This window comes from Homo sapiens, chromosome 17 (assembly GCF_000001405.40).
Source record: "Homo sapiens chromosome 17, GRCh38.p14 Primary Assembly".
NCBI classification, from domain to species: domain Eukaryota; kingdom Metazoa; phylum Chordata; class Mammalia; order Primates; family Hominidae; genus Homo; species Homo sapiens.
The window spans coordinates 43,621,787-43,743,146 of NC_000017.11; the positions used below are offsets into that span (position 1 = coordinate 43,621,787).

The 121,360-nt window shown below is 49.7% G+C and overlaps 1 protein-coding gene, 2 long non-coding RNA genes and 1 pseudogene across 8 annotated transcripts, besides 20 other annotated features; 1 reads left to right on the top strand and 3 right to left on the bottom strand.

Annotated features, from left to right (window-relative positions):
• Positions 6,207 to 6,708: an enhancer, noted in NCBI's record as "H3K4me1 hESC enhancer chr17:41705361-41705862 (GRCh37/hg19 assembly coordinates)". NCBI's record gives its function as "activates a minimal SCP1, AML or CMV promoter by ChIP-STARR-seq in primed H9 embryonic stem cells {active_cell/tissue: H9 hESC(primed)}" and the evidence as "EXISTENCE:reporter gene assay evidence [ECO:0000049][PMID:30033119]".
• On the bottom strand, positions 18,603 to 40,136 carry MEOX1 (mesenchyme homeobox 1). Of its 4 annotated transcripts, NM_001040002.2 has the most exons (4): positions 40,085 to 40,136; positions 39,280 to 39,607; positions 21,702 to 21,874; positions 18,603 to 20,246 (listed from the first exon to the last, which is right to left on the bottom strand). In NM_001040002.2, the coding sequence occupies exons 2-4, from the start codon at positions 39,401 to 39,403 to the stop codon at positions 20,124 to 20,126; spliced, it is 420 nt and encodes a 139-aa protein (NP_001035091.1). In that variant the 5' UTR covers positions 39,404 to 39,607; positions 40,085 to 40,136; the 3' UTR covers positions 18,603 to 20,123. The 4 variants fall into 4 exon arrangements, with proteins under 4 accessions (NP_001035091.1, NP_004518.1, XP_011523120.1 ...); NM_004527.4 differs by having other exon boundaries at positions 39,280 to 40,136; XM_011524818.3 differs by having other exon boundaries at positions 21,691 to 21,874; positions 39,280 to 40,136.
• Positions 30,307 to 30,806: an enhancer, noted in NCBI's record as "H3K4me1 hESC enhancer chr17:41729461-41729960 (GRCh37/hg19 assembly coordinates)". NCBI's record gives its function as "activates a minimal SCP1, AML or CMV promoter by ChIP-STARR-seq in naive H9 embryonic stem cells {active_cell/tissue: H9 hESC(naive)}" and the evidence as "EXISTENCE:reporter gene assay evidence [ECO:0000049][PMID:30033119]".
• Positions 38,889 to 39,430: an enhancer, noted in NCBI's record as "H3K4me1 hESC enhancer chr17:41738043-41738584 (GRCh37/hg19 assembly coordinates)". NCBI's record gives its function as "activates a minimal SCP1, AML or CMV promoter by ChIP-STARR-seq in primed H9 embryonic stem cells {active_cell/tissue: H9 hESC(primed)}" and the evidence as "EXISTENCE:reporter gene assay evidence [ECO:0000049][PMID:30033119]".
• Positions 43,078 to 84,972, top strand: LINC02594 (long intergenic non-protein coding RNA 2594). Of its 2 annotated transcripts, NR_184089.1 has the most exons (4): positions 43,078 to 43,213; positions 47,803 to 47,854; positions 58,480 to 58,579; positions 83,643 to 84,972. It is a non-coding gene; the product is annotated as a long intergenic non-protein coding RNA 2594 (long non-coding RNA). The 2 variants fall into 2 exon arrangements; NR_184090.1 differs by lacking the exons at positions 43,078 to 43,213; positions 47,803 to 47,854 and adding an exon at positions 57,276 to 57,649.
• Positions 43,860 to 44,385: an enhancer, noted in NCBI's record as "H3K4me1 hESC enhancer chr17:41743014-41743539 (GRCh37/hg19 assembly coordinates)". NCBI's record gives its function as "activates a minimal SCP1, AML or CMV promoter by ChIP-STARR-seq in naive and primed H9 embryonic stem cells {active_cell/tissue: H9 hESC(naive and primed)}" and the evidence as "EXISTENCE:reporter gene assay evidence [ECO:0000049][PMID:30033119]".
• Positions 46,705 to 47,204: an enhancer, noted in NCBI's record as "H3K4me1 hESC enhancer chr17:41745859-41746358 (GRCh37/hg19 assembly coordinates)". NCBI's record gives its function as "activates a minimal SCP1, AML or CMV promoter by ChIP-STARR-seq in naive H9 embryonic stem cells {active_cell/tissue: H9 hESC(naive)}" and the evidence as "EXISTENCE:reporter gene assay evidence [ECO:0000049][PMID:30033119]".
• Positions 47,779 to 48,302: an enhancer, noted in NCBI's record as "H3K27ac-H3K4me1 hESC enhancer chr17:41746933-41747456 (GRCh37/hg19 assembly coordinates)". NCBI's record gives its function as "activates a minimal SCP1, AML or CMV promoter by ChIP-STARR-seq in primed H9 embryonic stem cells {active_cell/tissue: H9 hESC(primed)}" and the evidence as "EXISTENCE:reporter gene assay evidence [ECO:0000049][PMID:30033119]".
• Positions 48,303 to 48,824: an enhancer, noted in NCBI's record as "H3K27ac-H3K4me1 hESC enhancer chr17:41747457-41747978 (GRCh37/hg19 assembly coordinates)". NCBI's record gives its function as "activates a minimal SCP1, AML or CMV promoter by ChIP-STARR-seq in primed H9 embryonic stem cells {active_cell/tissue: H9 hESC(primed)}" and the evidence as "EXISTENCE:reporter gene assay evidence [ECO:0000049][PMID:30033119]".
• LOC107985085 (uncharacterized) lies at positions 53,204 to 68,977 on the bottom strand. Of its 2 annotated transcripts, none has more exons than XR_001752895.2 (3): positions 68,780 to 68,977; positions 54,996 to 55,279; positions 53,204 to 53,647 (listed from the first exon to the last, which is right to left on the bottom strand). It is a non-coding gene; the product is annotated as an uncharacterized LOC107985085 (long non-coding RNA). The 2 variants fall into 2 exon arrangements; XR_001752894.2 differs by lacking the exon at positions 68,780 to 68,977 and adding an exon at positions 59,219 to 59,306.
• Positions 55,749 to 56,513: an enhancer, noted in NCBI's record as "H3K4me1 hESC enhancer chr17:41754903-41755667 (GRCh37/hg19 assembly coordinates)". NCBI's record gives its function as "activates a minimal SCP1, AML or CMV promoter by ChIP-STARR-seq in naive H9 embryonic stem cells {active_cell/tissue: H9 hESC(naive)}" and the evidence as "EXISTENCE:reporter gene assay evidence [ECO:0000049][PMID:30033119]".
• Positions 56,010 to 56,129: an enhancer, noted in NCBI's record as "active region_12247". NCBI's record gives its function as "activates an Ori minimal core promoter by ATAC-STARR-seq in GM12878 lymphoblastoid cells {active_cell/tissue: GM12878}" and the evidence as "EXISTENCE:reporter gene assay evidence [ECO:0000049][PMID:35858748]".
• Positions 68,806 to 69,306: an enhancer, noted in NCBI's record as "H3K4me1 hESC enhancer chr17:41767960-41768460 (GRCh37/hg19 assembly coordinates)". NCBI's record gives its function as "activates a minimal SCP1, AML or CMV promoter by ChIP-STARR-seq in primed H9 embryonic stem cells {active_cell/tissue: H9 hESC(primed)}" and the evidence as "EXISTENCE:reporter gene assay evidence [ECO:0000049][PMID:30033119]".
• Positions 69,307 to 69,807: an enhancer, noted in NCBI's record as "H3K4me1 hESC enhancer chr17:41768461-41768961 (GRCh37/hg19 assembly coordinates)". NCBI's record gives its function as "activates a minimal SCP1, AML or CMV promoter by ChIP-STARR-seq in primed H9 embryonic stem cells {active_cell/tissue: H9 hESC(primed)}" and the evidence as "EXISTENCE:reporter gene assay evidence [ECO:0000049][PMID:30033119]".
• Positions 79,808 to 79,967: an enhancer, noted in NCBI's record as "active region_12248". NCBI's record gives its function as "activates an Ori minimal core promoter by ATAC-STARR-seq in GM12878 lymphoblastoid cells {active_cell/tissue: GM12878}" and the evidence as "EXISTENCE:reporter gene assay evidence [ECO:0000049][PMID:35858748]".
• Positions 80,085 to 80,954: an enhancer, noted in NCBI's record as "H3K27ac-H3K4me1 hESC enhancer chr17:41779239-41780108 (GRCh37/hg19 assembly coordinates)". NCBI's record gives its function as "activates a minimal SCP1, AML or CMV promoter by ChIP-STARR-seq in primed H9 embryonic stem cells {active_cell/tissue: H9 hESC(primed)}" and the evidence as "EXISTENCE:reporter gene assay evidence [ECO:0000049][PMID:30033119]".
• Positions 91,961 to 92,160: a silencer, noted in NCBI's record as "silent region_8562". NCBI's record gives its function as "represses an Ori minimal core promoter by ATAC-STARR-seq in GM12878 lymphoblastoid cells {active_cell/tissue: GM12878}" and the evidence as "EXISTENCE:reporter gene assay evidence [ECO:0000049][PMID:35858748]".
• Positions 92,221 to 92,290: a silencer, noted in NCBI's record as "silent region_8563". NCBI's record gives its function as "represses an Ori minimal core promoter by ATAC-STARR-seq in GM12878 lymphoblastoid cells {active_cell/tissue: GM12878}" and the evidence as "EXISTENCE:reporter gene assay evidence [ECO:0000049][PMID:35858748]".
• On the bottom strand, positions 96,528 to 98,650 carry WHSC1L2P (Wolf-Hirschhorn syndrome candidate 1-like 2, pseudogene; annotated as a pseudogene).
• Positions 96,774 to 97,378: an enhancer, noted in NCBI's record as "NANOG-H3K4me1 hESC enhancer chr17:41795928-41796532 (GRCh37/hg19 assembly coordinates)". NCBI's record gives its function as "activates a minimal SCP1, AML or CMV promoter by ChIP-STARR-seq in naive H9 embryonic stem cells {active_cell/tissue: H9 hESC(naive)}" and the evidence as "EXISTENCE:reporter gene assay evidence [ECO:0000049][PMID:30033119]".
• Positions 98,818 to 98,887: a silencer, noted in NCBI's record as "silent region_8564". NCBI's record gives its function as "represses an Ori minimal core promoter by ATAC-STARR-seq in GM12878 lymphoblastoid cells {active_cell/tissue: GM12878}" and the evidence as "EXISTENCE:reporter gene assay evidence [ECO:0000049][PMID:35858748]".
• Positions 98,918 to 99,027: a silencer, noted in NCBI's record as "silent region_8565". NCBI's record gives its function as "represses an Ori minimal core promoter by ATAC-STARR-seq in GM12878 lymphoblastoid cells {active_cell/tissue: GM12878}" and the evidence as "EXISTENCE:reporter gene assay evidence [ECO:0000049][PMID:35858748]".
• Positions 99,178 to 99,237: a silencer, noted in NCBI's record as "silent region_8566". NCBI's record gives its function as "represses an Ori minimal core promoter by ATAC-STARR-seq in GM12878 lymphoblastoid cells {active_cell/tissue: GM12878}" and the evidence as "EXISTENCE:reporter gene assay evidence [ECO:0000049][PMID:35858748]".
• Positions 112,377 to 113,026: an enhancer, noted in NCBI's record as "H3K27ac hESC enhancer chr17:41811531-41812180 (GRCh37/hg19 assembly coordinates)". NCBI's record gives its function as "activates a minimal SCP1, AML or CMV promoter by ChIP-STARR-seq in primed H9 embryonic stem cells {active_cell/tissue: H9 hESC(primed)}" and the evidence as "EXISTENCE:reporter gene assay evidence [ECO:0000049][PMID:30033119]".

Here is a 121,360-nt window from a genome sequence, read left to right on the forward strand (position 1 = left end):
TTTAGTAGAGACAGGGTTTAACCATGTTGGCCAGGCTGGTCTCGAACTCCTGGCCTCAGGTGTTCTTATCTCAGATTGGGCTAGGTCCTGGGTGGGGTTAGGGAGGACAGAGGAGGAAGCTTTTCTTTCCTAGCCTAATAGACCCATTAGTAAGGCATTTCTCACCTGTGAGCCAGTGGTTCTTCCACCCATTCCAGGGAGCTCGGCTCTAATGCTGTACCTGGGCCTCATTGCCAGAGAGTCTGGTTTAGATGGGTCCCCAGAGCACATTAAGCACTGTCCTCTGCCAAGGTGCTCAGACTGCAGCTCCTGTCATGGGGACAAGGATATCTTCTTCCTGTTCCAGAGTCAGTGACCTTGTGGTGTGACAGATGCCACGGGGCCACATGTGTGCAGTGGAGTGGGAGCCCAGAGGAGGGGTACCAAGTGGTTCTGAAGGAGTCCTGTGTGAGCATCACCAGGAAGTGGGGGTTTCTGAAGTGACCCATCCGGTTTCCAGAATGAATTTGTCAGAGGTAAGGACCAGAGATGTCCAGAGTTTCCTGTGAGTCTGCACCCAGGCAGGTGAAGGTGGTAAAAAGATTCTGATCAGATGCTAGCAGCCTGGCTGGGCGCTGACCTGGAAAGCACTTTGTCAATCCTGTGGGCCATGGATGTGAGGGTGAGAGATTGCACCTGCTTGAGTCTCTGGCAGAAAGGCTGCCTTCCTCTATACTCTCAGGGGAGAGGGGCTAGCGTTTCTGAGGGCCACATAGAGCCAGACTGACCCTTCAGGGGCAATTCTCCTCCTTCTTTTTATTATGAAAAATGTCAAATGTACAGAAAAGCAGAAAGATGAGTACGCCATATACCCACAACTTAGACCCAACAAGAGGCGACATTTTGCCATTCACTTCTCTCTCTCTGTCTTTAAAATCATGTATTAAGCTGGGCACAGTGGCTCATGCCTATAATCCCAGCACTTTGGGAGGCTGAGGTGGGCGTATCACTTGAGCTCAGGAGTTTGAGAACAGCCTGGCCAACATGGCAAAACCCTGACCCTACTAAAAATACAAAAATTAGCCGGGCATGGTGGCTCACGCCTGTAATCCCAGCTACTTGGGAGACTGAGGCAGGAAAATTGCTTGAACCCAGGAGGTGGAGATTGCAGTGAGCTGAGATCATGCTACTACACTCCAGCCTGGGTGACAGAGTGAGACTCTGTCTCAAAATAAATAAATAAAATAAAATAAAACAATATATTAAAGTTGGTTCTCTTTTCTTTTGGCATACAGTTCTATGAATTTTAACTCATGTATTGATTTGCAGAACCACACCATAATCAGGATTCAGAACAGTTCCATCGCTGCCCAAACAACTCCCTGGTGCTACCTCTTTATAGACATGCCCTGCTCTCATTGGTCACTCCTGGCAGCCACTGATCTGTTCACCATCCCTACAGTTCCCCACTCACACCCCTTTTTTTGATACAGGGTCTCATTCTGTCACCCAGACTGGAGTGTAGTGGCACAATCATGGCTCGCTGCAGCCTCGACTATCATGGCTCACCACAGCCTCGACTTCCCCATCTCAGGTGATCCTCTCACCTCAGCCTCCCAATTAGCTGGGATTACAGGTGCACACCACCATGCCCCACCAATTTTTTTGTAGAGATGAGGTTTCACCATTTTCCCCAGGCTGGTCTCAAACTTCTTGGCTCAAGCGATCCACTACCTTGGCTTCCCACAGTCTTGGGATTACAGGCGTGAGCCACCGTGCCCAGCCAGTTTTCTCTTTTGGAGAGTGTCATATAAATGGAACCATACAGTATGTAAACTTTTAACATTGGCTCCTTTTACTCAGCATGATACCCTTGCCCTTTATCCAAGTGATTGTTTGGATCAATAGCCTTTTCCTTTTTGTTGCCAAGTATATTTCATTATATGGATGTACCACAGTTTCTTTGTTCATTCACCTCCTGAAGGACATTTGGGTTGTTTCCAGTTTTTGATAACTATGAATAGAGTTGTTATAAACATTTGTGTACAGGTTTTCACATGAACATAAGATTTCAGTTCTCTAGGTTAGAAACCCAAGCATGCAATTGCTGGTTCATATGGTGTGTGAGTGTTTATAAGAAATTGCCAAATCATTTCAACCATTTCAAAAAATTACAGACACCATGACATGTCCCTCCTAAATGTTTGGACATACATTTCCAAGCACGAGAATTTCTCTCCTCAAATCACAATGCTATTATCATAAGCTAACAAGGGTCTCTGAAACCTATTTAAAAACAAAAGGCCGGGTGTGGTGGCTTGGCTGGGTGCAGTGGCTCACGCCTGTAATCCCAGCACTTTGGGAGGCTGAGGTGGGTGGATCACCTGAGGTCAGGAGTTCGAGACCAGCCTGGCCAACACGGCGAAACCCCATCTCTACTAAAAATACAAAAATTAGCTGGGCATGGTGGCGCACACCTATAATCTGAGCTACTTAGGAGGCTGAGGCAGGAGGCAGGAGAATTGCTTGAACCTGGGAGGCAGAGGTTGCAGTGAGCTGAGATTGCACCATTGTACTCCAGCCTGGGCAACAAGAGCAAAATTCGGTCAAAAAAAAAAAACAAAAAAAAACCATGGAATTATAATTTAGCAAAGTTTCAGGGTACAATATCAGGAAAAATCAGTTGTGTTTCTATACTCCAGCAATGGGTAGTCATAAATTTAACCCAGGAGATGAAAAACATGTACATTGAAAACTGCAGTACATTGCTGAAAGAAATTAAAGACGTAATTAAATGGAAAGACATCTCATGTTCATGGATTGGGAGACTTAATATTAACTTAATATTGTTAAGACGGCAATACTTCTCAAAATGATCTACTAACTCATGATGATTATTTTTAGTTGTCAACTTGACTGGATTAAAGGACACCCAGATAGCTCATAAAGCATTATTTCTGGGCATGTTTGTGTTGGTGTCTCTGCAAGAGAATGGCATTTGAATTAAGTGGATTGAGTAAGCAACATCTGCCCTCACCTAATGTGGGTAGGCACTATCCAATTGGCTAATGACCCAGATAGAACAAAAAAGCAAAGGAAAGGTGAATTAGCTTTCTCTCTTCTGGAGCTGGGACACCCTTTTTCTCCTGCCCTTGGACATCAGAACTCCAGATTCTTAGGCTTTTTGGCTTTCCTGGTTCTGAGGCCTTCAGACTTGGACTCAGTCATGCTACTGAGCTCCTTGGTTTTGCAGTTTGCAGATGGCGTATTCTCAGCCTCTGTTAACTATATGAGCCACTTCTCCTAATAAATCCCCTTTCATCCATATCGCACTCTCTCTCTCTCTTCTATTTATTATCTATCTCTGGAGAACCTGAGTAATACAAGATTCATTGTAGTCTCTATCAATATTCCAATTTTTTTTTGTAGAAATGCAAAATTCCATTCTCAAATTCATATGGAATTGCAATGGGCCTGAATAGTCAAAACAATATTGAAAAAGAGAAAGTTAAAAGACTTACACTTGGCCGAGCACAGTGGCTCTCACCTGTAATCCCAGCACTTTGGGAGGCCAAAGCAGGTGGATTACCTGAGGTCAGGAGTTTGAGACAAGCCTGGCCAACATGGTGAAACCCCATCTGTACTAAAAATACAAAAATTAGCCGGACATGGTGGCACGCACCTGTAGTCCCAGCTACTCGGGAGGCTGAGGCAGGAGAATTGCTTGAACTTGGGAGGCGGAGGTTGCAGTGAGCTGAGATTGTGCCATTGCACTCCAGCCTGGGCAACAAGAGCAAAATTCTGTCTCAAAAAAAAAAAAAACACAACAACAACAACAACAACCCACAATGAAATACCACTTCACACCCACTAGGATGGCTATAATTTAAAACAATGGAAAATGGCAAAAGTTGGCAAGGCTAGGAAGAAATAAGAACATTCATATGTTGCAGGTAGGAATGTAAATGTAGCAGCTGCTTTGGAAAACATTTTGATGGTTCCTCAAAAAGTTAAACATAGACTTAGCATGTGACCCAACAATTCCTCTTCTAGGCATATACCCAAGAGAAATGAAAACATGCCCATACAGAAACTTGTACACAAATGCTTATAGCAGCATTATTCATATTAGACAAAAGGTGGAAACAACTCAAATGTGCATTAATGAATGAATAGATAAACAAACTGTGGTATACAAATGCAATGGAATATTATTTTGCCACAAAATGGAATGAAGTATCAGAACATGCTCAAATGGATGAACCTCAGAAACATGCTAAGCGAAAGAAGCCAAGTACAAAAGGTCACACATTTTATGATTCCTTTTATATGAATATTTAGAATAGGCAAATCTATAAAGATAAGAAACAGATTAGTGATTGCCAGAGGGTTGGGGAAGGGAGTATTGGGTGTGATTATTGAAATAGTATGGGATTTTTTTTTTTTGAAGTAGAGACAGGATCTCACTCTGTCACCTAGGCTGGAGTGCAGTGACGCAATCATAGCTCACTGCAGCCTCCACCTCCTGGGCTCAAGTGAACCTCCCACCTCAACCTCCAAAGAAGCCGAGACCACAGGTGCATGCCACCATGATCAGCTAATTTATTTTTATTTTTTATAGAGATGGGGGTCTCACTATGTTGCCTAGGTTGGTCTCAAACACATGGGCTCAAGTGATCCTCGTCCCTTGGCCTCCCAGAGTGTTGAGATTACAGGCTTGAGCCACTGTGCCCAGCCTTTTATTTTCTTGACTTTAACTTTTTCAAGAGACTGAGCCAGTCATTCTCTAGGAATTGTCTATTGTTTCCTCATCTTGTTTAGCTCGCTCCCCATTCTCTGCCCTTGTAAACTGGAAGTTAGAGCTAAAGACCTGAGTTAGGTTCCTTACCACTTTTGTCAAGCACACTTCTGGGCCATGTAGGGTACATAAGGAGGCAGATCACATGGCTACACTACCATTTGTGATGCTAAATTGATCACTGGATTAAGACTGGGAAAGCCAGATTTTTCCATGGGCAATGTACTTTTTTTTTTCTTTTTTTATTTTTTTTTTTGAGACGGAGTCTCACTCTGTCACCGAGGCTGGAGTGCAATGGTGTGGTCTTGGCTCACTGCAACCTCCGCCTCCCAGGTTCAAGCAATTCTCCTGCCTCAGCCTCCCAAGGAGCTGGGACTACAGATGCATGTCGCCACACCCGACTAATATTTGTATTTTTAGTGGAGACGGGGTTTCATTATGTTGGCCAGGCTGGTCTCAAACTCCTGACCTCGTGATCTGCCCACCTCAGCCTCCCAAAGTGCTGGGATTACAGGGCATGAGCCACCATGCCCAGCCAGCAATGTTCTTTTTTACCCTTTGCTGCTGACCAACCATCTAGGGTGAAACTGGCAGCATAGGCGAATATCTAGTTTCCCTGAAGAATCCTCTTTGAGTCTCCCCAACACCCCTGCCATGTAAATTATTATATCTCATTTTATGAATAAAGAAACTGGTTGGGCGCGGTGGCTCACGCCTGTAATCTCAGCACTTTGGGAGGCTGAGGCGGGTAGATCACCTGAGGCTAGGAGTTCAGGATCAGCTTGGGCAACATGGTGAAGCCCCATCTCTACTGAAAATACAAAAAATTAGCTGGGCATGGTGGCTCATGCCTGTAATCCCAGCTACTTAGGAGGCTGAAGCATGAGAATCACTTGAACCCGGGAGGCAGAGGTTGCAGTGAGCCAAGATCGTGTTACTGCATTCCAGCCTGGGTGACAGAGTGAGACCCTGTCTCAAAAGGGGGAAAAAAAAAAGAAAAAAAAGAGAAACTGAGTTTCAGGGAGACTCAATAATTTGCCCAATGCATGGAGAGATAATTTTGAGATTTTCACTTGTATTGGTTTCCTTCCCTTTATTCTGCCCTTTTGCACGTTGCCCAATGCCAGCAGACGGCCTGATGTACTTAGGTACCCTCACAGGGTGGACAGGTTCTACCTTCCCAAATGCAAGCAGCTCTGGCTGGCCCTGCCTATTAGCACGGTCCTGTGAAGGCTGAGGACACAGCTTGAGACCCTGAGGACAGTGGTAACTGGAGAGAAACGGGCACGATGGGAAGAATGCCCCCTGCCCCCTCCCCCCATCTCTCCTCCACCCTCCACTACCTAAGCCTGTTGTAAGCAAGAGGAGCAGACCAGATCTCCTGGAAAGGAGAAAAAAAAAAGAAAAAGGAAAAAAATTCTCCCATCTGTTGAGTATTAACCTCTGAACCATTTAACCAAACATTGGCTTCTCCTGTCATTTGATAAGGTGTATCCAGCAAAGGGAGATGAGAAAATTGGGAGGTTATTCTTTTAAATTACATCAGCAGGGGGTTTGTTCCTGCCGCAGAGCTCGGAGGGTCCCGTCTGGGACATCACATCACCACTAGCACACTCAAGGACAGGCTTGAGTGCTTCCCTCTGCCTGGGAGTTCAGGCATTCACAGGGATATTAAAAAAAAAAAAGAAGAAGAAGTAAGAGGGTTTTGAAAATAAAGTCCATGCACGGCAGGCTGTCTGCCCTGAGCCAGCACTGTAGCAAGGGGTGATTATGGAGGAAGGAATGGTTTGTGTCACCGTCACACGGAAATGTCCAACGGCTTTTCTGCAGAGACAACACCTCTCAGTCTTCCAGAGACTCTCTGCTCAGACTTCCGGAGCTGTCGGGGACCTCCAAGGCCACTCCGCCTGTCCCAGCCCCCCTTTGAGTTGGGTTTCTCGGCAGGATGGGCCAGCGAGCAGTCTAGACAGATAGAGACCTTCAGTGCTGGCCAGCTGGCTTCTGCTGGCAGGTCGGACCCGTCGTGAGGACATCAAGCCCTGGACAGAGGGCAGGAGCCCAGACTTTGGCTGCTGTCTTTGGTCTAGCCCTCCCTCCTGTCCCTCTTCTGAACTCCAACTGATAAGAGCAGCTTATCTCCCTAGGCTTAGGTCCTTGCTGAACTAGTCCCTTCTCTCTGGGCCTCAGTTTCCCCATGAGTGCAAGGAGCTGGATGGGAGGGTCTCCAAGGGCCTATCAACTCTGCTACATAGTGGTGTTTGATCTTAAGATTCCTTTGGCCGGGCACGGTGGCTCACACATGTAATCCCAGCACTTTGGGAGGCTGAGGCAGGCAGATTGCCTGAGGTCAGAAGTTTGAGACCAGCCTGGACAACATGGTGATACCCCATCTCTACTAAAAATACAAAAATTAGCTAGGTGTGGTGGTGGGCACCGGTAATCCCAGCTACTTTGGAGGCTGAGGCAGGAGAATTGCTTGAACCCAGGAGGCGGAGGTTGCAGTGAGCCGAGATTGTGCCACTGCACTCCAGCCTGGGTGACAGAGTGAGACTCTGTCTCAAAAAAAAAAAAAAAAAAAAAAAGGCTGGGCGCGGTGGCTCATGCCTGTAATCCCAGCACTTTGGGAGGCCGAAGTGGGTGGATCAGGAGGTCAGGAGATCAACACCATCCTGGCTAACATGGTGAAACCCTGTCTCTAATAAAAAATACAAAAAATTAGCCGGGCGTGGTGGCGGGCTCCTGTACTTGGAAGGCTGAGGCAGGAGAATGGTGTGAACCCGGGAGGCTGAGGTTGCCGTGAGTCGAGATCGCGCCACTGCACTCCAGCCTGGGTGACAGAGGAAGACTCCATCTCAAAAAAAAAAAAAAATTCTCTGGTGGGGGGAAACACCTATTCTCTACCTTTCCTAGTGACTCACAGCCCATTTGTTGAAAGTCTTCCCTGCCATCTTTTCTAGCCTCATTTCACTGAAACTTCACTCCTTTTTTTTTTTTAAGTGGAGTCTTGCTCTGTCACCCAGGCTGGAGTGCAGTGGAGCAATATTGGCTCACTGCATGCTTGGCCTCCCAGGTTCACGCCATTCTCCTGCCTCAGCCCAGCCGAAACTTCACTCCTTTTATCTGGTCCTTGGTTTCCAGAGCCAGTGAGGTCTTGCCTACCTCTTCCCCTGGACTCACTAATCTATCTCTCATATATCACTTCTTCCCCAGTAAAGGCAAGGGAAAGGCAGCCCACTCTCCCTGTTCACTAACTGAGCTCCAGGTTCGGGGCTGGGCTCTTCCATGTGTGTTAGCTTATTTAAACTTCACAACAGCTCAGAGCCATGGATGAAGTCCCACTTCAGGTGAGGAAAGTGAGGCTCAGAAACAACGGCTTGGCCAGGCTTCCACACTAGGAAGAGGAGGAGCTGGGATTCAGAGAAGATCTGTTTGAGCCTAAAGGCCAGATTCTTTCCACCATATCATATAATACCTTCCCTGAGTCCCTTAGTCATTGGGGCTCTTCCTGAGCAAGATTCCTTCCTGGAAGAGACTCCAGGCATCTTGAGGACAGGGGAGGAAGAACAGCAGAGAGGCAAAGCATGGAATCTTGTTCCAAAGACCTAACCCTCCTTGGGCAGACAAGGGAAGAGAAAGGGAAGTACTCAAGGCTCAGAAACTGGTCAGGACATGGCAATAATAAACTTGAGCCCAGGGTTCCACTGCATGTGACTTCACACCTAATCCATTTCCCATCTCAAGTGATGTCAGGGTGTTGCTGACCACGGTGGCTCGCCAGAGAGGGCTCTGTGGTGACTTCCTTCCAACAGCTCAAATGACACAACGCAAGGCACGCCATTTCCAACACAGATTAGGTATGTAATCTTGAGCAAGAGGGGGCTCTGAGACCACCCTCTGTTAGAGCCTTGGTTTCCTCAACTGCATAATGGGCATAAGATTATCTACCCACCTCAGCAGGTTGTGGTGGACAACAACAGTGAAAAGACTGCACTAGCTTTGATGTCAAAAACACTGTTTTGCCAGGTGCAGTGGGTCACACCTGTAATTGCAGCACTTTGGGAGGCCAAGGAGGGACAATTGCTTGAGCCCAGGAGTTGGAGACCAGCCTGGGCAACACAGTGAGACCTTGTCTCTACAAAAAATTTAAAAATTAGCCGGTGTGGTGGTGAGCACCTGTAGTCACAGCTGTTTGGGAGGCTGACATGGGAGGATCGCTTGAGCGCAGGAGGTTGAGGCTACAGTGAGCTGTGGTCGTGCCACTGCACTCTAGCCTGGATGACAGAGGGAGATCCTGTCTCAAAAAAATAAAAAATTGTTCTTTTTCTTATTCTCTCATAGTGCCCATCCCAAGTCTTACCTGTAGCAGACACCTGGCAGATGTTTATTGGATGTATACCAGCCACTAACCTTTGGACCACCCTTGAGATCTTATGAGCTTATTGAATGTTTCCACACCTCATCTTCTTCTTCTTCTTCTTCTTTTTTTTTTTTTTTTTGAGATGGAGTCTCACTCTGTTGCACTCCCAGACTGGAGTGCAATGGCGCGATCTCAGCTCACTGCAACCTCCGCTCCCGGGTTCAAGCAATTCTCCTGCCTCAGCCTCCTGAGTAGCTGAGATTATAGGTGTGCACCACCATGCTCAGCTAATTTTTGTATTTTTAGTAGAGATGGGGTTTCACCATGTTGGCCAGGCTGGTCTTGAACTCCTGACCTCAGGTGATCCACCCTCCTCAGCCTCCCAGAGTGCTGGATTACAGGTGTGAGCCACCGCACCCGGCCCTTATATTCTTTAGTTATCCCAACAGCCTTTCAGAAGGCAGGGTTTGCCCTTGCTCTCATTTACAGATGTGGAAACTGAGGCTGATCCTTTGTGGCTTCCAGCTTGCTGAGGGGTTAAGGTACTTTTCGGAGCCCTCTGCTGACAGTTCTCTGTCTTCTTGTTCTTTGGAGAGAGCAGCCAGCTGCAGCCCAGATGTGGAGACCCGGCTGGCCGCAAAGGAGTTAGGTGGGTGGGAATAGCCTACCATTTCCTCTCTTGAAGACAAATGGTTCAGGGGCCATTGGAGGCTCTGCAGGCTATGCTGTGGCTGGATTAGGAGCCTCCGTGGGGCGGGAGATGTGCTCATCCTGAAAACAGTTCCTGCCTTGTGAGGTGGCCACTTGGAGGATGGAATCAGCGGACAGGGTGCTCAGTAATCTCCCTCCCCTTCGCCTCACACCACCACTCTCTGAATAGCTTTGTTTAGGCCCTAGGCCCCAAAGGTCCTCATCCTGGCCTGTGAAAATGAAGGGATGCTAAAGAGGGTGCCATCTTGGCCAACATTTTGTTTGGCCAGGATTTTGAGCCCTCTCCTCTGGCCATGGAGTGAGCAGATACACACACAAACTCAGAAAACACCCACACAACGCACACACCTACAGGCTCATAGATGTGTGCACACACAGGTACACACACACGCACATACACATGTGTACACATATGTGCGTACATTCACACCTCCAAGGAGCAGCCATGAGCTTCCCCAGGCTCTCAGAGCTGCGTTAAGCCCCTCAGGAGAGGAGGAAAGGAAGCTGCGTGTCATATATCATTTCTCTCCAAACAGGCAGTGTCCTCTCTGCCCAAAGCAGGGGTGGGGGTGGTCGGCGGCCATGAACTGGTCTCTGGAAGGAGCCCCTCTGGCCCATATTTCACAGACACCCCAGACGGAGCCTGCTGTCAGGAGCGCTGTCTAATTTCCTCCCGACTGCCGGCCCGGATCCCCCCAACAAAGAGGGGCATTGTGTCCTGCCCCCACCCCTGGCATCTGCTCCACAGAGATCCGGCAGGGGATGCACAGAGGGGATTTGTGGGATGAAGGCCCCGCATCCTGTGCCACAGCCCCCAGAAGGGCCACAGATTCTTGAGTAGAAAGAGCCTGGTCCTGACTGAGGGGTCCCCCCAGGCTCATGGGCCTCGGCCACTCCAGTGTCCCCACCAGCAGTCTTCTCGAGTAATAGCTTCTCCTCATGCCTGTCAGGGAAGAGGTGTGTGAACGGGAGCAGCTGAGGATGAAAGGGCATTTGAAGGGGCCCAGGCCTCCCCCACCCTCTCTTAGAAGAAACACAGCCTTCAGCACTTGGTACCGGCTTCTGGAGGGGGACTTGCCTGCTTGGCAGGCCTGCAGGGCACCTCGCTGTGGAGAAGAGACAGTTGTGCCTGGTTTTTCTGTACTCTAGATCTTTCACGGGCTGGTCATGTTGGGAAGGAAAAGTGGGGTCCTAGGGGGCAGAGCCATGGCAAGACAGGATGAAGGGAGGGTGGACGGGTCAAGCTTAACAATGGGCTGAGCGCCCTAGGGACTTCCTGGGGCCTTCACTTTCTGGTTCCTTCCTGAAGAGGCTGCTCCTCCCCAGCTGCCCCTGGGTGAAGATCTGAGCGATGCCTCCCATGGAGGGGGTGTGGGTGTGAGGGGATTGACATAGTGGCTGAATCGGTATTGTAAGATGTGCTTAGGGGCTGTCATGTGTGGCCACAGTGTGAAAAGTTCTGTTCTGGGTTAACGCATCAGAAGCAAATCTGGATCTGGCATCCTCCAAGCCCTTGACTTTCCCCACGATCCCCTACTGCCTCTCAGCAGCACTTCTTTTTTGGTATAGCTTGGCGCTTTGAAAACGTTTTGCCCATAGTATCTGTTTAACCTTTGTACTCAAGGCAGAACAAGGTATTAGAATGCTCAGTTTTTTGCAGTTGGGAAATCGGTCCAGGGAAGATGGGTGGTTTGCTAAAAGTCACGCAGCAAATGAGTAGAAAAGCAGGTACTGAAGCCTAGGCCTCCTCCGGGCTCCATGCTTGTGCTGACACTGTGTTGCAGCCTCCCTGAAGAAGCGGAAGAGCACTCTGACTAGAATCTGGGGTGTGTGTGTGTCTGTGTGTGTGTGTGTGTGAGAGAGAGAGAGAGAGAGAGAGAGAGACAGACAGACTGACAGAGGGCACTCATTCCCACTTGGAGGGCCCACTCTGAGGCAGGCACCGTGCGAGGCATTCTGTAGACCTTACCCCATTTTCCTGGGGACAGTCTGACCGTCTCCACTCACCCTACCTAGGACTTAACACATAGTTAGAACTCAAGTAATATTTTTGTGGAGTGAATGAATCAATCTAATCCTCCTATTAGCCTGTGAGTAAAATATGATCTGTACTTTGTAGGAGCATTTTTCAACAAGTGTTTATCAAGCACCACTACTTCTGCAGGCCACTGGATGAGGAAACTGAGGCTCAGAGAAGATGAATGACTCCATGCAGGCCACACAGCTAATCTGTGGCACAGCCTGTGTCGGAACTGCAATCTATCAGTGTCCAAAGATGGTGTGTGTGTGTGTGTGTGTGTGTGTGTGTGTGTACGTGGGGGTAGGGTGAGAGCCGTGTGTGTGTGTGTGTGTGTGTGTGTATGTGTGTACGTGCGGGTAGGGTGAGAGCAGTGGGGAGGGAAGGTGATAAGAAACACAGGATTTCTCTTCCTGCAATGCAGAGAATTTTTTTTTTTTTAGGAGATGGAGTCTCGCTCTGTCGCCCAGGCTGGAGTTCAGTGGCACCATCTCGGTTCTCTGCAACCTCCACCTCCTGGGTTCAAGCGATTCTCCTGCCTCAGCCTCCTGAATAGCTGGGACTACAGGCACACATCACCACGCCCAGCTAACTTTTTGTATTTTGGTAGAGGCAGGGTTTCACTGTGTTGCCCAGGCTGGTCACCCACCTCGGCCTCCCAAAGTGCTAGGATTACAGGCATGAGCCACCATGCCCAGCCAATGCAGAGAATATTTTAAAGGAAAATAACCTGAAGATATCATGGTCCCACCAGGCAGTCAGCCAGCTCAGACACAGGCCTGCAGCTCTCTAGCCAGGTGCACCGGGTGCTTTAGACAGGATTTGTGTTCCTGGAAAACTGGTTTTAAATCATTTTTTAAAACACAAATAAAACCATCCTTTACAGCCACTGGGGAAGCCTGCAGCTTGCTGGGAGGCTGCAGCAAGGTTTTTTTTACCAGGAGTAATTTTTTAGAGCCTTTGGATCTGTCCTACTGGATTTTCTCAAAGCAGGGTAAATCTGCTGGATGGTGGAGAAAGCCAACCATGAGGCTCTCGCCAAGATGAGCACAGACTCAGTGGACTTTCATCCTGGGGGTTCTCAGACCCTGGCTGAGCCTGTTCCCTTCCCACTAACGCTGGATTGAAGCCCAGCCGTGGGCCCCGGCTCTGGGGACAGGCTGGAGTCCTGAGCCAGCAGCTCCGGTTAGGAAATTAATAAAGAAAGAGAAGCTCTCGCAGCCAGGCCCACGGTGAGAGACGAGTTAGGTCATGTCTCTTTCTGTTCAATCGGATATTAGTCCCAACCCTGATGTCACCTTGAAGCTATTAAGCGTCACCCTCAGAGACGTGCGTGAGTGGCTCACAAACCTCTTATCAGGCACACTTCTGAGTCTCGCTGTTGTCAGTGGTCAGGCTCTGGAAGCTGTTTTTTTTGCCAACCATGGGTCAAAGAGGAGAGGTTTGTCCAGACTTCAGACAGAGCTCAGAGAGTGGGGGAGGGATTTGCAGAGAACCTTGGCCCCAGAGAGTTCCCTGGGGCTGTAGAAACAGGGTGACTGTTCAGTGCCCCTCTTCAAGGGCATGGCCGGCCAGACCTGGTGGTCTCTGAAGCCCTGACTGCATCAAGCCACCTAACCAGCTTCTGGACTGAGCTTCTCCTACACTGTCCACATGTCCAGCAATGGGCAGTTTTGAACCGAGAAGTCAGTGATGTCAATAGTTTAACGGTTCCTCCATCCATCCATCCATCCATCCATCCATCCATCCATCCATGTGTCCACTCATCCAATACTATCTATTGAACATGTATTATGTGCCAGGCATCATGTGGTAGCTGAGAATAAAATGGTCAGAGAAACACATCCCTTTCTCTTTCTTCCAGCTTATAAAGCAGACCATAAATGAATAAGCAAACAAAAAATAGAAGAATGACAAATTGTGGTAGTGGCCATAAAGGAACACACACAAGTTGGGAAGATAGAGAATAAAGGAACAGTCATGGCCACAGGTAGCATTAGAGAAGGGCGTGGATTTAAGATTTTTTTTTTAAGACGGAGTCTCGCTCTGTTGCCCAGGCTGGAGTGCAGTCATGATCTCAGCTCACTGCAACCTCTGCCTCCCGGGTTCAAGTGATTCTCATGGCTCAGCCTCCCAAGTAGCTGGGAATACAGATATGTGCCACCACGCCCAGCTAATTTTTGTATTTTTAGTAGAGACGGGGTTTCACCGTGTTGGCCAGACTGCTCTCGAACTCCCAACCTCAGGTGATCTGCCTGCCTCGGCCTTTCAAAGTACTGGGATTACATGTGTGAGCCACCGCGCCCAGCCGGATTTGAGATATTTTTCAAAGTGTTTCAAAAATATTCAGGTAGCCAGGGTTGGCAGCAAATAGGACTGAGAAGGGGCAGCCGGTGAGAGAAGGAACATGGTGAGAGCCCAGCACCACGATGGCCAAGAGATGACATGACTGACCAGTGCCTCACTGGTGTTGTGAGGGATTAGCAGGCACAGGCTCCTCTGTCTGGGCAGAGAATATATAGCTCTTAAGGGCAATCATTTCCACCCAATGGAAGGAAAGAAAGCCACCCACCATGGGCTTACCCAGTTACTGGAAATGTGGTTCTTTGGGGGTCTGGACAGAAAAGAGTAGATCTCTCCCTGACACTGATTCTCATCTTTGAATAGAAGAACTATCAGAAATGCACGCATCCATCTCAGGACCTGGCGCAGGCAGGTGAGCAGATTTCTGAAGGCCTGAGCCCCTCTAGGCCTTTTCCTTTGGAAATGGATTCCCTACTCGCTTGCTTCATCTCTCTCTTTTTTCATATCTCCTCACCTCTCTCAGCAGGTCAGCCACACACTCGCTCGTCCCTGATGCTCTCTCAAGGATGGAGAAAACCATTACTGAAAAGTTACTGTCTGGGAATTCTCAGTTGTTTGGATTCCTACCAAGCCACCATCTCTGGTCACACTCACTGGTTCCCATCAAGGAGTTGCCAGTGGGTGGCCTTGCTTCCTTCATGCAGCTTTGCCCTCGGGAGAAAGTGGAGGATTTTTACCAACTTGAGGAACAGCTGGTCCCAGCTACTGCTCACCCAGTGCAGGTCAATCAAACACCAACGCTGAAGAGGGAGAGGAGTGCATGGAATGTTCAAAAGAAACCAGAAACCTCTTGATTGCTGTGTGCATGTACTTTTAATTTCATGATCAAACTCTCCTCAGTGGGCTTATTAACTGGGTTTATTGGGGAAAGGAAAATTCTCACACTGAGGTTTTTTTCTGATGGTTTTAGAAATTGGTGAATGTTGCTGCCTCGTGTTAGGCATTGATCTACTATTGAAAATTAGTTTGGGCTGGGTGCAGTGACTCATGCCTGTAACCCCAGGGCCTTGGGAGGTGAGGCAGGAGGATCCCTTGAGGCCAGAAGTTCAAGACCAGCCTGGGCAACATAGTGAGACCCCCATCTCTACAAAGCCATTTAAAAATTAGCTGGGCATGGTGGCTCACACCTTTAGTCCCAGCTAGCTACTCAGGAGGCTGAGGTGGGAGGATTGCTTGAGGCTAGGAGTTTGAGGCTGCAGTGAGCCATGATCACACCACTGCACTCCAGCTTGGGAAACGAAGTCTCTTAAAAAACAAAACAAAACAAAAAAAAAACTTGGGCCATATTTATATTTAAACTTCCTGCGTGTTCCTTTAGAGTGCTCCTAGAATCCATAAGTCCTTGGGGCTCCAGGTGTGGGAGAGCACTCCAGACAGAAGGGAATGAGCCAAGGAATGGAGAAATCACATGGCCTATGGCTGTGGAATGGAAGGTGGCTTGGTCTTGCTAGAGCCCAGGATTTGTGGCGGAGGTGGTAGGTTGCGGCTGTGGAGGTGGTCAGGGGCTGGATCATGGAGACCTGTGAAGGCTCTTTATTTTGTAGGTGAGGAAAGCTACCGATAGGTTTTAAATTGGGGGTGACAGGGTTGAATTTTTTTTTGTGATCACTCTACAGGCTGAGAGGGGATGGGATTTGAGCAGCCTCAGATCAGGAGGGAGAGCTCTCAGAGGCTCTAATTCAAGTGAGACATCAGCAGCCAGAAGGAAGGCAGTGGTGGTGGGAAGACAATGCCGTGGGTGGGAGAAGTATCTATGTGGGAAGTAAAATGAGCAGGCCCAGGTAGTGGATTGGTTCGGAAAAGCAGAGGTCTGTATGACGATGTGCCCCAGGTTTCCAGTGTGAATGAACAGGTAGGTTGTGGTGTTGCCAGCTAAAGTAGAAGAATCAGAATGCAGGCAGTGGTGCTCACCCAACTGCGGGAATGGCGATTTCCCCTTCAGATATCGGAGTTTGAGATGCTTATAGTCATCCTAGGTGGCAAAGGGCAGTAGGCAGCAGAATAGAAAAGCTTAGGCACCCAGATCAGGCATAGGAAGTGTTGGCCTGGGGCCAGAATGCGTCAATTCCAAACCCAGCTTCATCACTGGAGTGGTCAGTTTTCACGAGCTCGTGACCCACAAATCCCAGTGGCTTACAGCAACAAATGTTTATATCCTCACTGACATCTGTGAAGGCTATGGGGTCAGCTTTGGCTTTGTTCCATGTTTTTCTCCTTCTGGAACCTAGGGATCCTCCATTTCAGCCTCGTACAGAGGGAAAAGAGCAGGAGTACAGCCGTGTGATGACCCGTAAAGCTTCTGCTTGGATACAGCACATATCCTTCTGCTCACATTCTATTGGCCAAAGCAGGCCACAAGGACAAGCTGATGTCAATTAGGTGAGGAAGTGTGCCCTTACCGCGGCAGGTGCATCATATGGCAATGATCAGGGAGGCATGTTCCCCAGTGGAGAGGGAAGAAGATAACCAGGCCCAATAATACAATCCACCCCAAACACTAACCACCATAAAACCTTGGGAGTTTACTCAGCTTCTCTCCGCCTTGGTTACCTCATGTGTGAAATGGGAATGACGGTAGTACTACCTCTTAGGATGGCTAAGAGAATTCACTTAGTTTGTACATGTAAAGCGGAACAGTGCTCAATATGGCGCAAACACTATGTAAATGCAGGTGAATGAAGGGGAGGGGATAGGGGTTAGTGTTCCATAGGCAAAGGGTCTCAGTTTGGGAAGATGAAAACGTTCTGGAGATGGATAGTGGCAATGGCTGCACAACAATGAGAAAATGTTTAATGCCACGGGACCGTGCACTTCAAAACGGTTAAAATGATAACTTTTATTTTATGTTAGAGTATTTTACAACAATTTAAAAAAACATAGGCCGGGCGTGGTGGCTCATGCCTGTAATCCCAGCGCTTTGGGAGGCTGAGGCGGGAGGATCACCTGAGGTCAGGAGTTTGAGACCAACCTGGCCAACATGGTGAAACCCCATCTCTACTAAAAATACAAAAATTAGCCATATCCCAGCTACTCAGGAGGCTGAGGCAGGAGAATCGCTTGAACCCGGGAGGCAGAGTTTGTGGTGAGCCAAGATCACGCCACTGCACTCCAGCCTGGGCGACAGAGCGAGACTGTCCCAAAAAACAAACAAACAAAAAAAGTAGGTGGATGGGATCATCTGGGGAGAGATTGAAAAATAGGGAAGGTGGCGGAAGAAAGAGAAAACCTTGAGAACCAGCTGTGAGAGCAGAAGCATCGAGAAAGGGGCTTGCATGGGGGACAGAGAAGGAACATCTAGGACAGATGAGGAAAGCCAGAAGAGGGTGATGTCCCCTGAAGCCACAGAGTTGAGTTTCCAGCAGGAGGGTGGACGGGGGTGACTGAGCGTGTCCATGTTGCTTGGCTGTGAACCTGAACCTGAGCCACTGAACCCACTTCCATTTGGCACCTTCATTTTGGTGGGTCTGCCTGATTCCAGGTCCTGGTGATGTCACTTCCAGGCACTGCCCACACCTGGCCCAGGCTGCCTCATTGCAAGATCCTGGCCAGGTCTCCCCTCCTGCCTCCCTCTCTCCCCTCACCGTAGCCAGTCCTGTTTTGTCCATTGTTGACATCTTGGTGAGACAAATTGTTTTTTAGTTAAAAAGACATAGAGGCCAGGCGTGGTGGCTCAGGCCTGTAACCTCAGCTCTTTGGGAGGCCAAAGCGGGTGGATCACCTGAGGTCAGGAGCTGGAGACCAGCCTGGCCAACATGGAGAAACCCCATCTCTACTAAAAATACAAAAATTAGCTGGGCGTGGTGGCACATGGCCGTAATCCCAGCTACTCAGGAGGCTGAGGCAGGAGAACCCAAGAGGTGGAGGTTGCAGTGAGCCAAGACATTGCTCTCCAGCCTGGGCAACAAGAGCGAAACTCTGTCTCAAAAAAAAAAAAAAAAAAAAGACAAAATATGGGATATTTTTTCTTATGTCATTTTTTACTACTATTAATATACATTTTTCTACCTTGAAAAATAAAATCTCCAAACTTTGAATTTAAACATTAGGGATGGTTACTTTGTGGTCAAGATTCCTTTATTAACAAAAGAGTTCATCTTTTGTTTATAAAACATTGACTATTTGATAGGTCATAGTTTAGGGAAACTGAAAGCTAAACTTTTACAATGAGAAATGAAGACCATGCATTTGCATTGGAGAAAAATTTTTTTTTGGCACCAATTATATTTTGTACCCACCTTTTGAAAAACTAAAGGGGGACAGCTCTGTCTAGATCATTTCTTCCCTTTTTCTCTTGCTTCTAGACATTGTCTGGTCAATCAGAAGGTTGCACACAAGAGCTGTGGTTGTTCGCTCTGCAAAGAAAAAGGCCTGGGAACTTTGCTTTTTATTGATTTTATTTCTCCGAGAGTTTTCTTACAAAGTGAATTGAGCTCGCACAATTAGCTTGATGTAATCTTAAGAAAATATATGAAGTATGCTTTAGAAAAAATCATGCTCTAACCAGCCATCTCATTTGGCAATCATTTTCCACAGCTCTTGCCCTTTTTGGGGTGGGGAGGTGGGGTTATTTTTACATGTGAATGATTACATCTGCGTACAAGAGATCCAAACTCACGTTGACCTCCCTCTGCAACACCAGCTGGTGTTGGGAGACAGAGCGCTGAGGCAGCCAGGGCTTCAGTCCCCCATGCTCTTTGGCCATCAGTCCTCAAATGTCATCTCCAGAAGACCTGGCTGAGGTCTGGGCAGTCCACACACAAAAACCTAGCATTTCCTCCCACAATAACAGCATTTGTAGAACACACAGCAAGAGCTTAAATCCATCCCATGGAGGAAGAGGGATTTTCTTGTCCCCTTTTGCAGTCACAGGACACTGTCACTGGAGAACCTTCCACTCCAGGGTTCCACATCTCCAGGCCCTCACCCAGCAGCCCTCCTTATTATCTCCCCTCCCCTCCAGAATGCAGGGGACACTTTCCAGCCTCTACGTTGTTTTCAGCTCCTAGTTGTTCAGCCCAACAACTCAGCATCTGGACAGGTTTTCAATCCAGAAATCGTGGATTTAAAAGGAGTAGCTGCTCCTTTTCTCTGGAGCACAGCCCAACAGCCCCTGCTGTATCCCTAAATTGATTTTGATTTTGAAGCAGCAGGTGCTGTCATGGGTTCATTCTTGTCCACCCAGTCAAGCCTGTGTGGACGGGCCTATATGGGGACACCGAAACCTACATCGGGCTATTTTTCTGTCTTCTCTAGTCAGTTCTCAGAAGTGTCTCCACTTAGCCAACAAATTTGGAGACAGGGATGTGTTTCTGGCTTGCAGCAGCTGAGTTGCTGTCCTTGACTCTCCTCATTCTGATTTTTCTTGGGGTTTCGGGACAACTAAGGGGCCCCAAAGCCTCAGATGTGCAGCCTACAGAGGAAGGTGGGCAAGGGCGTGTGTCTCTGTCATTTCCTTCCTTTTGAAGCATTTACTTTCCGAGTCGCCAGCTGGTTCCAAAGCTCCTCTCCCACCAGGCCAGGTGGTGTCCAGACCAGGAGGAGGCCTGGCTGACCTAGGAGAACAGCGGTAGGAGGAGGCATGGGTGGCAGCCAAGAGACGCTGAGAAGCAGTATCTCTGAAGCTGTTTCCAGATTCATCCGGCCCGGTAGGATCTCTGTCTGATTCCATGAGAGTGTGGGAGCAAAGGCCCTAGGGAAGAGGCTGCTAAGAGGCTGGACAGAACTTCCTAGAAAATCCTAAGACTCCCAGGAATGCTGGGCAGTTTCATATCCAAGAGTCAGGGAAAGATGTGGAGAGGCTGCCCTGGCTGGGGAAGGAAGAGGGTGAAGGTGGGATTGGGGTGGGGGTAGTTGGGTAGGGGGCTCAGTCCTTAGTCATTTTTCCTCCATGCAGAATCTCACTCTGAACTTGGAGAGGCTGTGGAGTCCCCATCCTCAGGGTCCTGCCCATTGGGGGAGATGGGCTGACCTCCCTTCACACGCTTCCACTTCATCCTTCGGTTCTGGAACCACACTTTGACCTGGGGGAGGAAGCAAAGGAGCCTGGTCACTCCAGGGCCGGTGTGACCTCCTCCCCATGTCAATGCTTAGGCTAGCCAGGGTGTAACTCCAGGGACCCCAGCTTGAAACCATCACTTACCACTCCCTACTCCCTCAAAGGCCCCAGGAACTAGGACCGAAGAGAGGACATACCAATCTGCCCAGAGGTCTGTCTTGTGGCTTCGGATAAAGCCCCAGACGGGGGAACATGTTCTAAAAGCACTCTGCATTGGCCCCACCCCCTTCACATGCCCTGCCCTGCCTGTGCCAGGTCCCCCTGCCCCCTACCTCCATTCCCCAAGGGTCTGGGAGCAGAGGTCATCAGCCTTATCCTTAGGCACATTTATAGAGCACTTTTTGGTTTAGATAGCTCTGGTAAGCACATTTTCTCATCTGAGCTTGAGTATTACCTGCAGGATTATGATCCCATTTTACAGATGGAGACCCAGAGGTCCCAGGGCTAGGAAAAGTGATAGAGGCAGGATTTGAATCTAAGTCTTCTGATTCAATATCCAGCCCTCTGGCAGAGTGCTCTGTCAACTGAAATCTGCTATCAAATATTACGGTTATTATTACTATTATTCCGTATCAGAGCATGGGTGTGGGGGTGTGGGGTGGCTGAAGGGAAAGTCCAAAACAAAGGGCCAGGGAAGTTTTTCTCAAAGTGTGCCCAGGAACCAGCTGCATATCCAGATCACCTGGAGAATGTACTAGAAATACAGATTCTCAGGCCCACTCATTATGGTAAAATCTCTCTCCGGACCTCCAGAATCCACATTTTGAACAAGTGCCTTGGGGGATTCCAACATATACTCAAATTTGGGAATAGCCAGACCGTAGGTCCCAACCTAGCTGCATGTGAGAATCACCTAGGGGGCCTTTGAAAAATTCTGAGGCCTGTATCCCATCCTAGGCCAATTAAAATCATCCCTAGGGGTGGAGCCCAGACATCAGCACTATTAAAATCTCCCCAGGGGCCGGGCGCAGTGGCTCACGCCTGTAATCCCAGCACTTTGGGAGGCCGAGGCGGGCGGATCACCTGAGGTCAGGAGTTTGAGACCATCCTGGCCAACATGGTGAAACCCCGCCTCTACTAAAAAAAAAAACAAAAATTAGCCGGGCGTGGTGGCGCACGCCAGTAGCCCAGCTACTTGGGAGGCTAAGGCAGGAGAATTGCTTGAACCCAGGAGGTGGAGGTTACAGTAAGATCGCGCCACTGCACTCCAGCCTGGGCGACAGAACGAGACTCCGTCTCAAAAAACAAAAAACAAAAAAACCCAAAACTCCCCAGGCTATTCTCAGGTGTGGCCACAGTTGAAAACCGCTGGACTGGCTGGAGGAAGAAAAAGGAGAAGGTCCAGGGAGGGGTGGTGGGAAAGGAGGGAAGGGAGGGAGATGAGAGAGCAAAGAAGAGGAGGGGCCCACCGGGGGCGCACCTGGCGCTCAGAGAGGTCCAGGTTTACCGCAATCTCATATCTGCGGAGCCGAGTCAGGTAGTTATGATGGGCAAACTCTGCCTCCAGCTCTCGCAGCTGCTCCTTGGTGAAGGCCGTCCTCTCCTTGCGGGCTTTGCTGCTGCCCTCCGGCTTCCCTCTGTTCTCCTGGTTGTCTGGGGAGAGAGGACCCCAAACAGGAAGACATGGGCTGAGGGAGACTCCATTCCCTTTCTTTTGCCCTTGAGCAACTAGGCAGTCTTTACCAGTCTCCCTTATTTTTACAGGATGCTGAGAAAAAAGCTACACTGTCCTTTTTATTCCTTCTGGTGTCTTACCCATATTAGAATTGGGAAGATTTTTTATTTTTGGTTTCCAATCTCAGGTACCTGCCTCCCACCCTCCCCCCACCCCAAACTTTCTTTTATTCCCAAAGCATAAGAAGCTACTCTTGGCTGTTTAATGACCTCTACTCCCCAGCCCACCCCCCAGCATGACATTACTGGTGGCCATAAGCTTGAGGGGTGAGATGCTCTAAAACAAAGCCTCAAACTATGGTCCCCAGATCAGCAGCATCAGCATTACCTGAGAGCTTGTTACAAATGCAAATCCTAGCCTCATTCCAGACCTACTAAGTCAGAAACTCTGGGGATGGCACTCAGCAATCTATTTTTACAAACCCTCCAGATGCGTCTGGTGCACAGTCAAGTCCGCTGCTCTAAGACCTCACCACTCAAAGGAGTGCCTGGGTGCCAGCAGCATCAGTAGCACCAGGGAGCTGTTCAGACCTGAAGGATCTCAGGCCTGCCCCAGACCTACCTACGGAATCAGAATCTGCCCCAGAGGGCCAAGTCTGGAAAGCCATCTGGAGCCCTCTGAAGCAGGCTGCATGTTAGATTCAGCGGGGCTCAGTCATAACTGCCAACAGGGTCAGGGGACACACTCTGTGCCAGGTGCTGTACCTGACATATATTAGCCTCTTATTCCTCAATAGCCCAACCAAGTGGTTCTAGTATTAGTATCACTTTATGGACCAGAAAACGAACACAGAGAAGTTAAGCAAATTGCCCAAGTTTATTCAGCCAGGGGGTGTGGGAGACAAGAATTAAATTCAGGCGATTTGACACACACATACTGTTCAAATGAAAAGTATGTAGGGGCCAGGCGCGGTGGCTCATCCCAGCACTTTGGGAGGCCAAGGCGGGCGGATCACGAGGTCAGGAGCTCGAGACCAGCCTGGCCAACATGGCGAAACCCCCGTCTCTACTAAAAATACAAAAAATTAGCTGGGCGCGGTGGCACGCCCCTGTAATCCCAACTACTTGGGAGGCTGAGGCAGGAGAATCGCTTGAACCCAGGAGGCGGAGGCTACAGTGAGCGGAGATCACGCCATTGCACTCCAGCCTGGGCGACAGAGCAAGACTACGTCTTGAAAAAAAAATTTAGGAAGGGCTTACAAACGGTAAAGTCCTGAACAAATAAAAGGGGCTGAATGGTTATCTCTTGAGCAGACGGGTGGGAGGCAGCTCTACCTTCACTTTAATGAATGGAGGTGGTGGGTGGAGAGGAGGTGGGAAGAAGACCACACACTTACACAATTAACTCGCAATGCATGCCACGTGGCCAGGGAATGGCTGCAGGAGCCCGGGGCTCTAACATTTAAAAGACGTTTGCTTCATTAATTATCTTTTTTTTTTTTTTTTTTTTTTTGAGATGGAGTCTCGCTCTGTCGCCAAGGCTAGAGTGCAGTGGTGCGATCTCGGCTCACTGCAAGCTCCGCCTCCCGGGTTCACACCATTCTCCTGCCTCCGCCTCCCGAGTAGCTGGGACTACAGGCGCCCGCCACCACGCCCGGCAAATTTTTTTGTATTTTTAGTAGAGACGACGTTTCACTGTGATAGCCAGGATGATCTCGATCTCCTGACCTCGTGATCTGCCCGCCTTGGCCTCCCAAAGTGCTGGGATTACAGGCGTGAGCCACTGCGCCCGGTCCATTTTCCTCATTTTATAGACATGGAGGCTGTGGCTCCGAGTGAGGTGCTTTACCGAAACCTGCGGCCCAACGTCCTGCTCCCTGAAAGACCCATCTCTGCCTTGCCGGCGAGGAGTGTTGGAAGGAGGGATCTTCTGTTTTCAGAGGCCGGGTCTAAGCTACCTGGGGGACTGGGCTGGGGAATTCAGACCCCCTAGTGTAAAGCAGAGAAGCCGCCTATGCAGTCGGCTAAGCAGCCGCATTGGGAGTGGGTGGCGAGGCAGGAACCCCACATTAACCCGGCGATCCACTTTGGAGCTTTGAGCCTAGCTGGTTCCCCTCCCAGCACCCCCCTCTATTGCTTTCCACTCAATCCCTTTGTATTTCAGTTTCCCCGTCCTCCGCCTCCGCGCCCCACTGCCTTGGGCTGGGCGACTCTCTAGCAGGAGGCGCACGGTAAAGTGATTTGGGCGCCTGGCCCACCTCGCGCTGCGCGTCCGTGGCCTCCGCCGGGGGATGGAAGGGGAGTGGGTGCCACCGTTCCGGGAACTCGAGAAGGCGGGGGAGGGGCCCGATAGTCCCGGTGCCCGGGTCAGGGGTGTCGTGGCACCCTGGCCCGGGGGTCCGCGTCCGATCCGGGTTGGCCGCCCGCGGGGCGCGCCCGGGGAGCAGGGCAGGGGGCCGAGTTCCTGGCGCGGGCTGCCTGCCCGGCGGCCTCTGGCTCCAGGCCGGAGAAGGCAGGTCCAGACCCCTCCGGAAGCGGGAGCGTGGGCAGCAGGGAAGGACGCGCAGCCCCGGGCCGGGGTCCCCGAGGAGCCCTCCGGCCTTGGCCGCCGCCAGCGCCGCGCCCCCTCCTGGCAGCGGGCCGGGGAGGGTCGGTCACGAGCGGATGACGGGCTTCCCGGAGCACAGCCCGGCCCACGGGCCCGGAGAGAGGCAGGAAACCCGGGCTTAGACGACGGGCGCGGTCGGGGACTGGTTTCCCAATCTTCTCCCGTCCCGAGGCTTAGTGTTTCCCAGCCCTTCCTTTCCACGGTTGCGGGGAGTGGATAGCCCAGAGGACCGCAGAGGCTTGAATCCTGAATCTCCATGCTGGAGACTTTGAGGAAGTCACTTAGCCTCTCTGGGCGTCAGTCTCCTCATCAAGAAATTGAGGAAATTTCACCTACCTCCTAGGGTTATTGGAAGACCGAACGAGTTAATATGTGTGTGCAACATGCTATTAAAATCTAAAAGTGGCCAGGCAAGGTGGCTCACGCCTGTAATCCCAGCACTTTGGGAAGCTGAGGCGGGCGGATCACCTGAGATCGGGAGTTCGCGACCAGCCTGACCAACATGGAGAAACACCGTCTCTACTAAAAATACAAACAACAACAAAAAATTAGCTGGGCGTGGTGGCTCATGCCTGTAATCCCAGCTACTCGGGAGGCTGAGGCAGGAGAATCGTTTGAACCTGGGAGGCGGAGGTTGCGGTGAGCCGAGATTGCGCCATTGCTCTCCAGCCTGGGCAACGAGAGCAAAACTCCGTCTCAAAAAAAAGAAAAATCTAAAAGTGCTGGACAAATATATTCTCCAATTTATCAGCTCCACGAGATGCCATTGAAGGGCTGGGATAGAAACAGATGCACTTCTTGAAGGTTTCTGTGTGTGCCCAGAGGCATCTGCGGCTTTAACCTCACCACACAGCGGCCTATGAGTGGATACTGTTCTTACCCCCTTTAGCACTCTTAACATGGGTTTGTGTGATAATTTGATTAATAGCTGTCTCCCCAGGGAAACACTTTTTCTCACCCTAGCATCTAGCCATAGTTGCTTCTGTACCTGGCACAACTGACCCCTACCGCGCCCCCAACCAGTTCTGCACATAATTCTCCTAGAGAGAAGAGGAAAAAGTACTTGCTAAGTATTTGCTAAATAATCCTGTTATACAGAAGAGCCAGCCTCAGACAGGCCCAGGAAATTGCCCAGTGTGCCTGACAGCTTTTAGGTGACAGAAGGGAGATTTGAACCCAGATCCATCTGATTAGAGCCAAGGCTCTCCATATCTCCTGGCTGGCTGGCTCAGGTTGGGGCCTGGAGCTGGACCATGGCAGCTGGGCTTGTCACCCCTTCCAGAGGTCCTGGGGTCACCACCCTGTTTGCTACCCACATCTACCCTCCTCCAAGACCTGCTTAGGTGTGCACAGGTGCCCCATGATGTCCCCCAAATAACTTCCCCCACCCCAGTTCTGCAAATAGGGCAGCTGACTACTGCCAGCCAAGCTATGCCCCATCCCTGGCCACCTCTCCTCTCCTGTCTCTTATTGCCCTGATTTAGCCTCTGGGGTTCCAGTGCCGATTTCCAGCAGAGGAAACAGGAAGAAGAAGTCTGGGTTGGGAACTGACGGTCTCAGCTAACTCCCTGTGTGAACCTGGGGGCAATACCTACTAATGGTGGGTGGGATGGATATTGGCTCTGGGAGGGCGGTTGTCCCTTGTCAACTTCCCAGAGTGGGATCAACGTTCACCACTGTTGGAAATGATGAAGGGACCAGAAGTATGGGAAGCAAGCTATGAAAGTTGAAGTGGAAGTTACGCTCTCTTTGTTCTGCAACAGTATTACAAATTGCAATATATTCAGCAAGATGGAAACACTATGAGCACTTGCATGCCGTTTCTGGGAGCTGTTCGGTCACCCTGCTCATGGGCACAGTTCCTGTGCACCCTGCCACATGAAAGTAACTCATGCTGGGTGGGGCGCAGGTGGCTCAGGCCTGTAATCCCAGCACTTTGGGAGGCCGAGGCGGGCGGATCATAAGGTCAGGAGATCGAGACCATCCTGGCTAACATGGTGAAACCCCGTCTCTACTAAAAATACAAAAAATTAGCCAGGCGTGGTGGCGGGCGCCTGTAGTCCCAGCTACTGGGAAGGCTGAGGCAGGAGAATGGCATGAACCTGGGAGGCGGAGCTTGCAGTGAGCCACGAGTACCACTGCACTCCAGCCTGGGCAACAGAGAAAGACTCTGTCTCAAAAAAAAAAAAAAAAAGAAAAGAAAAAGAAACTAACTCATGCTTCCCAAGATGGTCTGTTCCCAGGATAGTACAACTTTGTTAGGGAGGCTTCCTCTCCTCTGTGGGCCTCAGTTTCCCCATGTGTAGAAGTATGGGATTGGACCGGATTCTGTTTCTGCCAGGGAGCTGGTGTCAGAATTCCTTCCTGGAACATAAGCCTTGATGCCCTACACTCCCTACTCTCTCTTCCATTGAGAACCCTTAGCCTTGATGAAGTCTGAGGCTCTTCCAACTTCACGTATTCTTGTCTCAGCTCCTAGTTCCTCCCTTCAGTCAGATCTGAGGTCTTGCTGTGTGCTCTGTTCCAAAGCCCTCCCCAGCCTTCCCACAGCTCAATGATCAGGGCTCTGCTGGGCCGTTTCTCTCTCCCTGCCTTGAGCTGTGTGGAGGGAAGTTATATATGCAGACGTGTCGGAGGACCTGTTGGTGAACCTGGGCCTTAGCACTCATAGGTGAGTGAGGCACCGAGGAAGAGCTTTTGGATCTTGGGCAAGTCCTTTAGGTTCTTGGAGCTTCAATTTCCTCATTTGCAAAGCAGGAATAGCTACACCCGCTGTGCTTATCAGGCTGAGAAGTAACAGGAGCTGGATAGCGGGCGTTAACACCTAGCACAGTGCCTGGCATGTCACTGAAGCTCTGTTCACAAGAACCATCAGAAAGAGTTCTATTGGAGATTATATCTGAGATGACTCACGGGCAGAGTTAGAGCACTATGCTCCTTAAGGCACCACATCTCCAGACCTGTGTGAAAGGGTTATCTTTTAAATGTCTGGCCTTTCAGCTTTTTTTTTTTTTTTTTTTTTTTTGAGGCTGAGTCTCACTTTGGTCACCCAGGCTGGAGATTGGTCACTGCAATGGCGGGATCTCGGCTCACCGCAACCTCTGCCTCCTGGGTTCAAGCGATTCTCCTGCCTCAGCCTCTGGAGTAGCTGGGATTATGGGTGCCTGCCGCCACACTAGGCTAATTTTTGTATTTTTAGTAGAGATGGGGTTTCTCCACGTTGGCCAGGCTCGTCTCGAACTCCTGACCTCAGGTGATCCACCTGCCTCGGCCTCCCAAAGTGCTGAGATTACAGGCATGAGCCACTGCACCTGGCCTAGGCCACTATTGCTGCAGCCTTCAGAGTTCCACAATTCCAGGCACAACAACTAGATGTGTCACATGGCAATCCACATCACTCCTGCGCTGCTTCTCTCTTGGGGGCCGCAGATGCCTCTTCCAGAACTGCGGAGGGAGGATGCTGGCCCTCAGTGGGCTGCCTCTGTGATTAGGAAGGAGTTGCCCCACCCCAGCCCCTGCATAGCCCTCACCCTCTGCTGGAGCAGGGCTGTGAGGGAACAGTCAAATGCCCAGAGAAATGCAAACGGTGTGCATGTGATTGCGGTTTCCACCATGAGCTTCCACACCATCCAGGGCAAATTATTTCATATGTAGCTGCCACATTTGGCAGGCCTTCGTAAAGTGAGCAGACAGCTTTATCAGAGCTACAGGGAGGTTCAGACAGACCCATCCCTGTCTGAACATTTCTGGAGTTCTGTACTCTACAGTCCAACTCTGAGGGCACCAGTTTACATAAATTAATATCCAAATCAGACAGGATGCCAAATGCCTCACATTCAAATAGCACTGTGCAGTTGACAAGGGATTTCTTTCCTCCAAAGAGAACTTCTTTTAGGCTTTCACAGATACTACAGAATCATAGAAAGTAGAGGTGGGAGGGACTTAGAGATGATCAATGTCACCTTTTCATTTTATAGGTGAGCTTAGAGAAGGTAAGGAACTCCTGTAAGGACACACGGCAAGTTAGGGGCAGAATTGGGCCTAGAACCCAGATTTTCTTGTTAGGAAGCTCTTTCCACCCTATTGGGCTGTCTCCTATTTTATCCTCTTAATTATTCCATTAGGTAGGTAAGGTACACATTAGCCCGTTGAACATATGAGCAATTAAGATCCAGAGACTAAATGACTTGCCCAAGGCCCCTGGGACCAGTCTAGGGCTATAGCCTCATGTCACGCTGCCCTCGGGGGAGGATGAGTATGGAGGCTGTGCCTATCTTAGGGACATTGTCTGAGTCTGGGTTCAGATCTCTCTCCCTGGGACTCCCCAGAGAGGGAAAAAGAAGGGAATATTTGGAGCATGACATCAGTAGGTGAAACCTTGGCAAATCCTCGGAAAACGGTGTCTGTGGCTTCCTGCACTGTCACAGCATAGACACTTTGATGTCCCCGTAAGCTCTCCTACTTTCAGCCTCAGAAGGAGGGGTCAAAGCCCGTCGAAATAGACAAGACTGGGATGGAGCCAGCCCGAGACTGGTTGGATGTTCACATCCAGGATCTCCCTGGCTTCCTGGGGTTGGCCTGACTGTCTCACTGAGCCCTGCCCCACCCCAGTGTCCAGGCCCTTTTCCTCTCCTGTAGGTGCCTAAAGAGACATCGGCAGGGCTCCCAGCCTCTCTGGGGCCAGGGAATTCAAGGGATATTTCATGGGAGAGAGGCAGGTTCTTCTGGAATGAAAATGCGTAATGCTGGCTGGGCGCGGTGGCTCACACCTGTAATCCCAGCACTTTGGGAGGCCGAGGCGGGTGGATCACGAGATCAGGAGATCGAGACCATCCTGGCTAATATGGTGAAACCCCATCTCCACTAAAAATACAAAAAAATTAGCCGGGTGTGGTGGCGGGTGCCTGTAGTCCCAGCTACTCGGGAGGCTGAGGCAGGAGAATGGCATGAAACTGGGAGGCCGAGCTTGCAGGAAGCCTAGATCGTGCCACTGCACTCCAGCCTGGGCGACAGAGTGAGACTCCGTCTCAGAAAAAAAAGTCTGGTGCTATAGTCTTTGCTGAGAGTCCCAGGCGGGGTGGGTTGGTGAGGGGGAAGCGCAGCAGCTTTCAAGAGGGGATGGGGAGAGGCATGGGTAGTTCTGGGTTTTGTTTATAAGTTCCATATGTCACCCTCAGCTGTCACCAAAGGAAGTGTGGGCTTGAGACCCAGGCCCACTGCTCACGCTGTTCCTGTACCTCTGCATGCAAGAAAAACAAGGGGGAAAAAAAAAGAAAAGAAAAGGAAGGGGGTGGGTCCTGGCCAGAGGCCAGGGAGCCAAATTGGGTGAGAAGCCCAAGTTATGGGCAGAGAGGGAGTTGGGGAAAAGGGCCAGCTCTGGAGGTCTGCAGGGGCTGTGAGTCCTGTCTCTCAGGCAGAAAGGATTCTCTGCCTCTGAGTTATCCCCCCTCCCTGGGCCCAAGTGCCCGTGATTTATTCAAGCCAGAGAAATAGGTGAGCGGGCAGGAATCCTGAGTCCCTAGCATGGGAGAGTGGCGGAGCAGAGCTGAGGTGACCCCTGGGCTGACCTTCTTACAGCTCACGGGCTCATTGGATCTTTCCCTCTTCGATGTTGGTCAGGATCCTGCTGCCTCAGCAGAAACGGACTTTCTCCAGAGTTTCCGACTATACCTGATCAGGGGCCTGAGCAGGCCCAGGCGTGGGATTTGTGCTGGAGCCTCTGAGTTCAGATGGTGGCCGAGGCCTGGGTCCTGCTTTGGGCTCTGAGCTTTCTTTGCTTGTCAGAAGAGGAGGTCAGGAGCTCTAATCAGGAGGCCGGGGATGCCCAGAGGGATACTGGCTGAGTGTGGAGTTGCTGTCTCCCCTCCCACGCTGGCCACTCTGGACCATAAAACTTCTTCCTCACTAGGGGTTCTGGACATGGACTCGGGACAAGAGGAGCTGCTGCAGCGGTGCACCCCTCAAACCACACCCCACCCAGCACTGCCACAACCCTAAGCCAGTAGCATCGTCAGAGTCAGGCAGGCCCGGCTGACAGCAGGGGGCAAAGACTTCAGCAGAGCTCAGGACACTTTGGCCTGTTTTTGAACGTGGGAAACCTGATGCAGCCAGCCAGCATCAGGGGAGGACTTTAAAGAGAGAGGGGTGCTCATATGTGGGTTTGGGAAAACTGGAGCCAGGGGTTACCAAGTGTTGGCTGTGGACTCTACATCTCTGATATCATTTAGTCTCACAGCTACCCACCTTATGAAGTAGGTACTGTTACCCTCATTTCTCAGAAGAGACTCAGGGAGGGTTAGGACTCACCCACGTCCACACAGCCAGGAAGTTGTGGATCAGGGACCTGAACCAGGGCTACCTTGTTAATTCGCTTGACCTTAGTCTCTGACCACCCTTCCTCCTATTACTGTACCGTGGCCCAGCAAGAAGGTGAGCATGGGCATGAGGTCACTTGTATGGGACTTGGCATCACTCTGGCGACCCAGGTGACACTTATTGGGGTTGTCCATTTATTTCATTCTCATCTCTACTATTGCTTTTTTTTTTTTTTTTTTTTTTTTGAGACGGAGTCTCACTCTGTCGCCCAGGCTGGAGTGCAGTGGTGTGATCTCGGCTCACTGCAAGCTGTGCCTCCCAGGTTCACGCCATTTTCCTGCCTCAGCCTCCCAAGTAGCTGGGACTACTGGCGCCTGCCACCACGCTTGGCTAATTTTTTTATATTTTTAGTAGAGATGGCATTTCACCGTGTTAGCCAGGATGGTCTCGATCTTCTGACATCGTGATTCACCAGCCTCAGCCTCCCAAAGTGCTGGGATTACAGGTGTGAGCCACCGTGCCCAGCCTACCATTGCCTTTTTTTTTTTTTTTTGAGACGGAATCTCACTCTGTCTCCCCAGCTGGAGTGCAGTGGCACGATCTTGGCTCACAGCAACCTCTACCTCCCTGGTTCAAGCGATTTTCCTGCCTCAGCCTCCTGATTAGCTGGGACTACAGGTGTGAGCCAACACGCCCAGCTAATTTTTGTATTTTTAGTAGAGACAGGGTTTCATCATGTTGGTCAGGCTGGTCTCAAACTCCTGACCTCAAGTGATCCACCCACCTTGGCCTCCCAAATAGCTGGGATTACAGGCGTGAGCCACCGCATCCAGCCCATGCCTCTTTTCTCCTTTCCTCTGTCAAACAGCTCCCTTCTTTAGAGATTCACTCCTAAAACTGCCTCCACTTTTTTTTTTTTTTTTTGAGACAGAGTCTGGCTCTGTCACCCAGGCTGGAGTGCAATGGTGTGATCCAGCTCACTGCAACCTCCACTTCCCAGGTTCAAGCGATTCTCCTGCCTCAGCCTCCTGAGTAGCTGGGACTGTAGGCGCATGCCACCACGCCCAGCTAATTTTTGTATTTTTAGTAGAAATGGGATTTCACCATTTTGGCCAGGATGGTTTTGATTTCTTGAGCTCATGATCCGCCCACCTCGGCCTCCCAAAGTGCTGGGATTACAGGCGTGAGCCACCGCACCCGGCCAACTGCCTCCACTTTTTATGTCTGTACTTGTTGGTGTAAGATAGGAAATCAGGGATCTGCTTGTGGCTAGAAACAACTTCCTGTCTCAGTGGAAAAGCTCTACCAGCCGACAGGACCCTGAGCTAGGAAAGCTCTGGGGTCAGGCACACATCTGGGTGCTGCTTTCACTAAAGGGGTTTTCAACTGAAGGGTCTGTGCCACAGTTTGAACCTTGTCCCTTGTTCCTGTCCCCGTACAGTCCTGTACAGTCCCTATAAGGGCAGAATTGTGCTTCCCTCCCCAATTCCTATGTTGAAGCCCTAACCCCAGTACCTTAGAGTGTGTCTGTATTTGGACATAGGGCCTTTAAAGAAGGGATTAAGTTAAAATGAGGCTGTTAGGGTGGGTCCCAATCCAATCTGCCTGATATGCTTATAAGAAGGGGAGATTAGGGGCTCATGCCTGTAATCCCAGCACTTTGGGAGGCCAAGGCGGGCGGATCACCTGAGGTCAGGAGTTCGAGACCAGCCTGGCCAACATGGTAAAACCCCTGTCTACTAAAAATGCAAAAATTAGCCAGGTGTGGTGGCACACGCCTGTAATCCCAGCTACTTGGGAGACTGAGGCAAGAGAATCACTTGAACCTGGGAGGCAGAGATTGCAGTGAGCCGTGATCACGCCATTGTGCTCTAGCCAGAGCAACAGCAAGACTCTTGTCTCAAAAAAAAAGAAAAAGGAAAAATTAAAAATATGGTCAGGTGTAGTGGTTCACACCTGTAATCCTAGCACTTTGGAAGGCCGAGGCAGGAGGATTGTTTGAGGCCAAGAGTTCAAGACCAATCTGGCCAACATAGCGAGACCCCTGTCTCTATATTTTATTCTAATAATAAATAATTTTTTTGGAAAATTAAAAATATAATTACTACATAATATAGCAATTTCCCTTCTAGGTATACACTCAAAAGAATTGAAAATACACTCTCCAGCCGGGTGCAGTGACTCACACCTGTAATCCCAGTGCTTTGGGAGGCTGAGGCCAGTGGATCACGAGGTCAGGAGATTGAGACCATCCTGGCTAACACAGTGAAACCCCGTCTCTACTAAAAATACAAAAAATTAGCCAGACGTGGTGGTGGGCGCCTGTAGTCCCAGCTACTCGGGAGGCTGAGGTAGGAGAATGGCATGAACCCGGGAGGCGGAGCTTGCAGTGAGCTGAGATCGCGCCACTGCACTCTAGCCTGGGTGACAGAGTGAGACTCCGTCTCAAAAAAGAAAAAGAAAAAGAAAATACACTCTCCAGGAGGTATTTGCACACTCATGTTCATTGCAGCATTATTCACAACTGCCAAGAGGTGGAAGCAACCTACATGTTCATCAACAGATGAATGGATAAAGAAATTTGGTGGCCGGGCACAGTGGCTCACGCCTGTAGTCCCAGCACTTTGGGAGGCTGAGGCAGGCAGATCACAAGGTCAAGAAATTGAGACTATCCTGGCCAACATGGTGAAACCCCGTCTCTATTAAAAATACAAAAATTAGCTGGGCGTGGTGGCGTGTGCCTGTAGTCCCAGCTACTTGGGAGGCTGAGGCAGGAGAATCACTTGAATACGGGAGGCGGAGGTTGCAGTGAGCCGAGATCGCGCCACTGCACTCCAGCCTGGCAACAGAGTGAGACTCCGTCTCAAAAAAAAAAAAAAGAAGAAAGAAATTTGGTATATCCATACAATGGAATGTTATTGTCTTCAGAAAGAAGGAGGCCAGGCATGGTGGCTCACACCTATAATTCCAGCACTTTGGGAGGCCAAGGTGGGAGGACTGCTAGAAGCCCTGAGTTCAACACCTGCCTCGGCAGCATAGCAAGACCCTGTCTTTCTAAAAAAAAAAAAAAAAAAAAAAAAAAGAAGAAAATCCTGTCACTTGCTACAACCTGGTTGAAACTTGAGGACATTATGCCAAGTGACATAAGCCAGTCACAAAAATGACAAACATTGCATGATTTCACTTATGTAAGGTATCTAAAATAGTCAAATGTTTAGCAAGAGAAAGAATGGTGATTGCTAGGGGGTGGGGGAAGGGAAAAAAGGTCGTTGTTTAATGGAGATAGAGTTTCGGTTTTGCAAGATTAAAAGTTCTAGAAATCGATTGCACAACTACTGTACTGTATCACTTAAAAACTGTTAAGACGGTAACTTTTATGTTATGTGTATTTGACCCCAATTTTTAAAAAAGGAGATTTCAAATATAAGATGTCCCAGGTAAGAAACCTCAGAAGAGTTCCTTTATGAAACAACTGCAAGCTAAAGTGAGAAAATCAACACAGATTCTAGCAGATACTAGACTTCGACATTTCTTAACTGTAGCTTTCTTTGATACTATGTTATATGCAAATGTAGCTATAAATTTTTGAAAAAGAAGAACAAAAATATTCTTGGAAGGGGTTGTTTTTGAGCTGGGTGGTTTTTAAGTAGGACTTCAACAGGCAGAAGTACGGGGAAGGGGAGAGTGCTCTAGGCAAGGAGAAACCACCAGAGCACAGTCAGAGAGGGGGAAGAAAATGCAGGATGTGTTTGCAAGGTCAGTCCCTGGGTGTGGCTTCGTGGCAGGGGTAGTGGAGGGGACCTGGGGCGGGGAGGTGGCCTGTAAAGGGGCATCAGGAGGGAAAAGAGGAGAGAGGCCTATTTGTGGAGTTTTATACCTTAGGCAAATTTGTGGTTGGGCGGAGGCAGGCATAGAGCAGGTCTTGCAAAGAGAAATTGGGGCAGGACAGCTCTGGGAACACACGTGTTGGAGCTGAAGAAGGATGAGACAAATCACGTCTGATTAAAGGCATGTCTCAGCAGAGTGAGGACGTGAGAGCAGGAGGGAGCAGTGCTGAGTTCTAGCACCATGGCTTTCCCAGGCGGGCGATCGGATTCACCTGTAGCCACTCTAATCACACGCAACCTTCCCTTGAACCCCATGAGGAAACCACCGCAAAATCCTTCATTCCCATAAATTAAAGACAACCACAGTAGCAAGGACAGTTTGGGGGAAAACAACAGTGGCCTCACAGCTGTCCCTGCCAGCAGGGGTCTTTAATCCCCATTGGCCTGGGGCTGGGAGTGGTTTGGGTAAGATAACACCATGCTGGTCTCCAGGGTGGGGAAGTGCCAAAGGCCAGGAACCCTGCTTTCTTTCTTTCTCCCCGTTTGTTCATTTTCTTTCTTTCTTTTTCTTTCTTTCTTTCTCTTTCTTTCTTTCTTTCTTTCTTTCTTTCTTTCTTTCTTTCTTTCCTTCCTTCCTTCTTTCTTTCTTTTCTTTCTTTCTTTTTCTTTCTCTCTTTTTCTCTCTGTCTCCTTCCTTCCTTCCTTTCTTCCTTTCTCTCTCTCTTTCTTTCTTTCTTTCTTTTTTTTTTTTTTTTTTGATGTAGTCCCGCTCTGTCACCCAGGCTGAATGAAGTGCAGTGGCGTGATCTCTGCTCACTGCAATCTCCACCTCCCAAGTTCAAGCTATTCTCCTGCCTCAGCTTCCCAAGTAGCTGGGATTTACAGGTGCCTGCCACCACACCTGGCTAATTTTTTTTTTTTTTTTTTGTATTTTTAGTAGAGATAGGGTTTCACCATGTTGGCCAGGTCAGTCTTGAACTCCTGGCCTCAGGTGATCCGCCTGGCTCAGCCTCCCAAAGTGCTGGGATTATAGGCATGAGCCACCGCGCCCGGCCAACCCTTGCTTTCTTGATAATTTCTTTGAGTAGATCAGCTCCAGATTCTACTGGGAGTGAGCGGGGAGCAGTTGAAGGAGATGGCAAAGGAGGAAGGAAGCGCAGAGAACATTCCTCTTACAATAAACTTTCCATTTCTGGAGGCTTCTCAGCCACTCAATATGGGGTGCATTTGCCAGGCCCAACTCACCCCATAACCTCTCCGGCAGGTCTCTGAGCTCCATGCTCCTGATGACAACTGGAACAAAATGATTGCCAGAAGTTCTCTAGACTCAGGAATTTCTGAGACAGCATAATTGAAATATTCAATTCCACCATCCCCATAAATATAGAAATATTTGTCAGACCTTATATTCTGAAGGCTGGTTCAGGAAATATGGGCCTAATACCATTTACAGCTGCTATTTATTGAACTCTTACTATGTGCCAGGCACAGAGTTAATCTCATGGATCACTGCATCTAACCTTCACAGAGAGACTCTCTATGGAAGGGGCTACTGCTATATGCCCATTTTACAGCCAGGGAAACAAAGGCTGGAAGAAGTTATGAACTTTTCCAAAGTCATGCAGCCAAAAGTTGCCGTGCTGACACTGCAGCCTGTCTGTCTGGCTGGGAAGAACTATGGAAAACGCGTTTCTGATCAATGCTGGTTAACCTTCCAGGGACCACTCAGCCTGGACTTGGGGAGGCCCAAATGCAAGGGCATGCCCAACCCCTCTGTAGTCAAGATCAATAATATTTTAAGGAAGGCCGGGCACGGTGGCGCATGCCAGCACTTTGGGAGGCCGAGGTGGGCTGATCACGAGGTCAGGAGTTTGAGACCATCCTGACCAACATGGTAAAACCCCGACTCTACTAAAAATACAAAAATTAGCCGGGAGAGGGGGCGTGCGCCTATAATCCCAGCTACTCAGGAGGCTGAGACAGGAGAATTGCTTGAACCCAAGGGGCAGAGGTTGCAGTGAATTGAAACTATGCCACTGCACTCCAGCATGGGCGTTAGAGTGAGACTCCATCTCAAAAAAAAAAAAAAAAGAATATTTTAAGGCAATATTTGTAAAAATCAAAAGTAATGCAAAAAATTGATAATGAACAAAATATCACAATTTTGGAGAGGGGATCCAATTATAGACTCAGGATTGGCAGGGTTGGGTGGGGGGCTCTCTGTGGGTTTGCCTTTTCTGAGCTGAATTCCAGATTCCTGGAGTAGGTCATGAGCCTTGCGTCACTTTCCCCCTTCTTTGGGCTCTTACAAAGCTGATCTTTCTTGCCTCCTTCCTCCCCTTCAGTTAAATTCCAAAGGAGGATGCAAGCATTGCGGCAATAAAGATTTCCATGCTGAACAGTGAGTTTGTCTGGAATCACAGGGGGATGAGTGAGAGTCAGCTCACTGGGCCCTGCCTCATCTGCTGCTGGTGCTCCTGAGGGGACCCTTAGGGAAGCCCAGGGCCCCTGCGGATGGGAACCTCCCTCCACCAAAGTCTGACCCTGAAGCATGCAGGCCGTTCAGCCGAGGGTGTCCCTGTACTCCTGGGTGGCCAGCTGCTTAGTGTGAATGGTCTCTCTGCATTGCAGGGCCATCGGCCACTCGCCAAAAAGAGAGCTGGTGCATTTGGGTTTTGCTGAGACTCGGAATGCTGGAAGATTCTGCCTGAGCCCAGCAGGCTCTTGGCTTTGCTATCCCTTCCCAATGCCCTTGGCTGTCAGTTCTCTGGAAAGTGGCAGAGAGGAAGGAGCCACAGTGCTGCGTGCCGCCACCAAGGGGAAAGCTCTTCAACCAGGTTCAGAGCCAAGTCGCTGAGAGTTGCTTCTCATCCTTAGCACATTTCCTACCAGGGGCAGGATGAGTTAATTTTCGGGATGGGGATCTAACTGGCTGGCGGTTTAAAGGGCCCTTCTATTTAGCAGCCATGAGGGCTGCTAGAGTTCCTATCTCCCATTGAAGAAGGGGCTTCTTCAAGCAGACAGACCAAACATCATTTCAAAATGAGGACTGCATTTGAAATCTACTGAAGGGGGTGATACCGGGGGCCTGAAGCCTGGGGTTTGAGCTCACTTCTAGGGTGACCAATTCTTCTGTTTGCCTGGGACTGTGGGGTTTCCTACGACAGGATTTTCAGTGCTAAAACTGGAAAAGTCCTGGGCAAATGGAGATGAGCTGCTCACTCTAGTTTGACCCCATTCTTTCTGTGTTCTCACCAACTTTCAGTCTTTCATTTTGCAGATTGAGAGAATCAAGGTACTAATAAAACCTGCTGTCCCCATCTCCCAAACCCGTGGGACTCAAAAGAGCTGACGTCAGTATCCCATGGCACCTTAAGCCTCCCCATCAGGGCACATCCCACTGCTGACACACCTCTGCAGGCCTCTTCTTCCTCTCAGTTTGAGCTTTCTTGGGTGAGACCCCTTTATTCATCTCAGAGCATTCCTGGGCTTGGCTAAGAGCAGAAACTCGGGAAAGCTGTGCTTATAAAGCAAAGCACAAAGCATTCCCACCTGTTGGTTGGTGTCCTTCTTTTCTGTCCTGCCCTGGTTAGCCCCATGGGAAGGTCCTCTACAGGCTCCGACAGACAGGCGTGCCCCTGAGGGCGGCTGTCAGGAGGAAAACAGGGCAGCACGGGCAGGAGGCTTGGTCACTGCTTTGTTCTGAACGAGGCCGGGACAAGGAACCAGACAAAAGGTGGACAGGTATAGTGAGCAACCAGGGAGGGCCTGGTGGGGAGGTGAGGAAGCAGCAGGTCCCCACCCTGGGGAAGAGAAGGGCTTTAGCTGGAATCTTAACAAATAGGCCAATCTCATCCTCCAGCCTCTGGGACTCCAGCACGGACTCCCTTGGCTGCCTGCCTCCCTGACTCTCTCAGAGGCTGCCCATCCCTTGCAGCTCCTTGCGGGGCTGCCTTCCTGGGGGGTCAGCCAGATCTCAGCATGCTGAGTTGTCTGTCCCCTTGGCCTGGACATGGCCCAGCTCCGCAGGGTGATATCTGGTGGGCAGTCTGCCCCAAACCTCAGCCCTCCATCTCCCCCTCACCCCTTGATTCTCCCATCCCAGCCGCAGGCCTGCTTCTCTGCCTCTAGGCTCCTGGACACATAGGGTCTTGGCTTTGGGTGGCCACCCAGGGTCCCAGCTTCAGTCTTAGCTCTCAGAGCCTTAACCTCAGCTGAACTTCCCTGGTAAGCGAGCCCTGTGGCTCTAGGACCACTTGGGGCTGGCCAAAGCATGGTGGGGAGGAGGATGACTCAATGGCAGCCTGATTCAGGAAAGCCCCTCACCAGCCCTCGCCAGTCTGCACCCAGAGGATCCATTTCACGTGTCCTCCAAATCCTGGCTGATCCTGTTTCATTCTCTTGCTGGACACCCTTTCTGGGGCCCAGGAGTGCTGGGACACAGACATGGTCCCCATCACCAGAGAATCCTAGAACTCTCAGTGGAAGAAACCCCAAAGGTAACTGGTCCAGTCTCCTGCATTTGGATGGACTAGACAGAAATTCATGCTCAGAGCACCTAGGCACAGAGAGGGTGAGTAACTTCCCCAGGGTCACACAGTAAAGGAATGATCAGCTGCTCCTGAGCCACCTACCTGAACTCTCCTTTCTCCGCCTGGATGATTTCTTCTCTGTCTCATTGGCAGTGCTCCCAAGCACCCCGTAGTCATCGCCTGGGCCTCCTGTGGTGTCCACCAGGCCCAGGCTGCTGGTCCCCATTTCCTTGGAACCCCCTGCCGGGCCTGAGTTGGGCCTGCGCCGGGCGTCTGAGACAGGGAAGTGCCAGTTGGGGGACTGTGGGAAAGCGGGGTGCTGCTCAGTGAAGATGTGCTCCTCCTGGGGCAGGCTGTGTGGGGTGGCTGCCAGGCAGGAGGCTGAGAAGTCAGGGTACGCTGCCGTCGCTGTCGCCAGGAAGTCTGGTTTCTGGTGGAAGGAGAACGGGGTGGGCGGGTAGTGGGGTAGCCCTGAGGCCCCATTGCCTTCCGAGTGGGGGTTTCGAAGGCAGCCCCAGACAGGGGCTGGGGGCTGGAGGCTCCTCATGCAGCTGCTGGCCGCGGGATCCATCTGCTGTCCGCTGCACGCCTCGGTCCTTTCAAAGATTTGATTCTTTATACTTTTTATGTTCAAATTTTTAAAAATGCAAAAGAAAAAAAACTAAATAGGAGGGAAAAATGTTCAACAGAAAATTTACCCCAGGAACCAAAAAAAAAAAAAAACCCAAAACTAAAGTCTCTCCTTAAAGTACACACACATGTGGCCAGCTACTCCTATGTGTGTGCACACACCTATGTCGGGCTTGCTCCTGCCCCTCCAATGCACCAGCCTACCTACTGGGATCCCCTGTATGTGTATTTGTCGCCAATGACACTAAACATTTTCACTGTCCCAACCCAGACGCACCAGCTGACGAGGAGTTCGTCCTGGAGCCCAGAGCAAATGCCTGCAGAGGGCTGGACCAGGGCTGCTGGGACACACTTTTAAATCCTGCGGTGGGGAGAGAGTGACAAATTTCTGAAGTGAAATGTGAGAGAGGAGAGGGAGGGGTTAACCCACACACACAAGATCCCCTCCAACCAAAACCCTAGCAGGCAACTATTAATCATCAGAAACCTTATATGCACATCTAATGGGATTTGCAGATGGAGACTTTTAAAGAAACATTGTCTGTATTTTTTTTTTAAGGAAAGAGAGCAGCACACACACACATACACACACACCGTCTTTAATGTGCCTCCTGTAACACTATGAAGTTATTTTTATTGCACTGTTAACAAAATTCCCCAAGTCTTGGATTTAGAAAAAGCCTTAAGTCAGATCCAGAATCCATCAAATGCCAAATTCCAGGGAGTGAAGTGAGGAATAAGAGCAAGAGACAAGCTTGGTGATTGCATTTGATTTAAAGGCCCTTCTACTGCTGCCTGCGAAAAAGGAAGGTGGATTAAAAGAAATCTTTTTTGCAAGTCTCAGCGGCCCACTGTGGTCTGCAGTACAAAGAAAGGCACACTCTAGAAAAAAAGAATTTCTCTCTGCCCAGAGTGACATTCTCACTTTCTCAGTAACTTAAAAAAACAATCAGATTCTTCCTTCCGCTCTTTAACCTCCAACATACATGCCAATTAGCCACACTCTTCTCTAGAGAGGTTTCAAGTCATTTTTCTTCACAGCAATGGCAAGGCTCTTAAATAAGGTCCTTGAAGTTTCTTCGGGTCTCCTCCCACCTGCTCCCTGCCCCCTTCACCTCCACCCACCTGCTTCCCTTTCTCATCCCCCAGAGGCGGAGGCTTCCGAGGAATTTGGGGTAGGGAAATAGGAATCAGGGGCTCCTCATTCCCCAAAGGAGCCTCTTTGGCAAGCAGGCACGTGGGTCTCCGGGCTGGTGCACATCACAGGGCAGCCAGCCCAAGTGCCATCTTGATGCCCAGTCTTCCTCATGGCTGCGCCCTGCTGGTCTCTCAGAGGGTTAATGCAATTTCTTGGAGGACGACATTCCTAACACCCAGGGGCCAGAACTCCTTCCCCACTGGTTATTCCCATGGCCCAGAGCAGCAGGATGGGGGCAGAAACAGGCATGGACCTTAACAGCAGCGTCTCTGCTGGCTGCTTCCAAAGACGGCGAGGGTTCCCTGAGGAGGGGCCCCTAGGTCTTAGCTCTGCAGCCTGGAGGTGGGGCCCTGGGGGGTGGGTGCAGGAGATGCTCCTAGGAGGAGCCGAAGGGCACCCAGGGATGTGGAATGAAGCCACGACTGGCCTTTAATCCAGAAACTCCAGTCAGATACACATCCTGGGAGCAGGAGCAGCTGTAAAAGATGGGGAGGGGTGTACATATGAAAAGATGTGCCCTCTTCTGGAACAAGCGGTCAGAGTGTTGTAGACCAGTAGAGTGGATGGGGTCATAGCTGTCAACCAGACTCATCTTTCTGCTTTGCCCAGGGCTTAGCTGTGGCACACACAATTCTCTGAGCCTCACAACTTTCCTAGGATGGGTAAGTAAGAATTATGTCTCCATTTTGCAGATGACAAAACCGAGGCTCAGATGGATGACTGGGCTGCCCAGACTCACACAGCTAAGAAATGGTGGAATCAGCACTTGGCCTCAGGTGTCCTGCTGTTCAGTTTGGAGCAGGCCAGATGCAGAGGAGGAGGCATGGGGTTTGAGGTTAGACGGGTCTGAGTTCAAGCCCCAGGTCTGCCACTTCCTGGCTGTGTGCCCTGGAACAAGTCACCTTATCTCTCTGAACTTCTTTTTTTTTTTTTTCTTTTTGAGATGGAGTCTCGTTCTGTCGCCCAGGCTGGAGTGCAGTGGCATGATCTCAGCTCACTGCAAGCTCCGCCTCCCGGGCTCACGCCATTCTCTTGCCTCAGCCTCCCGAGTAGCTGGGACTACAAGCACCCGCCACCACGCCCGGCTAATTTTTTGTATTTTTTAGTAGAGACGGGGTTTCACCGTGTTAGCCAGGATGGTCTCAATCTCCTGACCTCGTGATCCGCCCGCCTCGGCCTCCCAAAGTGCTGGGATTACAGGCATGAGCCACCATGCCTGGCCATCTCTCTGAACTTCTGTTTCCTCATCTGAGATGACAGTCAGAGTGGGATCTGTGTAAGGCACTTTGCACCTTACACATTTTTACCCCCACGGATTCCCACAAAAGCCTTCTGAGGCAACAGTCATTCTCATCAGCTCCGTTTCTCTCTCTCTCTTTTTTTTTTATCAGCTCCGTTTTTCAGCAGAAGACTCTGATGCACAGATAGACTGTGTAACCTGCACAAGGCCACACAGCAGGGAAGCGGCGGACCCAGGATTCAAATTGAGGCAGCCCAGCCCACAGACATTTGCAAATCTTCAATGAAATCCTTTATGTAGGCCAGGCACGGTGGCTCAGACCTATAATCCCAGCACTTTGGAAGGCTGAGGCAGGCAGATCATTTGAGGCCAGGAGTTCAAGACCAGCCCGGCCAACATGGTAAAACCCCGTCTCTAATAGAAATACAAAAATTAGGCCGGGCGCGGTGGCTCACGCCTGTAATCCCACCACTTTGGGAGGCCGAGGCGGGTGGATCATGCGGTCAGGAGATCGAGACCATCCTGGCTAACACAGTGAAACCCCGTCTCTACTAGAAATACAAAAAAAAAAAAAAAAAGGCGGGCGTGGTGGCGGGCGCCTGTAGTCCCAGCTACTTGGGAGGCTGAAGCAGGAGAATGGTGTGAACCCGGGAAGCAGAGCTTGCAGTGCACCGAGATCACGTCACTGCACTCCAGCCTGGGTGACAGAGCGAGACTCCATCTCAAAAAAAAAAAAAAAAAGAAATACAAAAATTAGCTGGGTGTGGTGGCACATGCCTGTAATCCCAGCTACTCGGGAGGCTGAGGGCAGGAGAATCGCTTGAGCCTGGGAAGCAGAGAGGTTGCGGTAAGCCAAGATTGTACAACTGCACTCCGGCCTGGGCGACAGAGTGAGACACTGTCTCAAAAAAAAAAAAAAAGAAAAAGAAAAAGAAATAAAGAAAGAAATCCTTTATGCAAAAGGCAGAGTAAGTAATGGACAAATGTGGCTCCCTTCCTAGCACATCTATTTCTGGTTAACCTCGATGATCCCAAAGGGTGAACCTGGGAATGGGGAGTTCTGAGGAAATTCTACAGAAACAGCCTTGTGAGGTCCTTTGTGGGGGGCACGCTGTGCTGTGGGGGTTCTGGAAGGAATCCGTGGGAGGCTGGGAGGAAGATCTGGCTTGTCAGCTTCCCTAGGAAAACCTTCCCCTGGGCTGGCCGCAGGCTGTAACCGGATTCCTGCTCCACCTCTGCATCTGGCCCAGGGACCTCATGGCAGGGAGGCCCAGCGCCTGGCCCTTTGCCCCTGGACGGGGTGGGCCCTGGGTCATGGTGGGGTGGGTGGGGAGGTCAGGAGGGCCATGGGGAGGGGGCGCGGTGGGGTGCTTTGCCCTGAGAACACAGGCCTCTGGCACCCCGGAGCCCCCGGCAGCTGCTGGCGTCTGTCAGCCACCTTGCGGGGCGCGGCCGGGGGCTGCTGGCCCCTACATCTTCCTGACAGGCCCCTCTTCTGAGGCCAGGAAAAAACAACAACAGTTCCTCCCCTCACGGCAACCCATTTGTTAGATGAAGGCCGGGCACCAGCACCTTTAACCTCCTCAAAGTCAGCGTTTCCCTGTCAAGGCCCCACAGGGCCAGAGACAGAGATGGATGGAAGGAGCTGTGTGTCGAAAAAGCCCTGTGGCCTCATGAGGAGAGCTCTGTTTTCAGGAAGGGAGGGGACCCCGGTTTCTGATTGTTGGGGAGAATAAGGGGAGGAAGAGGAAAAGTGTGAGTCACGAGGAGGTCCCCCAGGGGCGTGGGGGGGCCCAGGAGGGCTTTCAGCCTGGCCACACCTGAGCCATCACGTGGAACTTGCGGAATGTCTCCCATTGTGCGTGGCAGGCAGGCGTGTACTTGGCAGGACAGGGCTGCTTCTGTTTGTGGCCACCCCACCCCCTTGTGCTTGGAGAGGCAGGGTGTCAGGGCAAGGCCCTGGACCTGGAGGCAGAAGACACGGGTTCAAGGTGTGACCTTGCCTGTTACCGGCTGTGTGGTCTCAGGCAAATCACACCCTTCTCTGAGCTTCATTTTTCTCACTGGCAAAATGGAGTTGACAGTTCCGGCCTCACCTGGCGGTTAGGAGGATAAATGAACTGCATCTGAGAACAGAGCTGGCTGACTATAAAGGGTGATGCATGTGAGGAATAGCTTGTCCTTAACTATGCTGAACCACTGGGCAGGACACAGCACAATGTAGGTGAAGACGGCTCATCCCAGCCCCCAGATACCTTCTATGGCAACATAACACAAGGGTCCAAATCATGGCCTTGGGAATTGGGGGCCTGTGGGTTCAAACCTCAGCTCTGTTTTTTTGTTTTTTGTTTTGAGACGGAGTCTTGCTCTGTTGCCCAGGCTGGAGTGCAGTGGTGGGATCTCGGCTCACCGCAACCTCTGCCTCCCAGGTTCAAGCGATTCTCCTGCCTCAGCCTCCCGAGTAGCTGGGATTACAGGTGTCTGGCACCATACCTAGCTAATTTTTGTATTTTTAGTAGAGATGGGGTCTTGCCATGTTGGCCAGACTGGTTTCCAACTCCCCACCTCAGGTGATCTGCCCGCCCTGGCCTCCCAAAGTGCTGGGATTACGGGCATGAGCCACTGTGCCTGACCTCAGCTCTGTTATTAATAAGCTAAATGGCTTTGAGCGACTTGCCTTATCACTTGAGCCTCAGTTTCCTCATCTGTAAAATGGGGATAAACTTCTTCCGTCCGCATGAGGATGCTGAGAGACGTGAGTGAGGTGGTCTATGAAAGCTCTTGTCATAGCCTGGCATGCAGGGGTAACATCTGGATGATGAAGATGATGATACCTGAGATTTTTGCCTTACAGACAACTCCAGAGAGCCCTGTGAAATATTTATATGCCACTGAACAGGGCACAAGATGAAGCCATTAGCCTGCGCTTACATAGTAGAATGTGTGAATCAGATGAGATGCTTGGTCTCTAGTAAGACCTTAAGGGATGGACAGAAGACAGGCAGATTTTGGATATGGTATACGTGGCTGTGGGCTAGCGTGTTTACTACTGGGCCTGGGATGTATTTGGAATGTACACATGTGTCCTTTGCTTCTCAGAACACTTTGAGGCAGCAGAGTTACTACTGCCTGCCAGCCTGCCTCACAGGGTTTTTTGTTTTGTTTTGTTTTCTTTTTTTTTGAGATGAGTTTCACTCTTGTTGCCCAGGCTGGAGTGCAATGGTGTGATCTTGGCTCACTGCAACCTCCACCTACTGGGTTCAAGCGATTCTCCTGCCTCAGCCACCTGAGTAGCTGGGATTACAGGTGCATGCTACCATGCCCGGCTAATATTTTTTATTTTTATTTTTATTTATTTATTTATTTTTGAGATGGAGTCTCGCTCTGTCACCAGGCTGGAGTGCAGTGGTGCAATCTCGGCTCACTGCAACCTCTGCCTCCCAAGTTTAAGTGATTCTCTTGCCTCAGCCTCCCAAGTAGCTGGGACTATAGGCACGCGCCACCACACCCAGCCAATTTTTTGTACTTTTAATAGAGACGAGGTTTCACTATATTGGCTAGGGTGGTCTTGAACTCCTGACCTCAGGTGATCTGCCCGCCTCAGCCTCCAAAAGTGCTGGAATTACAGGCATGAGCCACCGCGCCTGGCCCTGACAGGGCTTTGTAATGCTCAAATAATATGATCCAAGGGTCAGAGTTGAGTAAACTATAGAACATAGTCCTTGCATTCCACCCCAGGGGCCCAATAACGAGGTCTTTCTCTAAATCTCAGAAAACACTAAGCTAAGGGAGGTAAGTTCTGCAGATGGGTTTTCTCTGTGTGTGTGTGTGTGTGTGTGTATACATATATATATACACACACACATATATATATATACACACATATATATACATTTAAACCTTTGGTGCTCTACTTGTCTGCTACCAAAATTGTAGGCAGATGACTGAAAAATGTAACACACAGAATGGCCTGCATAGAAACCTGGCTCTTGGAAGTCATATGAGTCAGTTTCCTCAACTGTAAAGTGGTGGCTCACTGTACAGACACTCAGTAAGCACCCAGCAAATGAACACCTTCCAGGGGTTCTGTATTGGAGTCAGCTGTATAGAATGAAAACAAATGACAAAAGGGGAAACACACAGAGTTTATTATTCTCCCCCATAAAAAAGGCCGGAGGTGACAGTCCAAGCTGAGATGGCCTCTCCCCCAGGCACTGTCTCTCTACTTTGCCCCCCTGCGGCACCTTGTTCAGCTGGCATGTCAGCATTCCACACAGCACGAAGGAGGAAGGACAAATGGACTCTCCCCATCTCTCTGCCCACTGCCCCCCTCCCCACAACCCGTTTAAAAAATAGATATGGGGGGCCGGGTGCGGTGGCTCGTGCCTGTAACCCCAGCACTTTGGGAGGCCGAGGCGGGTGGATCACGAGGTCAGGAGATCGAGACCATCCTGGCTAACACGGTGAAACCCCGTCTCCACTAAAAATACAAAAAATTCTCCAGGCATGGTGGTGGCAGGCGCCTGTAGTCTCAGCTACTCTGGAGGCTGAGGCAGGAGAATAGCGTGAGCCCGGGAGGCGTAGCTTGCAGCAAGGCGAGATTGCGCCACTGCACTCCAAGCCTAGGCGACAGAGCGAGACTCCATCTCAAAAAAAAAAAAAAAAAAAAAATAGACATGGGGGCCTGGCGCGGTGGCTCACGCCCGTAATCCTAGCACTTTGGGAGTCCGAGGTGGGCGGATCACGAGGTCAGGGGTTCGAGACCAGCCTGGTCAGCGTGGTGAAAATCCATCTCTACTAAAAATATAAAAATCAGCTGGGCGTGGTGGCGCATGGCTGTAGTCCCAACCACTCAGGAGGCTGAGGCAGGAGAATCACTTGAACCCGGGAGGCGGAGCTTGCAGCGAGCCGAGATCGTGCCACCACACTCCAGCCTGGGCGACAGAGCGAGACTCCGTCTCAAAAAAAAAAAAAAAATAGACATAGGGTCTTGCTATGTTGCCCAGGCTGGTCTTAAACTCCTTCCTTGAGTGATTCTCCCACCTTGGCTTCCCAAAGTGCTGGGATTTACAGGAGTGAGACACAGTGCCCAGCCTCTCTACATTTTTTTTTTTTTTTTTTAAGACAGACTCTCACTCAGTCCCTCAGGCTGGAGTGCAGTGGTGTGATCTCAGCTCACTGCAATCTCCACCTCCCAGGTTCAATTGATTCTCCTGCCTCAGCCTCCCAAGTAGCTGGGACTACACGCCTGGCTAATTTTTGTATTTTTAGTAGAGACAGGGTTTTGTCATGTTGGCCAGGCTGATCTCAAACTCCTGACCTCAAATCATCCACCCGCCTTGGCCTCCCAAAGTCCTGGGATTACAGGCATGAGCCATTGTGCCCAACCCTCCCTGCCCTGTTTTAAGGAGGGTCCTGTTCAACAATTACTCTACAGACCAATTGCCCGCAACTATATACTTGGCAGTGAGGAACTGCTGGGGAGGCTGGGAGATTCAGCCTATAGGCACCTTGGTGGCCCTAATAACTCTTTTATCTTCTTCTTCTTCCCCATCAGAACCTGTTCTCAAGGAAAAGAGCTAAGGTAGGCTGCCAGATAAAATGCTGAGGTAAGTCTGTTCCAGAAAATATTGGGACATAGACTAAAAAATTGTTGTTTGTTTATCTGAAACTCAAATTTAACTGAGTGTCTTCTTTTCCCCCTAAATCTGGCAATCCTAATCCAAGGCTAAACTCATTTTCAGGACGCAAAAGGCTCTGGCCTTACCTTTTGAGTCAGGACGTTGCACTTTGACAGAAGGCTCTGGAAGGAAACTTTAAAGGGAGCCTTCCAGAGGGAAATGCGGTGTTGGGGTAGGTCTGCCTTTGGCTATGGGCTTTCTGGCTGCCGGAGGGCCCAGGGTCCCCCAGGAAAGCCTTCTGTGGAGGTCTTTTGAGAGAGACAAAGCAGAGGGGTGGAGGAAGGGCGGCTCAGGTGGAAGGAGTGAGGACAAAGGTGAGTGCCCCTGGGCAGGAAGTGCTGAAAGAGAGAAGGAGGGAGGCCACCAGGCCTGGGCCTGGAGCCAGCCTGGGAGACTCCCAGCCGCCCACTTCTCGGGGCCTCCCTTTTCCAGCCCCTTGCTTTCGAGGCAGCAGTGCCATTATTTGGGGAAACCAGCTAACCAGATAGGACAGCAAACCGGGGATTTATGTGGTGTGGGAACAGCTCAGGTTTCCCTCCCTGTTTACCCAGCAGTATTTTTTAAAACAGAAATCAGCGTGTGGGTAACCGCAGCTGTGAGTTACTAGCTCTGGCTGTGAGGGCTGGGGTGGGGGGAGTCTCTTCAGAGCCCTCTGTCCACTGGCCTGGGAGCTACTGAAGGAATGTGCCTCTCCCCATCCCAGGCCAGGTGGAGAAGGTGGCCCTGCGGAAGTTCCCAGATCACTGCCCACCTCACCCTTCCCCTCCCGACGAAGGCCAGCACACCTGGGGGAGGTGTGATGATGGTTCAAGGTCTAAAGCTTTAGAGATCAGTCAGTTTAGGGGTCAGAACCCATGGAGCCAGGCAAGTAAACACAGGTTCCCCAAGCCAGCTGGGAGGGAGACACCTGGGTGCCTTTGATGGGAGAAAGAGGGGGCCAACAGCTACTTGGCACTGGCCAATTTTCCCTTGCATGAACATGGGCCCAGTGTAACCAACCATATCTTTCCATTTGTCAAAAAAAAGCCATATTTCCAGATTTTTTATAGGCAACCTGTCAACTTTTAAATGTTGGCAATGAATTCAAAACACTGCCATTCAATTAAAAGCAGCCCAGAACATGGCACGACTGGTTCTTGGAATACCAATCTGCAATCTCTGATCTTGTCCAACTCTCTCTGCTCCCCATTTTACAGATCAGGAAGCTGAGGCCCAGAGAGGCCTAGGGACTTAGCCATGGCTGCAGCAGTTGTTATTGGGAATGCCATGAGGCCAGGATGCCTGTTATGTGTTCTTTGCCCAGCCTAGCAGTTTGGCTGGCTTGGCTATGCCAGAGGTCTCACCATGCAGTTCTCAAGTGCTTCCTGAGCATCTCTCATTTGCATAGACATGACATTTACAAACACATCCATCATCTACTTGATTCTGGCAATGACACCGAGGGAGCAGAACTGGCATTAATCCATTTTTTTTAATGGTGAGAACACTGAGGTTTGGAGAGGCTGGTGACCTGCCAAAGTCACAGTCCTAGAAAGGGCTGCAGCCAGGGCCTCCAATTACAGATCAAGGGTTTTTCCACCCCCAAACTCAGTCATCTCGTAAAAACGTCAGGCTCCTTGGGGAATACAGCTTGAGATGGATAATCAACTCCTCCTAAAAGGGAACCATAAATGGATGAGATACTTGGGTAAACTGAATATTCTTTGTAACTTAAAGTTAATTGAAAATCCATAGGTTATCAATTTTCCAAGCAGGAGAATAAAATAGAAGGTATTTCAAAGAGCAATTATAGTAGGCATGGCTTAATCTTTCTTTGATGATTCTGAAGGCATTTCAGGGGAATGTAATGCCTTAGGGCATCATTATGAACACCAATAATTACTGTGTAGGGCTGTGACGCAAATTCTCATCAATCCCCTCCTGGCTGTCGGGGTGTTTTCAGAGAGGATCATGCAGGGAGTGTGAACGTGTGCCTGTCTGTTTCTTGCTGCTCTCTCCGCCTTTGTCAATTTCAGGGTGCTGTTGTGGAAAATGCAGTGTCCCTGGAAGGGGGAGGTCACTTAACCTTAATGAGCTTCTGTTTCTTTATTAAAATGGGGTAATGCAGACTCCTATACTCACTGTCAAGGTTTTGTGGGGCTCAGATGTCAGTGTCAGAGCAGGAAGAAACTTTAGATCATGATATGCACCAGCTTCATTCTGCCATGGAAAAATCTGAGGCCCAGAGAGGTTAGGAGCCTCGTCCAAGGTCACCCAGCCAGGGAGAGGGTGCTAGAACCTGGGTTTTCTGCTTCCTAACCTCTTTCCTGAATATAACACTATGGAAGAAAAAGATCTGGAGGAACGGAAAGATGAACACATGATTACACATGCAAACAATACTGGGGTCTCTCTGATCAGAGAAGGTGTGATCTTCCAGCCTCAGGAGAGGGGCCATCCAAGTCCTGGAGGAGGTGAACCCCTTAGTTCAGGGCTGGGAGTAGCCTGGGGGCAGCAGAGACACTGCTGTGAGGTTTATAGTTTCATGACTGTCAGAGCTTTTTAAAATGTGGTAATTTTAAGTGTGCAGCCTCCCAGGGTCTTTCTTCTTTTAATTGAAGAAATAAACCATCTCCCCTAAGGCATGCTTGGCGAAGGAGAAAGGCAGGTGCAAGGCTCACAGAGGAGAGCAGCAGCCTAGAAGGGCTCTGTGTCATGGGGAAGTAAAACATCCCAGAAACAGAGAGCAGAAGGCCTTGACTGAGCCCCAGGAGAGGCAGGACACCAGGGGTGCACACCCATAAACACACACATACACATGTATGTCTCCTCCCTGGAGCCTGAGAGTCCCTATATACAGCAGGTGCATGTGGGCCACACATCACACAAAATTGAATACAGGCAGGCTCAGAGCACCAGCACACACGTATGTCCTTGACACCCTTAGAGATACTACTAAGCACGTGTGTGTACCTGCTCACCCATATGGCAGAGCCCCTGGATCTGGGCAGAAATGCCAAAGCAGGGGCAGGCGCGTGTGCGCGCGCACACACACACACACACACACACACACACACTAGCACAGCCACAAAAGCTCAATCCACATCCAGCATTCCTAACAACACACACACAGCTAGACACGCTAGGAGACACATCAGGACAATGTTTCCACTCCCGCTGCCATACACATATGCAGGTCCACATTCACCAGTGGGGTAGGGTAGAGTCTCATCAGTCCAGACTCGCAGACAGCTGGACACAGAGGTGATCTCTGAAACCCAATGTCTACACACTGTGGTCTTTGTTACACACACACACACACACATTGAAATGATGTCCTCAGCCTTTGGTTATTTTTGGTTTCTTCTGAGCTGGAGTTTCACTCTTGTTGCCTAGGCTAGAGTGCAGTGGCGTGATCTCAGCTCACTGCAACCTCCACCTCCCGGGTTCAAGTGATTCTCCTGCCTCAGCCTCCCAAGTGGTTGGGACTACAGGCGCCCGCCACCACACCCTACTAATTTTTGTATTTTTAGTGGAAACAGGGTTTCACCATGTTGGCCAGGCTGGCCTTGAACTCCTGACCTCAGATGATCCTTCCGCCTTGGCCTCCCAAAGTGCTGGGATTACAAGCTTGAGCCACCGCACCCGGCCGAGCCTTCGGGTATTTTGAAAGCTGAATGTGTGGTTACATTTTCTTTTCTTTTTCTTCTTTTTTTTTTGAGACGGAGTCTCTCTCTGTCACCAGGCTGGAGTGCAGTGGCGCGATCCTGGCTCACTGCAACCTCTGACTCCCCGGTTCAAGTGATTCTCCTGTCTCAGCCTCCTGAGTAGCTAGGATTACAGGCATGCACCACCACGTCCAGCTAATTTTTGTATTTTTAGTAGAGCCAGGGTTTCACCATGTTGGCCAGGATGGTCTCCATCTCCTCAAATCGTCATCCGCCCGCCTTGGCCTCCCGAAGTGCTGGGATTACAGGCGTGAGCCACAGTGCCCGGCCTACGTTTTCAAACAGCAATAGCATTCGCCTCCTCTGTCAGTTTAACCCCCATCACAACTCCCACTTTTGGCACCTAAACAGTTAATTTCCCAGTTCATGGGCCTTCAAAGTCCTGCTCTAGTCTCTGGAGGAACTTTCACCTACAGAGGAAGGTGTAAGGGAAACTAGTTCATGGATTTAAGTAGAAACATTTTAGGTGTAGCTTTCACATACAGAGGAGTGAGAAAAAACTGATTCATGGATTTAGATGGAAACATTGTAGTATGAACCCAGCGGAGGGTCTGGGAGCGCCTTCTGGTGGTGAGAATTAGAACCGCAGCACTTTCTGCAATGTGCCCAGGCCAGAAAGCTCTACCTTCTGATAGGACCCACTTCTGACCCTAGAATGGGGGAACTGATGGAGGTGTCAAGCCACTGTGGTCCCACAGCTGCATGCAGGCACAGGGGATAGGAAGAGAGCTACCTACAGGTTACTAAACCATTCCCTTTTAAAACAGCACCAGGCTTATGTCTACTCTGCGCTTCCATTTTCTAGGTTTTAAGTGGAAGATATGTGAACACCCAGTGGGCTGGATGGCTGTCCCTGCTACAAGTCTGTGATGTCTCCGTCCAGTGGCAGAGCTGGAAGGCAGGTGCTGTCGGGGCTGCATCTGCCTTGTTCACCAGCATAGGCCTAAAACCATGGAGGGGGTGCTTTGGCTTAGATCCCCACTTGGCCTGTGTGTGTAAGAGGCTCTCAGGCACCTTAATGCTACATCACCAACCAAACCTCCTGATGATTCTTTTAGGTTCTCCGTTTCCAGGCAGATTCACTTCTGTAGATTTATTTATTTATTTTTGAGACAGGGTCTGGCTCTGTCCCGCAGGCTGGAGTACAGTGATGCAATCTCGGCTCACTGTAGCCTTGACCTCAACTTCAAGTGATCCTCCAACCTCAGCCTCCCAGTATGAGGGACCACAGGTGTGCACCATCACACCTGGCTAATTTTTGTACTTTTTGTAGAGACGGGGTCTCACCATGTTGCCCAGCTGGTCTCAAACTCCTAGGCTCAAGCGATCCACCAACCTTGGCCTCTGAAATGCTGGGATTCCAGGTGTGAAGCACCGCGCCCAGTCCCTGACTTCTGTAGACGTTTGTATTGTTTACATCTACTGTGTGCAATGTACGAGATGCAGTCAGGTGTCTGGATGGACCAGGGGATCTGGCATCTTATAGACTTGGGTTTGAACCCCAACTGAGCCATTTACTGGCTGGGTGACTTTGGGTGAGTTCTTAAACCTCTCTGACCCTTAAGGTGGTAACAGTATCACCAGTGAAGTTGGTGCACACAGCAGGGCCCAAACTGACATCTCACAGCACCCAGCAGGTCACTGTGGGCATGATAGGATGATGGGTCACTGTGCCAGCCCTGAAGGAGTTCAAGTCCAGATAGGGGAAGGTGGTGGACCAGACCCAGACAGAGATTCTGAGTCGCTGCTGAGACTGGGTGAGGGTAGTGGGTACATGGGAGGACATATAGCCCGGCAGCCCAGGGCTGGAGTCCACACTCAGGTTGGGGCAGCCTGGTCTGCCTCTCCTGCAGGAGACTTTTCCAGGCAGGCTTGTCCCTCCAGAATGCACGAATCAAATCCTCTCAGGATCAGTCTCATTTTCCTCGTGCTGGGGGAGCAGGCTACTCACAGAAGATGTTGTTGCAAATGTAAGAATCACATGTCGATCCACAAACTGGCATTGAGCAGCTACCTAGGAGATCAAAGAAACTCTTACTTTGGGAGCTCCTGCCAGGGCTCTTTGGGAGGTCTGGCTAGCTCTGGAGGAAGAGAATGAACTTGGGGAGGGCGTGGAACAGATGAGGACGCAGGCACTGCCATTCAAAGAGGAGAGGTCTCCCGGACAGGGCTGGCCTGGGCAGGCCCAGGGAGGGTGGGGCTGGAGCAGGGACTTGAAAAAGGGAGAGGGCTCAGGAGACTCAGAGGAGGAGGAAAGTGTGTGAGCAGTAGGCAGGGTGTGTGTGTGTGTGTGTGTGTGTGTGTGTGTGTGTGCACGCGCGCGCATGCAGGCCTGTGTAGGGCTGGGAAAGAACAAAGCAAAAGGGTGCACAAGGCATCCAGAAGCCAGGGCAATGCAGAACAGGAACAAAGCAGTTTGGCTCAAGGGGAAAGTTCTGATGGAAAGCAAGGAAAGAGAATGTTAGAAGGGCTGAGAGCCAGAATGCCCAGTATGGGGTACAGAGGGCAACAGAGGGGCTGATGTTGGTGGCGAGGTGGGGAGGAGCATTTCACAGGGAACTGGGCAGCTCCAAGGATGGGCTGGAGGAGGGACGGTCCTAAAGGGGGTGGTGGGAGACAGGCAGTTAGTGATGGGGGGAGAGAAATGCTCTGAGGGGGGCTGCTGTAGGCAGGGAGGGGCAGGTAGCAGGAGGCAGAGGGTTGAGCCTGCAGAAGCCCGGAGCAGTCTGTAGCTTTCTAATGCTTCCTAGGGAATTCTGCTGCTGAGTAGCCATGGGTTCAACAGGTCTCTAGGATTTGCCTTGAATTACTGCCCTGAGGCCCCCTAAGTCTGGGGTCTCATAAATTCAGCGGGGAGGGCACACCTGTGTCTGAGTCTGAGCAGCCCAGAGCCCCCAGTGTTGTCAGTGAACAGCTCACTGAACTTGCAGAGCAATTAAATCCCAGGGCAGAAGAAAGAGCAGGAGGGCAGGGTGGCCCCCAGCTCCCTCCCATCCCGGGTTTGGGGAGAGACACCTCTGGCCTGAGACTCCTCGTGGCCTCTAACAAGTCTTGCTCTCTCTCTCTTTTTTTTTTTTTTTTAAATTATTGTCTCCCGCCCTCCTTCCTTCTTCTTGGGAATCAGAAAAGAAACCTCAATGCCTGGCTTTGCCCCTCCCTGGCTGTGGTCAAGCCATGTGACATTTAGACATTTCAGAGCCTCCTGACTCCTGAGGCTGGAGACAGCATGAAGCCAAATGGGCTTGGCAAACAGAAGAGAGGGGCAGTTAACATTCTCTGCAATGCTCTCTTACTTCCCGTTTAAACACCCCTCCTACTCGGACACAGACCCCCAACCCCTGTGCCATTGTGCTCACTCCCACCTTGGAGGGGTCAGGCTGTGGTGAAAGGTCAAGGTGAAAAGTCATGATGATCCTATTGCTGCCACCTCCCTGGGGTGAGCAAGATTCTGTGGTGGCTCCAGCTCTCCCATGGCAGTCCACACAGAGGCTGTTCCAGGTTCTGGAGAGGTCACTTGGTGTGACCTGGGAATCTGCATCTTTTCTCTGCCAAAGCAGAGGGCATTGCAGCAACCACACCTGGGTCCCAGTCCTCAACAAAGTCCCTCCAGCTCCCGCTGCTGTCTGCAAGGTTTGGTCATCTGTCCCTGCATTGGAGAAGAGTTTGCACTGTGAATCTTGCCTCCACCAGGGAAGGCTGGTAAAAGTCCCTGCCCCGGGGGCCCTCATTGCTCCAGGGTGCATCTGGGGGCCAGACCTGTGGACCCTCACCCTTGAGCCTCATTTTGTTCCTCTTAGAACAAAGCCATTTCTGGTAAATAGGTTTGATGGGTTTGGCAGCAGGGAAGGCACAGAACCTTTCACGATTAGCAGGCTCATGACAATTTCTCTTTAGGCAAGAGAGAAGGTTGAGGAGGAAAGACTGGCAGGGCTTGGAGAGCTGGAAAGGAAGAAAGGCCCTACAGGCCTGGGGATCCCATCTCTGACCACCGACCCCAGCCCCCAACTCTCATAGACTCTGATTTGATATTCTTATTTACCAAAGAAGCTGCATGTATTTGCATATCAATTCTCTTTCCCATATCGACACGCAGGGAGGCTTCTTCGTTTTGGATCAACCAGAGATCACCAATGTCTGCAGGGTGCTCAGCCCCTGGTACCTTGGTCACTCTAGGCAGCCTCCTAGATGTGCCTCTTAAGATAGGTTTTCTGAAATGGGAGAGGACCACGCCCCGCCCCCCACCATGGACTCTGGAGTCTGCGGCGCACAAATCCTGCGATTTTACAGATGGGGAAACAGAGGCACGGAGAAAGTCTCAGCTTTCCCACGGCCCACTGGGACCAGAACCCAGGTCGCAGGACGGGGACAGCCACCTCCTTTTTCTCTCCTTGCAACCAGCCTGAGCTCGCTCAGCGGGTGGGGGCTGCCGCTATCCAGAGCACCCTGTTTCTGGATGCAAAATAAAGGCCCAGGCAGTGTTTGGCCCTCCTCTGCCCACAGACTTTGGCTCCAGGGCAGTCTCCGAGAGAGAAGCCTTGGGTCCCACTGGTCCGAGCTCTGCGTGCTGAGTCTAGAGGCTGCAGTCTCTAAGCCGAAACTAGCCCAGGCCTCACAGCCGCCTTCCCGCCGGTCTCCCACTGCCTTGGCGGGGCGCTGGCGCCCTCTGCTGGCCAAGTCTCGCTCTGCGCGCAAACGCCCCAGAAATCAGCCGGAAGTTCCCTGGGGCCCCACAGGAGTGAGGACCCACCTGGATTCACTTTGTCATTTTTTTTTAGCTGCATGACCTTAAGAAAGCTAATGAACCTCAGAGCACTACCTGTGAAGTGGAAATAATAGCGCCTACACTTCAGGGTCGGTGTAAGGATTGCATAGAATACCGTATAGAAAGCACCCAGCACATTGTAGGTATGTTTAATGGTAGCGATTATTAATAATGCCCAACTCACATGGTGAGATGAGATCTGAGAAGCCTCCTTATAAAGGTAAATGATAACCAAGTCTTGTTGCAAGGCAGCTGGTGTGTTACTAATACATCATGAGGTGGTGGGCCCTCTGGGGACTGTCAGGAGACAGCCTCTGTTTTATTAGGAAATAAAACAGAATCTGGTCTGCTCCAGTTTTCTTCCTTTTATTTACTGCATTAGAAAACTTTCATTTTATTTATTGCCTATTCTGGGGGTTGAGGGTGAGGGGAAGGCATGACTCCAGCCAGGTAGGATACAAAAGTATCTCACCCCCCAGGAGGGGTTTGAGGACCGGCCCTCCGGCTTTTAGAGAAGGGCAGCTGGCTTCTGTTGCTAACGATTTGGATTTGGCTTTTAACAGAATATCAAGGTGAAAGTGAAAGGAGCTTTTCACTCCTTGGAGAGTCAAGAGGGTGTGGGGTGGGACCTCCAGGGGAATGAAGAGTGAGCGAGGGTGCTGGGGGGATCCCAGACCTAGGAATCAGATCTGGGGAAGGGGTCTGCAAGACCCCTCCATGAGTCAAGAAAAGCCGGTGGGTGGATGGTGAGAAGGACCAGTGAAGACACTGTTTGCTGGAGTTGTCCCAGCCAGTGGCTATGACTGAGACTGTCCCATGGCGTGTGCCCAGGGTCCTGCCATTGGATGATGGGACATTCTTTTTTTTTTTTTTTTTTTTGAGACGGAGTCTCGCTCTGTCATCCAGAGCTGGAGTGCAGTGGCGCAATATCAAAGTCGCTGCAGCCTCCACCTCCCGGGTTCAAGCAATTCTCCTGCCTCAGCCTCCCAAGTAGCTGGGATTACAGGCGTGGGCCACCACATCTGGCTAATTTTTGTATTTTTAGTAGAGATGGAGTTTCTACTCCATCAGGCTGGTCTCCAACTTCTGGCCTCAAGTGATCTGCTGCCTCGGCCTCCCAAAGTGCTGGGATTACAGACGTGAGTCACTGTGCCTGGCCTGGATGGAACATTCTGCTCTTTCTCCATCTGCTGCCTACCCATGATGTCTTGGGACTCCTAGAACCCTAAAGGAAGCCCCTGGACACGCAGGAAGGTGTGGAGAGGAGTTCTCATACTTGCACTTGGGAGGAGGGCTCAGGAGAAACAGAGGCTGGCAACACCCCCTCACACACTGGTCCTCTGGAGGGCCAGTGTCTACAGACACTGTGGACTGAGTCCACAGAGAGGAAAGGGTCCTGCCTTCATCAGAACTGCTCAGCAAGCAGTTCCATCCCAGGGGGTCCTGCGAGGTAAGGGAGGGGCAGCTAGCTAGGTGAGGGGCTGAGAGAGTGGGGAGGGGAAAGAGGGAAGAAGAGAGTGAGAGGGAGAGGGAGGGACTGAGCCGATTCTCAGCTCCTTGACCGTTTGCTGAGCTCTGTCTGAGTGGACAGATGGTCCCAAGTCAGGCCACACCAGAGTGGCCTTTCTGCTCCCCTACACCCTGCATTCCTCAACATTGCTGGCCCCGGAGAGACTTTCCTTCAGAGAAGCAAATGGCTGGGGAATGGTGAAAGACACTGCAGAGAAAAGAAAGCACAGCCTGCTGCCCTGGGAATTAACATGATTTAGGAGACCTGCAGGTCACCCCCTCATGACTAAAAGCCATCCTGGAATGAAGGTCTGTGGCTATTTCTAGGCAAAACTGTCTGATAAGATAAAATAGCTCAACTCCTGACCATTAAGTCGTGAAGGCCATGGCCATCGTAAATCTCATCTTTCCGGCCCTCTGGCCTGCATGCAGTGCAGCCCAGCCAGTCGGTGGCAGCCACCTTGGTAGGAAGGGCCCTCATCCTCCTGGCTGTGCCCCAAGGACTGGGCAGGCTTCGGTGCCAAGGGTAGTGCGAGCACTTGAAAGCCGCCCTGTATGTTTATTGTTTTCCCCAGGTGATCCAGAATTACTCCCGAACTCTACCAGCTGAAATCCTCCTCAACTCACATCAGACAAGACGGCCCTGCCACTTACCTGTCAGATCACTTTGGGCAGGTAAGCTCATTTTCCTGAATCTTTACTTCCACACCTTAAAATGTGAGCAATACTATCTCCCTGGCAAGGTTGTTTGTGAGGGTAAAATGAAACAATAATCACGGGTGCATCCTGGAGCTCTTTCTTACAAGGCGTGCCCCCAAATCTGTCCCCTCTTTCTGAGGATGCCCTTCCCCTATTGTCTCCCTGGCCATTTCCTACCCATTCTCAAGGGCCATGATCTCAGGGAGTTCTCCTGACTCACCCAGGCATATTGGATCTCCTACGTACTGCTACGACTGCACACAGGTGCAGGAAATGGCTGTTTGCTTTGCGTTTGAGGAACTTGGAAAGGGAGACGTGGTAGGGAAAGTAGTGGTTAGGGGCACTTTCAGACTGAAGGATGTGGGTTGGGGAATACGGGATTCTTGGAGTTGAGGACGCCGCTTCTCTCGTCTCTAGCTAATGTGAGAAAGACCCTTCTGGACACTAAGCCTGCAATTCCACTGGTGGCTACCAGGTGTCCGTGGTGTCCTGGGGCGGGTGTAATGAGAGCGGGAGCCTGTGAAACCAAAAGCATTGTTTTTATAAATTCAGCACTCTTCAATCCCTATTAATAAGGTTAGCGGTGCAGTTCTTGCGTCTCCTGCCCTGCCTCACCTTGCAATCATATTCATTGGCATTCCTTTCTTCCAAGAACCCACCTAGGAGGCCTTGCAGGAGATATCTCTGGTGCTGGCTGTTCCTGCAGTCTGAAAAGCCAGTTAAGATACAAATATGTGAGAGGACACTGCTTGAATCTGATTTCATTTTTTAAAAAGTTTAATTATTCACAGACTTTGCTTCTTTCTGACTAGTAATGTGACACCTGTGACTCAGTTCAAGATGGTGTGTGGTGACCTTGCAGTTGAGAAGCACTGAGCGCTATAGCCATGCCAAGAAGGTTGCCCTCCTGGGACCAGCAAAAATTCCATCCAGGGGGCCATCTCTGTCAGGCTTGTCCTGACTATCTTTTTGGAGAGGCGGCAGAGTGGAGTGGTTAAAAGCATGATTCTGGAGCCCAGCTACCTGGGAGCAAAGCTCGTCTCTACCGCTTACCAGCTCTGAGAGCTTAGGCAAGTGACCTATTCTCTCTGTGCCTCTGAGTTTTCATCTGTGAAATGGGAGTAACAATAGTCCTGTCTCACAGGGTTGCTGGGAGGCTTGAATGAGTTAATGTCCATGGGGTGCTGAATCAGTGCCTGGCATACGGTGAAGGCCATGTGAGCAGTAAATATTATTATTATTAGAAAGGTTGGCTGGGCGTGGTGGCTCACACCTGTAATCCCAGCACTTTGGGAGGCTGAGGTGGGCAGATTACGAGGTCAAGAGTTAGAGACCAGCCTGGCCAACATGGTGAAACCCCATCTCTACTAAAAATACAAAAGACATTAGCCGGTATAGTGGTGCGTGCTTGTAGTCCCAGCTACTCAGGAGGCTAAGGCAGAAGGATCGCTTGAACCCGGGAGGCAGAGGTTTCAGTGAGCTGAGATCACGCCACTGCACTCCAGCCTGGGCAACAGAGTGAGACTCCATCTCAAAAAAAAAAAAAAAAAGAAAGAAAGAAAGAAAAAAAGAAAAGGTCCCAACCTACTCACTTATTGTTCACTTGCATCAAATGCTAGGTTCAGTGTATTGTTCTTGTAAGATTAGAAATGGAGAGATGGGTCAGAAGGGGTTGGTCAAAATAGACCTCTCAACCCAAGCAGACAGGGCTGGCTTCATGGCCGGGCAACCATGCAGGACCCAGGGCTCTAAGATAAGAAAGGCACGTAGTTTAATGCTTTGCTGTCCCATCTTGATACTGTTTTTTTTTTCTTTTTTTTTTGGAAATGGAGTTTCACTATTGTCACCCAAGATAAAGTACAATGGCGTGATCTCAGCTCACTGCAATCTCTGCCTCCTGGGTTCAAGCAATTCTCCTGCTTCAGCTCCTTGAGTAGCTGGGATTACAGGCATGTACCACCACACTCAGCTAATTTTTGTATTTTTAGTAGAGACGGGGTTTCACCATGTTGGCCAGGCTGGCTGGTCTCGAACTCCTGATCGCAGGTGATCCACCCACCTCGGCCCCACAAAGTGCTGGGATTACAGGCATGAACCACCGTGCCTAGCTGATATTCTTAATTTATGAAGGAAGGGCCCCAAATTTTCATTTTGCACTGGGCCCACAAATAACGTAGCAGGTCCCACAAACAAATTCGTCTAGATTCAGAGGGCCCCTTGCCTTCCTCCTCTGCTCACATTCGTTCCTTTCTCCCATCACAGGCGGGTACCCTACCTTGGGGGATTTGCCCCAGAATAAGCCTTTTTTTTCCCTTCTAACATTTTAATGAAAAATTTCAAGTGTATAGCAATGTTGAAAAGATTTTATAGTGAGCACCCATACACCTGCCACCCAAAGTCTACCATTAATGTCTTCTGGACTTACTTTTGCCGTCTTATTCATACTCTGCCTGGACTGTCCTCAGCTACAGGACTCACATCTCTTGCCGACAGCTCTAAGGCTTCCAGTCCTGCTGTCTGGACCAAGAAAGGCTTCCTGGGCTCTGAGTGTCAAATGGCGGCCTTCAAGGAAGGGGAATGGTGGAAAAGGCCGTGGGGGGTTTTGGAGAAATTGCTAGGGAAAGACTGGCACCAGAGTTCCACCAGCCCAGGCAATGGGGGGTACAGAACCCATAAGATGAGTTCTAGAAAAGCAAGGAAGGTTTCGTTCTGGAGTTTGTGGACTGAGGTTTCCATTTGTGACTAGGATTCTCATTGGTTCCTTATGTAGTTTCTTACGCCCTGCATAGTCTTCTAAGCATTTCTCACAGACGTGGTCTGGGGGCGAACACCAGCAGCCCTGAGAGGTGGCTAAAGAGGAGATTCTTCTCTCCACTTCACATCGTAGGAAACTGAGTCTCAGAGGTTCCTTCCCTGGCCTGCCCACAACCCCAGGGCTAAAAGAGGCAGACCAAGCCCAGGGCCTTGAACCCCAACAATGGGCCTCTTTCTTTTGATCCCATGATAGGGGTGCAAAAGCATTGCATTCCCCTGGGTAATTTGAAGAAAAAACCCAAAAAACTCCAACTTTGTCTCCAGGAAAAAGAGGGTGTCTGGGCTATGATTTACCTCTGAGGGTGTGGTTGCACTGAGCGTGATCACACTTCAAAGGGTTAGATCTCATTTCTCTGCCTTTCTAGCTTGGGCCCAGGGCTCAGAAATGTGTGGACTCCCTCACAGCCCCTCCCAGCATCCCTGCCCCCTCCCAACTGCCTTGGGCAGGTGACACCTGTATTATTGCTAAGGGTTAAAAAGCCCCCAAATCAATAAAACCCATTAATGAGTGTTGGTACCTCGAAGGCTACAGATAAATCCCTTCTACTCAGTGAGTTCAATCCCATAAAACAGCTCTCCCCTTTCAATCCTAGCATTCATTTGATAGAAAATGTGGAGAAATTTTAAAAAGGTGACTTACTAATTGCCTGTAAAATAAAAGGCAGATGGAAGCTTTATTACAGTTGAAGGAAGTCGGGAATATTAAGGTAAAATGTCAAATAACAATTGATTTTCCTTAGACATAAAGGGGCGATTTATGGCTTCCTAGTTACTACAAACGAGAAATTATTTGAAGTTCTGAAAAGTATGAGGAGAAATAAAGATTAAATAGAAGATGAAATCATAGGGATTTCTCTGGGAGGTGACTTCAGTGCCCCTGGGGACTAGAATTCATGTGGCCAGTGGCCTAGCCAGCTGGGGCTTGGCAGTTTCAAGATTTAGAGGCAAGGTGTCTCTGAGGAGCGGGGAAGTGGCTGTTTGCTTTGTGTCTGAGGAACTAGGAAAGAAAGATGAAGATAGGGAAAGTTGTGGTTAGGGCCAATTTCAGACTGAGGGATGTGGGATTAGGGGATTCTTGTGGATGGGCCTATAGCTCTGCTTCCTGACTAGCAGATACTGGGGATCTGGGGAAGGGAAGGGTGAGCTGCCTTTCCTGGGACTTCGATGGCATCCTTACAGTCAGGGGACACTGTCCTTGCTGGGTCCCGGACATCAGTGTCTATGTATCCCTGCAAGCCACAGCACTATCCAGGCCCTCTGGTGGCTTTGCTTGGTCTGGGCCAACCTGGTCTCCACACTGACAGTCAAAGACGAGGAGAGGAAAAAGAACTCACGGCTAGGCGTGGTGGCTCCTGCCTGTAATTCCAGCACTTTGAGAGGCCGAGGCGGGTGGATCCCTTGAGCCCAGGAGTTTGAGACCAGCCTGGGCAACATGGCGAAATCCCCGTCTCTACAAAAAATAGAGAACAATTACCCAGGAATGGTGGTACTCTGGAGGTTGAGGTGGGAAGATGGCTTGAGCTCGGGAGGTTGAGGCTACAGTGAGCTGTGATTGTGCCACCGCACTCCAGCATGGGCGACAGAGCAAGACACTGTCTCAAAAAAAAGGCTCATTTCCAGGCTGCCAGGCTTATGTTAGCCTGGGGTCCCGCAGGAGCTGACCTGAGACAAGTACTTGAGGGCAAGTTGTTTGTTTGAGGGATGCTCACAGGAAGCTCCAGTAGGAGGGTAGGGAGGTGACCCAGGGAAGGAAGGCAGCTTACAGGGGCGTGTTGTCAGGAAGGGCACCCCGGCGGGTGACGGAAGCTTAATTTTGCTGGGAAACTCAGGAGCCAGCATGGAACCTGCACCTCAGAGTTATCCCACTGGAAGGATGAGGGAGCGGGTACTTATACACCAACTCCATCCCCGTCCTTTGTTAAGGCTGCTGGATGGAGTGGGTGGGACACTCATTCTTCAGCACTCCCAGGGGCCCTCAGGCTGTCAGAAGTTAGGTCCGTTGGGCTCCAGGATGAGGGGACCCCCAGAAGATGCGGGAGGGCGTCCGCAGCATCTGCCTCTGTGCTTTCCCTGTTTATCTGAATCCTCATAATTCCCGCCACATGCAGATCAGAGCCCCCAGCTTTATGGAAGAGAACACAGGTTTGGAGAAGATAAAGAGCATTCCCACAACTAGGAGGTGGGGAAAGCTAGGAGTTCAGCCCAGAGCTCCCTGACTTCAAAGTCCATTCTCTTTCTACTTCCTGATTTTTTTTTTTTTTTTTTTTTTTTGAGACGGAGTTTCACTCTGTTGTCTAGGCTGGGGTGCAGTGGCACAAACTTGGCTCACTGCAGTCTCTGCCTCCTGGGTTCAAGCAATTCTCCTGCCTCAGCCTCTCGAGTAGCTGGGACTACAGGCGCCCGCTACCATGCCTGGCTAATTTTTTGTGTTTTTAATAGAGACAGGGTTTCACCGTGTTGGCCAGGCTGGTCTCGAACTCCTGACCTCAGGTGATCCGCTTGCCTTGGCCTCCCAAAGTGCTGGGATTACAAGCACGAGCCACTGTGCTCGGCCTACTTCCTGATTTTTGTATAAGACACATCCCAGCAGCATGGTAGACTGAAGACTCCTGGGCCCACTCTCAGAGATTCTGCTCTGGCAAGGATGTGTTTATTGGTGAGAGGGGTGTCCAGGAATACGTGCCTTTTTTTTTTTTTCTAGAGACAGGGTCTCGTTGTCCAGGCTGGAGTGCAGTGGTGCAATCATAGCTTACTGCAATCTCAAACTTCTGGGTTCGAGCGATCCTCCTATCTCAGCCTCCTAAGTAGCTGGGACTACAGGTGCACGCCACCATGTCTGGCTAATTTTTAAATTTTTTCTGGAGTTGGGGTCTTGTGATGTTGCCCAGGCTGATCTTTAACTTCAGGTCTCAAGAGATCCTCCCACCTTGGCCTCCCAAATTTTTGGGATTACAGCCATGAGCCACTATGCCCAACTAGAATATGCACTTTTTTTTTTTTGAGACCGAGTTTTGCTCTTGTTGCCCAGGCTGGAGTATAATGGTGCGATCTCGGCTCACCGCAACCTCCCCCTCCCAGGTCCAAGCGATTCTTCTGCCTCAGCCTCCTGAGGAGCTGGGATTACAGGCATGTGCCACCATACCAGGCTAATTTTGTATTTTTAGTAGAGATGGGGTTTCTTCGTGTTGGTCAGGCTGGTCTTGAACTCCTGACCTCAGGTGATCAGCCCCGCCTGCTTTGGCCTCCCAAAGTGCTAGGATTACAGGCATGAGCCACCAAGCCTGACCTTTTTTTTTTTTTTTGAGACAGAGTCTTGCTTTGTCACCCAGGCTGGAGTGCAGTGGCACGATCTCGGCTCACTGCAAGCTCTGCCTCCCAGGTTCATGCCATTCTCCTGCCTCAGGCTCCCAAGTAGCTGGGACTACAGGCACTTGCCACCACGCCCGGCTAATTTTTTGTATTTTTAGTAGAGATGGGGTTTCACCGTGTTAGCCAGGATGGTCTTGATTTCCTGACCTCGTGATCCACCTGCCTTGGCCTCCCAAAGTGCTGGGATTATAGGCGTGAGCCACCGTGCCCGGCCTTTTTTTTTTTTTTTTTTTTTTTTGAGACAGGATCTTGCTTGGTTGCCCAGGCTGGAGTGCAGTGGCCTGATTACAGCTCACTGCAGCCTCAATCTCCTGGACTCAAGCAATCCTCTCACCTCAGCCTCTTGAGTAGCTGGGACCACAGGTGTGTGCTACCACACCCAGATAATTTTTGTGCTTTTTGTAGAGACAGGGTTTCGACATGTTGCCCAGGCCGGACTAAAATTCCTGGGCTCAAGTGATCCTCCTGCCTCAGCTTCCCAAAGTGCTGGGATTACAGGTATGTGCCATCGTCACCAGCCAGAATATGCATTTTCTTTTTTTCAGACGGGGTCTCACTCTGTTGCCCAGGCTGGAGTGCAGTGGTGTGATCTCAGCTCACTGCAACCTCTGCCTTCTGAGTTCAAGCGATTCTCCTGCCTCAGCCTCCCAAGCAGCTAGGATTACAGGTGTCTGCCACAACACCCGGCTAATTTTTGCATTTTTAGTAAAGATGGGGTTTCACCATGTTGGTCAGGCTGATCACAAACTCCCGACTGCAAGTGATCCGCTTACCTCGGCCTCCCAAAGTGTTAGGATTACAGGCATGAGCCATTGTGCCTGGCCGAATATGCACTTTTAATAAGCATCAGCCAGGCTAGGCAGGCCGGGGGCCACACTCGAGAACATTTGCACCACAGCCACTGGCTACCTGCCCCTTTTTCCATAAGGTTCCACTGCCCTCTCTCCCCTCTATCTGGGTCTGTTCTTCAGGTTCTTCCCTGGGAGCTCTCTGAGTGACATAACTGTCCCCAAGTGCTGGGAGATGGAGAGAGGAATCACCAGACTGGAGCAGGCCCCCAGAGCGGAGATGGGAAGGGGAGGCTGGTGTTCTGAGGCTCCCGAGGCAGTGAGAGGTGACCGGAGGCAGTGAGAGGTGACCGAAGACAGTGGCTGAGAACCAGGGAGGGGCTGCGGGAAAAAGCCCTGGGTGCAAGTCGCTCTTTCCTTAGCGTCTTTGAGAGGAGGGATGGGGAAAGGTGAGGTACTAGGGAAAACCATCTGGAAGGAGGTCAGGCTGCAGAAAAGCTGCAGGAGTCTGGGGGACTAAGAAAACAGTGGGAGACCCCGCTGCAGCCCAGCACGTGAGGGTGAGAACGTCATGAATGAGGGAAGAGCAGGCAGGGGGTGGTGGCCTTGTGGCCTCTGGAGAGGAGGAGCCACATGACTCTGGGGTGATCTGGGGTGACCCTCAGGGTAAGGGTACCTCCCTAGCACTGAGTACAGAGGGAAGCCTACACTGCCAGGTGCAGTTTCCCTGGCAATGCTTCTCCTTCTAACACTATGTGAGTTTCCTAGTGCTGCTGTAACAAACTGCCATAAACCAAGTGGCTTCAGAGAACACAGACGGACTATGACAGTTGTGGAGGGAAGAAGTTTGAAAAGCGGGGTGCCCGCAGGCTGCAGTGCTTCTGCAGGCTCCAGGGAGAATCTGGTCCTTGCCTCTTCCAGCCTCTAGAGCCTGCCGCACTCCTTGGCTCATGGCCCCGTGTCATTGTAGCCTCTGCTTCTGCCATCACATCTCCTCCTCTGCCTCTCCTGCCTCCCTCTGTCCTTTATAAGAACGCTTTTGAGTATATTGGACCCATCTGGATAGTCCAGGATAAATCCCTCCATCCTCATATCCTTAATTTAATCACACCTGGAAGGTTCCCTTTGCCACATAAGGTAACATATTCACATTGGGACAGTTAGGGGATTGGGATGTGGACATCTTTTGAGGTGGGAAGAAGGAGCTGGGGTTCTTTTTAACATTTTTTTGAGACAGGGTCTCTGTCACCTAGGCTGGAGTGCAGTGGTGTGATTGAGACTCACTGCAGCAGCCTCAACCTCCTGGGCTCAAGTGATCCTCCCACCTCAGCTTCCTGAGTAGCTGGGACTACAGGTGTGCACCACCATGCCCAGATGATTTTTGTATTATTTTAATATTTTGTACACATGGAGGTCTTTTAATGCTGCCCAGGCTGGACTCAAACTCCTGGGCTCAAGCAATCCTCCCGTCTTAGCCTCCCAAAGTGCTGGGATTACAGGTGTGTGCCACCAGACCCAGCCCGGACCTGGGGTTCCTGTCTCATGTCAGCCTTAGCAATCTGGGTGACCCTGGGCAAGGCCTATCCCCTCTCTGGGCCTTTGTTTCTCCACCTGTGCAATGAGGCTGTTCCCTCTGGCTCCTTCACTCTGAGTTTTTCAGTTGGGAGAATATCTTGGCAGGGAGCAGAGGTCGGCGGGGGTGGTTGTCATTCCATTTCAGGGCCTCTCAGAGTCCTGCCGTGGTGTGCACTGTGTGTGTGTTTAATTTTCTACATTTGGATGTGATCCTAATCCAATAAATGCTTAGGAGACTTCTATAGAATAGATTAATTTTTACTAGAAAAAAATATAATTGGCTGATGTTAAGGCTACTGCCCTGACAAATCTGCCTTGGCCATATATCTGAGAAGGTAAAAGACCCGCTACGCTTGCACATAAATATGCCATCTTCCCCACAGGCCCTGGAGAAGCACCCCGGGGAGGTTTCCCTTGGTGATTTATTCTTCATTAATAAGCTCTATGCTATATTAGGATCAGATTTATGACTCTGCCTTTCTAATATTTCTGACATTTCATCTGAAAAGAATTACAAATGAAATCTTGAAACTTTGCCACTTCTCCCTGCTAGTGCTCTGGCACTCTGTGTCCAAGGGGAGATGGTGGGCTGGGGAGACCCCAAGAAGCAGGGACAGAGGCATGTTTCTCAGGGAAAGGAGCGATCAGCTTGACTTTGGGAGAGCTTTATTCAGTTTGCAAGCAGCTTGGGAGGTGAGCGGTTCAGGCGAGAAGGCTGCAGACCAGACCACAAGCCCAGCAGCAGCAGTGATGCCTGTAACATGTATGAGATGGTGGCAGGCACATTCATTCATTCAACAGCTATTTGTTAAGCACTTTACTGTGTGCCAAACACTGTGCTGCTTGGTGCTTGGGATACAGGAAAGAATAAAAGTGAAGCAGTGATGAAGATCTTGGCCTTCATGCATATGGTGTTCTAGCAGAGGTAGGGGAGTGTCAAGCACTGATGAATGAAAATCCTGAATAGGTAAAATATATCATATGTTCACACGTGGTAAGGGCTATGGCAAAACAGAAACAAACCCTCCACACAGGGAAAAGGGAACCAAGAGTGCCGGGTGGTCAAGTTGCAATGTTAATTAAGAAAGCACTTCAACTCATCAACTCAAGGAACCGTATTATCCCCATTTTACAGATGAGGACGGAGGCTCAGCGTGGATTAGGAGCTACACAAAGACACAAAGGGAACTTTGCACAACTTGAAAGTTTGCAAAGTGCCGTCTGAGCCATTAGTCTCCCTTCTCCCCACTGACTGCCCTACCACAATCACATGGGGACCATAAAAATACTGTTGCCTGGGTCCCGCTCCCCTGAGGCTTTGATTCAATTGGTTTGGATGCAGCCTGGGACTTGGCATGTGACTCTTGTGGTGCCAGGACTAAGAATCTTGTGTGAACTCCCAGCACAGCCTCTCAGGCCTCTATTTTCTCACCTGCAAGATGTGGGTAAAAATATTCACCCTGTACTGCAAGAGGATGTCAGGAGTGAAGGCAGAAACACAGCACCAGCCCTCCAGGACCCCCAACCCCTCCCCCACCCCAATCCTTCACCCCTGTTGTACCTTCTGACCTCAAAGTGGCTCTGATTATTTCACTCCCACAGGCCACTGGCTCAGAGGTATAGAGCTCACCTGTGGCAGATGGAGATGCGGATCTGAGGCTTCTGATGCTGCCACACCCAGCGGCGCCCCCCAAATTCCGGGCCCCTGGATGACATCTGGTCTGTTCCTGCAGCATCAGAGCACAATAGAGCCAGCCACCAGTCCCAGCCCTGCCTGCATCCCATCCATTCCTGGGTGCCTAACCCCGAGGATCCCCTGGCAGTATGATGCGGACCTGTCTTGGATCCCAGGGATATGCTGGCCACGGGGAGGAGCCGGAAACCAACCTTTGTGTCACTGTGTAGTGACAAGTGCCTTTGGAGGTCACAATAGCCAGTGGTGATTTCTACCACTGCCCCCAGCAGCCAAGGTGGCAGAGGAGCCCTGTCAGTCACCCCCATTCTGTTCATGGTCTCACGGTGGGCTCCACATGGGGGGTGGCAGCCCTCTCCCCCACCCCACCCGACCCCTTTCGACAGATAGGGTAATACAAATACAAATAACACCAAAAGATTGAGTTGCTGGGCAGAAAGGGACCAAAGGCCAGTGTGTGTGTGAGGGGTGGGGGCAGGGCAGGAGAGGAGCAGCAAAAGGCTGTGACCGCCTGGCTGAGCACTGGATACTCACTGAAGGGCAGGGAGGCTTCCTGGAGAAGGAGACCTGGCAGGGGCTGAGGGAGTGATGCCAGGCATGGGGGTTTGGAGGGACCCCAGGCATGGCATGCCTCCATTCCTCCCTGTGCTATCCACTCTATATAAGGGGTGCTGTGCAGGGAGACAGCTTGCATCCAAGCAGGGAGGCAGGGAGGATGAGAGGCAGAGAGGAGCCCAGCTGGGTTGATGGAAAGTCTGGGAAATGCAGGAAATCCAGGAGGGGGAGAATGATTCCAAGCTGTGGCCTGTGATGGGCCTTGAAACCAGGTGTAGGCACTTGGATCTGATCGCTGGGGAGCCAGAGCTGCTTCCTGAGCAGCAGAAGGGCAGGATGCGAATCAGACTAGGGGCAGTGGGAGGAACTGAGAGGCCTCAGGTCACCGGAGAAAATGCACAGGGCCGGGAGGCAGAGATGCTCCTGTTTTCTTGCTCTGGGGCTCAGGACAGTCAGTCACCCTGAGCTTCAGACTCAGCTCACTCATTTTGCAGAGATCCTGACGGCGATGCTTCAGGATGATCTGGGAAGAGTCAATGAGGTAAAATATGTGAAATATGCCTTGAAAACTACAAACCACAGCACATGTTCTGTTTTTGCTTCTGCTTGATGGACTCAGTGAGATGGTGGGGACAAGAATTAGAGAAGCCCATGAGGAGGCCAAGGGGCACCAAATAGACCCACCAAGGACCAGTGGGGACTTAGAGAAAGGATGAGTCAGAGAGAAATGACAGGAGCAGAAGGCAGGCCTTGTATGGAGGATGAAGGTGAAGATCATACACCATTAAACTTGAGAAAGAGGCGGGAGGAGCTGCCATTTCTTGAGTCTACTGGATGCCAGCAGTAGTGCTGGGCAAGGGCTTAACAGGTGGGGAAATCGAGGCACAGAGAGGTTAAGTAGCTTGCCTAAGATCACCCAGTTAGTAAGTAGCAGAGCCTGGCAGCTTAACTCCAAAGTCTTTGTACTAAAGCCAGATTTTCCAAATTTGCCCAACTGTAAGAATCACCTGGGCCTGTAATCCTAGCATTTTGGGAGGCTGAGGTGGGTGGATCACCTGAGGTCAGGAGTTTGAGACCAGCCTGGCCAACATGGTGAAACCCTGTCTCTACTAAAAATACAAACAATTAGCCGGGCGTGGTGGCAGGTGCCTGTAATCCTGTAATCCCAGCTACTTGGGAGGCTGAGGCAGGAGAATTGCTTGAACCCCAAAGGTGGAGGTTGCAGTGAGCTGAGATTGCGCCATCGCACTCCAGCCTGGGCAACAAGAGAGAAACGCCATCTCAAAAAAATAAAAGCCCGGGAGTTTATTACAGATGCATATTCCCAGGCCCCTCCTACGGAGGTTTTGAGTTAGTGAGTCCAAGGCCTTCTGCCTCTTCCCAATGTATTCATTATGCACCATCATTACTCTTGTTCAGATACAATGTGAGTGATAGCTTGTCTCTGGCAGCACAGCAGCCACACCCAACCAATCCAGACCTCAGTCATGAGGGTGCCAATCACAGCTAACATTTTTTTTTTTGAGACGGAGTCTTGCTCTGTCGCCCAGGCTGGAGTGCAGTGGCACGATCTTGGTTCACTGCAGCCTCTGCCTCCTGGGTTCAAGCGATTCTCCTGCCTCAGCCTCCTAAGTAGCTGGGATTACAGGCACCTGCCACCATGCCCGGCTAATTGTATTTTTAGTAGAGATGGGGGTTTCACTATGTTGGCCAGGCTGGCCTTGAACTCCTGACCTTGTGAGCCACCTGCCTCAGCTTCCCAAAGTGCTGGGATTACAGGTGTGAGCCACCGCACCTGGCCCACATAGCTAACATTTAATCAGCACATACAGGGCCATGCTCATCATTTTTTGCGCACAATGCCATTTAACCTTCACAACAGCCTGTGAGAAGGTGTGTTAGCCTCATTTTACAGAGGAAGAAACTAAGGCCCAGAGAAGTTATGCAACTTGCCCAAGGACACACAGCTTGAAGGAGCTGAGGTTTAACCCGTTTCTACGGGGTCTGAATCCTCCTTACCACCCCTATCTCCCCTGACTCCCAGGTTGTGTTTGGTGTACTTGGGTAGTGTCCAGCTGACAAATGAGATGTTTTAGCTTCAGACAGTCTATGCCATGTAGAAATGCACCCAGGACTGTGCATATTAGGGAGGTTTGCAAATGTGTCCACATTAGATAATTTTTCTCAAAATGCCCCTCACTGAACTTCTGTCATGCAGTATGTACTGAGCACCTGCCTCTTGCTAGGTCCCGGGAGAGAGGATGAAGAGGGCAGAGCCCCCACCCTCAGGGGACCTGAAAAATGGGAGTCCTTTGTGCTCATGGAAGCAGGGCCTTGGGGCCTCAGCACTATGGACATTTGGGGCCGGGTAATTCTTTGTTGTGGGGGGCTGTCCTGTAGATTGCAGGATGCTCCGCCGCATCCCTTGCCCCTGCCCTCTAGAAGCCAGTAGCACCCTCCAGTTGTGAAAGCCGTAAAATGTCTCCAGACATTGCTCCCAGTTGAGAGCCACTTCATTAAAGAAAAAAAAATAAAAAAGATTTCTGTATCCTCTATACATGGACTGAATTTCACTGACATTTCTCTAAAATAACTGAATCTATTTCTATACTCATTTTTTTTTACCAGCTGCCATTTTATTTATTTTTCTTTTCTTTCTTTTTTTAAGAAACAGGGTCTCACTCTGTCACCCAGGCTGGAGTGCAGTGGCGCAATTATGGCTCACTGCAGCCTCGACCTCCTGGGCTCAAGCAATCCTCCCACCTTAGCGTCCCCAGTAGCTGGCACGCCACTGTGCCCGGCTATTTATTTTATTTTATTTTATTTTTTTTGTGGAGACAGGGTCTCCCAATGTTGTTCAGGCTGGTCTCAAACTCCTGGGTTTAAGCAATTCTTCTGCCTTCATTTCCCAGAGTGTTAGGATTGCAGGCGTGAGCCACTGCACCCGGCCATTTTATTTCTTAACAAAGCACAAATCAAATGTACAATGCAGCTAGATTTTCCTTTATAAATAATGTCTAATGGATTTGTTTCTGTCAGCTGCCTAGAACATTCTGGTATCCCAGACAGAAGTGCAACACCAGGTGGAGGTGTTGCAGCTGAGAAGTTCTGACCAGCATACCAGCACCCCCTTAAAAGCTGTCTATACTTGCGGTTCTCAGCTAGGCTGCCACAGAATCGCCCAAGTCTTAAAAAAACAGGTCTCTGTCCTACTGCTTGAGATGCTGGTTCTCTAGGTCTGAGGTTCTGGCACCTGTGTGTTTTTAAAACTTTACAAATAATTTAAAAGCGCCTTCAAGTCCACAACAACAGAATATTTCCCTCCACTCCTCATTGTCCTGGAGTTCTCTAACAGTGCAGTTCTACAACTGGACACACGATGTCGCTTTTCAGCCACAGTTCTCACTAAGCGGCCCCACAGGGCGGCAGGTGCCTTCTGCAGAGAGAGAGAGAGGGCCTTGGCTGACAGGCCAAGACCGGGCATCCTGGCTCCTCCTCTGTACAGACTTTTCACAGATGTGAACTCTCCCTACTCCCTGTCTTCTGCCCCCAAATGAAGCCTCTCAGCTGGCAAGAGCTGAGAACTACCAAGCGAGCCATTGCTAATTTCTATTGTGTTTGGAACCACAAAAGGCAGAATTATTAAGGCTGTAAAGGACCTCAGAGCATCTGGTGCAGTGAGTTTCCAACTTGTGAAAATCTGATGTGATCTCGGACAAGTCACTTAACCCCCTGCCTCAATTTCTTCATCTGTAAAATAGGATAGGAATATATCTTGCCCGTCTGATTGTTATGAAGACAAAGAGAACAAATGCACATAAAGCCCGTGACCATGTGCTTTGTGAATGGAAGCTTTAATTTATTCATTCATTTATTTTATTATTTATTTTTATTTATTTATTTATTTTTGAGACATAGTCTCGCTCTGTTGCCCAGGCTGGAGTGCAATGGTGCGACCTCGGCTCACTGCAACCTCCATCTCCCGGATTCAAACAATTCTCCTGCCTCAGCCTTCTGAGTAGCTGGGATTACAGGTGCCTGTCACCATGGCCAGCTAGTTTTTGTATTTTTAGTAGAGACTGGGTTTCACCATGTTGGCCAGGGTGGTCTCAAACTCCTGACCTCGTGATCTGCCCGCTTTGGCCTCCCAAAGGAAGCTTTTATTTTTATTATAGTTTTACATAAGGATAAATTCAGCCTTAGTGAAGGGAAGTGACTTGCCCAAGATCATACAGTGAGACTGCTGGATCTGGGGCTCTACTTCAGAATTTTTTTTTGAGATGGAGTTTCACTCTGTTGCCCAGGCTGGAGTGCAGTGGCACAATCTCGGCTCACTGCAACCTCCACCTCCCGGGTTCAAGCGATTCTCCTGCCTCAGCATCCCTGATAGCTGGGACTACAGGCTCCCACCACCACGCCCAGCTAATTTTTATATTTTGAGTAGAGACAGGGTTTCACCATGTTGGCCAGGCTGGTCTCAACCTGCCTGGCCTCCCAGAGTGCTGAGATTACAGGTGTGAGCCACCACGCCAGTCTACTGCCATTGTCCATGATTTTTCCTACAGGGAAAATCACAATCCCAGAAGATAAGACAAAGAACAGTAAAAGGTGGCTTTTGAGGCAGTGAGTTCTACCTGAAGGTGGGAACAGCCCAGAGTGTCTGGGGACAGAGTGGTAAATTCTAATCAAGCCTTCCCATGGCTTTGTGGATGAGGATGAGTTTCTACCCTGAAGCTCGGCCTGTTCAGCCATAAAATCAGGATAATGGTGGCTGTGCCTCCTTAGAGTAGAATGAGAATCAGAGCAGAACAAGGGAAAGCTGCAGTGACTTGTCAGGTGTCAACCTTCAGCATGATGGGAGAGCCATGGGACCCTTCCCCTTTCCCTAAGAGAGCCAGCCCTCACAGCAGGCCTGGGATCCAATGCCCAGCACCCAGCTGGGAGCCCAGGGACCTTGGCCAAAATCTGGTTCTGCTTCAACTTGGTGCCCGGCCTTTGTCAAGTCACTTCCTCATTTGCAAACTGGGAGAGTTTGGATGAAACTATTGAATGAAATTATTTTGGGGGTTTCTTTCTGGCTCTCACAGTCCTCGCATGCTCACCATGTTCCCTTCAATTTCATTAGCACAGCCCAACAAAGGGTTAAGCAGTGGCAGTTCCTCTCGTTCTTTGGTTAGGACAGGAAGGTCAGGGGTGAGGCCAATACAAGAGGTAGCCGCCACAGCTGATGCTGGAAATGACAATAGTTCTTTCCTAGACTCATATTTGTCCCCTCTCCCTGAAGCTTTGCCTGCAGTGCCCTTGTAAAGAAGTTGGCAAGAAGCAGGAGTGAGGCTCAGCCCCTCTCTGAAATGGATACGCCGGTTGCTCCCCCTCATGGCTGGTCTCATTTGCCTTCTTCATTTTTAGACACATTCCAAACTTTTCAGCAAATTATAGTGTTTGCCAACTGGCCGTCTGGGGCCCAGGAGAGATGCTATTTATAGCGATGCTGGGATGCTGCCATCCCAGAGCAGCCTGGTAAGAAACGGAGCCAGAGTGCCTGGGAGTGGCGTCCTGCACCCTGGGGAGAGGCCAGGGCCCTGGAGCAGGGTGGCAAAGCTGGTGGCCCGTGGCAAGGACCACTGGCACATCCCCTGCCTGCCTGGGCCCTGGGGTCTGTGCCCATACCCCACACGGGGGGCTGCTTCCGTGCTCCTTGGAGAGACGATGGTGCTGTGGGGCCACTGAGCACAGTAAAGGCTAAGACCCACCATAGGTCAGCCCTTGCTCATGCTGACTGTTGCCCCATTTCCCTTCATTCTCTCACTCGTTCATTCCTCAGAATCTGCATCCTGGTTTTGTCACTACCTGGAGTTGTAAAGATACCACCAAGCTCACCTTGTGGTGTGAGCCTTGATTTTCCCCATCTGTGTAAAGGGTGGATCTGAGCTCCAAAGTTCCTTCTAGTCATATGCAGAGTGCATAATAAATGTGTTTGTATTCCCACTGTGCTCAGTGGGCACTGGGGCATGCAGAAGAGAAATTGGAATAAATGTGACCCTTGTCCTCCAGAGGCTCAGTACCAGACTGGAACCAGGACCCAGATGAGGGGCCTACCCAGAGAGGGCAGCGTGCTCTCCTATTTGTGTTAGGCGTTACCATTTACAAAGGGCTTTACGGCTTTGAAGGTCCCCACAACGCCCTGAGGAGGTGAAGTGTGGCAATGCCCGTTCACTTGGGAAAATACTGCATCTCAGAGAGACCAAGGGACTCGCTTAAGGTCACACAGATACAGTAAGTAAGTAGGGAAAGAGCTGGGGCCTCTGGGCTCCTTTTCCGGGGCTCTGGCCTCGGTTTTAACCCGTTCTCCTAGACCTCTCAGTCTCTGGGCCTCCCCTCTGTGTTCCCCACCCCCACTTTCCATCAAGAGCTCAGTTCTCTTAAGTTCTATATTCTCTCTTCCCCACCCCTAGAAATCTCTGCCCGCTTCCAGAAAAGGCTTTGATTCCGTCATTTTTGGCATTTCCCACCCAGGAATCAAGGCTGCCTCCTCTGTGAGGAAGGCGTGTGGAAGGCGAGCAGCTGAGGACACCTCTTTTTAAGAGAAGCTTCTCCATGTTCTTAGCCAGGTTATATAACTTCTTTTGCTTCTTTCTTTTCCACATTCTACATATTTTTCACAATGAGGATGTGTCACTTCTATAGTTAAAAATGGAAATCTTCATTTAAAAGAACAATCAGACACAAGGCAAGGTATGCTTACCTTCCCAATGACCAAGGAGCAGGGAGACATTGGTCGTGGAGGCCATAGGTGACCAGCCTTGAGGGAAGGGAAGGAAGGGGAGGTGCAGGGAGGCGCAGCAGAGGCACCCGAGTGTGCTCTACGAATGTAAGTCTGCCAGCTGCTCCTCTGTGCCTAGCACCCTGGAAAGCGCCCGCACACAGTGGGCCCTCAGCAAACTCCCACTGAGCAAAGGGCCCTGTGAGTAAGGACCTAGAAGCAGGGTGTGCTTGAGGCATGGGGTGGGAGGGCATCCAGCTTGGCTGGCGGTGGGAGCCGATGCAAAGGTGAGCTGAGACCAGACGGTAGAAGACCTTCAGTGCTGGGCCGAGGAGGGTTCCTTCATCCCATAGAGAAGAGCTGCCATCCAAGACAGAAGGCTGGGGAGTGACATGTTGAAATCAGTATCTTAGGAAAATAAAGCCACTGGCTGGGCCACTGGCTCCCCTTTGTAGAGGGGTCTACGAAGCTCCCGAGGTTTCAGATAGTCCCTGAGAGCCCTTCCCCTCGCGATGGGCTCCGTTTGAGGCATGTCCAGTGTGAAAGGACCACAGGCCACCTGAGGGACAGGACCAAGCAGAGAGCTAGTGACAGAATGCCCAGGGCTCCAAGACAGGGCTGGAGAGGTGGGAGTGGTCCCCACCTTGAGAGCCAAAGGGGCTGAGGGCTGAGGGTTGAAGGCCGAGAGCCAGGAAGGTCCAGGGGAGCAAAAGGGGGAGCAGAGGGGGAGCTGGAGGTGTTGGGGTGGTGGGTAGAGAGCCAAGATAGGGAGGGGACAAGAGAGGGGAGAATCTCAAGGAAAAGCAGGAGCATGAGACTGAGAGAAGGCCCCTGGAACACTGGCTTGAATGTGGCTGACATTGGCACTGCCAGTACTCATCCCAAACCAGGGAGCTCAGCCAGCGCCCTTTCTGCATGTCCGCTCTTTCATCAGACAGCTAGGAACAAGTTATACGAGATGATGTCCAAGTCCAATAAATGTCTAAGTCCTTTCCACTGGATCTGGCCCCAGCCTCCTCTCTGAACCATCTCCTATCACTCCACCCTATCCCTGCTGGCTCCTTCTGCTCCAGCCATACAGGCTTGCTCCTGGGCTCAGCTTGTGCCTGCCTGGGGAGCCTCGCGCTTGCTGTTTCCTCCTTGAGAAATTCCTGCCCTGGATAACTCCTTCCCCCACTTCCTTCAGATCTCTGCTCCCTTATCAGGGGGCTTCCCCTGGCTGCCCTATCTATAACAGCCCTGACCACTCTTTTCCTCTTCTCCTGCTTTCTTTGTCTTCCTGTTCTTATCACTAAGACATCACACATGTCTTAGTTGGCTTGTTTATATTCTGTCTCCACCCATCTTAGTCAGCTACTGCTGAAATGATGCTGTGTAACAAACCACCCCGATACTCAGAGGCTCCAAACAAGTGCTGATCTTTCTCATTTGTGAGTCTGTGTGTCAGCCCGAGCAGGGCAGCTCCAGGCTATGGCTTGGGTTTGGGTGGACTCCATGTCTCTCTCCATTCTCCTTGGACCAGCAGCTCCCTGGGGCACATGCTTGTCTTGGAGAATGGCAGGAACTTAAAAGCCAAGCCAAACCTCACAGCACGGTTAAGGGTGATCATGACACACCGCTAACATTCTAGTGGCCAAAGAAGTCTCATGGCCAAGTGTAATAGCAGTGGATTGGGCAAGTTTACTCTCTTACACCTGTTGTGAAGGGGAGTGGGAGGGGATGGGGGGGTGACCGTTTTCACAACAACAGTGCAAACTATCCCATCTCCCAATAGAACATAAACACCTTAAGGTTGGAACTGGGTCTGTATCCCCAGCACTTAAAATAGTTTTTGGCATACAGTAAGGGTGCAATAGACATTTGTTAAATAAATATACAGACTAACCAATTAGCATAATACAGATGACAAAGGTGTCTCTCTTCTGCCAGCTTCTGTGCCTGAAATGTTGATGATCTCCTCCCTATCTTCCTAACATCTCTCCTGTCCCCACCTGTCCATGCCCAGGGTTTGGCTGCTGTGACAGAAGTGTGAGAGCCTCCTGTCTCCCTTGGGATCCCAGTAAGAGCTTCCATGCCTCTCTCCCTGCTCACCTGGGCTCCCATCCCTGGGGACCTTCTGGAAACAGCTTCCAGGGCTCCCAGAGCTTACTTAGCCAGATTCTACATCTGGCTCCAGCTGTTATCCTAAGCTTGGCCTTGTTTTCTGATCTGACCACAGCTTCATCACTCCTACCTGACTGTGGGATTCTAGCCCCCAGTGGGGTGGGGGACCAAGGGTGACAATTACCTGGGACCTTGACTATTGAAAGGCTAATCAGGTTTGATTGGGAAAAAAGAGTTGCTAAAAAGGATTGTATTGGATAATTGGTGAGATTTGAACATGGATTTTATATTAGTATTGTGTTATTACATTTTCTGATATTAGTCATTCTTTTTTTTTTTTTTTTTTGACGGAGTTTGCTCTGTCACCAGGCTGGAGTGCAATAGTGTGATCTCGGCTCACTGCAACCTCTGCCACCCGGGTTCAAGCGATTCCCCTGCTTCGGCCTCCTGAGTAGCTGGGACTACAGGCGGGTGCCACCACACCCAGCTTGTTTTTGTACTTTTAGTAGAGACAGGGTTTCAACATGTTGGCCAGGATGGTCTCGATCTCTTGACCTCGTGATCTGCCCGCCTCAGCCTCCCAAAGTGCTGGGATTACAGGCATGAGTCACCGCTCCCGGCCGTTAGTCATTCTTATAGGTATGTAAGAAAATGTCCTTGAGGTATTTAGCAGGGAAGTTCATGATCTCTGCAGCTTACTCACAAATGGTTAAACAGAATGAGACTAAGAACAGACTAGTAAGAAAAGACTGAAGAATATAATTATTAGGCCAGGTGCAGTGACTCACACCTGTAAATCCCAACATTTTGGGAAGCTGAGATAGGAGGATCACTTGAGGCCAGGAGTTTGAGACCAGCCTGGGCAACATAGTGAGACCCCATCTCTACAAAAAAAAAAAAAAGTAAAAATTACGTGGGCACGGTGGTATACGCCTGTACTTCCAGCTTCTTGGGAGGCTGAAGTGGGATGATCAGAGGACCTCAGGAGTTTGAGGCTGCAGTGAGCTATGATTGCAGCACTGCACTCCAGCCAGGGAGACAGACTGAGGCCCGGTCTCTAAAAAAAAAGGAATCTATGTGAGTCTATATATTCGTGCAACTTTTCTATAGGATTGAAACTCTTTAAAATAAGCTTAATAATAAAAACAAAAGCTGGTGGGTGAGACCTTTCATGTACTCTCCAGGAGAGTTAAGCCCCCCAACATTCCTGTCCCCTTGTTTACTCTCAAGCACCCCCTCCCCCACCCAAGGACCAGGTCTTTGTTTACTGAGCATCTCAGCGATGAGCTCTCACCCCCTGATTTCATCAATTATAAATGTGCTCGCTACTCACCACACGGCAATTTGTGACGGACTGTGGTTTGTGGTGAGAGTAGCACCATCCAAGTTCACCGCAGCCGCGAGTAGAGATGAGGGTTGGGGCCAGACACAGGGCTGTGGGGGCGGCAAGGGCACGCAGGCAGCCCTGCCACCTTCCTGTTTGTCAGCCAAGTGAGGCTTCCGAGGGCAGCGGGCGAGCGGGTCACTACTCAGGGCCAGCTACTGCGGCCAGGCCAGGCTAGTCAGGTCTGTGCAGCCAGAACTAGAGGCTCCGCCAGGATGTGAGGTCTCCCAGCTCCTGGGAACTGAAGCAAACACTCTGACTACCCCTTCTTGAAGTGCCTTACGGTGTATACATTTGTTTAATCTGCACAACAAACCTAGGAGCAGTTATTGTTACTGTCCTCATTTTGCAGATGAGGAAACTGAGGCAAAGAGAAATTAAGTAACTCCTTCAAAGTCTGGTAAGTGACAGAACCAGATTTTACCCTCTTACTCATTGTCCATATTGCCGAGTAACTTACATTAATAGATACTATGCATGTTTATTTTATTTTTTATTTTTTTTTAGAGATGGGGTCTCATTCTTTTTTTTTTTTTTTTTTGAGACGGAGTCTCGCTCTGTCGCCCAGGCTGGAGTCCAGTGGGGCGTGATCTTGGCTCACTGCAAGCTCCGCCTCCCTGGTTCACTCCATTCTCCTGCCTCAGCCTCCCGAGTAGCTGGGACTACAGGCACCTGCCACCACGCCCGGCTAATTTTTTGTATATTTAGTAGAGTCGGGGTTTCACCGCGTTAGCCAGTATGGTCTCGATCTCCCGAACTCGTGATCCGCCCACCTCGGCCTCCCAAAGTGCTGGGATTACAGGCGTGAGCCACCGCGCCCGGTCCTCATTCTTTCACTCAGACTGGAGTGCCGTCGTGCAATCTCAGCTCACTGCAGCCTCAACTCGGGGCTCAAGCAATCCTGCCACCTCAGCCTCCCGAGTAGCTGGGACCACAGGCAGTGCCACCACACCCAACTAATTTTTGCATTTTTTGTAGAGACCGGCTTTTGCCATGTTGCCCAGGCTGGTCTCGAACTCCTGAGCTCAGACAATCCACTTGCCTCGGCCTCCAAAAGTGCTGGGATTACAGCACCACGCCCAGCCGATACTATGCATGTTTAACTGACACCTAATGATTAGGTAGCAACAATTTCTTGGCTGCCTTATTCACCTTCATGACCCCCAACATTGAAAATGTCTTTTCCCATGTGAAAGCATTTGTGGGCTCCTACTGCCAATCTATAAAGTAGAAATCCTTCTGTGGTACAAAGCCCTCTTTCTTATCTAATTTCCCATTTCCCGTTCCCCCTTCCCCCTTCTGCTAAGAGCTCTTCCCTACCCACATTGTAAGTAGGGCCGGGGAGCTAACTCCACCTTGCGTACTCCAAATCAACCACATGACCCAGGCCTGACCAATCAGGGCTCCAAATCCTCTAGCTATAGTGATTGGTTTAGGGAGGGACATGTGACCCGCCTGAGCCAATGAGGATCTGTTCTGGGACTCCTGTTTGAACTCTTGGGAAAATAAACTCCTTATGTTGGGTGGCTGAGGGGATGAATGTGAGCTGGGAGCTGCAAGCAGGCATCATGCTATTCCCTTCAGCTTTCAAGTAGTGTTTTCACTGCTGTTAACAATTCCAAATCTTAAGTGTTCCTTGCATCTTCCTCTCGCCAAAAATATTACAGTACTGGAGGGCTTACGTGGTGTCTCAAATGTCTGGAGTTTAAATCTGCCTTGCAGCTTCCATGGCCACAGTGAGTGTCTGAGTCCTGGCCGCTTTCTGCTGATCCCGGGGAGAGTTTAGCCTGCCTGCCCTTCCTCCCTGGTTCGTTCTCATGTACTCAGATCCCTGCCTCACTCTTCTCTCACACAGACAACAAAAGAGAGTCAGATTGTGGTCTTAAGTGCACAGGACTCTGAAGTTAGGACCAGAAGACCTTGGTTAGAGTCTAAACCTTGTCAGTTACCAAATATCATTAGGCACATTAGTTAATCTCTCTGAGGCTTATTTCCCCATCAGTAAAGTGGGTACTGCTGAAGATGTAGTCTTTAGAAGTGTTCTCTAGATTGTAAGCCCCGTGCTTCCTGGTTATTGACTAAACAGGGATAAAAATGAGTTTCTCCTCACCTGGGTGTCATTGAGTTTCTGGTCATTGTGAGATGGGTGATGAAGCCAAGGGCATCAAACATCCCAACAAGGCTGTTTTCTGCATCTCCAGGGCTATCCCAGCGTTAATCACATATGGACCTTTAATCAGAGTTTGCAGAATAAGTGAGAATTGTGTCAGAGTATGAATGTAGATATTATCTTGTTTTAGTCATTGTTACTCTAGGGGACCATTCTTACTACAGGAATATTGCACAAAACCCAGAAATGTATTGACTTTCTCCTAACCAAGGCCTAAAGAGCTGGTGTTAGACATAGGCCAAGGCCAGCCAGAGGCCCAAAGCCTGTTTCCCAGGGTAGGACTGCCCTGGCCTCCCCCTCTTTCTCCCCAGGCTCCACCCCAGAGAGCTGAAGACCAGGCTGGGTACGGCACTGCTGAGAAACTGAGGAAAATGCCACTGGCCTCCTCTCTCACTGCAGGCTGCCCACCCGGGAGGGGGAAAGCTTGTCACTAAATCAGGTTCAGTTTTGGTCACTGTCTTGGACTGGATATTCTAGCATCAGAACTGAGATGTTTCTTGTGACTTAAAGTAACTTCAGGACTCTATTCTACCTAGGATTGGGCAGAAAAGTTATGGGCCTGCGGGAGTTCCAATTCAGAAACAGGGGAGATTACTTGCACTAAAGAAAGTCTAAAGGAAGGTAGGAGACAAAAATAAAGTTGTGTATTGATGATCCTAGGAGTTATGCTTGTTTGACATACCAGTTATACCTGCTGTCACGGTAGTTATGCATTAGGGGACCCAGGTGTCTGAAGTTATATCCAGAAGACTTCTGAGGGTGCACCGGGGGGTCCCTTGGCTAAAAGTGTGATTTAAACCCTAAGAGCCTGCCCAGACTATCAGTCCCAGTTTCTACGTCCACTGTCCCTGAATCTCGCTGCTTCTTCCTTAGGCTGCTGGGAGTCTGAACCCTCCCCCGCCAACACCCCTCCCCCATGCCTCAGTCGTGGGAAGGGGGGGCCCTTGAGCAGTAGGGCCAAGCCCTGTTCAGCCTGGGACCAAGTTCCCATCAACAAGGTGGTCTGGGCAGTGGCCAGCCAGAAAGCAGTAATTACTGTCGAGGTGCAGGGACCCCAGGTAGGGCCCCCACCTCCCACCTCTGTGTGGGCAGTGAATGGGCCTGCCCCTGGGTAAGGCTGTGTCAGCAGGCGCCTGCCCACCCCTTGCTGGGTTCCCAGGCCCCTAGAGCCCTCTCGTAATAGGAGCCATTTGCGCTGTAACCAGTGGGTGACCAGATTTTTAATCTTGGAGACCCCTTGGATCCCAGGCGGGAAGTGGGATTTGTCAAATGGGGAGAGGCGGGGCTGTCTGGGAATGCCAGACGGGGTTGTGCTGGGGAAATATGTCTCCTTTCCATACAGCCCCCTTCCCATACCTCCAGCCTCCCTCTACCCCGCAAGTCAGCTCTGTAGCTCCTAGGAGGTATCTCCAACATGCTTAGCTGTTGAAAGTAAATGAATGCCGGAAGTTGAAATCTGAATGGCTTGTTTTGCACTAACTCAGGTGCATGCCAAATAGGGGTGTCTCTTTGCTTGATCCTAATCCTTCCTCCTCTGAAATCCTTTCTGACCTGCTGCCTATCAGCAATTGCCCTGCAAAGACCCTCTAGCTGGCCGCGGGAGAAGCTGTGTTCTTGGCTATCAGGAGTGAGAACACTGGACCCAAGCTTGCCTATTCTCTGCCACAACTCACTGTGTGATCTTGGACAAGTCACTTCCTTTCTTTCAGCCTCAGTTTCAGGAGACTTGGCACTTGCTGAGTGCCAATGTGTGCCATGTTCTTGACAAGTATGGTCCCACACAACCTTGCCAATGACCCTGTGACCTATGTCTTCTTGTTCCCAGTTTACAGGAGAGAAGATGCAGCCTGGGAGAGATGCAGCAGGTGTCTGAGGCCACACAGCAAGTCACCCAGGGCCAGGATCTGAAGCTGGGTCTCTCCAGCTCCACTGCCTGGGCACTTTCTCCTCCACAGCGACCTTCAGGTCATCATGAGGAGCCTTTCGGACTAAAGCTAGAGAGCTGGGATTCCAACAGTTCAGCAACCCATGACTTCTCCATGGCAGCTGCTGCCTGACCACCTAGTGCCTTTCCACTAAGATTGTTCCTTCCCTCTCCTGAAGATTATCCTCCTGCCCCTCTCTCCCAAACATCTGCGGTGTGCACCTGCTGCCCAAAGTTGAACTTTTTTTTGTTAGAGACAGGGCCTCACTGTGTCATCCAGGCTGGAGTGCAGTGGCGTGATCATAGCTCACTGCAGCCTCCAACTCCTGGGCTCAAGTGACCCTCTCACCTCAGCTTCCTGAGTAGCTGGGACTACAGGCATGCACCACCACGCCTGGCTAATTTTTAAATTTTTTGCAGAGACAGGGTCTAGCTATGTTGCCCACCCTGGTCTTGAACTCCTGGGCTCAAGCAATCTGTCTGCCTTGGTCTCCCAGCTCGCTGGGATTACAGGCATGAATCACCATGCCCGGTCCTCCAAAGTTGAACTTTTGAGACTCAGTTTCCTTCTTGGTAAATTCAGGCTCCTAGGTGCTACCTCCTCAGAGACATCCTCCTTGACCACATCACATGACCTCTCGCAGAGGCCAGATTCTTTAATGTATTCATTTGTCTATTATCATGTTTCCCCAGTAGAAGTTGCACAAACGGCAGGGGCTTCATCTGTTTTGTTTGCCGTTATGTCCTTAGCACCTAAAATTGTGCCTGGCACATATAGTACTCAGTATGTATTTGCTGGGTCAATGAGTGAGTGAATTTATACTAATAACAGCAGCTACCATTTCTAGAGTGTTTACCATATATTGGGCACTGTGTCAATCTTCCCAACAACCCACAGACGAAGATCAATTATTACACCCATTGTACAGATCAGGAAACTGAGTCAGGTTAAGAAACTTGCCCTAAATCCTACAGTCTCACTTAGAACTTCTGACTGCAGTGCTCATCAGAATGCATTGTCAACCCAAAGGTCATTTCCAGCTCAGGTGGCTTCTATCAAAAGAGCTCATCCTGGCCTTTCCAAGAGCCAGACCTCCGACATCGGTGGAGCCCTGTGCATAGCTGGCCTCTCCTGGGCGTCTTGTCCCAAGTACAGAGACCTGGATCCTTTCCCACTCATGTGCAACAGCCCAAAATTAAAAACAAAAGCCATATTAAAAAACAAAACCAACTTTCTGCCTTAAAATATTGTGAGCCAGGGGGCAATTAGCAATTATGCTGTATTTTATTATGAGAAGATAGAATTCTAATTGGACTGATTTGAATTCCACACACCTCCACAGATTGTTTTGGGAATTAAGGTATCAGTTGTATCGGTAATTATGGTTTACCATTCAATTACCCCCCCACAGAAAACTGTTAAATTGTCTGTGACGGGGCTTAAATTTAGCTCAGACCTATGTCCTATGAAGACTGCGCGAGTCAATACAAGCCATCCGGAAACCACCGGGTGCCCTGTGCCAGGCGGTAATTAGGGGTTGAGGTTTCCAAAGTTTTACCTGAGACAGCAGGGACAAGTGCCTGGGCTGGGCGTGCTCACGTGGGGGGGCTTGGATGCTCCCCCAGCACAGTGCTCTTGGCTCCTGCCCTGCGTTGCTGGTGCAATAGCTGATCATCTGGAAGACAATGTGGTTTCAGCCGCAAGTGACATTTTGGCGAGGTGCACCAGCATAGAAGCCCTGAGACAGCGAGGGACCATGTAAAACTCACGGACATTGTAATTGGACACATCTGGGATTGAATTCCCACTCTTCCACTTAGGGAGTGAACTTGAGAGGGCCACTTAATATCTTTGAGCCTCTGTTTCCCCACCTGTCAAATGGGTACACCTCCTGCCTCACACACGGGTTATTGTGAAGATGGATGGAGAATAATAATGGTGCCTGGCCCAAATTGCATTTTTTTCTCTTTTTTTAGTACTCACTACATGCCAGATACTTTACAAACATCTCTAAACCTCCTAAGCCCTATAGGGCAGGCACTGTGGTTATTCTCTGTTTTATGGATGGGAAAACTGAGTCCCAGAGAGGTTAAATAACATGCCGAAAGTCCCATGACTATGAAATGGGGCAGCTGGGATCCAAACCCAGGTGACCTAGGGCCAAACCCTAAGCATGAAGCTGCCCTGCTGGGTGCCTTCTGTACCTGTCCCTCTAAGTGGAAGTGCCTAGAAATGACCCAGCCAAAAGCAGCAGACTGTATTTTATCATTTCAACAATTCTCTCTGTCCATAAAAAGTTCTATGCAGCTTGGCCAGTTCCTTTTTCCTGAATACAAAACTGAGAATGGTAACAGGGAACTGACTTTTTAATGTCATGGTGCAAAGGAGCTAGCTCTGCCATGACCTCCTTGAAGTGACCTGGTAGAGTGAGGGTAAGACAAGCCACACTCCCTAGGCTATGGAGGCCACTCTCCATGGAGGTAGGGGAATAGGGAATCCTGCAAAATACAGTCTCTGGGGATGGGAAGGATCAGGGAAGGGGCCAGGTGCAGTAGCTCATGCCTGTAATCTCAGCATTTCGGGAGGCTGAGGTGGGAGGATCGCTTGAGCCCAGGAGTTTGAGACCAGCAGTTTGAGACCAGCCTGAGCAACATATCAAGACCCTGTCTTTACAAAAAATTAACAAAAAGGCCAGGCGTGATGGCTCACACCTGTAACCCCAGTACTTTGAGAGGCCGAGGTGGGCGGATCACCTGAGGTCGGGAGTTTGAGACCAGCCTGGCCAACGTGGTGAAACTCCGTCTCTACTAAAAATACAAAAATTAGCCAGGTGTGGTGGCTGTAATACCAGCTACTCGGGAGGCTGAGGCAGGAGAATCACTTGAATCCAGGAGGCAGAGGTTGCAGTGAGCCCAGATCATGCCACTGCACTCCAGCCTGGGAGACAGAGTGAGACTCCGTCTCAAAAAAAAAAAAAACAATTAACAAATTAGATGGGTGTGGTGGTGCACAGCTGTAGTCCCAGCTACTCAGGAGGCTGAGGTGAAGGGATCACTTGATCCAGGTGTTCGAGGCTATAGTAAGCTGTGATCACCCCACTGCACTCCAGCCTGGGTGACAGAGTGAGATCTTGTCTCAAAAAAAAAAAATTTTTTTTTTTAAAGGATCAGGGTAGGTACATGGACTCCTCCTATTCCTTCTGGCACCATCAGTGGTTGAACACACAAACTTTGGTTCAAATCCTGCCTCTTCCAATTTGCTAGCTGTGTGACCTTGAAAAAGTTACTTAACCCCTCTTATCCTTAGTTTCCTCATCTTCAGAATAAAAATAGTGCTTGCCTGATGGGGGAGATGATGGATGTAAAGGGCCTCATAGAGGGCTTGGCATTTACCAAGTGTTTGAGAAATATTGGCTGTTTTTATTCAAGGCCTGCTCATTGCTAGCATGAGCTACCTGCAACAGCCACCTCTAGGCCTCTTTTGCTTCCTATATTCCAGCCACACCAAGAAACCATGATGGCCTGAATCCTCTCTGACTTTGTCAGGCCTCCGTGCCTTTATACATGCTGTTCCTTCTGCCTAGAAGGCCTTTCTCTTTTTTCAACCTCCTTGAGTCCATTTTAGTCCCTGCCAGATGGTCACTTCTCTGTGATGCTGCCCTAACTCCTTGGCAGCCATGCTGCTCCCTTGACCATTCACTAGCCCCTTTAATTCAGCCCCAGCCACAGTGAGGATTAAATGGGATGATGTCTGAGAAAGCCCATGGGCAAGAACCTGGCATGGAGTGGTGCCCCATAAATGATGAATGGAGCTGGGGTTGCTTTCTCAGCCAGCTGCCTGGCAGGGGCCTGGCTTCCTCATCTTCACACGTCAGTGCCTAGAGTAACACCTGGCACACAGTGAACACAATCTCAGTAACTGTTAGACATTTGTCTTTTGGGGAGCTGCTCAGCCTCCCACATTGGGGTGTGGGTTTTTTGTTTTGTTTTGTTTTGTTTTTTGAGACGGAGTTTCATTCTTGTTGCCCAGGCTGGAGTGCAATGGTGCGATCTTGGCTCACTGCAGCCTCCGCTGCCTGGGTTCAAGTGATTCTCCTACCTCAGCCTCCCGAGTAGTAGCTGGGATTACAGGCACGTGCCACCATGCCTGGCTAATGTTTTGTATTTTTAGTAGAGACAGGATTTCACCATGTTGGTCAGGCTGGTCTTGAACTCCTGACCTCAGGTGATCCACCCGCCTTGGCCTCCCAAAGTGCTGAGATTATAGGCGTGAGCCACCACGCCCGGCCTAGGGGTGTGGGGTCTTTTACCGAGTAGGCCTGGTGGGGGAAGTCAGGGACCCCACCACAAAAGTTGGAGAGGCCACATCCTCCCACCTCCATCTGGGGTTAGACATGTGACCCAGGCTTGGCCAATCGGATGTTCCTCCATCTTGCCCAGAATTCACACTCAGCAGTGGTCTTCACGAGGGGTGGTAGTGGTGGCCAGTAGGAGCAGGGCTGGGCAGCCTCCCTAACCCACGTTCATGAGACTTGAAGCTGGCTGGTTTCCTGTCCCCTGGCCTCCCTTGCCCATTCCCATCCTGGTGCTCCCTCCCTATGGACTCCTTTTGCTCATAAATATCCTTCCAATTAATTGCTTTGCTGCTTCTTAGCTAGTGTTGTTTCTGTCACTTGCAACCAAGAGCCTATTCAGGTGCAGGAAGGGTTGAATGAACAATGGAAATGGATCAACACATGTTTCTGAGCATGTGCTGACAGGCAGGCCCTGGGCGGAGTACCACGGTGTTCAAATGATGTGTAAGATGTGGGCAGTGCCCCGGGGGGTCTATGGGGAGACAGACCATGCATGACATCATAAACAAGACCACATTATAAAGTGGGGTTTAGTTGGACCTTGCAGACACCCAGAGAAGACGACTTTGAGCCCTCATTGGATGGTGCCATCGCAAAGTACAAAACGAATTGGGTTGTAGGAACTGGAGGCACTGGGACAATATTCCAGATTAGGGATTGAGCTGAAGGGGTTGGAAATGGCTGAGTAGGGTGGTGGAAAGGGATGCCTGCTAGTAGGCAATTGTCTTAGTCTGTTTTGTGCTGCTGTAATGGATTACCACAGACTGGGTAATTTATAACAAACAGAAATTTATTTGGCTCATGGTTCTGAAGGATGGGAAATCCAAAATCAAGGAGCCGGCATCTGGTGAGGGCCTTCTTGTTGCATCATAACATGCCAGAGGGTGTCACATGGTGGAAGGGCAAAGAGAGGGAGAAAGGGAAAGAGAGGGAGCAGGAAAGGGCAAACCCACTCCCATGATAATAAGCTCACTCATATCATGAGTCATTCATCCATCGTGAGGGCAGGGTCCACCTCCCAATACCATCACAATGGCAACTAAACCTCAACATGATTTTTGGAGAGGACAAACATTCAAACCATGGCAGCAGCGTTTGTGGGAAACACGAGCCAAAGCAAGAAAAGACCAACCTAAGAGTGAGTGACTTGGCTCCTCATTCTACATTCATTTTCATCCAATGGGGCCCAAGGGCATGTACCCATTACCCATCTGGGCAGTTCCCTTGAATGTGGGCTTCTGTTTGCCCGTGGAGGTGAGGAACTTCAAGGAAGAAACCATGAAAGACCTCTTGAGGCTGAGGGCTGGCACCAGCACCAAGATCTCCAGGCAGCTGGAACAGTGATGGCTCCTCCGTCCTCGCAGGCGGGGCACCCAACAGGGTGTGACCGTCACCTGAGGGGAGACAGCCAGAGGCACAGGCCTGATCCTGGGACTGAGGTTGGCGGTTTGGGTGGAGAGGTGATTCTGAGTGTGACACCCTCCAGTGATAAAGTGGGGGGCTTCCCAGCAGCCCCTGGGGAAACAGGCTGCATCTCTGGAGACAGGAGATATGTGGAGGCCTGAGGGGCAGTGGAAAGCCCTGTGTGTCTGGGTCAGGTCTCTCCTTGGCAGGTAATGGTTTGTCCCAGTAGTTTTCAGACTCCCCATCCTGCCCTGTCCTTCTCCTGTCTGATGCTCAGACCTGTCACTCCCAGCTCAGCCCCCACCTTACTGTCTACCCCTCAGAGTCCCTCCCACCAAGGGCACCTTCTGTCCCACATCTCCATGGTGCAGTCATGGGAGGAGAACTTGGGAGCATAAGAAACTCCACCAAGTTGGGGCCAGGCATGGTGGCTCACGCCTGTAATCCCAGCACTTTGGGAGGCCGAGGCTGGTGAATCACAAGGTCAGGAGTTTGAGACCAGCCTGACCAACATAATGAAATCCCGTCTCTATTAAAAATGCAAAAAATTAGCCGGGCATGGTGGCAGGTGCCTGTAATCCCAGCTACTCACGAGGCTGAGGCAGGAGAATCACTTGAACCGGGAGGCAGAGGATGCAGTGAGCCAAGATCGCGCCATTGCACTCCAGCCTGGGTGGCAGTGAAAGACTTGGTCTCAAAAAAAAAAAAAAGAAAGAAAGAAAAAAAAAGAAACTCCACCAAGGGCTTTTGGGTCCTAGGGACAGCAATGATGTGGCTGGTCCAGCCAGAACCTCATTTTGTCAGTAAAGTTGGGACCCATATTCCCTAAGAGATTTGTCCCAAGAACACATGGGTTGCTACAGCGGAGGAGAAATCAAGTCTGTTTTCCCTCTGGTGAATTGTCCCCTGAACGTGCTTTCTTCCTACAGTGTTGCCAGGAAAGTAAAAAAAAAAAAAAAAAAAAAAAAAAAGTCCACGATGTCAGCTGGGGTGATACCAAAACAATTGTGGGAGGAACAACATCCGCAAATTGAATAGTGTGAGGAGTGTGGACAGAAGATGTTTTGTCTTTGGCCTCATCTCCCAGACTTGATCTTTGTAAATACAGAAGTTTCCACCAGAGCCGAACCTGGCAATGACTTGAGGAGCAGCTGCAAGGAAGACAGCCTCTCCCAGGGTATCACCTGGGGGCACACCCCAGCTTCCCCTCCTGAGCCTCATCGAGGGGTTAGTGCTACCTCTCGGGAAAACATAAAGATGACAAGAAGCCAAAGGTGCCAATAGTTCCCATTTAGTATAAAAGCTGGCTCAGCAAATCATGCTATTTCAGGGCCTAGGGTGGGCCAGTTCCCAGGCAGCCCTGGCAGGAAGGACTCTGAGAGGCGGACAGTAAGGTAGGGGCTTGGGAGTGATAGGTCTAAACATCTGATGGAAGCAAAAGGGAGGACAAGGGAGGGAGTCAAAAAATCCGGGAAGCCTGTCCTTCCAGAAAGTACCGACACCAGGGTGAGGTGGATCCCAGCACCCGCACCTCTGAATGGCCTTTCCCCTGCACCCCTATCCCGCCCCCACTCGGAGCTACCCCAAGCACCTGTTCCTCTGGGCCCCAAGGTGACGCCCTTTGTGTGTGTATAGGAAAGGACGGTGTACACATTTGGTTAGTTCCTTCTTTTACACCATAAATTATCAGAGACAACCCTTTTGGAAAGCAATTTGGCAATAATATCAAGTGACATAAAGATGTTCATAGCCTTTGGCCCAATAATCTTCCTCCTGGGAATTAATCCTAAGAAAATAATTCACAAGGAAGAAAGAACCATTTTGTATCTACAAAGACATTTATTGGGGTGTTATTTATGATAGGGAAAAACTGGAGACACCCTCCCCAGCCAACATAGAGGGATGGTCCTATAAATTATGATACATCCATCCAATGAAATGTTACCCTGCCAGTAAAAATGGTAAATTGAAAATTGTGTAGCAACAAGAAAGAGTGTTCAGAAAATAAAAGCAAGTGAAAAAAGGAGCACAGGATTGTCTATATGCTGTGATCAATGGCAATGCTGACAAATCCATGTATGTGTAGATAGTTGTAGTGTTACCTGTAAGGCACGATAAGGCGGATGTAACTGTGCTTCAAATGTTCTTTTCCATAGCTGTGGAGTCCTTCTAGTATGAAATCATTTTTGTAAAATCGCAATTTGTCACCAGGGGTTTTGACTTTCCTTATTGCCTCGTGGGAGGTGGCAGAGGCAGCACATCTCAGACCGAGCCTCGGTTCCTCCCCCTACCTCCCACCGCTGCGCTTGAAGAAAGATGCTGCAGCCTCCCCAGTCCCCATGCCAGCGCTCCCACTTTTCTCTGAGCTTTCGGTGGCAGACAGCGCCTTGGGCACTTTTTCATGCTCATAATTCGAATTACCTGTTTAAGTCGGTCAAATGAAAAAATACCAGCTCCGCCCCCACGCGGGCTGGCCGGGGCGCCTGGAGCGCCAGGGCGGCTGCAGCGCGCTCTCCGCGGCCGTCGGCCCTGAGCTCATTTCCTGGGGCGCGCGCGCCGGGCTATTTCAGCCTGGCGCTGTGCAAACAGGACAATTTACTGCGGCCAAAAGGGACCCAAATTACAATCGTATCACAGACAAATATCCGCCACGCCAGGTCTCCAGGGGCCAGGAGGGGCCTCTCTCCCGGCGCGGGGGGCGGGCGCGGGGTCAGGCAGGTCCGCGGGGCTCGGCTCGGCCTCGCCGTGCCCTGATCGGCGTTTGCCACCGAGCTGTGCCTGCTCTCTGCAACAGGAAGGGGCCCAGCTCCCCCGGGCGACCGTTCCTATCTGAGTTCTCGTTCCTATCTGGGTTTTCGTGCAGAAAAACTTCATCTCTTCCCAGGGATTTTCCCCTGATTTAGGGTCCCCTTTTATTTGGTTTCTTTTCAGCACTTGGGATGAAAACATCCCTCCATCCAGCCACTCCAGGGCTCAAAGTCATATCTCCTCGTTCAGAAACCTCAGTGCCTGTCCACCACTCTTCCGGAAAAGTCGGAATCCTTAGTGTGATGGTCAAAGACCGCTCTTGGTCCAGTCCACCTGTCCAGGGCCAGCCCCTGTACCCAGATGCTCCAACCACGGAGAGCACATCAGACTTTCACAATTTTATCCTTGACAATTGCCTTTTCATCCTGCCTAAATGTTCCCTTGTTTCTTTCTGCCTAGTGAGCTCTTATTCCTTCTTTAAGACCCAGATACACATCACCTCTTCCATGAAGCCTTCCCAGACTTCCCCTTTCCCTGCTTGACATCTGCCTTCCAAGCAGAGTCAGCCCCTTTTCCTTCCTAGCACCGTGCAGAGGTAGATGGTACTTCTCACATCCTGTAATTAATTGCTTGCATGCCTGTGGTACACCGTACCATTGCTCACAAATATTTCCTCTTCCTCTCTGGAGAAGGATTACACTTCCTTGATCCATTGGCCTCACTCAGGCTTCGCCACATGACTGGTGCTGGCCAGTGAAGTGGGACATGTGAGTTACTGGGGAGCAGAAACTTTCAAAGCCAAGCATGGCTCACCTTGTTCTCTCTTCCCTCTGTTACAAGGATGGCAGTGCCCCAGCCAGAAACCACACTGCCAGCCTGGCATAGGAGTGGAGCAGGGCACACATAAGTGTGAGAGAAATGAACTTCACCTCAGTGCTCGAGGCCCCTGGGACCATGGACTCATTTGTTACTGCAGCATAAACTAGCTGGTCTTGACTTCAGCTTCTGCCTCTCTTCCCTGGCTTTGCCTTCACAAAATCAAGAGTCTGATCTTACTCATATTATAGAGCTGGTCTTCAACCATGTTCTTTTTTTTTTTTTCCTTTTTTTTTTTTTGAGATGGAGTTTCGCTCATGTAGTCCAGGATGGAGTGCAATGGTGCGATCTGGGCTCACTGCAATCTCTGCCTCCCTGGTTCAAGCGATTCTCCTGCCTCAGCCTCCCAAATGGCTGGGATTACAGGTGCTTGCCACCACGCCTAGCTAATTTTTGTATTTTTAGAAGAGATAGGATTTCACCATGTTGGCCAGGCTATCTCAAACTCCTGACCTCAGGAGATCTGCCCGCTTCGGCCTCCCAAAGTGCTGGCATTACAGGCATGAGCCACCATGCCCAGCCCCATGTTCTTCGAATGGCCAAGAATATCAGTAGGTAAGGTTTGTTGAGCATGGATTGTGTGCCAGGTGCTGTGCTATGCCTTTGGCAAGCGTTATCCCATTACATCCTTTAACAGCACTCTCTGGTGGGTACTGCTCTTATACAAGATTTACAAAAGAGAAAAGAGACTCAGAGGAATGTAGGGGCTCACGTGAGATTGTAAAGTAGTGAGAAGTGGAGCTGGTCCTTCAGCTCAAATCCCTCTGATGCCAAAGAACTCAAACTCTGCAGTTCCATCATGTGCATCCTCACTCTCTCACTTCCTGCAGAGGATCTGTGGAGGTTGTAACTATTGTTTTCACCTGTCTCTTCCACTGGGCTCTGAGCTGCCCGAAGACAGATCTTTTTTTTTTTTTTGAGACAGAATTTTGCTCTTGTTGCCCAGGCTGGAGTGCAATGGCACGATCTTGGCTCACCACAGCCTCTGCCTCTTGGGTTCAAGCGATTCTCCTGCCTCAGCCTCCCGAGTAACTGGGATTACAGGCATGCGCCACCATGCCTGGCTACTTTTGTATTTTTAGTAGAGACGGGGTTTCTCTGTGTTGGTCAGGCTGGTCTTGAACTCCCGACCTTAGGTGATCTGTCTGTCTCGGCCTCCCAAAGTGCTGGGATTATAGGCGTGAGCCACCACGCCCGGCCCCGAAGACAGATCTTAATCATCTGATTTCCCATCCATTAATTCAGTCTTTCACCAAGGATGTATTGAGTGCCAATTATATGCCAGGCATCATCTGATGTGTTGGGGACAGAGAAATAAAACAGATAAAAATCCCTGCTGTTAATTCTAGCCTATGGTGACAAGAAGCAGATCCGTGGCTGCCTGGGGTGAGTGTGGGGTAGGAAATGGGAGAAATGGGGATGACTGCAACTTTGGGGGTAGTGGAAAATGTTCAGTATCGTGGTAGTGGTGGTGGCTGTACAGGTATATATATCCGCATACATCCCACAGTTCAGAATTATACACTTTAAATGGTAAATGGATACAGTTTATTATATGTAAATGATCCCTCAATTAAGTTGATTTAGAGGAACCTGGCCGGGCGTGGTGGCTCACACCTAGTATTCTCAGCACTTTGGGAGGCCGAGGTGGGCGGATCATGAGGTCAGGAGATAGAGACCATCCTAGCTAACATGGTGAAAACCCATCTCTACTAAAAACACGAAAACAAAAAATTAGCCGGGTGTGGTGGTGGGCGCCTGTAGTCCCAGCTACTCGGGACACTGAACCTGGGAGGCGGAGCTGGCAGTGAGCTGAGATCGCACCACTTCACTCCAGCCTGGGCAACAGAGCAAGACTCTGCCTTGAAAAAAAAAAAAAAAAAAGAACCCTTGCTCTTATGGAGAAGCATTCTACTGGGGAAAACAGACAATAAACACATAGATAAATAAAACATATGTCAGAAAGGGGTAAGTGATGCTCAGAAAAATAGGACAAGGGATCAGAAGTGCTAGGCGTTGCAATTTAAAATAATGGGGTCTGGAAAGCCACCCTGAGAAGGGCCAATGGAGCTATGCCCAGCCTGTGGTATCCTTCCTCAGGCAGGGGACTGTACCCCCAGCTTACAAGCCTTTTCGAGGCACCTTCAGGGTTTGAGCCCAAAATGCACTGCACATTAAGTGTTATTGATGGGCTTGTGGAAATCTGCTCTCCGTCAGGCTCTGATGAAACTTTTCCAACAGGAGACTGAACTCAGTACTGGGCATGGCCCCCTGCACATAGTAAGTCCACAGCAAATGTGTGTGGGGTGAATACTGTCTTCTTTATCCTCCCTTTTTCTACTCCAGTCCAGGTAGACGGTGTATCTACCCACCCAATTTTGCTGTTTCTGGTACCCTCAGTGGGTCTTGCCTGCTCTTCCTCCTTGAAATCATTACTCAGAGGTCTCCGTGTCAGCTCCAGACAGATGGGCCTGGTGCTCCTTTATCTCAATACAATTCCCCCGCTCCCAGGCTCCAGGGGAAATCCTGAGCTAACTTTGGTCTTTCCTAAACTCCACACTTCCCTTTGGGCACCTCTTTCCCCATTGCGGGGCTCCCTTTCAGAATTTGCTGCTTTATTTATTTATTTATTTTTGTCAGAGGTGCATTAATGATGCTTTATTTAAAAACAAAAAACTTGGCCAGGCGCGGTGGCTTATGCCTGTAATCCCAGCACTTTGGGAGGCTGAGGTGGGCGGATCACAAGGTCAGGAGATCAAGACCATCCAGACCAACATGGTGAAACCCAGTCTGTACTAAAAATACAAAAAAAAAAAAAAAAAAAAATCAGCCGGGCGTGGCACATGCCTGTAATTCCAGCTACTCAGGAGGCTGAGGCAGGAGAATCACTTGAACCCGGGAGGCAGAGGTTGCAGTGAGCCGAGATTGGGCCACTGCACTCCAGCCTGGGTGACAGAGCGAGACTCCATCTCAAACAAAAAAACACCACAAATAAATAAAAAATAAAAACAAAAAACCAAAAACAGTCCATTCCATGTCGTGTTGAAACTGATCAGTGTAAGTTAAATGGTGGTTTTTAGGCTGGACCCATGATTTAAGCTGTACCCATCCAGCTCAAACTGAAAAAAAAAAAAATCATTTGAATGTTAAAGCAATCGTTCAGAGTCTTCAAGAAGAAACCAGGCAGGAAAATGCCAATAATGATGACTGGCAAAATCAAAATCTAAAACAAATAAACTGTTTATCAAGCTGCCGACAGAAAAAGAAATCTTGCATGGAGACTACAAGTCTGGATTTTCTGGGATGAAATTGTACAGGAATCTCAGTCTACAGTTTCCTCAATCGCTGTGGAGATGGAGCTGTCACTGAATCTGACAGAGCCCTGCACTCCCCAGTCCGCCGACCCTTTCTGTAATCCAGTCTTCACTGTAGCCTGAGGAACTATTTCAACCTGCTCCTTTTTTATCTTCTTCTTTGGCACAACCTCAGTGGACTTCTCTGATTCAGAACAAGTTCTAATTGATCTTCTCTGTTGCTTCTTTTCTACTGAGCCTGTAGAACCAGATGTTGCTTCAAGAGATGATATATTCTGCATTGGCTTTTCATTTCTCTGGTTTGGTTTAGAAATTATAAGCCTGTCTTGCCCCCTGACACTTATTTCTGTTTTGTTACCAATTCCCTTTGTTGAATAAACAAATTAATTTCCCATCCTCTGTAGCATTCTGAAGAGCAAACACTTCTTCAATTTTCACAGCTGGAGACATGTTACACTTCTGCAAATCCAGGCTCCCTTTGTGCATTGTAATGGAAGCTGGTAGGATTTCCTTGCTGCCACAGTTTTCCAGGCTATTTTAACAGGAGGTGGCTCTTCCTCGTCCGCGCTTGTGTGCTGCCTCGGGCTGTGTCTCCAAATGTCAGTACTTGAGAGTGAGGAGGCCACCTCCCCTGCATTGATCTGTTCTGGCTGAGTTTAAAGCACAGATCTTGGTCATCAGGTTTTTTTAACTTCGGCTTTGGAGACAACATTCTTTTTTTTTTTTTTTTTAGATGGAGTCTCGCTCTGTCGCCCAGGCTGGAATGCAGTGGTGCGATCTCCGGTTCATGCCATTCTCCTGCCTCAGCCTCCCAAGTACCTGGGATTACAGGCGCCCACCACCATGCCCGGCTAATTTTTTTGTATTTTTTTAGTAGAGACGGGGTTTCACCGTGTTAGCCAGGATGGTCTCAATCTCCTGACCTTGTGATCCGCCCGCCTGGGCCTCCCAAAGTGCTGGGATTACAGACGTGAGCCACCGCGCCCGGCCCCAACATTCTTTTTTGCTTGGGATAAACCCTCTTCAGGCTGTTAATCAATATAGATAAAAGTATACTGTTCTATTCTTTCTTCTCAAGTCATTTTCAATGCTTTCTCTGCATGGGCAATGCCAAAATCCCATTGAGCATGTTCTCTCTGAGGTCAGGGTTTCCAAATCTTTTGTTTCTCAGAGTGATTGCTGGCTTGTTTGGTTGCCTCAGCCAGTAATTCTTCATACCGCTTATGACCTTTATACTCCTGTACCCATTTTTCATGAACCCACACCCTCTCTGGCTGTTTGCTAAAACACTGGACATGATATTTTCGGGCACCTCCTGTGTTAATTTTGGTATGAACCTCCAGCTGGGGATCACTTCAATCCATACAAGGCCAGCACGGATAGGTTCCCACCTTGGACCACACAAGATCACCAACTTGAAACTTAACACCAGTGGACACTTCTGTTGTTGGAACAGAAGATAGTATTGGCTGAACTGGGGCTTCCTCTTTTAGTACTGGATCTTCCCTTGGTTTTTCTGATATGGTGTGAACCCTCTCATTTGGTCTATTTTGTTCCTCTGGTTCTAATTTGGGGATTTTGTGTGACTTGCGCTCTTCAGATCTTGATGAGTCATGCTTTTTGGGTTTTTTCCTCTTTTCTTTTCTGCTTTCATGCTTTGACTTCGTGTGCTCACTTGCCTGTACTTCATTTAAAAGGTCTCCACAAAGGGAAGACTTGAACAATTCCCTGCCATTCTGGATAGTTTTGGTTATTTTTAGTTTAACTTCAGGTGAGCCACTCTTCTTTGGAATCACAGTTTGTGGTACCGAAGTGGTGGCTGTGGAGGGGAAGGGTTTTCTAGAATTTAATGTGGTCTTCTGTTTAGAATTTCTGAATGGTAATAGTCAGTGGGGCTAAAGTTTCTAGCTGCGCCAAAGTCATTGGCTGACCCATTAGGATATTGATTATGCGACTGGTATTTGGTTTGAATTTCATACATGCTGATTGATGGCAGGTAGCCATTTGTGAGTGGAGGAAGATCTGTTGTAGGTGAGTATTGAAAGCTTTGCTGCAAGGTAGCTTCGTATGGTGTCTGGCCACCATCTTCAGCAATGTCAATTTTGTTATCAAAGGCATCCTCCTGACGGATGCTGGCGGAGTCAGTGAGTTGAGGTGGTTGTTGAACTGTGTTTCCCGTGATCCCTTGCATGAAAGAGAAAGAGAAATCCATTGTTCTGCTCCAGCATTCTTAACTTTCCCTTTCTCTCATCGGGCCTTCAGTTTGTCCCGTTCTAACCGCCCGGCCGTCTCAATGCGATCACAGGAGGGACACGGAGATCGAGGAGGGCCACAGCCGGACCAGGCCAGGCGTGCTGCGGCAGGAGGAAGGCTCCGGAGGTGGGGTGGGAAGGGGAGGCCGAGAGACGGGTGTCGCCGCGCCCCCGCTGCCGCCAGAGAGGAGCCTACGGCTGGCAGCCTGGCCTGGGCAGCAGGGTCCTCGGCGCTCGGCTGGGAAATCGCACGTCTCTCCGCGGTGACCTGTGCACAGCCCCTGGGCCTCCGCCTCCGTGCTGGCAGCCTCCGCCTCAGCGCACAAAGCCCCGTCACCCCGACTCTCGGGGCGCCGCCGCCGCCAAATCCTCAGCCCCTCCCTCATTGGCCGCGGCGTCTGCCGGGAAGTGCAGTCCCGGGTTTGGGGCGATGGAGCCCAGGAGGAAGCGGCGAGTCAGCGCGGCGGAAAGGGCGGAGGGGACGGAGGGGGCGGAGGGGACGAACCACGAACGCCCGCGGCCGCGAGGGTCTGGACGACAAAGGAGAGACTAGGCGAGAGGGCTTGTTGCTTTTTTTTTTTTTTTTTTTTTTTTTTTTTTTTTTGAGACGGAGTCTCGCTCTGTCACCCAGGCTGGAGTGCAATGGCGCGATCTCGGCTCGCTGCAACCTCCGCCTCCCGGGTTCAAGCGATTCTCCTGCTTCAGCCTCCGAGGAGCTGGGATTACGGGGGCGCGCCTCCACGCCCAGCTAATTCTTTGTACTTTTAGTAGAGATGGGGTTTCACCATGTTGGCCAGGCTGGTATCGAACTCCTGACCTCGCGATCCACCCGCCTTGGTGTTGCACTTTTATAACTCTTTTTACCTTCTCACCAAACTAGCATTTAGGAAAAAAAAAAAATCAACAAAAACAAAACAAAAAAACCAAAAACCTCTATCAGTCATTTACACGTTAGTTGGAAATAATTTAGACCAGTGTGGCTCTCCTTCGCAGAACACATTCAGTCCTCTGTGATTATTAGAAGCAAGGTTCACCTTTTGATCTTGGTTAAAGAAATTTCAGGCTAAATTTCTGGGGAGGAGATGTATTTCAGGTTCCAGGATCCCAGAATTGCTCTGCACAAGTCACAGCCATCCTTGTTCCCTGAAGTCTCTGTTGGCTGCACCATGTCTGCTGCTCCTTTATGAGTGGTTTTGGGAGAGGCCAGGCTGAGCTCTTACTAGCTCCTTGCAACAAAACAAGCGAATGTGAAAAGTCTTAAACACTCAGCTTTCTGGTCAGAGGAAATCCCAAAATCAGCATGACTCAGGATTTTAAGTGCCCCATAGAGTGTCCAAGAGAAGAAACCTAGGAGTCTAGGGTCTTTCAAAACCCCAAAGTTAAAACCTTTTATCACCCTTTCCTGACCTTCCTGGCTTAGGATTTTAGGCAGCCTCTTGGAGGCCTCCCTTGCCTGGGGCACACTTGGCCATAAACCCATTCATTCAGCCCTACTGATTTAGTGCCCATTATGTGCCAGGCAGAGGAAAAGTAGAAATGGTAGGATCTATCTTCAAGGGGCTCAAAGTCTGCAGGAAACAGGATCCGCTAACAAATTAGAGCACAAGGGTGTGCCGAGTGCTATAATAGCAGTGTGGGTTGCTGTTGAGAAAATACAGAGGAGGGTACCACCAGGGAGCTTCTATGAGTTGAGCTGAGCCTTGAAGGTTGAAGAGGCATTTCTCACATAGAGAAGACGAAATAGTGCCCTGATTGTATACTAGGAATGAAAACACCAAGTGCTTACCAAGCTCAGATAGGTAACGTAAATGAATGGAGTAGGTGAGTAAAGTAGCAGGGATTGTCAGCGGTGGTGGGGAAGTGGAAGGCCTGCATCCTGCCTACAGGGCTTCTGCTGGAAAGACAGCCTGGCCTGGATTCAGCCTCCATTTGCACCTTCTGCTAGGTGCTTTTGTGCAGTGCACAACTCACACAACCTCACATGGCTGCCCTGCCTGCCTAAGCTGGCCATCAGCTGCTTGTTGCCATACTGAAAAAGAGGGTTTGGTTTTGCCTCGCCTTGCTTTTTCAATAGAAGCCAGAAACTTGAATTTTTATGTAAAAATTTCCAATTTGTCAAATGCCATTGTAGCCAAACAAAAATCTAGCCTCAGGCTGGATCCACCATAGAGTTTCAGTTTGAGACCCCGATGGGAACCAGTCCCCTGGGCACATGCTGCTCTCTCTCCTCCATACCATGCAACACAGTCCTTTGCTGAGATTTGACAAGGGAAACACAGTCATAGATGAAACCCCCTACAGCTGCTGCAAAGCCCTTCAGAAACATGAGATTGGCCTCTGAACCAGAGGAAAGTAACGTGGGGCTGTACAACAGCAGCCAGCCTGTGAGACTGATGGATAAAGCTTTAATTTATCGGTGCACCTTGTTTGGAGAAAGCTTCCCTGCCCTCTTGGCTGCCCCCACCTCCAACCCCTCCTGTTTTGCTAATGATAAATGACAAGCAGTGGACATTTATTAATTAAACCACCCGCTGTAGCCATTGGTAAAACCCAAGGCCACATGCAGGGGAAGCATTCAAAGCATTCCTGCTGCCCCTGCCCAGGGCACAGGCCCCAGGGTTATCCTTTGCTGGAGAGAGCAGGCCACGGCGGCCACAGCCTCACATGATGGGCCTTCCTAGGATCTGTCTGGGTTCTGGCTGATAAATGGAAATCACCTCCATGGGCCACACAGTAATTAAACTCCTGGCATTCTTTTGACAAAAAAAAAGTTCCTCATGGGACATTCCCACAAGCTGCTGAAGGTCTGGGCCCTGCAAGCTCCCAGCTGATTACCAAGGAGTTTTCGAAGTTGGCCTTGACTGAGGATCAAAGGAGGATGGGAGTTCAGGGAATGAGGGTGGGGGTGGGAAATGCCTTAGAATTAAGTTGATGATGGCCTGTTGCGGTGGCTTATGCCTCTAATCTCAGTGCTTTGGGAGGCTGAGGCGGGAAAATCACTTGAGCCCAGGAGTTTGAGACCAGCATGGACAACATGGTGAGACCTTTTCTTAACAAAAAATTTAAAAATTAGCCTGGTGTGGTGGCACATGCCTGTGGTCCCATCTACACGAGGAGGCTGAGGTGCTAGGATTGCTTGAGTCCAGGAGGTTGAGGATGCAGTGAGCTGTGTTTGCACCACTGCACTTCAGCCTGGTGAAGGAGGAGACCCTGAGACAGAAGGAGACCCTGTCTCAAAAAAAAGTTGATCATTTGGATGTTCGGCCTGAAACACCCACATTTATTTCCCCAGGACCGAGATGGGCAGAGAGATAAAAGCAGGCCTTCAAGGCTCATTTATTTATATTTCTACTGTTTATTTGTTCCACTGATGTACCCCAAGTACCTAAAACAGAGCCTGGAACATAGTAGGTGCTCAGTAAATATTTGTTGACTGATTAGCTGGAGATGTGCTCATGTCTTTTTAACGAAAGCAGTAATCAGGAGAAATTCCTAATTAAGGTCCTAGAACCAGTGGCTTCTAATTGTTTGCTGCCACAGGATTGTAAACATGTTGAAGATGAGGCCAGTGTCTTATTCAATTGACTGTCCCCAGAAGCAGGCACAGTGCCCAGCCTAGGGCCTACACACCGTGGTTTCTCAACGATATCAATTGTCTGAATGACTCAGGGGTAAACCATTTTTCAGTGCTGGGTCAGGCAGAGCCCCACTGGGACGTGACCTGCACACACTTTGGCAGTCCCCTGGGATGCAGTGGTAGCAGCAGCAGAGTCATAAAGCCTGGGGATCAGAGCCACACTGGATATCACAGCTGGAAAGGCCTGAGATCTCAGCCAGTCCCTTGCTAAGCAGAAAGAAGAAATGAATTAGCTACAAATCTTGGGGCCTCTAAAAACACAGCTTCATTTTTCTGTTTCTCCTATAGACTCCCCATTCTGTCCAACTGCCAAAAACATTTAAGTTTATTTAATAATCAATGTCAGCTGAAGTTGGTCATATCAGACTTAAATTCAATCTATTCCCAGTTGCCTCAACTTCCCTTGTCAGGTCATCTACTTAGTTCTAGTGGCTTCTGTGCCATAGGAGGGGGAGCTGGAGGAGGGGGAGAGCCGAGCCATGGTCATCAGTATCTGTCTTCACTAACCTCTTGGGCATGGTCACCCCATTTTGTTGGTGTCTGCTAAATCCACATCTTTTTTTTCTGTAGTAATTAGCCCACACACTCTGTGTCCTCCTGACTCTGCAGCTGAGGCCCTCCCAGCCCACCAGGCCCTGCCCAGCACCTTCCATGCCTTCCTTGGAAGTGTTGGAAAACTAGCTGGCCCCTCATACTATAGGGACCCAGGGAAGTTCTGATTGACCCTGGGTGCCATGATAGAACAGGACTCCACCCACTCAGCATTCCAGATAAACAGTGGACACAGTCTCCTTTGCACTCCTATTTTCCCAACTGGTTGGGAGGATTCTGTTGGTGCCTGCTCCCCACCCTATTGGGATCTCTGTCTCCCTGGTGAGCTGTGTATGTGCATGATGGTGAGGGTCTCCAGCAACAAGGAAAGGAGTTACATTTGTCCATATTCACACTGCTATAAAGAAATACCTGAGACTGGGTAATTTATAAAGAAAAGAGGTTTAATTGACTCATAGTTCCACATGGCTGGGGAAGCCTCAGGAAACTTACAATCATGGCGGAAGGGAAAAGGCATGTCTTACATGGTGGCAGGTGAGAGAGAGTGTGTAGGAAGTGAAGGGGGAAGAGCATCTTATAAAACCGTCAGATCTCCTGAGAACTCACTCACTATCACCAGAACAGCATGGGGGAACCACCCTCATGATCCAGTCACCTCCCAGCAGCTCTCTCCCTCAACACCTGGAAATTACAATTCAAGATGAGACTTGGGTGGGGACACAAAGCCTGACCATATCAGAGGTTGATCTTGCAGCATTTTATTCTCTGAATGTCACATGGGGAAACGGAGGTCAAGAAGGTGGAAAAGACTTGCCTAAGGCCACACAGCATGAGTGAGTGTGCCTAAGGCCACACAGCATTGGGCCAAGAGCCTGGGACTTGGTAAGCCCCTCCTGAGCCCTCCTCCTGAGCCAGGCCCTGTCTCAGGTTCTAGCACATGCAACTGCAACCAGCAGGGTATGTGTCATAGTCTTAAAATATGGCCACAAATTCTTTGATGATCTTCCCATTGAGCTGTGGGGTCTATTTCTCTCTTTTCTTTGAATATTCGCAGGGTTATGACTGCTTCAATTAATTGAGTACAGAGAGGTGATGCTGTATGACTTCCAAGCCTAAGTCATCTCAGGCCATCAGCTTCTGCCTTTGTTAATGGAACACTTGCCTTTGGAGTCCTGAGCCTCCAGGTAAAAAGTTCAACTATCCCAAGGCTACCATGCTGTGAGGAAGCCCAAACTACACAGAGGGGCCATGTGAAGGCACTCTGGTTGACAGTCCCCACTGAGATGTCTCAGTCCAGGCACCAGGCATGTGAGGGAAGAAGCCCCCAGGTGATTTCAGCCCTCAGCCTTTCCAGCCACCTCTAGCCATTTGAGTCTTCACAACCCTGGCCCTAGACATTGGAGAGCAGAGACAGGCCACCCTGTTGGGCCCTGGCCAAATTCTTAAACCTCTGAATCTGTGAGCCTAATAAAATGGTTGTTGTTTTATGTCACCAACTTTGGGGTGGCTTGTTACACAGCCACAGATAGCTGTGCCATCTTAACCTGCTGGATTGGTACCCCTTAAGTCTCTGATATCCATGCTTCTGCCCGGCCACTAATGAAGCCACATCTGTTCCCACCAGAAGACCACTGAGAAGGCCAGTGAGTGTGTGGTGGGGACCCTTGTTTGAAGGAAGTTGGGTGAAGGAAGTTGCTGACATGCATGACTGCTAACAAAAGAATATACATCTGCGGAGGTTGTTCTGGAAGTATCTTAGGGAAGTAAAGGAAAGGAATTAAGACTCATCGACAACAGACTCCATTCCTTGCCCTGCCCATCCTTATTCATTTATTCAACAAGGGGTCTATGAGCAACTACGAGGTGCCAGGCCCTGTGTTAAGATTCTGGGACATGGACACAGGCCTGGCCCTAGTGGTTCTCCTAGTCCAGCTAGAGACAAACATTAAACGATGATTAATATACATACTTTGAATGAAAAACTTAGGGTGTTCTGAGAGTGCGTGGAGACCTATTTAATCCTCATAATATCCTTCTGAGGTAGGCACCATCCTTTCTATTTTGCAGGGGAATACTAAGGCTCAGAGGGGTTAAGAGACCTTCCCAAGGTCACCCAGCAGGGGAGACACCAGATTGCAAAGAAGCAGCCCCCACCCACCTAGTGAGGCCAGGAAAGCAGAGGCATAAATGTCCAGCTGAGCATGAGACTCCTTGGGCCAACAGGAGCACGGTGGGGTCAGCACCCTCAGACAGGCAACCTCTGAGGGAGCAGCATTAACCCCTGGGAAGCCAGGGTAGCTTGTTAATCCAGCAAACCTGCACTTCTCAAGAAAAAATGGCCCTCTGTTGGGAAGGAATGATTGAGCTCTAATCATCTAGCAGTCCCTGGGCAGCCACACTCACCATCTCTATAATGAGGGCAGAAATAGAAGGCAAGAGGTATGGTAACCATCCAGAGGCAGTGACTGGGACTCCTAAACCCCTCCTTGATTCTGAGTCCCCAGGGGCCAGTGGAGGGGCATTGGGAGGTGAGACAAGACATGCAGACAACCCGCCTCCAAGAGATGTCATAGAGAAGTGGGCTTCAGACCTTGGGGTGTGGAAGCACCTGGAGAATAGGTGAAAACGCTGATGCTTGGCCCCACCCTGAGGGATTTGGGTTCATTTGGTCTGGGGCGAAGCCCGGGCATCTGTGGGTTTTTTTTTTTTTTTTTTTTTTGAGACAGTCTTGCTTTGTTGCCCAGGCTGGAGTGCATTGGCATGATCTGAGCTCACTGCAACTTCTGCCTCCTGGGTTCAAGCGATTCTCCTGCCTCAGCCTCCTGAGTAGCTGGGATTACAGGCACCTGCTAACACACCTGGCTAATTTTTGTATTTTGAGTAGAGACGGGGTTTCACCATGTTGGCCAGGCTGGTCTGGAACTCCAGAACTCAAGCGATCCGCCTGCCTCGGCCTCCCAAAGTGCTAGGATTACAGGCATGAGCCACCGTACTCTGCCAAAAATATATATCTTTAGATTAGCTTTTAATAGAGTTCTTCAAATACCCAAAAGATTAGGGAAAACTAGGATGCTAAAAGATGAAATAGGTGACTAGGCAAATAAATCATTAGGGAAATTGGTTTCAGGCTCATGGTATTGTTCCCCACAATGCTGGGCAAGTTACTTGTCCATTCCAAGTTTCATTTTCCCCTACCTGAACAATGGAGCTAATAAAATTGATTTCGCCGGGCGTGGTGGGTCATGCCTGTAATCCTAGCATTTGGGAGGCCAAAGTGGGGATGGATCACCTGAGGTCAGGAGTTCGAGACCAGCCTGGCCCATGTGGTGAAACCTCATTTCTACTAAAAAAAATACAAAAAATTAGCCGGGCATGGTGTGGCATGTCTGTAGTCCCAGTTACTCGGGAGGCTGAGGCAGAGAATTGCTTGAACTTGGGAGGCGGAGGTTGCAGTGAGCCGAGATCGCATCACTGCACTCAGCCTGGGTGAGTGCAGAGTGAGTGAGACTCTGCCTAAAAAAAAAAAAAAAAAAATTTCACAGTGTAGTTTTGAGGACGTTGTAAGAGGGCGTGAGTTATGTGCCAGGTGGGTGGTAAACGTTCAATAGATGCTACTTTCCTTCCTTCCTGAGCATTTGGACCACACAGAGACCTCCCTGCTCTTGGCTTTGGCTTTAAGGAGCTTGTGGTCACTGAGAGGATTTTGCACTGGAAGTACATGCATTCAAAATGGATACCTAAGTGTATATTTTCTGGTGTAAACTATATGTCGACTCTAACTTTAGCCCGGGGGAGCTTTATTATTTGTCTCCCTTTCATGAAAGCTATAATAGAGGAAGAGAAAACCCTGCCTCGCACATTCCGATTCCTAAATACATAATTTATAATTTTCTGGGATATTATTTAAGTTTATTTTAGTTCTGGATACACACCATCCCCGTGGGGTGCTTATTTAAGTATCGGGTGGGCTCTGGAAAGGCCTGGAATGCCTCAAAAGGAGGGAAGAAGATTCTTTCCATTCATTAAACAGCAGGGCCTGGGGTCTTTGCAGGTTCTAGGGCTTAGAAGTTTCCTTAACACCAACTGAGGAGTCCCAGGGTGGGAGCTGAGCTCACACGAAGCTCTACTTCGCGTGTCCTGAAGCTTTGACAGTTGGGCCTCTTTCTGGCTTTTGCATCCTCTGCTCATACTAAGGCCAGCAGAGCTACAGGTTGGACCATGGTCTGGCCGGGAGCTCCAGCTTCCTCTTTTCCTCTCAGTAGTCATCGGGCCAGCTGCCCATACCTGGTGCCCAGGTATGAGAAGAGACCTTTGGCTTTCACCAGGTTCTTGAGAGGGTCAGGGACCTCCAAAAGGATAAATGCCATTGGTCAGATAGTCACTGTCTACCTCCCTCCCATCCATTTCCTGCCTTCAACCCCTGTTCTTGGGACAAGGCCTTCGCTGGCATTCAATGGCGGGTCCCTGAGGAAGGCCCCAGCCTTGCCGAACATCCTTCAAGGGAGACTTCAGCCCCTGGCCCTGCAGTGAGTGTGTTGTTAGCAGCAGAGGGGCTGAGTGAGGCAGTGGGATGGGGCTTTTCTTTTTTGTTCTGGTTGCAAATTATAAACCCCCAAATGCTGGAGTTCCAGACTGAGGTTCACAAACTTTAGAGGGCAGAACTAAAGTCAAATGTGCTTTTAAAAGCACCCCAGGAGATGCTGATGTGGGTGGACACTTGAAGAAACACTGGTTGATAAAGTTTCTCTCTTTCTTTTTTTTTTGAGATGGAGTCTCGCTCTGCGGCCCAGGCTGGAGTACAGTGGGGCCATCTCACCTCACCACAACCTCCACCTCCCGGGTTCAAGCAATTCTCCTGCCTCAGCCTCCTGAGTAGCTGGGATTACAGGCGTGCGCCACCATGACCAGCTAATTTTTGTATTTTTAGTAGAGATGGGATTTCGCCATGATGGCCAGGCTGGTCTCGAACTCCTGACCTCAGGTGATCCGCCTGTCTCGGCCTCCCAAAGTGCTGGGATTACAGGTGTGAGCCACCACGCCCAGCCATGGTTGATAGTTTCTAGAAAGCTGTTCCAAGTTACTGGCTGTTTTTGAATTGTTCAAGCTTAAAAAAAAGTAGGCACCCTTTAGGAAGGCCAGTAGAAGTCCCATTCCCAAGGAGGGCAGGCCTGTGAGCACGTTAATGGCAACAGTGGCAGCTAACAACCACTTTTGTAGCCCTACTGTGCCCCAGACACTGTTCTAAGCACTCATAAACATTAATCTAAACCTCCCAAGAGCCCCACATGCCAGGACACTCGTGCCTCTATTTCAGGAAAGGCCATCTGGATCTTGCAGGACGGCAAATGGGAGAGGACAAACAGAGCCCCATAGGTGAAAAGGAGGAACGAGAGGCTGGAGAGGAATGGGGAGCATTAGAGATCACAAAATGTGGTAGACAGAATAATGGTCCCCAGATGTTCGCATCCACATCCCTGGAACTTTTGAACGTTACCTTATCTTACCTTATGTGGCAAAAGGGACTTTGCAGGTATGATTACGTTAAGAATCCTGACATGTGAAGATCATTCTGGATTATCCAGATTAATCCAGGTGGATTGGGGGAACCCAGTGTCATCACATTTAAGGGTCCTTAGATGTGGAAGATAGGGGTAGAAGGGTGAGTCAAGGGAGTGCCATGAGAGAAGATGGAAGGGGTCACAAGCCGAGGAATGCAGGCCACTTCTCGGATCCGCAAAAGGCGAGGATATGTGGTCTCTCCAGATAGGAGCACAGCCCTGCTGGAACCTGGATTTTAGCCCCATGAGACCCATCTTACACTTGTGACCTTTAGAGCTGTAAGGTCATAAATTTGTGTTGCTTTAAGGCTCTAAGTTTGTGGTAATTTGTTGCAGCAGCCATAGAAAACTAGTAGAAGGAAGAAAAGGAGCATTAAGAGAGATTTCCCACTTTGCTTTGAAAAGTGGCTAGAAATAGATGGGGAAACGGGGAGAAGATGGCCCAGAGCGGAACGGGGGAGAAAGTCTTCTTCTATGACTAAGGAAGAGTGAGGCTTCTAAACGGCCCTCAGGAAAGTGTTTGTGCCATGATGCTTTTCAGGAGAGAGTAGAGATCAATTGATCTCTGTGCTGTGTTCTTACATGAAATATTTGGGAGGGAAGTGTTGTGGTGAGTCACTTGTATTTTTTTTTAAATACCTGCCACTCCCAGTTTTCCAGATAGCTGAGGAAAGGCTGGGGTTCAAATCCCATAAAAAACCAACATCATTCAATTGGTACATTCTCTAAAATGTACATAAGACATCTAGGAGGACTTCATAATGATTAAGAGCAATCAACTGCTAATGCAGTGAGTGCTTATTTTTTCCAGGCACTGTACCAGGCATGCTGCTTCATTTAAATTTTGCAGGGACTTTTGAAGTAGGTCCTACCTTGATTTCCATTTTGCAAGTGAAAAGCATCACATTGAGATGTGGCCCTTCAGCCTTAGCCCTTTGATATGGTTTGGCTCTGTGTCTGCACCCAAATCTCATTTTGAATTGTGCTGCCATAATTCCCATGTGTTGTGGGAGGGACCTGGTGGGAGATAATTGAATCGTGGGGGCAGTTTCCCCCATACTGTTCTCGTGATAGTGAATAAGTCTCACGAGATCTTATGGTTTTATCAGGGGTTTCCACTTTAGCGTCTTCCTCATTCTCACTTTGCCTGCTGCCATCCATGTAAGACGGGACTTGCTCCTCCTTGCTTTCTGCCATGATTATGAGGCTTCCCTAATCACATGGAACTGTAAGTCCAATTAAACCTCTTTCTTTTGTAAATTGCCCAATGTCAGGTATGTCTTTATTAGCAGTGTGAAAATGGACTAATAGACCCTTCTTCCTCCTTGCTAAAATACTTTTTTGATGGTGATCATGAATTGGCCTTTGCGTGCAGTGAGTTTTGACTGGTCTGCCAATGCCTTTCCTTTCCAGCTATGAATGGTTTTAAAAAATATCAATGACAAGGCCCCACCTCATAACCATTAAATGCAAAACTCTGGTAGGGGCCCAGGTGTTTCTTTTCTTTTCTTTTCTTTTCTTTTTTTTTTTTTTTTGAGACGGAGTCTCTCTCTGTCGCCAGGGTGGAGTGCAGTGGCACAATCTCAGCTCACTGCAACCTCCACCTCCCAGGTTCAAGAGATTCTCCTGCTTCAGCCTCCCAAGTAGCTGGGACTACAGGTGCGTACCACCACGCCTGGCTAATTTTCTGTATTTTTAGTAGAGATGGAGTTTCACCTTGTTAGCCAGGATGGTCTCAATCTCCTGACCTCATTATCCTCCCACCTCCGCCTCCCAAAGTGCTGGGATTACAGGTGTGAGCCACTGTGCCCAGCTGGGCCCAGGTGTTTCTTAAAAGCTCTCAGGTGATTCTAATGTTGCAGCCAGGGATGAGACCATTTGTCTAAGGCAATCTGGATAACTCCTTTCCCATTAGCCAGGGATTAGCCTGTGAACTATTCTGACCAAGGAGGCATGAACTTTTCTGTTTCTGGATGTTGTCATCTGCAAATAACAGGAAGGAACCTAGGATCTGAAGATGCTGCTGAGCTGCCTGAGTAGCTCACCTGGATCCACCCTATTTCTAGACTTCTTGTTATATGGTGAATAAATGTCCTCCTGGTTTAAGACAAGGGTTGGCAAACTATGACCCAGGAGCCAAGTCTGGCCCACTGCTTGATTTTGTAAATAAAGTTTTATTGGAATACAGCCATGCCCATTTGTTTATGTATTGTCTACATATTGTTTAGTGCTACAATGGCAGGGATGCATAGTCACGACAGAGACCTTATGGCCTGCAAAGCCTCAAATATTTACTCTCTGGCCCTTGGCCCTTTGCAGAAAAAGTTTGCCAGCTCCTGGTCTAAGGGTCTTTTTGTGGGCCTTTCTATTACTTGCAGTTGAGGGTATCTGTTAATTTGGGAGTTTAGCTTCCCCAAGGTGGCATTGTTAGTGATGGCAAGTTTTGCCCCCTTTAAGCCATTTTTTCATGGGAGAATAATTACAGAATGATCTTTAAGGGATTTCAATAATATCAGCCAATCCTACTGCCCACGGGGAAGTGGGATCACACAGGTTGGGGCTTCAGATAGGCCTGGATTTATGGCCTGGTTTTATCATATAGATCCAATTGTCTTTGAAAAGTGACTTCATCTTCTAGTCCTCAACTTTCTCATCTAAAATGAGGACAGTTATATCTACACGAAGGATGGGTACCCTCATGGAGGCAATTCCAGACAAAGGGATCAGTGCAAGCAAAGGAAGCGAGGTGAAAAATCTCCAGGTCCACATGGAGAGCCGCAAGCTGCTCTGCCTGACCTAAGCCAAGAGCATAGAAAAGGGGTCATGGGGCACACTGTGGTGAAGATAGGCTGGCATTTGTTGCATAATAATTTCTCCAGTTGTCTTGGGTTTCTGAGAGGTAGCTTCTAAACCCTTGGAATTTCCCAAGTGATAGGAATGTCTTTGTTATTCATAGTGAGCCACTGGGACCATGCCTGAGTTTATACTAACAAGGTGACTCATGGTGGGCCCCTAGATAGTTTCAAGATGGGGACTAGCCATTAGGAACCAACCAAATGATTAGAGGGTTGGGGTTTTGAGCCAGATTATATCAGCCTGACTTCCAGGGAGGTTAGAGATTGAGTTCAATCACATGGCCAATTATTTGATCAATCATGCCTCGTGATGAAACACCAATAAAAACTCTGGACCTCAAGGCTCAATTGAGCCTCCTGGTGGGTGAACACCAGTGTGCTAGGAGGGTGATACATCCTGACTCCATGGGGAGAAGATATGGAAGCTCTGTGTTTGGGATCCTCCCAGACCTCACCCTATGGATCTCTTCATTTGGCTGGTCCTGATTTGTACCCTTTATAATAAAAGTGTAATGGTAAGTATAGCACTTTGCTGAGTTATGTGAGTCATTGTAGCAAATTGTCAAATATGAGGGGTTGTGGGAACCCCCAAATTTGTAGCCAGTTGATCAGAAATGCAGGTAGCCTGGGGACCCCATATTATGTGGGGTCTCTGAAGTGAGGGCAGTCTTGTTGAAGACTATGTCCTTAACCTGTGGAGTCTGTACTAACTCCAGCTCCAGGTAGTTGACACTGCAAAAGTATATACTGCTGTATTGCAGAGCTGGATTCATGAATGCCTGTTTCCAGACTTGGATTTAATTTGGTTGGTGGTGGGGAGCCATAGAAGGTTTATGAGAAGATGAATGACAGGATCACTAACTGAGATTCTGGAAGAATAATTGGGCAGAGATAAAGGCTATCTAGAGCTCTCCCTGAGTCACAGGATCTTTTGGTCATGCACTCTCAACTTTGACATGTGATGCTGGTCACCAAAGATGCTTCCTTTCAAAAATAAACAGCAGCTATAAAGGAACTCACATATATTGGTAGGGTTGGAGCCATCCCAGGGCAGGCCAGGCCTAGGAGCTACAGGAAATCCTCACTTCTGGAAGCAGAAGGTCAGTTGCTTCTTCCTGGACCACACCCTCTGCAGACACTAGGGCTCATGGAGGAGTCCTGGAGGGATACACAGCCCAAGCCTTTGCTTTCCACCGTAAGAGGATGGCAGTAGAATCTGGGTACAGCTTCCTCTTGGAGGTTTGGGGAACCCAGTGACATTCAGGAGCCCCCTTTTTTAAACCTTCTGTGCCCTCCAGCTTGCTTCTTTCCAGCAACAGCTAGCCACTGGGGCATTGTATTTCAGCCTTTCTGGGGCATCCCCTGCAAGATAGGCACCGGCACTGCCTGCTCTCTCTCTCCCTGGATCTGATTTAGCCTTCACTGAAACCCTGCCCAAGATGATGACTTAATCTCTGGGCTGAGCGAATGCAGCCAATATGTTCAGATGGATTTTGCAAGACAAAAGCTCAAATCTGTTTTGTGGCTGCAGATACACATTCAGACTGAACCACATCCGTGGTCATTCCAGTCACAAACACAAAGGGTGCCATGAATTCTTTCCATGAAAAATAATTTCCATTGTATTGTTTCTGTCATCATTCATTTCATGATAAGTCAGTTAAAACAGCCGGTCCGAGTCTGTCATTGATTCCAAGAGCCCCATTGTCGTGTCCTTAACTTACTGATAGTTTTAGGTCTTAATTGTTAGTAGCAAAGTTTCTTTTCAGGAATTCTGTTTTCTCATTGACTTTGATGAGAAAGAAAATGTAGAGAGATGCTAGCGAAAAAATTTAATTGCCCTCAAAGAAGTAGCAATCTTTTTTCTTTAATATATATTATGCATCAAGCAAAATCATTTTCTGAGAACTAGTTCCAGATTGCGTCCAATGTCATGGGTTGTGTGTCTTATTTATTTATTTTCTCATTGAGATATAATTCACATACCGTAAAATTTACCATTTTAAAGTGTACAATTCAGTGGTTTTAGTATATTCAAAAGACTGTACAACCATCACCACTACTTCCAGAACATTTTCATGACAGAAAAAAGAAACTTCGTCCTCATTAGCAGTTACTCTCCACTTCCACTGTCTTACATTCCCTGACAACAACTAATCTCTCTTCCATCTCTATGTACTTGCCTATTCTGGACATTTCATATAAGTGGAGTCATATAATATGTGGCCTTTTGGTCTGGCTTCTTTCACTTAGCATGTTTTCAAGGTTCATCCATGTCGTGCGATATATCAGTACTTCATTTCACTTCAGAATTGCATAATACTCTATTGTATGTGATGCAGGGCAGATGAACCCCAAATTGGGACTTAGTCCATGAGGATTTTTGGCTTTGCCCAGGAAGGAATTCAAGGGCAAGCCAGAGGTAGAAGACAGCTTTATTGAAGCAGCAGTGGTTACAGCTCTGTGACTGCTCCTGCAGAACAGGGCTACCCCATAGGCAAAGAGTAGCAGCTCAGGGTATTTTGCAGTCATATTTATACCACTTTTAATTACATATGGATTAAGGGGTGGTTTATGCAGAAATTTCTAGGGAAGGGGTAGTCACTTTTGGGTCAGCGGGTCATTGCCATGGAAAGGAGTGGTAACTCCCAGGTGTTGTCATGGCAATGGTAAACTGACATGGCTCACTGGTGGGCATATCTTATGGAAAGCTGGTTCTGCCCCTTCCTTGTTTTAGCTAGTCCGCAGTTTGGTGTCTGACTTCATCTCTGGAGTCGAGTCTCACTTCCTACCTCATATGGATATACAATAATGTGTATATCCATTCATCAATTGATGGATATTGGATTGTTTCCAATTTTTGGCTATTATGAATAATGCTGCTATGAACATTCATGTGCAAGTTTTTGTACTGACATATTTCCAAATCTCTTGGGTATATACCTAGGAGTGGAATTGACGTGTCATATAGTAAACTCTATGTTTAACCTACTGAATTAGAGTATCTGGGACTACGGCCCAGCAATCTGTTTTAACAGCTCTCCAGGTGATTCTATGATCACCACAATTTGAGAGGCACTGCCCTAGAGTAAGGGGCAGTAAACAGCTAGATAGTAAATATTGGGGTTTGCAGGCCAAGAGTCAAAACTGAGGATGTTAGGTAAGCACTTACTTGATAAGACTGTAAACAAATTTCCAAACATTTTTATTGACAAATTGAAAAATATAATAATAATAATTGGTAACAGGGTTGTTTCTGTTTGTTGGTTTTTGGTTTTTTGAGACATGGTCTCACTCTGTCTCCCAGGCTTGAATGCATAGCTCACTGCAGCCTTGACCTCCTGGGCTCAAGTGATCCTCCCAAGTAACTTGGAGCTACAGGCATGCACCAGCACACTGGCTACTTTTTACATTTTTTGTAAAGATGAGGTCTCCCTGTGTCGCCCAGGCTGGTCTCAAACTCCTGGGCTCATGCGATCCTCCCACTTCAGCTTCCCAAAGTGCTGGGATTATAGGCATGAGTCACTTGAGTCCTGCCAGGAACAGTTTTTTGTAATGCAGTTTTACTAATGAGAAGAATGTGTTTGGTTTTTTTGTTTGTTTGTTTGTTTTTTGCTTTGTTTTGTTTTTTGCAGGGTTGGGAGGGCAACATTTTACTTAATTGGGATTCAAAGTTGGTGTTCCCTGTCATCAAATCAATTGCAGATATTCATCTGTAAAAACCATTCTTCCGGCCAGCGCAGTGGCTCATGCCTGTAATCCCAGCACTTTGGGAGGCCGAGGCGGGCGGATCACCTGATGCAGGGAGTCTGAGACCAGCCTGACCAACATGGAGAAACCCCGTTTCTACTAAAAATACAAAATTAGCTGGGCGTGGTGGTGCATGCCTGTAATCCCAGCTACTTGGGAGCTGAGGCAGGAGAATCATTTGAACGCGGGAGGTGGAGGTTGCAGTGAGCTGAGATTGCGCCATTGCACTCCAGCCTGGGCAACAAGAGCAAAACTCTGTCTCAAAACTACAACACCAACAAAAACCATTCTTCCTTCATGGGCTGTAAAGTAATAAGCCGTGGGCCAGATTTGGCCTGTGGCTCTATGGTTTCAACTAGTTCTGGTGCATAGCAGCCCCCAAAGTTTTAGCAGCGTGGTTAGTGGAGAGCTGTGGCTTTTGCCTCCATCTAAATTTTTCTTTGAGCAAATTACCTCTCTCCTGACAGCCCTGTTGGGGGTGTCAGTTGTGGGGTTCTGGTACCTCCCATCCCGGCCCCAGCTAGAGCAGGCAGGCCCACAGGAATTTGAATCTGGAGGGAGTTATCAGTGGTGGAGCGTAGAGGCTGCAGGAATCTTCATATAAGTGGAGTCATATAATATGTGGTCTTTTGGTCTGGCTTCTTTACTTAGCATGCTTTCAAGGTTCATCCATGTCGTGGGATATATTAGTGCTTCATTTCACTTCTGATGGCAGGGTCCTGAATTAAGTCCTGCCCTGAGGATCACACTGTTACATCTAGGCCTTGTAGGATTCCTGAGAATTGCATCCCATCTGCCCTGCTCTAAAATCTACACAGCCTTTGCCATATCCATTTATCGATTTGGCTCAGCAACATCTACTAATGATGCTTAAATCCTGGGCAAGTGTATTTGAAGTGGCCCCAGAGGTTAAAGATCTGGATGTTCTCCCTCCAGCAACAGCACCACTGCCCCACAGCCTGGGGATTTTCTGTTCTGCTTGCTATTAATCACTTACTTATTGCATACTTATATGTGCCAAAAATGGGATCCTCTCTTGCCCTATTGTAAAGTGATACCCATCTTCTAGAAACCAATCCAGCAATATATGAGAAGAGCCATAGAAATGTGCCCCCTTGGGGAAAAGAAATAATCCTAAGTAGAGAAAAATGTATTTGAGCAAAGTCATTCATGGCCACATTCTGCCCTTCCGTGGCCAGAAATGGATAAAAGCTGAATCTACTGCCAGCAAGTATCACCTCCACTCATTCATGATGCAGAGCGTCCCCACCCTTCCCACTGGGTTGCCTTCCAGAAAACAGCTTCCATGATGCCCAGTAATCTCTGTTTCCCTTGATCTCTCTCATCTCCTTCCTTGTCTAACCTTCTTCTCTTAGAAAAGGAGCTTCATCCCCTTTGGTCAGTAGCCAGCAAATCTGGATTGCTCCCTGTGGCCCTTGTGCTCAAGGCAAATAGAACCACCTGCTCCACATCCTCCCATCTTCTGAGTGGAGGGGCCTTGAGATAATCCACTTCTCTGCTTAGAGTGGATTCTTGATGTATCACTCTAATGATTTATGAGGTTAAAAGGCTCCCTCCTCAGTAGGGGTGAGCTTAAAATGTTCCCTCCTCAGTAAGGATGAGCATAGAGAGGGAAAAGGAGCTGACAGAACCAGAGAATCCCATCCACCACATTTACGATAGTGAAAACATTAGAAGCCATCCAATGTTCCAAACACCTCTGGTACCAGCCAAGGGGGCTGACCCAAGGCAGGATCCCAGGAGCTAGGGTTGAGTGGGTGGGGGAGGCACTCCAGGCAACAAGGCATCAGATCTGAGGACAGGTGCCAGGCTCAGCCTGACAAGGTAGGCCAAGGGACAGTTCTAGAGAAGCAGCCAGGATAACCTGTTTTATTTTGTTTTTAATTGGGTGCAGACACAAGGGGAGTATGGAAAGCCATTGGCTCAGGTCTCAATGGGTCTCAAATTTAGACTTCTGCTATTTTTTTCTTCAAGTGCAATTGCATATTTAGTCTCAGAGAGTGACTCTGACAAGACCCAAAGAGAACATTTGTCATTTGGCCTTGACCTTGTCTCCACATCTGGAGAGTTGGTATCACGTGTGGTACCTTATTTGTACATTTCTTGGGGGTTCATAACAATGTTATACCACATTACTGGTGAAAGGAATATTAATTTGTTCAGTGTAAACACTGAAATAGCTGACAATCTTTTATTTTTAATTTTAATCTATTTATTTGTTTTGAGACTGGGTTAAGAGATTGGCTAATATTTGTATTTTGGGTAGAGGTGGGATTTTACCATGTTGCCAAGGTTGGTCCTGAACTCTTGGGCTCAAGAAATCCACCCCCCTTGGCCTCCCAAAGTGCTGGGATTACAGGTGTGAGCCACCACACCCAGCCTAAAATAGCTGACAATCTTTATAACCCTCTTTAGGCATATTTACATTTTATAGTATATTAGGAACCTCAAAAACTGATGGCAATTCAGGTTTTTCCAGTATTCAAGAAGGCATTATCTAAGCTGTCAGATCTAGGGGGGTGGTGAGTGTGATACATAAATTGGGAGGTAAATCAAAAAGTCTGGAGCAGGCAGAAGAATGCAGGAAGAGGTCAGGGAGTGAAGGACTGGATTGAGAGGGCCAAGATTTGGGGTTTGAACAGGGCTGACTTCAGGGAGCGGGAGTCTGGCCCCAGGTAAAACTTAGTGTCATTGTGTGGGTCAGAAGACAACAAAGGATCCTTAAGGAAACTATGGCCCATCATCTCAGTAGACCAGGCAGCCTTTGGGAATGATGGTCACAAAGACTCTGTGGCAACATAGAAAATGCTAATGGTGTCATACAGAATACAGAACTTTATGGACCTATGGTACAAACAAACACATGCATGTGCCTGCACACACACACACACACACACACACACACATACACAGAGGAAACAAGACTGGAAGGGGATACACCTAAATATAAGTAGTGCTTGTGTCCATGGGGTGGAGTGATATTGTGGGTTTATTTGCTCTGTATTTTTAAATAAAACAATGGCTCAACTCAGAAGATAACTGAGTCAGCGTCTCATCCAGCAGCCCCCGGGGCCCCTGGGAGAAGCCACCTCCCACCACCTGGCCAAGAAGATCTAGACAGGCTGAGAGGCTCCCTCTCCCTCTCCTGGGGTCCCGAGCCACAAATCTAAAGCCACATTCCTTGGGTGACCAGGCAGGGACTGGGGGCAGATGTCGAAACTGGCAAGGCCCCACTCTGTGGTACCCAGCCTGCTGTGGCTCCTGTCCTAGTGCCAGCTCCTCTGCTGTCATCCTGTCCCCACCCCACACATCCCCACCTCCCCAGCCAGTTGGGCCCAAGGTGCCCTCACTGATATGTTGGAGGAATAATCTGCTTCTCTCCAGCTCCTCAGGAGACCCGCGTGGGAGGTCCTGCGTCACGGGCTACTGAGGCACATGCTGAGTCCCCTCCCATGGGCCTCAGCACACCTACTATGGCTTAGCTCTTCCCACCCAGGACCTCCTCAGGGCTTCTCGGCATTCCAGAAAGACAAGAAGATTTTCTTGGGGCCAAGGCGTTGCTGGGCCTCTCTGTCCCGGCCAGGCCCTCGGCAAGCTCCATGCCTCGACTCTACTGCCTTCTCTCTGGTCCTCTCTGTCACCCTTCAGAGACTTTTAAATCCCATAGTCTGGGCTTCAGGGCCTCCAATAAAAGCAGAATAAGACCTATAAGGACTTAATAGAGCTTTTATCTATAAAAGAGACAGACCTTCTAATCTAACTAGAAACTAAGGTTAAAAAAAATGAAAAGAGTTAGACTTAAACTCTTAAAAAAATAAAAAAAGATTCAGCTCTGTCAGAGTCAGCCTGATGTGGTAGACAAATTGCTCATGAATTACTCACAGTGTTTGCTAAAAAATGCTGGTTCCTGGGAGTCTCTGAGCCTACTCTGGCTCTAGAGGCTGCCCAATTTAAAAAAAAGAAAAATGCAGGTTCCTGAGTCTAGCTCCAGAACTACCAAATCAAAATCTCGGGGAGGTGAGGACTGGGAATCTGAATGTGTAACACGTTCCCTACGTGATTCTGAAGCACACTGCACCGGTGGTTTAGTGGTTTCCATGCCAGGAGGGCATTGCGCCCTCCTTGAGAACCCTGCCTTCCCAGCACTAGCTGCTGGGAGGCTGGCCAGCACAGACACAGTCCTCCTTCCCAAGAGATTCCTAGCCCTGGCGAGGAGGAAGACTCGGTGGGTAACAGGAGTTGCAATGTGGGTTTGTACCCAGTTCTTGGGGAGCACAGAGGAGAGGGGAGTTCTCAGAGAGGGAAGATGTCTCAGGGAATGAGTCTCTGGGGCCAGATCCTGAGGGCTCAGTAGCATTGACTAGCTAAAGAAGAGAGCAGAGGTATCCCAAATTGAGGACATAGCATGGGCAGAGGCACAATGGGGAGCTGTAAACAGTTTAGGGCCTGGGCACAGGTAGGGAGTAGAGGGGAGGAGGCCAGAGAGATGAGTGGGGCTGGTCTTCCTGCTGGTTTGTGTTTTGTCCATTTGGCTAATCTGGGAATAATACTTCCCAGAAACCCCTTCTCCAGAGGGGTCTAGGGTAGAGTTGGTCAAAAGAGGAGCTTGCATGAGATTTGGAAAATAAAAGTGAAGCAGCATCCTGACTCTCAGGGGGTTGTCACGGTCATGTGCCGTGATGACACTGAGGCAGAGATATGCCTGGCCAATCCACCTCTCGGGCTGCTGGCTCCCTGTCTGGCCCGTGTTCTGGCCAGCTGGGCTTGCTGAGCTACAGCTGCCTGCAGACCTGTCCACCGGCTCCCTTCACGGCCTCACTCAGGCAGCTGATGTGCTTGCTTCTTGGGCTTCCCTGCAAACTCTGACTTGTCACCCGTATTAGGCCATTCTTGCATTGCTATAAAGAAATATCTGAGACCAGGTGCGGTGGCTCATGCCTCTGATCCCAGCAGTTTGGGAGCCCAAGGCAGGAGGATCACTTAAGCCTAGGAAGAGGAAGTTGCAGTGAGCCAAGATTGCACCACTACACTCCAGCCTGGGCAACAGAGGAAAACTCTGTCTCAAAATTAAAAAATTTAAAAGAAGGAAGGAAGGAAGGCTGACTGACCTGAGTCTGGGTAATTTATAAAGAAAAGAGGTTTAATTGGCTTGTGGTCCTGCAGGCGGTACAGGAAGCATGGTGCTGGGCATCTGCTGGGTTTCTGGGGAGGCCTCAGGAAGCTTCCAATCATGTCAAAAGGTGAAGGGGGAAGCCAGCACCTCACATGGAGAGGGGGAGCAAGGGAGATAATGGGGGAGAGGAGGGAAGTGCTACACGCCTTTTTTTTTCTTAGACAGGGTCTTACTCTGTCACCCAGGCTGGGGTGCAGTGGTGCAACCACAGCTCACTGCAGCCTCAAACTCCCAGGCTCAGGTGATCCTCCCACCTCAGTCTGCCTAGTAGCTGGGACTACAGGTGCACACCACCATTCCTGGCTAATTTTTTTTTTTTTGTATTTTTTGCCATGTTGACCAGGCTGGTCTTGAACTCCTGGGCTAAAGTGATCCACCTGACTCAGCCTCCTAAAGTATTGGAATTACAAGCATGAGCCACCATGCCCAGCCAGGAGTCCCTTTTTGTTCTTTTTTTAAATTTTATTTTAGACAGAGTTTCACTCTTGTTGCCCCGGCTGGAGGGTAGTGGAGCGATCTCGGCTCACCGCAACCTCTGCCTCCTGGGTTCAAGCAATTCTCCTGCCTCAGCCTCCCGAGTAGCTGGGATTACAGGCATGTGCCACCATGCCCGGCTAATTTTGTATTTTTATTAGAGACAGGGTTTCTCCATGTTGGTCAGGCTGGTCTCGAATTCCTGACCTCAGGTGATCCACCTGCCTCGGCCTCCCAAACTGCTTGGATTACAGGCATGAGCCACCATGCCTGGCAGGAGTCCCTTTTTAAGAGCAGGAAAAATATTTTCCATAAGCAACTCCTCCAACACACACACACACACACACACACACACACACACACACACACACTCAGAGTCCCTCCATGGCTCATCGGGGTAGACCTTTTAATATCCAGGGCTGGAGAAGGACAATCCCTTCACACTTGAACGCTGTGAAGTCTGTGCCCTTGTCCAGGGCACCTGCCAGGAGGAGTAGGCAGTGGGTCCGGTCTTTCAGTGGAGGGCTTCTGCAGCTTCAGATCGTCTCTAGGAGTCTGGAGGTCTATCTTATGGCTTGTATTTCTGGAACCGAGTCATGCCTGCTTGAAGATAAGAAGATCAAACAACAGGATGCTGTGGCTTCTCCTAT

Excerpts from the sequence above, each read along its gene's own strand:
- MEOX1 (NM_004527.4), bottom strand. The coding sequence starts at position 39,748 with ATGGATCCCGCGGCCAGCAGCTGCATGAGGAGCCTCCAGCCCCCAGCC. Across the intron at positions 21,875-39,279 it reads GCGGAGAAAGGAGAGTTCAG|ACAACCAGGAGAACAGAGGG; the intron begins GTAGGTGGCTCA and ends CTCTCTCCCCAG. Across the intron at positions 20,247-21,701 it reads TGGACCTCTCTGAGCGCCAG|GTCAAAGTGTGGTTCCAGAA; the intron begins GTGCGCCCCCGG and ends TTCCTCCCCCAG.